This window comes from Cuculus canorus, chromosome 4, assembly GCF_017976375.1.
Source record: "Cuculus canorus isolate bCucCan1 chromosome 4, bCucCan1.pri, whole genome shotgun sequence".
Lineage (NCBI taxonomy): Eukaryota > Metazoa > Chordata > Aves > Cuculiformes > Cuculidae > Cuculus > Cuculus canorus.
In genome coordinates, this window is record NC_071404.1 from 30,011,247 (window position 1) to 30,155,425 (window position 144,179).

Below are 144,179 nucleotides of genomic sequence, written 5' to 3' on the forward strand. Positions count from 1 at the left end.
ACAATGTCTGACAATTTGCACAGATAACAAGTTCAGGGTTAATAAGCATTTGAACTACTGCTTCTAATGTGGTAGTGTATAAATTGTCCAAGAAAGGATTAAATCCTCCTTCAACTAGGTACTGTACAAACAAATAACAGAAAGAGAATCCCTCTCTTAAGTTCACCACTGTGAGCACTGCCTTGCCAATAACACTATCATTTACAGCTAAGACTTGGCAGCGTTTTCTGGTTTAATAAACAGAGAAGAAGTATTTGGTATTAGCTGAATACTGCAAGAAATCTGGAAGGTTGTACTTAATAGAAAAGTGCTGGCAAGTGAAATGTAAAGGAATAGCTTATAATTCAGAGTTCAGCTCTCCCTGAAAACCACCTAAAATCGTATTAGCTTGTGGTATGTCTGATAATCCAGGAAGAGCAGGTCCTGCAAAAACAGAGCATGGAATGGCACACAGTATGGAAATTAAGTAATAAATAAATAAATAAATAAATACAAATATTTGAGACATACATTTTATTTCAGAACAAAGATTGTACAATTAATTTTTTCTTCTGTTAAACTGTTAGATATTATTACAGAAACGTGGCAGGAAAAGGAAAAATCCAAAAGACGTTTTCAGGAGACACTTGCCTGTGAAGAGGGTAAGGAAAGAAGAAGCCCAGGAGGACCCAGCCCTGAAAGTATGGTAGGAGAGCTTGCTCCTTGCTCAGCTGTAGCTCACTCTTCACCTCGCTGACTCCTCAGGCACCACAGACCTGCCTCTCCCCCTAGGTCGCTTCCCCTGTTGGCATGGCCCCGTGCCTGAACTAGAGCCGCTTGGAGGCTCGCCCAGAGAAAAGTCGCTACAAGAACAGGCAGTGCAGCTCCACCTGCATTGTGACTCGCATCATGTCTTGATTGAAAAGCCCTAGTGATGGATTAAAACTAGAGAAAGTAACTTCAAGTAAACGACAACATATTTGTTGTATTTTCATATTATCCTGCTTCTTCTTTGCAGATCTTGTGCTCCATCTACTTTTCTCTTTCTCATTTTAAAGAGGCAACTGGGCAAATCACAAGGTCAGTACTGCTGACGTCGAAATTAGCTTTTCCCTTGGGCCTGTGCAACATAGGTTGCTTGGATCTCCAGCACTCTTGACACAGGCTGCTTTGTCTCTCCTAGCCATTGACTACCTAGCTCTGTGCTCCATATTCAGCATGGTATTCACTGCCAAGTGGAGGCAGGAGACAGTTTGTCTTAGCATTAGTTCAATCAAGTCGTAAAGAAGATCCCAGTATAGGAGAGCTGGTGTACTGACATTTCAGTTCAACCAGAAGAAGGACATGAGAGGATCTCTCTCTTAATCCCAGTAAAAAATGTAATCAAAGCCACATGAAATTAAGACTTTGGAGAAGCATCTTTATGATAAACAGGAGATCTGCTCAGTCAATTAAAGTACATAAAATTCACTGTTCCAGATGTCACTATTTAATATTTTCAGGAAATATCTTATGGAATACAAATACTGTCAATCAGAGCCCTATCCTCCAGCACCACAAAACCTTTCAGCTAACATAAAGCCACAGATTTCCATTAAGCAGAGGATCCGCTTTGTAGCTTAGATGTTCGGCTGTGTCTGCAGGGAAGATGATGCGGTGATGATTGTGTTACAGAAGTACCGTGTGAAAAACATTGTGTCACAAGTAGGCTGGAAGTGTTTTTTACCCTTATCAGCTTGATGACAAAGAAAGGCCAATGGATGCACTCCAAAAATTCCTGCTGCTATCTGCGGGTCCCCACAGCGTGCCACAGACACGCGCCCAAGACACACCACGTCATGAAATCCTACTGGTTTTGGAAGGTGGAATCAATTAGTGTGCAAGATGTATACTTAGGAAGAAAAAGCCTAGCTGCAAACACCCGACAAGAGAGTTATCAGCTGGGCTGTTTGCTCACATGGAGCCTGTTAGTTACACAAACACAGGGAAAGAAGATAGTATTACAGGTGAAATCCTGCAGTTCTCCTAATGAAAGTGAATTTGTTTCCCTTCCTGTTTTTCCTGCTTCTCGCTACTATTTGACCGTTGTTAAACTGTGGCATGTACACTGGTTGAATGCCAGTTTTCTCTCTCCTATTCAGCATTTTTTACCTCTCCCCAAAATGGCAATTTGGGAAGGAAAAGCATGCTTTTTCAATTTGCATTTTCCAGTGATCTTTGACCTTCCTATTTACATCTATCCTCTTGAATTTAAGAATAAATTAGTGTTATCAATACTGAAAAAGTAAAGCTTTTCAAATAAAGCCCTGAGAACATTAACCTCTAGAGAGGCAAGACTTGCTTTACTCAGAAATAACATAACCTGTACAGTGGACTTTTATCTTAATGCAAAGTGGAGGAATGAAATTGTCTTCTCTACAAGACAATCTCGCGATGAACAAATAATAATTCCCTCCATCTGATTTGGTGACATGTCTAAGCACTCTTCAATCCATGTGAATAGTGAGACGTGAGTAAGTGCCACATTCCTTTTCCTATTCAAAAGGAAGGAGTCCACAGGCAAGGAGAGATAATCTTGGCCTTAATGGGGAACAGGAATTTTCCACTTCTTCAGACTGCTTCCTAAAACTCAGGAGCTGACAATCAATACACCGGACACAATCTCTGCCCTGGCATCCTGCTGTTAAGTAACACAGGTTCTGAGTGGAGGTACCCTATGGCAAGAGCTGAAACAGGGTTCTTTTGAGATCTTGGCAAAAAAATAATAGATCAAATTTGCAGATTATGGCTACTTTTCAAAATATTTATAATTTGAAAAAAATGCACAAATTTGTTCAGGATCAATGCACATCTTGAATTTAATTCTTTATTAAGGTAGTAGCAACAATTCCCCAAACAAACCCCAACATTGTAAGATTGGAAAGCACTATGTTCTTATTTCTTAACCTCAAAAACAACTAAACTCTTTCTAGCCACACCATTTTTTTTAAAAGAAGCCTGAAACAGACAACCAGCAGGAGCAATATTGATTCAAAGGGCTGACATTTGCAACAAGAAAAAGCAATTGACTAATAATAGCTAGGAGTACCAAGCAAATAAAAGTGCATTGCTCTAACTTGTAAAAGTCTGGGAGCAAGTATGGTGAAGAATCCTGAAATGTTTCTCTCATCACAGAATACTAGTATGTAGTATTAGAAAGACTAGTCATGTATTAGAAAGACTAGTTAGTATGTTGCTTGTATCTTTTTCTGTAAAACTGTACTCAGCCTGCCGTAACTCAAAAACTCCAAAGGGTTTTTTTCTCTGAGTTATCAGCCTAAATGACATTGACCTTAATATCCCTGCATTTAAGCTTCAATATTACAGGCAGCAAGGGGGAAGAGCAGAGTCTCTTGAACATAAATTAAGAATTGAAAATTTCAATGCAAAAGATGAGTATGTTGAAGAATAGATTACACAGGGAATTTATAACACAATCTCTTTTTATCTCTTCAGCTCCATAGCACACAGGTAAACTGAGATGCGGGTACAATCAAACCAAAGATAAGGAGCAGAAAAACCACTCTCCTTTACACAAGGTAAACACAGAAAATATTTAAGCTTTTGAAGGAACAGGATATGTTAAAAATAGAAGCCATCTCCTAAAATATGGGTTACCTGCATGGACTGGGGTTTAGCCGCACAGCTACAGGGTAAGAATGAGAGCTGAAAATGGAGAAGGAAAATATTGAGATTTTTATGTTTTTTCTTGCTTGGTTTGGGCCAGTGGAGATGGGCCACTTATGTCTGAACAGGTGTTTACAAATGTGATAGAAAGCATAGACCAACAAAACCATCATAACTCAGAACAAAAGTTTGGGTCAGAATAGGTATCACTAACAGTTTCGACATATGGTTTTCCCCTGAAATTAGTAACATCTTCTGCCCATCTGAAAACTCTGGTTGCTCTGCAAGGCATGAACTCCAAAGAAGGAATTACCTGCAAGAAACCAAAGTGCAAGTCTCTGCAGTAAATGCAATTTCAACTAATTACTCTACTATAAACTTATTCGCCTTTACTGACAGTTCCTACATTTGGAAAAGTTTGGAAGAAAGACTTCCCCTTCCTCCCAGAGCATTTGAAGCTTTATGGTCCAGTTGATGAAAATATGAAAATATGAGCCGTGTTCTTCATATGACAACACAGTAGGAAAAAAATAATGGGGGGAAATGAAAAAATAATATCAACTCAGCACCAGCATTTCAGAACATTTTGGCAGATTTTATTGTTTCCTCTTAACAGCCCTCTCCTTCTCATCTCATGTACAGGCCCATCTACAATAATGTTTTAAATTAAAGCAATTTAGTGAGCCAACTGCCTCTTTCTCTAGGGAGTTTCCACTACAATTCCTGATAACACCAAACAATGGAACTTTTTTCAAAGGCTTACAGAGTGTAATGAAAATGACATAAATTATTATTTAGAAAATTCATCCCCTTGAATACCTTTTTCTTTCATTACTCAAAGCATTTTTCTAGAAAATAAGGTATGGTAGACCTTTCCACAGAGTATCTTAATTAAGCCAAAATACTAGCAGTAGAACTGGAATTCCCTCAACTACCACCATTCTGTATTTCTATTTTAAATTTATTTTTATAAAACTAGCAGCGAGGGAGCTGAGTGACTCAGGAGCCAACAAAGTCAAACAAAGTCTTTACAACAAACAATTAAAACTGTAGCAGAGAAAACACATTAAACTGGTGCAGGCTTGACTCAGCTGTCCATAAATTGCATTTAGTATCTCTGAAGATGCTCTTGAATATCCCACTAATATCTTCCTGGAAGGGGTAAGTCCCTTGAAGATCATCTGACATAGCTGCCCACCTGTAGGGGTGCCCCAGGTACTCCAGGGAATGTCAAATGACAACTCATACTTGAGAATAGGGAACTCAGTTAAGCCCTTAGTGTCCACGTAGATGGATGGCTGTACATCCCAGTCAGACCCAGGCAGAGGGGGTCCTTCAAACTCGTGGAGACATGGACTTAATTTTTGGGAGGTTCTCTAGAAAACGGATTATTGCAGAAAGGAAGATAGGCCTAACAGTGTGGGTGTGGGTTGCTCATGCTATGTTTATAATTTCTGGCTTCAGTAGAGAGATTGGCCTGTTCAAGAAAGTAGAATCACTGTGGGATTAAGGCAGACCAAAGCCCCTCCCTGGTTTCATGCTATTTTGATTTCTTTAGTCTCCTGCCAGGGCAATACACAAATCTGCAGGAATCCCTCTTCTTTCAGCTTCACATGCACTGACAAATGCCAAAATTAACAAATTGAGATTGCATTTAAATCCAGAAGAGCACATCTGAATTGCCCCATCTTATGATAATATTTTGCATCATCTTCAGAAGAAACGCTTGCATATTTAAACAACATTTCTAAATCAGTTTCTAGCTCATGTCTTTTTTTCTGAATCCAAGACTGTGCATGAGCTCTCCCGCTCTCTCCCCAGTTAATGTCATTTGGTGCAAGAGATAATTAAGGAACTGGACTCCAACAGTGTCAGGCAAGGGAAGAAAGTGACTGTACATCGCTTGTCGGTGGGATGTGGGTGAGATGTAGGCATCATGGTGCTGTCAGGACTGAGACAGTTCCAGCCATTTGCAGAAGGAATATCATGGGCACCCGTGGAAATGTGGTGGTGAAAGCTGGAGTGCCCAGGGGGAGCAAGCACCACATTTCTGAGCATTGGGGTGGTGATCCCATTACATTGTAGGGCCCCACATCCTTTGCAGACTTCAGTCTCAGGGGCTCAGTTGCAGCTGCACAGGAAGACTGCAGCAGAGGTTATTGCACACGCGGAGCCTGTGCCCAAGGCCAATTTCATAACCATTGCAGTTTCCTTTATTGTTTTTAGTGCTTCTTCACCATGCAGATCTTCTGTTTTTCAAAGGCAGGTGCAGCATAGTGGGGGTCTCCCTGGGAGTAACACAGAATGGCTCTCACTGAAGCTCAGACCTGACCTGCACTAGCTCTAAGTCATTTCAGACATATCTGAGAGGAACACTTGGCAGTAATTCAAAAGGTTTGAGTTCCTGGTTGTGGAGTCCACTGAGTCTGTAAAACCACCCCTGAAAATTTTGTGTAAACAGCCCCCACCCACCCCAGACTTCCATCTCCTACCATTGTAAAGGAATAGCAAAGTCAAAAGTGTAGAGTTTCTTAAAAACAGTCCCCTTGTACAGGGGACTTGGAGAAACACTAGGCAAATCACCAAGCGATGAAGACCTAAATCCCTAAGAGCTTATACATATGCATTAAAAAGAGTGGTTTGAATGTCAAAGTAAATAAATATAAAGCTGATTTTACACCACAGGATTATGCTTGGGAGGGAAGGTTTTTCTCCTGTCTAACACAACCAGACTTCAAAAGAAAACTCCCTATGAAACGCTACTGGATTTCTGCAGTAGTGCAGACTATATGCTTGAGCAGGGCAATGCTTTTTTCTCTTTGAGAGAAAAGTGGCATTTGGAAGATTTGGAAGTAATTTCTGCTCTCAGTTTGCAAAGCGCAGATCAGGACAGTTTGTAACAACACAGAGCCATTGAGATGTGGGGAACTATTAACATAAGTAAGGTAAGCACGATTTGACCCAGGCAGTGAGCCCTGGAGATAGCATTGTCCTGTCAATTCTCACTCCTTAGAGCAGTGAAGCCAGATAAATGGCTTCCTGCCATATGGCATCACCTTTTTACGAGAGATCACGCGGACATTGCCACTGGCCTCTAGATGTTTTGGAGAGAAGATCTTACTTTGCTCTACAACACAAATGCCAAAGCACTTTTCAAATATTTCATACAGTATGAGTCCTCTGCTGAAAATATAAAGGTCCCTTAGATAGATAAGGGCACCAGGAAAAAGAAGACACGTGCTAGCTGTGAGGTTCAGTAACTTCAGCTTTTCTTACTTGTTAGGACAGAGCTCTACATGTGATCTGAGTGATCGCTTTGGGTCATTACTGCATTTTTTTCATTGGGCAAGCTTCTGTACATAGTATTTTGAGTCATTTGTGATGACTTTGGTGAAAGCAGACACCAGCCTGAGTTTTGAACAGCTTAGGCCATCAGATGAACAGAGTTTAATAGCAGACTTTAGACTGTCAGAGAAGGTCTTCCTTAGCATTTCCTACGTTGTGCTTTATCCACAGATATCTCCTGCTATCCTCCACTGCCCTACAGATAAAGACTGGGTAGCTGTGATGTGGTTCACAACTATGTTACACCAAAGAAGGCCAGAGAAAATAAATGGCATTATTCAAACCTGACTGAAGAAAAGAGCAAGTCTCTAAGGAGAGCACTCCTTCCCTTTTATTTATGAAATAAAACTTTCACTCCCTGGGGACGGATCGCTTTATATTCTCACTGTGTGTAAGATTTACCCTGCCAAGAAGCAGTTGATAAACTCAAATCTCTCCTCACAGCATGAACTTCTTAATGTCTCTGCCTCATTTGTTCATCAGCACTTTATGAAAAAATAAACAAAAACACTGTATGTTTGCCCATTGTCATCAAGAGCATCTGAACACTTCCTGCTGGGAGAGGTGGTTGTACCACCCTTGGAGCAGAGGCGATCGCATCTTTCTTCTGCCTCTGCATTTACAATGACCAATCTACAAAGCCAGAATCACAGGGAGCTTAATCAAAAGCCAGAAAACACCCCAGGGTATGTGTTATTGTGTAATAAGAGTAAGCAGTGCATGTTGTTAGCACAAGAATCAGGGTAGCGTCAGCGTTTCTGCATACTCGGGCAACCCTTGGAGGAATCCTACTGCTCTTATAGGGCAAGAATTGTTAGGTATGTAAAAAACAGTCCGTCACAGTTGTGCAATACATGATTTTACCAAAGTAAAAATTAAAAATAGAATATGTGTGTTCCTCTCTGGTAACAGTTTTCTCTCTCTCCTCAGTTTGGAAAGAACATTTATATTTTTTCCAGCTCAGCCTATCCGCTGCTACAATGAACAGTTGCAACACTCTCCCAAAATGTCCCTGTTATGGGAGAGGAGGAATATCACGGTGGTATTTAGATTAAAACCCACAGGTTTCATTGTTTAGCCAATGCTTTACTGTATTTTTAAAGCACTGTTCTGTGAGAGGCTCAACATAGCTCCTACCACCTATCTGTCAAACTAGGCAGCAATGTACATGCAATTTCTCTGACATTAGCACATTTTTTTTTTATTTTTGCCATCATTCCCTCTCAAACCTGTATTGTTTTCCTCCACACTTGGTCCATTCAAACAGTCTTTTCGTCTTGTTTTTAGCTCCTTAACTAGGTAGATTTGCATTATTTGACCCCACCTCTGAACCCACGTGTGCATGTGTCTACAGAGTGAGGGGCCTCAGGTGTGGAGCTGCAAGGCACATCATTCATGCATGCTCTGCTCACCTAGCATCTCTCTAAAGAGGAAACTGGTTTGTATGGAAGATGACTAATAGCAGTCACCTGTCTCCATTCTTCACCTAATGGTCAGTGTGGAAAAGGTTCTAGTAAAGGGATTCCCAGTCCACAGGGAGCTCCTGTGCCCAGAGACAGAGACATAACAAAGACCTGCTCCTACCCTGCCTCCATGTACCCTAAAAGTGAGAGAGAGAACATATGTGTGTGACTGTAAGTGCTATAAACAGGGGAAATAATCTGCTAAATCCTATTTGTACCATACTTATGCAAAGGGAGACCTTAAGATCTCTCACTCTTCCCTTTATGTTGACTAATTGGTTAACAAGGGGAAAGGGGGATGAAGAAGAGTCATGAGCAGACCTCTAAAAACATAGTCATTCACTACAGCTGAGTGCTGAGATGTATGTGCAGTAAATGTATTATTTCACTCTGCTAACACCACAGTGCTCCTTCTCCACAGTCAGAGTGGGAAGACGTATATCCAGCTCGTGCACCAGCGTACATCATTGTACCTATATAACATGTATGCATACAGCTGGCAGACAAAGGTGTTACAGCCTCTCAGAACTGGTGGGAAATCTGATGCAGAGAGCGCTCTTCCCAGCAGGACAGGTAAAGCCCTTCTATAGAGAATTTCTTTCTATTTGAAGTCAATTCTAAAATGATGTTTTAAAGGATTTTGCAGACTATTTCAGTGAGGATCTCAGACTTTCAAGCAGGTTTCAAACCTCCCTCTGTCAAACTGTTGATCATCTGGTACCAAGTATTTTTCACATGGGATTCTTGCACTTTAATATTACAAAAAAAAATCCTTGAACTCTAAAATTCCTCCTGCTATCACCTACTAGCACCCAAATTTGCATGAATAGACCCAAAGGCATATATATACCCGAAGATATAGTTACAAAAAACCCAATAGAGTGCTAAGAAAACTAACAAAAGCCAGGCACAGCTCAGCTATTCTCGCTGACTTGGTTTCTTGTACCGATAGAGACCATTTTAAAAGGCAAATTGTCATCAGATATTGGGGAGGGAGAGAAGGGAAGGAAATTCATGACAGATTGTGTTGTGAATTCCTAAGCCTGGAGTTTTGTTTGTGATTTATCATTGCTAAGCCTTATCAACCACTGATTGAGTCTTTCCTCTCTCAGCCCTTAAGGGTGGCAGTCTCTGGGCTCCTGCAGTTCCCTCCCAGCTGACCAGCTTCTCTAAATGCTAATCAGATGATACGGGCCCTTCTGTGATCTTGTGAAGGGCCCTATCAGCAGTTTGGTAGAAACACCATCATGTAAAAATGATACTCCCTTGTCATCTCTGAGAGGTGTCTGCCAGGAAGCAGGGTAGAAACACAACATCAAATGGTTTGTATATTGTCAGCTGCTACAGTTCTTCCTGTGATGTGTCGAAGTGTGGACAAATACTTACCTGACACAGCGTGCTACGGCCCTGGGGATTTTGGAAAGAACAGAGATGTTTTATAACTCATGAATGTTGTTTCTATGTTGGCTAAAATGAATTAAATTCAGCCAAAACCTATGGTTTTTCCATATAGGATAAATTTGAGGCAAATGTCCTAGAAACTTTAGTTTCCTCATGGAAGATATCGCAAGCATCTACAAGCAACAGGGCCAGGAACTTCCCAACATGTAATCAAGCATGGAAATAGTCCTCCTACCAACAGAGTGATGCAGCCAAAGAGCTATTTCTCAGTGCAAACTGCCAAGCTAAGGGCAGAGCAGGAATTTTGCTTTTCTTTTTGAGGGGCAAATCTCCTTGTCATGGGGATCTAGCAGGTACAAGTGGTATAAACCTGATCCTTCCATCACTAGCTGCTGTCTAAGTGGTCCCTGGAACAGAGGATGGGCAAAGGCTGGCTCAGAAGTTCTGTGTGTACCCAGCACCTGTACCATGTTGCGCTCACCAAGGGCTGCCTCTGTGGTGTGTGTTATAGATAGACTTGTCCAGGCAAAGCCTGGAAACAGGTTCTCCAAGGACCTCTTGTACAGAGCTTGTGAGGCACTTTTCAGGAGCTCCTCCAAGCTCAAAGAGTTGTGGCTCCCAGTCATAGGCAAGTGATGTGACGGTACCAATATAGTTCTCATTGAACCAATATCCAAAATAACAATATACAAGATATTTCAACTGCTGCGCACTACCTTCCCTTCTCTTTCAGATGCTCTTCCCTACTCCACAGGGTGCCCAGCCTCAGCAGAGGAATGAGTGTTCTGCTCCTGTCTAGCCTCAGAGGAGGATCTGGATTGTCCCTGGGGGCAACTGTGTTTCTGGAACAGTCCAGGGAGAGAGGAAGGCACCTTTTCATGAGGACTGAATCTCCCTCCAGAAATCTGCAGAGGCATCCACATAAAATTCACCCAAGGGGCTACAAGGGAAATGCTTCTCCTGCTGTACAATGCAATTCTACTCTCCAAACACAAAAACGATGCAAAAATTAACTAATACCTTTTCGGTATTACCATTCAGCTTAAATCTAAATTGGCTTGTTTCATTGCATATGCCAAAGGGTTTCAACCTGGGGTCAGGGGAAAACAATTCATTTATTTCAGTTTGTGCAGTTAGCAAACAAATACTATCCTGCCCTACTATCCTAGCCTTTGTTTATGGAAAAAAAATATCCGAGTGACAATATGCCAGAAATACCAAACCAAGTTTACTGAATTTAAGCTATCCAAAGAGAGATTTTCTTCTAAAATTCCTAAGGAAATGTGTTATTAAGAACACAGAAGAAGCCCGTGAAGCATCTCACTGGCAGATTGATGGTAGCTATAGACTACAGGTGAGAAATACCACTGGGGACTTCAGGAGCAGCATAGAGGCACCAAGATATCTGCTGTCACCATACATTACTGAAGTGGAGTGGTTTTAAATTCACCCCAGGGCTGCTTTGATTCATTAGTGGCAAAGCAGTTTCAGATATTAATTACTGCTGGCACTGCAGGGCCAAGTTCAGTTCCCCAAGCTTTATCCAGAAGTGTAGGAGACTATAGAGATACAACCTGATATGTTTATCTTTGTGAAGCACGCTCTCTGCCTCAGTCGTGTGCCAGATGTAGCCACAGCTGCAGGAAGTTGTTTATCTGCCCTCATGACCTTGCAGAAGTGTCAGGCGATGGCAAAATCATGTTTTTATTGAGCATCTCTTGTCTTCGACTGGGAAATCTTCGCCATCAGTTAAAGCATATTTTAAATTCTATAAGGAAACCAAGCAGTGATGTTATAGAGCTCTGTAATCCAATTATATCCTTCACTGTGTGCTTGCTGTAATAATTTATTTTGGGGAGCTAGCTTGGAAACATTCACCTCAGTGAAAATAATTGACTGTTTGAACACCTGTGGTAGCTGTCGTTACTGGTGCCCTTTCTAAATCTTATAAGTCTGCATATTTATTGCTCTTTACATCTCCACACTTTACAGAAACTCAGTCTATCACATTAGATGTACCATGACATTATTCTGGAGCAGAAGAAAGATTCTAATTAGCCTATGACTGTGTTTTCCAGGACTCCTGAGGTATGAAAGCACTCAGCACCCCAGGGTTTACATTAAGAGGTGGACACTGAATTCTCCTAGGTCCCTCTGAAAATTTTATTCTTTAAAGTTCTCCAAAGGAAAAAGGATACTGTGTGTCAGATAATTCTGTTGAAATAAATTTTTAGCTGCAAATGACAGAGCAAGAGCATTTGCCAGTAGAGCTAGATACTAATATACATCGATTGATCAACACTACGGTGTAAGTGATAGTCCTGAGCATGGGAGAAAAAGGATTAAGCAAAATGCAAGTGGTATGTATCCATCAACCTTATCACTCAGGAGAAAAAATAACAGTGTCATTAGCTAAGTTTCCAAAATAGCCCAGTTTCCTGCTTGAAAGTCAATCCTTCAGAAACAGGTTAAGACTTCATTTTGTTATGACATGCTGGTAAAGCCACAAGGGTGCCTTTGGTCTTTTTCTGTCAACATTAATGTGCTAAGTGAAAATCATTGTTCCAATGGAAAATAGGTGGTTGACTTATAATACATTGTAATTATCAATGTTTCTTTTTAGGTGAACAACAGTTGCATCACTGAATGATTTTGTTTACCAAAAAAAAGCGAGTAAAAGAATTCGATAATGTTCTGTATTCATTTTTCCCTTCTAGTTTTAATCACCTCATTTGAGCTGAATTAACATCTAAGTTTCAGTAATTGTTTATCTTTTGCTTTCTTAGAGTGAACAATACAATTAATAATAATCTAGTCACTTGAATATTAAATCTTCCACATAACATTAAAATCAATGCACATTTATTATGCCTGCTGGTGCTGTATTCAATTATCTGCTTCTGTTTTAACTGGTAACTTCCAGACATTTGCAGTAGCTATGTTTAGACATATTTACTATGTGCTTGTAACAAAAACACAGAGCTGTCGATGCTTTAAATTTTGGAGCAGATCCCCATAAAGATGAGGATGCTCTTGAAGTCTTGCCCCACCTTGACTGGAGATCACATTTGAGAATTACATAATTCTTCACAGCAATCTCATTTATTGGGGCCCAGAGATAATCTGTTTACATTTGGCTTCAGACCTGATTTTCTTTTAGGTTAATTTAGTGTTCTCAAAAAGATCAGTTGAAAATACCTTATTTAGCCACAGCTGAATGACAGCTCAGGTAGGGGCAGCACGAATTCCCTACCTGTTCCTGTTGAGGTACCTCATTTCTTTTTCTGAGAGGCACCCTGATGCGGCTGAATGGGTAGCTCTGTCTCTGCAGTCATTTCGGCCCTGGAACATCTTAGCCTTTGGGAAACACGCCTGCGAAGAGCGGCCGTGATAGCAGTACCATTGTGTGGATACCTGTGAGACTCAAGAATCCCTTTCACAGGGGACACCAAGTAACAATTAAAGGTCAATAACTCTCACTTATCAGTGATATGGGGACAGACCAAACCCAAAATTGAGTTTCTTATCCAAGATCTTCTAATTCCCAAGTGGAAATCAAATCCTTAGTTATTTAACTGGGCAATTAAAAGACTGAATTACATAGACACAAGACATACATTTTTTAAAAAATATTAGCTTGGGTCTATGCCTTTTATGAATCTTTACTTCCCAAAATTCCTTTTTCCAAAGGCAAAAGAGCTTTACTGTAGGCATGCTCTAGGTTCAAAACATGGCTTGAGCACTCTGTGCTTGCTGTTACCTTTTCCTGTACAAACCCCCAGTTTAGAGCAACACAAATTGCTATGCTACTAGAAACTCAGGACTGGAATCTATAGGCAATTGCAACTCAGGCATTAAATAATACAAGTGATATTTTATATACAAATCAGTACTGTTGACCAGCTTCTTTAAATGTGAACATTTTAAAAAAAATGTGTTAGGATTTTTTATTGTTATTTTGTTTCATTAGAAACAATTTAAAAGTTGAACAAACCCTTTTATGTCCCCTCCTGAGATTTAGTTTTTCATGTCTCTATGGTCTACATTTCGTTTGTTCACATCATAAATCTAGGTTTCAAGCCAGATATTTGTAATAAGTCCATAAAGAAAACAGAAAGAGGTGTGGTAAGTTTATCAGCTTGAACCACACGTTTAAGTTTCTGGTGTACATAAAAATTCCAGACTTAAGCCTCTTGACTTTCCCTTTCAAAACATTTCCTGCATGTTTTTTTTCTTAAAAGAGAAAGAGATGGAGACAAAAAAAGAGAGAAAGACAGTGGGAGGTTTTGCATAGGAAAGACACAAAATGCCGTTCAATTTTTTAAAAAAAGCTATAATAGCAGTGGATTCTCAGCAGTGGCACGTTCAGACCAGCCCCACTGTCCTCCCACGCAGGCCAGGTTGCCTGCAAGACCATCACCCACATCTGATTTCCAAAGCAGAAAGAATGGAGTCAAATAAAAAGCAGTGGTATTTCTTGGTAGGATTTATGCCTGTTCATTTCCAATGAGAAATGAAGATAGAATCCCCTTTTGTTTCTCTAGGAGTGTGTAAGGGGTTTGGTACAGACCAGACTGGGGATCTTGCAAGGTGGGGTGTAAGGAGCCAGACCCTGCTGTGCAAGGACTCGGTGCTGCTGGTGGGCAGCAGTGGGATAACTCCATGTAAGTCCCACAAACAGGAATCCAAAACCCCAGGGTGGAAAATTTAGCACTGCACTGAAACCTCTTTGTTTTTCCTCTCTGGCATCTCAAAAATCCTGTATCAACAGATTAGTACTACTCACAGAAAGAGCTCAGGAATTAACAGAGAACTACGTAGAGTTATTTTAATTTTCTCCTAAGTAGCCTCTTCTGATTCATCAGATCACTTTCCAAATCTCTCTAGATGTAAGTGGAAACAAATGCTGCATGCAGATAAAAGGAAGGAACTGAGTAGAGAAAAACATTCACTGTCACAGCATTCTTAGGTGTGATGAACACCGAAGCCACCTCCCCAGCACAGATGTTTCTCCAGCACAGACATCACTGGAAATTAATCTATCCTTTTCCTGAAGTTCTCAAACAAATTGGAGGCTGTAGTTTCCATTAGGGGGTGAATTAGACAAGACAGAAGGCTAAAACTGTCCAGATTGGGGTGAAATGAAAAACTAGAAGTTAGATGCCAGACGATAATTAGAATTTAGAAGTTTTCTCAACTGGGACGGATTTTCAGAGGAGCTCATTGAGCAGGTTGGGAGTTGAATTTGACCAAAGGGGTGGCCGTGGTAGGAAATGTCAAATCCAAAGGTTTCTACCAGACTCTCTGAACGCTGAGAAACAGTAGGCAGAGGCGATACTATTAAAACTGATTTTTCCAGAGGTGGAGAGGAAGCAAGTACCATTGTCTCCCAAACTCCAGGTCAGGCAGGAGGTGAGGGCAAGCAAAGGGACTCCACATGAGTGTTGCACAGATGATCCCATCGAAATGCAGGAGTAATGTGCAGCAGGCCAGCCACTTGGCAGGCCTTCACACTTCTTACATACACTGCTCATGACAGCCAGACTTCTAACTATCATATTATTAAATATAAGGAAGGTCCTGAGCTTAACTCTATCCCTGTTCAGCAAAGCCTCTTAAGCTTGGGTTTAATCCTTTGCTGAATAGGGAGAGGCCTCTGAAATAAGACCTGAGTCAGCTGTAAGATAACCGATTTGAAGGCTCAGGGAGAGTCACTCTTGCCCAGTTGGAGCTGTGACATGCCACAGTCTGTTCTCTTTGCCAGCAGCATTCTCGCACCTCACCAGGCCAGCCCACCAAGCACAGACCCATCATGCATGACACCCAGTGCTTCTGTCCCTGTGACATCGTCAGGGAGAGCAGGAGACAGGGTTACATACACCTTTCTGAAATGGTGTAAGCAACTGGCAATGCAGGAGAGGTCTTTATCACTCATTGCCTTGTAGTCTGTCTACCCTGAATGGTGGCTCAGACAAGCCATCCCAGAAGGCTTAGGGATCCTACCTTGGCTGTATTTCTTGCATCTATGCGTTGTGTGGTTGGAAAGAAAAACCTAAATTATTTACATCCTGATCCAAATTGCTGCTGGTTTAATGTCTTCTTTTCTTTTCTTCCTTTAACTACTTCAGGACTGTGCATGATTTCAGTAGGAATAGTATTCCATATGTAAAGTATAGCAGAACTATAGGCATAGCAGAGGCAATGCATTGCTCTGTGTTCCCACCATGAAGGGCAGAGGCATATGCAAGCAACACAACCCTATTACTCTGACAGTCACGTTGATCTCATTCCAAGCTATTTAAAGCCCATTGGGGTAAGATTTCATTAAAACAGCCAAGAAATCAGCAGTCTGGAGAGAGCAGCTTGCATTTCCTCCTAGGTAACAGTGACAGCCCTGCATGGCTTCAGCTTTGTTTTGAGTCCAGACAATAAGAATATTTATTAACTGCTGTCTCTATGGCTGAACAGCACACAATGAATCTGGCAATTAAGTCATGACGTTATCCAAAGTTGCTTCAGTATCTGAACACAAGGGCTGAGATCATTTATCAGCAAAGACCCCACATGCCTCCATCGTATCTGACCACTCATAACCATTCATTTTTCTAGCCTCTAGCTCAGAAAGCAACAGAGCAGCCTGTGTCAGTGCAAATCTGTAGGTAAGGCACTACAAATAATTAACTTGCAGATGACATTTTATTTGCTTTTGCCACTTCCAGAGGTTTGGGGTTTTTTTTAATTATTTTGCTTAGCCGTACACACAGTTGCAAATGAATCAGCTACCAGCATGCTTGCCTAGCTACATCACAAGAAGTCCTTCTGGTTTCTCACATGTCTACCAAAGTGAGGAGGCTATTTCCACTGGGAGAAGATGCAGTATATTTTTAAAAGTGTTTTAAAACTGCTGTTAACCACCAGCTCCCCTGGACTGGCTGCTTAAGAGATTTGCCTCTTAATTCTGTGCTTCTGATTCAGGAGCTAACCCTGAACTGTCATGCATATGACAGATCTGGTAGGTAAGGAAAGCTCAGCTCTCCTACCTAAAAGTCACCAGATGTTTATCACTGATTAGCTGCATCTGAACATGCTTACAGCATGCAGTGATTTTCAGGTACTGTTTCTCTCTCAGCTGTAGTCAATATTCATCACAATTCTAAAGGAGATTGTAGTGTTAAGGCTCTAATAAATATTTATTGAAAAAATTACTAATGTAACACTTTCCTGACAAATATTTACTAGAGATTTTTTTGTCAGGAAGCACACTGGTAAAAAAAACACAGCCCTTTAAAAATCTGTTACTACAAAAAATCATTTAGAAAAGCAAGCCAAAATAAAAATTAATCAAACAGCTGGCAAAAAGGAGTATACAAAACTAAGCATATGCCAGCAAGGGAAGAAGTATACAGCAAAGCAAGGGTTTGCCAGAATAAAAGAAGTAGTGTGAGCTAAAGTGGAGCTGACTCCCTTTCCACTTCTGCTTTCATTCAGAACTAGACTGAGATTTGTACAAAAAAAGTTAGAGATAAAATTAATTTCCTTTTAGTAAAATCACATTATCTTGCATCTTCACTCCAAAGCCAGCACCAGTTTGTCTAATTTCCAACATTAGAGTGAAAGTTTGAGCTCAGATGTACCTAGGATCAAGGACTGGCAAGATACTTAGCAGTTTTAAGTGGAAACCATACATTATTAGCGCAGATCTTACATGCTATCTGTGCTATCACCTTTTCTTCCCTTTATAGTGATGTGTGAATACTTACTAAGAAAACAAAGATGTTAAATTATCTTTCCGATATTGCACTGAGTTAATAAAGAAGAGTTAATTTTCCAGAATGATATTTATACAATAAGGATAAATGGGGAAAAAATAATATTCATAAACAGCTTTCATTTCTCCTGTGACATCTTTCAGTTTAGCAACACAATTATTTTCTACAGCTGTTACAGCTGTTAACTGTACTTGGTTAAAGCTGAATTCCTTTCCAGCCACAGGTCATGGACTGTAAAGGTTCATTAAGCTGCTGTATCTTTCCCAAGGCAGAATCACTGGTGAGTATTGGTGAGTATGAGCAGATACTTGAATTAAGCCTATGTCTTCATGTTATGGCACAACTCAGCAGAACACTGATAACTTATGGAAAAAATACACATCTGCATCCTGGAACATGGCAATATCCTGGCATTTTCAAAGCTAGCATTTGCCTTGTCAAGCACTTTCTTTAGCTTTCCACACCAAGGCAGAGATACCCATTTTGGATGATGCTAAGTTGAGAAGGTGCTTCTGCTACTGAGTAATAGCATTTGCATAGCCCACGACAAATGTGGGTGATGTTCTTCAAATGTCCTGGTACAGGTTTTCATGTATAGACTGGGTATCTAAAATTAATTCAGTTGCATTCCAACTGGAACCATATGTGGATATTTTAAATGTGACAAGATCCACAGTCACATCTTGAATCTACCTATATCTAGGAACACCAAAGCATGAGGCCTCCTTTCCCCCCTTTTTTTTCTTCATGTCATATGAAATCTCAGAATCAGAACACAGGTTCTACATAATAAAGAACAAATTCGTAGTTAACATTACTCTACAGCACAAGCGGTATTCCCCAGGGCTCAGCATTGGAGCCAGTCTTGTTGAATATCTTTACCAATGATCTGGATGAAGGGATTGAATGCTCACTCCCTCAGTACATTTGCAGATGACACCAAATTGGGTGGGAGTGTTAATCTGTTTGAGGGCAGAAAGGCGCTGCAGAGGTACCTGGACAGGCTGGATCAGTGGGCCAAGGCCAATTGTATGAGATTCAACAAGGCCAAGTGTCAAGTTTTGCACTTTGGTCACAACAATCCCATACCGGCTTGTGGGAAGTGTGGCTGGAAAACTGCCAGACAGAAAAGGAGCTGGGGGTGCTGTTTGACAGCTGGCTGAATAGGAGCCAGCAGTGTGCCCAGGTGGCCAAGGCCAACGGCATCCTGGCTTGCATCAAAAATGGTGTAGCCAGCAGGAGCAAGGAAGTGATCCTGTCCTTGTATTCAGTGCTGGTGAGGCCGCATGTTGAATCCTGTGTTTAGGTTTGGGCCCTTCAGTACAAAAAAGGCATTGAGGTCCTGAAGCATGCCCAGTGAAGGACAATGAGGCTGCTGAAGGGGCTGAAGAGAGGAGCCAAGGGAACTGGGATTGTTTAGCCTGGAGAAGAGGAGGCTGAGGAAGAGACCTTATCACTCTCTACAACTATCTAAAAGGAAGTTGTAGCGAGGTGGGTGCTGGTCTCTTCTCCCAAGTAACAAGAGCAAACAGCCTCAAATAGTGTCGGGGTGGGAGGGTGCGCGCAGTTTAGATTAGGTGTTAGGAAAAGTTTCTTTATTGAAAGAGTGGTGAAGCACTGGAACACGGTGCCCAGAGAAGTGGTGGATTCACCATCCCTAGAGGTGTTCAGAAGATGTGCAGATGTGGTGCTTCAGGACATGGCTTAGTACGTATGTCGGTATTGTGTTGATAGTTGGACTTGATCCTAGAGGTCTTTTCCAACCTTGACGATTCTATGATTCTAACACATTTTGGAAAAACAAATGCTAGTTTTCAGTCCTTGCTGCTGTAAATAAGTCAGTTAATAAACAACAGAACAGCAACTGCCCAAACTGTGCTCTTCATGACCTCTACAGACCATACATAGGCTCCTTTCAACAGCCACTGTAGAGTATTGCCAAGCTTTAAGTCGAATAAGCTGTTGGTTGTGCTGACACACATTACAGCTTGGCTGCTCTTGAGTTTGGCGGGCCCTCTGGATGAAAAACAATGTCAAAATCGGAAGGAGTCACAGAGTGGTCCACACAAGATGTGGTGTAGACAAAGTCTTTCTCTTCAGGTAGTTTTAAAGCAAATTTTATCCTCCTAGAACAATTTACACAGTCCCAGAGAAGAGCAGCTATGTTCCAATCTACATTCTGTTTCCCAGGTGGTTCATATGAAACAAGTAGCAGTGTTAAAATAGTTTCCATTCACAGCCCCAGAGAGTGTAGGAAAGGACCATTAATGCCATCCATTTCCACTGAGTGCTCAAAGCCACATACAAACAGTCTTTGTTTCCTTGAGGAAATTTTAACCCTTCCCAATTGTAAGTTATATAAGTTGCTATTATCTTTCTCATTGCTAGTCAAGTTTACTTAGAGCTTTTCCTCTTTATCTGATAGCCCCATTAAAACTAACTGCCCTTCATGTCTTTTATCAACATTAGTCTTTCTCCTCTGGCAGGCAGTCAGTGCCCCTGAATTCTCAATTCTAGTATTTAAGTCTGAAAGTTTCAACAGGAATCTCAGGGAAAAACCTTTACTCTTGAATCCGTGCCTGAATGCAGCCTTTTCCTTGCTGGAAAACCCTAATCATAGTGCAAGAACAGAAGTTCCAGCATATTTCTAAAATAACATTAAGCAATAAGCAGAAGACAGACACAGGTAAGTATGTCTTCCATAAATCCTTTGAGGATATTGATACAGAGTCAGGCAATTATTCAGACTGTTAAGGGTCTAAATTCTGCTCCTGCCTAGCCCTAGGGTTGTATCATGGACCACTGCCCTCTGACAAAGAAAGTATTAATTATTCATCCCTGAGAATTTTAAGTAATCTTCCCTGCTCTCATTTTAAACACAACTTACCTATAATCTTAAATAAAGGGACATTTATTTTTCAATAAGCTATTCTGCAAATCAAAATTATTCAAGTTATAATTATGAGCTTTAGGTAGTTTTCTTCATCGTAGGCTTCCTTAGATAATGATAGCTTTTTAAAAATCCGAATGCAGGTTCATATAGCAAATAACAACTTGCCCAACTCCACAGCACATGACCAGCCTGCAATCAATATCATATCATACAAGCTGTAATGAGCTGCTTTTATTCCCAAGGTGAAACTCCAAAGTGTCTCATATTCCAAGATGACTATGTCAGCAAGATACTTCAATCAGTAAAAACTCAACAAGTAATATGGCTGAATAGTATAGTCTAGTATTACGGCTTGAAGAGATGTAGAAGTCACACCTTGAAGTCTACAGATCCATGTGTACAAATTACACATTAAGAGCAATGCAAATATAAAAATGCTTATCCCAGAAGCACAGCACCAATCCTACAGAGGAACTCTCGTCTTATCAGAGAGCAATTCCTGCTTTCTGTCAGCTAGTGGAAACACATTTTCTAATGTGAAAGCCAAGGGCACATAGTGATCTTTGAATGGTGGGAATTGCATTTCAGTGCAAGTTCCTCACATCTCTAAGCAATCTTTTTTGTGCTCTGTGATTTATGTTTTCTTGGCCCAAATACCTTGGTATTATCTTACAATTACTAAAACCAGTGGAGCACAGGCTACTATTTTAACCTTCAAAATATAGCAGTCTGTTGGGTTTCTTGGTTTATTTTCCACAAATCACAGAAGTGAGTGACTTTATTCCATTATGCTTATTAACAGAATCAAAGAAGTTTTACTAATTAAAGTTTCTAGGTCCATTGGTACCAATCAACTTGTCCCATAACCAAGTATCTAGATTTTAGGATCCTCACCCTTGTTGGCTTTAAGCGTGTTCATAAATATCTGAAAGAAAGCAGCCCCGATTTGTACTTTCAAGGATGTCCTTGTGCTAAATTCACATTGAATCTTGTCTCACAGAGATTACCAAGACACCCACTTATAGTTATTTTACTCACAAAGTTTTTTGGGCTTTGTTAGCAAATTAAAATCTTTGTTGGAAAGAAATCTGAACAAAGCAACCAGCAAACAGTATCTGAGGAACTGAGTAATTTCCCTATTCTCCCTTATGAATTAAAAAAATAAACCAAACTCACGGCATAAAATTAGTTGGTGAGTCCATTAAGTCTGGAGTTTCAGTGAAATCTGATGTGGGCTAGCCAGTAATAATGCTGACTTTTGTCCCTCACGCAGACAAATTTCTTTGAATAATACGGTGGTTTGAGCTGCAAATCTCTGAAGCAGACCTTTGCTCTCTTAACCCCACAGGTATTTCATGAAGTACCATCAGACATTAAGGTCTACAGTGGCCCACACAAGTCCAACTCTGTGATACATAAATCTGAGCCCTCATCTGTTCTCTCCAGCATTTTCTGTATGGTTCAGCTGAGCCCTGACCCTTGTTCCCACCTTCTGCACAGCATCTTGTGCAGACTCGATGATCCAATGGGTCCTTTCCAACCTTGTGATTCTGTGATTCTGTGATCTTTTCAGGCTCTCTCTCCATTCTCCTTGGTGAAATAGTTTTAAGTGATATCTGACAGCAGCCTCTAAACGGTTCCAGCAGGTCTCCTTTAAAAGGCAGGAAACACAAAGCAGTTACAAGTTACATTTCCAGATAATTCTCTTGTGTATTGCGGCCTTTTCTGAAAGAGAAAAAAAGAAAAAAAAAAAAAAGTTGGTTTTTTTATCAAGGTGAAAGCTTTTTGTGCATGAGATTCATCATACCAACCCAAGATCCAGGAGATAAATTACACTTACTGTTATTCTGAATCCTTTAAGGTTCTCTTTCCAACAGGAGGGTCTTTGCCACGGGGAACATTTCAGCTCAACAGCTGAGACCTCTGTGTTTAGGAAGAGAAAAAATGGCACTCAGGAGATACCTGTCTCCGTCAGTTATATTAGGAACCCACCTAACTATTTTCAGCTAGATACCTAATTTTTAGATGGGTAAAGCTAGGTAAGTTGAACTGCACCCATCAAGATGGAATATGTGTCACAGAGCTGAGAAAAAACCAAACTTTTCAGGAAAAGCTAACGTGTAAGCACAAACGTTTGCCACTGTCCAATTACAAAGCCTACAAATGCCAACGATATATCAAATGCTACAAAGAGCTAACGTCAGGAGGAGCTGCTGGTGGAAGGATGCCCAAAGGATGCTCGAGGACTCTCGGGGCTGTCCCAGGCAACAGGCGCGACGCCCAGCGCGGGGAGAGCTGCCTCTGCCAGAACCGAAGAGTGCTGGTGCCATCTAGAGGGAAGCATTAGACTAAAAAGTGGGAAAAGCCAATACCACACACGGGTGATACGATCTGTCACAGATGTACAGCACTGGGGGGAAAAAACCCTGGAGAGAAGGGCTCTTACTGCTATGCAAAACCTCTACACAGAGAAGCAGCATAACTTACACCTTGCCCTCAACGTGACTCGCAAATATAAATATAGAAGGTAATATTTAAGATGTCCAATCGCCAATTCATCTCTCCTTCATTTTCCAACAAACAGCTGTATTCTTTCTATTCCTCCTCCAATTATCTAAACTTTGAGGAAACAGCCAGCCAGCAAACTGACCACATCTGGAGGTCAGATCCTCTGAGGAGATCTCATAGTGACCTTCTAGAACCTGAAAGGGGCCTACATGAAAGCTGGGGAGAGACTGTTTACAAAGGCTTGTAGTGATAGGACATGGGACAACGGCTATAAACTGGAGAGGGGCAGATTTAGACTAGACACGAGGAATTTTTTCACTATGAGGGCGGTGAGGCACTGGAATGGGTTGCCCAGGGAAGTTGTGGATGCCCCATCCCTGGAGGTGTTCAAGGCCAGGTTGGATGGATCCTTGGGCAGCCTGATCTAGTGGGATGTCCCTGCCCATGGCAGGAGGGGTGGAACCAGATGATCTTTAAGGTCCCTTAAAAGATGCTGACTAAACCCCTCTTTCCCTGACTTTGCTGCCAGTAACAGCTGATGGCAATGCAGATGATGACACAGAGTGCCAAGAGGAAACAGTGTCTTGACCCTTCCGTGCACTACAGCCCCACACATAGTCTTCCTGTCCTGCATTCCTTAAAGAAAGCTTAATTGATGGAAGAGTATTTGATACTAAATATTTGATAGTTAACTGACCTCCATGAAAGCTGTAGCTCCAAGGTTCTCATTTAGTTAAATTTCAGAGATGACTGAAGTGCCAAAAAGTTAGGTACCTGTTACCCTAAGGGGAAACTCAGCATGAGATACTGCTGGTGTCTGTGGCTGTCCTGCCAGAGCCCTGGTGGTGTTCATCAGCTCCATCCCCCAGCAGCATACCCAAAGGCACTCTGGCCCCCACTGTCTCACAGGCAATGTGACAGCCACATTCCTATCCTGCCCTTTACAAACAGCCCCAAAGCCCAAACTGCACAGAAGAATATAACTTGGGTGCAGTTGAAGCCAAGGACCTGCTCAGCATGCTGCGGGGCCATGCCATATGCCTTGCCAGGCATGGATTTAACAAAAATGGCAATGACACCGGCCACCAAAATTGCCAAGCAAAGCTATTTTATGTTTTAAAAGTTTACTGTTCGGACAAAGGAAGGACCCTCTTTACAGGCCAGGTCATCACTCCCCCTTGCCTTATCTGTGTTGTGAAACACAGATATCCAGTGCTTCTCCTTCATGTTTGAGAGAGGAGCTGAGGCTGAAAAGAGTTATGACTGCTGTGCTTCAGAGACGTATACTGGAATGGTGCACAACCTCCAGTTGTAGGGAATGTGCATCACAAGAGGACATGGTGCTTCAGGTTAGGACTTGCAGAAGCACATGGCTGCCATGACCCGCAGGCTGTCGTGGAGGACTCCTGTGCTGTCACTGCTTACATAGCTGCTCCCTGCTTACACACAGCCTCCTCTGCCTAAACCTGTAACCATGGTAGCACTTTCAAAACATGGCTATGTGGGACACAGAAGTATGCACCTGCCTGCCAGCTCCCCAGGACAAGGGTGGCCATGGCAGAGTGGCTGCTGCCTAAGCTCCCTGGGGCACAAGGCTGGGGAGCAGCGAGGGCAGCACCCTGCGCCCATCCTTACTGCTGCCTGGGCACACTCTCCTGCTCCCCATCCTCTCCAGCTGTGGGATTACCCACACATCGCCTGCTCTTCCCTCCCACTACCCCAAAATGTGTCCACACCTGCCTGGTATATTCATCTCCTGCCAATTACCCAAAACAATTAGCCATGAAATCCCCAAACCATAGCTATGCCCACACTAGACATCATTACTTTTCTCATATATTCTATGGGAAGTTCTAAATACCTTTGGGTATTTGGAGGCAGTGAGTCAGATAAGTGACTCAGAGATGTTTGGTCTGATAAACCAATACCTGAACACATGCCAAGTAACACTGGAGTTTCAGATTAGACATTAGGAAAGTTTCTTCACTGAAAGGGTTGTCAAGCACTGGAACAGGCTGCCCAGGGAGGTGGTCGCATCACCATTCCCAGAGGTATTTAAAAGACAGGTAGATGAGGTGCTCAGGGATGTGGTTAAGTAGTGGACAGGTATGTTTGGACTCGATCTCAAAGGTCGTTTCCAACCAAACAATTCTATGATTTCTCAGAGCAAATGAAAGGCAAGAAAAGCCTTTCCATTCTTGTAATGGCAATCTTGATAATATTATTAAAATACAATCCTGAATATGGGACCGCAAACACGTAACACATAGGAGACAGCTGGTGAGGAGTGTGCAGTCTCAGTGGGCTGCAAGATGGGAACTCAGCAAGGTGTGGGGCAGTGGCAGGGAAGGCGCTCCTGGGATACTGGAGGAAAGTGTGTTGCGTCTCATCCCTCCCTGGCACTGCCAAACCGGCCACGCAGCCGCAGCTCCTTTCCTGAGCAAAATCAGGCGATGGAGACAGTGCAGAGGCTGGAAGATTTTGTCTGCAGTATTGTGTCCAGTTTTGGAATTCTCAACATAAGAAGGATATGGAGCTGTTGGAATGGGTCCAGAATAGGGCTACAAAGATGATCAGAGGGCTGGAGCACCTCCCAGATGAGGACAGGCTGAGAGAGTTGGGGTTGTTCAGCCTGAGGGAGAGAAGGCTCTGGGAAGACCTTTTAGTGACCTTCTGGTACTTCAAGGGGCTACGGGAAAGCTGGAGAGGGAGTGTTTGCAATGGCAGGTAGTGATAGGACAAGGGGGAATGGCTTTAAATTGGAAGGGGGAAGATTTAAATTAGACATAATTTCTTCACCATGAAGACACTGAGGCACTGGCACAGATTGACCAGGGAGGTTGTGGACGCCCCATCCCTAGAGGTGTTCAAGGCCAGGTTGGATGGGGCCTTGGGCAGCCTGATCTAGTGGGATGTCCCTGCTCATGGCAGGGGGGGTGGAACTGGACGATCTTTGAGTTCCCTTCCAACGCAAACTAGTCTACGAGTCTATAAGACGCAAAAGCCAACGCGCAGCCCGACCCCACCCAACTCCGGCTGAGGGGCGGAGCGCAGCGAGCGACGCCCACATCTGCGGCTCCTCCCGGTGCGGGGCGGAGCGCGGGGGCTGTCGGGGGCGGAGCGCGGGGGCTGCGGGGGGCGGAGCGCGGGGGCTGCGGGGGGCGGAGCGCGGGGGCTGCGGGGGGCGGAGCGCGGGGGCTGCCGGGGGCGGAGCGCGGGGGCTGCCGGGGGTGGAGCGGCTCCTCCCGCTGCCGGGGCGGTGCGGGGCGATGACGGGCGTGCTGGCAGCCGTCCTGCCCGCTGTCCTGCCCGCCGCCTGGTCTCTGCTGGCCGCCGCCTTCCTAGCGGCGCTGCTGCTGCGGGACCCGGCGCGGCGGCCCCGTGGCGTCTCCATCTCCGTCTCCGACCTCTTCCAGGATCTCATCCGCTACGGGAAGACCAAGCGCGGGTGCGGGCGGCGCCCGGCCTGGCTGCGCCTCCTCCAGGTGCCCAAGAGGTGAGGGGGCGGCCGCAGCCACTTCAGCCGAGGGTGCAGGAAACAAACAGCACATGCGAAATGCGTTCTGTAGTTCTGGTTACAGAAGATTCCCAGGGGTGCATTTAAGCTCTGGGGTATCCTCAGTGAAAATAAGTGCATGTAGACGCTTGTTGAGGCATTTTCTGTTTCCATTCACCTGCATCTTATTTCCAAACAAGCACTGTATTGTCACTAGACAGGGCTTGCTCCTAACTCTGCCGTTCTATCTTGTCAAATGTTATGATTCATTTCGGGTTAGTTTGGTAAATACTGAACATTCCTGTCCTCGAGGGATGACGTATACTTACTGGAATGCTGGATTGCTCTGTAGGTCAGATATGTTCCCAGTGTAATTGGGATTACTGAAAGCTCACGGGCATGGATCTGCTAAGCTGGAAGGGCTTGTTCGTGCACTGGTAGCAAAATAGCAATGCATTTGGAGAAACTTCTCCAGCGAGTGATGAGATATAAGTCTACTGAGTAACAGGACAGCACGGAAAGAGCTTGAAACTTGGAGTGTGAAATGAGTTTTTATAAATATACAAGTTCCATCTGTCTTTGAAGCAGAAGACTGAGGGGATGGGTTAAATTTTACTTCTGCTGTTGCAGATTAGCAGAGTGAGCATTGCTGTCTGCTTGGTAGGAGAAGGAACTGAGGAGAAGTGATCACCTGGTGCGGCTTCCAGCAAGGCGCTCTGGAGCGTGCAGGAGTGCTCGCTACCTCTGTAGTTCTGCCTTGGCCTCTGTATTGTTGTTGAGATACCTGAGCAGCTTTGGGAGGGTCTTACTTTATTTTGTTTCCCTGTGCAAGGGTGTTGTTCTCTTACCCCCACACTGCATCCAAAAAAAGTGAGTGTTCCAGAGAAATACAGTCTTCTCTGACTAGAGTTATATCCTAGTTCTGTACTGATGGTTACATTGTCAAGAGAAGGCCATCAGCATCTTCCCATTGTACGTAGTCATCTCTTTGCAGGCGTTTCTAGAGGCCCTCATTTTTATTCCTAGCCACAAAGACTTCAGTTTTAAAAACAAAAGGAAATACTGAGTTACCTGGCTTAAGCTGGACATCACAGACTGCTTAACTCCATTCAGTTATTTGTCTTGCCCATAAAGTCTTGTGTTTCAGTAATGCATAAAGCAGTTCTGTAAGTCCGATACGAGGTTGGGGGATTCTTTGTTTTCTTCAAAAAAAGCACGTGGTCTTGCCTTGTAATCCCAAGTGGTGTTGGTGGTCTCTCTTTTTTTCTGTGTTTGTTATAGACCTTGAAATTTCAGAGGTGAAGATACTTTAGTGCATAGCTGAGTAATTGCTTCCGGGTGGCTTTTACCATCTGCATTTGTCATTTATGAATGCTTCCATTAGAACTTAAGAAAGTGGGACTACTACTAGGTGCAACAGCATGGAAATGCCCAGAAAACTAACTTGGATGTTCTTTCAGTGGCATAAATTATAAAAGTCATGTACATCGTTATTATTTCTAAGTAGAAATTTTGTATTGAGGAATCCATTTGCAATGTGTGGTTTACACTTTCTCCTTTTTAGTGCAGGTATGGTTAGGAAGGTAAGCTAAGTTAAGAGTTTATTCCAGGCAGCATTTTACTGGGGGAAGAAGGCATTAAAGTTATTCCTGCTGGTACCACTGGAGTCCCAAGTTCTCTGCTCATTGACATGAGGACCAAAACGGGATGTGCTCATCATCAGGCAAGCATGTTCTGCAGCTACGTTTCCAGCTAAAGAATGACGAGAAAAAAAACTTTTTTTCCCCACAGGTGGTTTACTCACTTTTATGTGGTTTCTGTCCTCTGGAATGGCTTTCTGCTGGTCTGGCTTTCCCGAGCTGTGTTCCTTAAAGGACCGCTCCCATCATGGATCCAGAAGGTGCACCGTGCTCTTGGCAGAGAAACTCAGAATGAGGACACAGGCAAGTATCCCAGCTGTTGTGAAGCATCTACATAAATATTAGAAACTTGTACTATCATCCTGTGCTGAATTTGTATTCTTCCAGTGCTGCTTCATCAGATACTCTTAAACTAGGCTCCAAGTGACTTTCCAGCAATAATACCAAGTCCCTTTGTCATTATTCAAGGTGGAAATCATTCTGTTTCATAGATATGATGGCTTTCAACAGTAGTTTTAGCAAAACGCGTCATTAGCACCTTCTAGAAGTAATCTTGCTGTGGTCACCAGCAACTCAGATGTACAAATATTTGTCCCAGTGCTAGGCTGATTTAAAATGAGGGTAATATCTAAATTTGGGAAGGGAAAAAGTAGCCCTTTTGAAGCACTGTCAGGGTTAAATTGTTCCTATCTGTCTCAAAGTTGCTATTTTTTATCTGCAAGCAGATAGTGAGCACTTGTCTGCGCTTCTGGTTCTCCTGTTGCTTTGGCTGCATAGTTGTCGAAGACTTGCAGAGTGCCTCTGGACCAGCGTGTTTTCTAATGGCGTTATTCATATCGTGCAGTATTGCTTCGGACTTGCTTATTACATTGCCGTTGGCTCAACTGTGCTATGTCAAGTACCTACTAACATCATGAATGGTAAGTGCCTCCTTAGTTATTACCAAAGATGCGGTTTTGTTTCCATTGTGGCAAATAGTTCACTTGGTCTCATAGAGGGTTGCTTGTGTGAGAAGTGTGTTAACTGATGAGGTGTAAAAATACTTACTGGCATAGCTCAAAGTAACTATATTTCAGTGTGTTACATAATGAACAAGCATTATACTCAAACACAGACACTGACACACGCTTTCATTATAACCATCGTTGTTATTTCCCGAAAGACATCTCACAGATACTTTCAGGATCATTACTGATCAGCTTTGCATTGAGATACATAGGCTTTATGAAAACCAGTAATAGGTACCAGTTCTCAAATGCCACTGTGCAATTTCAGCTTTCAAACTGGAGTTTGTTTCTTTCTTGTAAGCTTTCATGTAAGGTGAGTCTGCAAGGCTGTCATGGCCAACTCCTTTGTCTCCCACTGAGAACTTGTCACTGCTCTGCCTTGAGTCCATCAGTCTCTTCTTTCCCTCGGTACTGTAATATCTCCAATAATACAGCAGAAATTTGAATTATATGATCTCTTTCTGCCGAAACATTCCACCGAGTCTCACAACTGAGCTGTTGTTCCCTTGTGTAGATGAATCGTGAGCTGATTTTAGCATTTCTCCCATGACTAATTTTTGTAAGGTGGTCATTACCAAGTATGTCACTTTAGTGAAGTTTTTAATGATTTCCAACCACTTCAGCTCTAGTTTAATCCAGTGATTTTTTTTTTATTTTTTTTTTTTAAAAAAGTCTTCAGATCTCCTAAGTGCAGACAAAGCTTTTTTATTTCTGGACCTGTTTTCTACTTTTCATATCTTGTAGATCCTCATGGATGGTGTATTAGCTCATCCTCAATACTTTTTGAAGGCCTAAATGGTTCACACTGTGCATGTGTGTAGGCATATATATGTATATCATTAACTGCAAACAAGATAGACAACCGTGTGCTTATATGTTGACCAAAGTAATGACAACGTCTTTAATTAGGATAAGAATAATAAACTGTGTTGAATATTGAGTTCTTAGACTATCAATTATGTATCTGTTGTACATCATAGTGTAACTCAAGCTTCTGGATTAAAAAATAGATATTTGCCTTTTTTATTTTTGGGCGGTCAGAGAAAATGAACTATCAGTTGAACACTTAAATGCTGCAGGATTTAAAAGCATCTTCCAAGGCATTCACTACTAGAATTTTGTAAAACAGTAACATTTTAAAAATATATACAATATTTTGGGATGGCGCTTGGGAAGGTACTTCCTAGCTATATATTAATGAAACATATTTCATTCAGGAAAAGAGCTTTCTGTGCAGATATCTTGGTATCACTTCGCAGGAGTTGTGATGTACATTTGGGCCTCACTTCACCAACACAAATGTCTTGTCATTCTAGCTAATCTTAGAAAAACTAAATCAGGTAAGATATTTCATCTCTGCCATTTTTTTCTGCATGTTCCAATAGGCTTCTGTAACTTCTAATATCCTAAAAAATGAGTAATTTTCAGTTCCTGTAGTGGGGTGCCCGCTCTAAGACTTTCAGTAGATTAAATGAGGCTATTTGGAGGAGAAAGTGAATAGACGAGTGGAGGGCGTGTCTCTGTATATATAATTTTATAGAACTTAAAACAAAGATTTAGCTTCTAGTACCCTAAGGACAGACACATGCTAATGCTTAGGATTTGTAACACTTCTCAGGGACCTCCCTTCTGTCTCCCTGTGGGCTAAAAATAGGTTTCCTTACTCTGTATTTGTGCCAACAGCCAGAGGTGGCGTTTTGTTCATTAAGAAGGGCACAGCTGCCAGATCAGATGGAGGTAGATGATGATAATTTTAATGAGCATAATGTTCTGCAATTGTGAGTAGAAAAGTTTGTTCAATGCATATTGTTCTCAAGTAATTTCTGTTTGTTTGCAGGACAGGTCGTAAGTCTGGGCCACAGTGTACCTTCTGGACACTGGTTTGAGAGAGTTTCTTGTCCTCATTATTTTGCAGAACTCCTGATATATGTATCTATGGCCATCACATTTGGATTTCACAACATGACGTGGTGGTGTGTAGTGATGTATGTTCTTTTTAACCAGGCACTGGCTGCTGTTTTGTGTCATGATTTCTATCAGGAAAACTTTAGCTCCTACCCAAAGCATCGAAAAGCATTTATACCATTTGTTTTTTAGAGTATTTCTTCTTTGGTGTAAACTGGGAAATGTTTTCTATAAGGGAATAAGAGATTTATAGTTTATTTAAGTAAAAACAAAATTGCACATTTTCTAGTTTAAAAGCTCATAATTTTGATAATCTCATCCATGTTACAAATTTATTTGGGGAAATGTAAGGCCTCTATGTATCATACAAGCTAAACAAAAAAAGTTTAATGAAGACTTTAATTCAAACTGAAGAGCTGCTCATTGGCTCTTTTCTGTTTTATATTTATGCATAAAACCTTTGCTGTTGTGCAGCAAGCTAAAATACACACACACACAAACTATGTGGTGAAAGGAGGGTGCAGGGAATAACTTGAACTACTGTATTTCATGCCTTGTCTAATATTTAAGCTAATATTTTTTTCTTAGTCTCTTTTCTTTGAGTCATGTCAGAGGGAGGCAAATGGTATATTGTCCTTCTGTGCTTCCCTGTTGATAATTAAAACGAGTCACTGCTTTATAACTGCAAGCACAAAAAACAGTGGAGAAAGCTGTGGTGGAGGAATGACTCATGCTCAGCAGTGGAGATAAACAGACCCATTCTCTGCATTATCTGTTCTGCACCAAAGTCAGTATTCATTGATGAAAACTCCTCATTTATGCCTAAACTGGGGAAAATAATGGAAAGTTCTCTGTCTAGAGAGACAATAAAAGGGAATTTGCAGAAAGTTAATGTTCTTGGTTATGGTTTTGTCATGCTTATTGCAGGTTTTTGGAATTGTTAAGAGGGGGTAGTTATGTAGGATGACCATAACCAGGGCTACACTGTTTTTTACACAGCCTGTGAGAGCAGATGTAATGAACTGCTGAGGCAGAGAACACACAGAAACCTATACCTGACAAGCGTTGCAAAGAAATTCTTTAGTGGGGAAGATGATGTCACTCAGTACAGGGGGAGGGGAGTGGTGGTGTGCTTAATCATTGAATATTTTGGTCCTCATGATACAGGAGTGAATGATCAGTTTGCATGACATAGCACATAAATGCTGGTGTTTCAGCATGTTTTCTGCTTACATGTCTGTATTATTTTGTATATGAGAAGAATTTAAATGTACTGAAGGTTATCTTAGGAATTATCTAATTGAAACATTTTATGACAGTTTATTTCTAGTTCCCTTTTGTATAATGTTCCAAAATGGAGTTACGTATTTGCAAAACATGAGCAATTACTTTGCACAAAACATCGTCCCTCTCTTGGCTCTCACATTCCTCTCTCCATCACTTCACCATGGAACATCAACAGCCCTGTCTTGGGACCGCATCTTTCCGTGTTATTTTTGTTAGTCATTCTCAGGAGGCTCCTTGAACCTGGCTCCAAGCATCTCCCGCCTGGGCTGGGAGAGCACCGGGATGCATGGCCCTCCTCTGGTTGCACTGTGAAAATTAACTGAGAAGTTTTGCTGCAGATGGTTTGTATAATGATCTTGTGAAATCTGTCTTGTATCAAGAGTTAGTATGCAGACAATCTCCAGACATGGATAAATAACCTGGAAGAATAAACACTGTATCTTTAGAGTTGAAAGAATTTATTGATGTGCTTAGTTGTCTGGTAAGATGTAGCAGTTTTAGGTCAAGAGATAACGTGAAGGGACTGTCCAGACATGGTTGGATAATGTAGAAACTAAAACATTCTTTGGGGACTTACAGGATTCTTTGCCTAAAACTAGTCTCTATACCTACTGTAAGATGGAATGCCTTTTTTAGAAGGATTGAACTGTAAAATAAAAATATTATTGCCTTTGCTTCGAAGACTTTGTCCTTTTAAGTATTTTGAAAATAAATGTGAATAAGTGTTTGTCACAGCGCAAACCCAAAGCGCTGCGCTCTCCTTGGGCCTCCAGAACCCTGGATGTGCCCAGGCCGTTCCTATGCAATCTTTCTGCCTTCTAATGCAGCCGGTTTGCTTCCCGTCCTTCCATTGCCCTCTCCCTGCCCGCAGGGACCCCTGAGCGGGGGACCCGCCCGCTCCTCTGAAAGCTGCGGAGCCGCCCTGCCCGCATCCCTCCCGATGTCAGGAAAGGGTAGGAAACCACTGTCCGGGTCCCGCCCGGAGCGCTACGCGGCCGCAGGGAGACGCGCACGTGGCCCGTTCCGGCCGGAGCGCGACCCCGCCCCTCGCGGCGTCTGCAGCCAATGGGCGTGAGGATTCGGCGTGGCCCCGCCCCTCACGGCGGGCGCAGCCAATCGGCGTGGCGCATCCCCGGCCGTCGAGGCGGGCACAGCCAATGGGCGCGGCGCATCCCCTCGCGGCGGGCGCAGCTAATTGGCGTGACACGACCCCGCGCACCACGCTCTGCCAATGGGCGATAGCGAAGCCCCTGCTCTCGCGGAGGGCTCAGTCAATGGGCGTGGTGCATTTGCGCCATTCGCAGCGGGCTCAGCCAATCGGCGCCGCGCATTCCCGCCCACCGCACGCAGCCAATGGGCGTGGAGAAGCCCCGCCTCTCTCAGCCAATCGGCGTGGCGCGGCCCAGCCCACCGCGCGCAGCCAATGGGTGCGGAGAAGCCCCGCCCCTCGCGGCTGTGGCAGCCAATGGGCGTTGCGCATCCCCGCCCCTCGCGGCGGACGCAGCCAATGGGCGCGGCGCCTTCTCCCTTCCCCCCCCGCCCGCGCCCGGCCGCCGCAGGAAGCGGTTGGGGGTTCGCTGGCGGGGCCGGGGCGCTGCGGGCCGGGCGGTGACGCGGCTCCTTTAAGCAGGGCCCGGCGCCCCCCGCTCCCCTCAGCGCGGCGCTCGGCTGCCATGGCCTCGCCCCCGCGGGCCGCCGCGCTCCTGCTGGCGGCTTCGGTGCTGCTGGCGGCCCCGGCGAGGCTGGACGCTGCTCCGGAGGAAGAGCCCGGCGGGAAGAAGGAGGCGGCGGCGCAGGGAGCGGAGCCGCGGGCCGAGGTGAGGCGGGAGGCACCGGCCCAGGGGCGCCTCCGGCTCCGTAATTCTCTTCTTTATCCACTTGGCCCGGCAGCTTTTCCCTCTTCTGCTGAAAGAGAGGAATTTAAGTCCCTTAGGAAAAACGGACGGTGCTTTTTTTGTCACTCTCGTGAGGGGGAAGCGACCGCTCCAGGGCTTCCTCACAGAAGCAGATGAAATCAGGCTTCGTTGCGACTCGCCCTCCCAGTTTTTCCTCGATGTTAAGATTAATTTCTTTGTGTTAACTTTTTTTAAAAAATTGTGATCTTGGTTAGAGGATTCCAGTGCCGGGTAATGACACGGAGGGATGGGAAAAAAAAAAATGTAACGTGTGGTTTGATCTAGAGTGTGCCAAGTTTTAAATATCAAAATCAAAACTTTGCAGCACTGCTAGAGGTGGAAGGAGGTCCGGTAAGTGACCGTGTATCACATAGCACAAGAGAAGTTTTATATATCGAACCCAGAAATCTACAGCACTGCTGGAAGTGGAATGCTGGGAAGTTACCGTGTTAAAACACGTTGCAATCAGTCTGTGCTGGTGGATGTGCTGAAACAAGCTTTCTTTGCCATCTCTGGCCAAGCACGTGAACACCGACTTCCTTGCTTTTGACTGTAGCGATCTCGTTCTCTATAAAAGTAAACACTTCAGTGCATAAGTTAGACGTGGAGTGCGCTGGTCTGGTTTGACCACTGGAAACCTTAAAGCTAGTTTTCAGCAAACAGACAGCATGTTCCAGAAAAGCTGATGGAAACTTGAGCACAATTTTAATGTGGCTCAGACACAGAGATTCTGCAAAGGAAGAAAGTGATCCTGACAATTTTTGAAAGGACTTATTGTTTTTCCTAAGCTGTCCTAGTCACCTAGTTTGAAGAGTGTAATTTTTTATATCAGAAAATTACGTGTTCGGTCAAGGTCATAAAGTAAGTAGTCAGGGATTGTAGAGACAGCCATATTAATGCTGAACTAAAGCAGCCTTCCCTGTGTTTTGTTGTAGTAATGGTTCCCGTGTTCTGGTAATAGCGTACAGAGTGAAGTGCTGCTTTAATCATCAGTGCACAATCTCATCTTCTTGTTAAGTGCCTAAGTAGCAGTTAGAGGTACGTGGCAGCCAGTAACTGGTTAATGATCATTAATGCTGTGTGAGAGGTATATACTTAAAATGTCACACTGCACACTGTGATATGACAGGAGAAATGCAAGGCTCGATACTTCTGCAAATTAAAACTGTTAGTGCCTAATTAACTAGCTGGTTTGTTGTTGTTGTCATCCCCCTTACAGAAGGGTTCGTCTCCGGTTGCTCCAGTTCACATTGTCAATGAAGAGTCAGCTGACAAGACTAATTTGGGCTTTATTCATGCATTTGTGGCTGCTATATCGGTCATCATTGTATCAGAACTGGGGGATAAGACGTTCTTCATTGCAGCCATCATGGCAATGCGGTACAACCGTTTGACAGTACTGGCTGGTGCTATGCTTGCCTTGGGACTGATGACGTGTTTATCAGGTTAGCGCTTTTATTTTTATTTCATCTCTTCAAATGTGTTGGGTACATATTTATAAATAAATCTTAATTGAAATTAAAGTGAAGGTACTAGGTATATGCAGGTTTGTGTTTTGATGAGAGTGTGAAGGTTTTCCTGGGGATCATGGCTCAGATGAGTATTTAGGGTCTTGCCTCTAATGAGGTGTTGGCACTCCCTAGACCTCGGTATGAGTTTAAGGAAGAGGGATGAGATTGGGGGTCTAAGCACTTCCTTTTATTTTTGGACCACTAGTTTCCTTTATATTTTTAGCTCATGTTAAATTAACATGCCTCAGGGGGATGTGGGAGTGACTTCTATTTTTTCCACCTGAGGTGAAAGATTCTTAATATGATGACAAATTTTCCTTGTCTGACTTGTGTTCCTGTATGTATAGCTGTTTGTATTTGTGCTGGGAGCTGCATAAGTGGAAGATGACCTGTCGTGATCCTTTGGGATGGGTGATAATGATGGAGGCAAGAGCTGGGGAGGGAATGAGGTGTCAAGCGACACTGGAGGAACCTGTAGCTGTGGGTGCTTATGTAGCCGTGAGTGTAAAATGCCACAGCCTTCAGGTATATCAGATTCAGCATAAATTTTGTTGTATGTATGCTTATTTCTAACCATGCCCATTTCAGAATAACTGGAATAGTTTTCATTGGTTTATATTCACCAGAGATAGCCGATTAACTGGCTTCAGGCTTCTCAGAGAGAGTTTCTATGAATCATTTTTGAAAGTGTAGCTGTTGCTATATGTATATTACTGCAATTGTTATAGTAGTCTTAGCGCACTTTCTACTTGCACTGTGGGTAATGATAGCATTGCATAAGTTTCTTCTACTACTCACTTAAGTCTTTGATGCTTCTTCCACTTGTACACTGCTTGCTTCATTTAATGTTATTTAATATCACGAGGTACACACTGTTCTGTAAATATTGCAGTCTCTTTTTTCCTGCCCTCTATGGCTTTCGTATTTTCTGTACCAAATCTTTCTTCAAGTCTTTCTTGGTGCTTTTTTGTAAAAGCTTTATATTCTGCTTTACCATCCAGTTTAGAGGTTCCCAAGTGTGTTTTATATAAGCTGTGTCTGGAAATTCCTGGGTTTTTTTGCCTACCTTGATTTCATAAAAATGTGCTCATTTGAACTCGCTGGTTCCAATTAATCACTACTTGAGGTATTTTTTCAAGCTGCGCTTAGAGACAGTTCTACTCTTACGACAAATTAAAGTGCCTTCAAATTATGATTATTTCATTATTTTTATGTTTGTATATGCAAGTAATGCTAAAAAAAATTGTATTTTTTCTTGCATTGCTTTACTTCAGTATTTTTAGTCTTTAAAAAGAAGTCTAGTTTATCTCCTTTTTTATTTAGCCGTGCAGCTAATGCTGTTGTTCAAATATGTGTATGCTGTGTTTTCTTATAGTACAGCCTGGTTAATTTAGGTCTCATAGTCGTACTTTTGGTAGTAGCTATGCAGATTAATTTCCAGATTATCTATTAACTCCTAAGTGCTTTTGTCACCTAAGAAAGTGTGCGCCAGAAAACACACATGGTAATAATGCTTCCTTTTAGCTATCTGCATGTGTCACGAAACAACAGAGAAGGTTGCGAGTGCATGATCCGAGCAGCCTTTAATGTTAGGTGTGGGGTTTTCATTTCCATTCATTTATACAGGCCTTTTTTGTCCCAAAACTGGTAACTAGTCTTACTTTGTGAAGAAGTAAGTACTTTGTTCTGGATACATAGTTCTTCTTTGAGAGCTAGTTTTAGCTTAGTTTGATGGCCTTTGATACTTATAAAAGTAGATTCACTGTGGAGGTGGCTTTCTGGTTTTGAGTGGGATCAGTGATTTTAAGTTAAAGGAAGCTCAAATTTGGTCACGTTTGTTTGTGGGGTGTGTGAGAAGAGAGTAGTATCGTGCAGGTATTTGCACTCGGCAAAAGAAGACAGGCATGGATTCACACAGCTGGGTGATTTGTGGGTATGTCTAGTAGATTTAACTTCTAGAAAATCTTATTCGAACTTTATCTGATTAAATAAGTAATTGGAAAGAGATGCTATCCAACATGAAGTCATATATGAAAATGGAATTAGCTGGTATACACCGTGACTAATGATTACAGATGATAGTTTCATGGCATGCTTGGGGAAAGGCCTGACTTTCATAGTTCTTGATGGGAAAGAGAATGTTGCTTGGACTTGATCTTGGGAGTAGCAGGTCATCAACTTTGCCTAGTGTGCCTTGTCTACATGTTAATGGACTTCAGTATCTGGTATGACCAGTAACAGTTTTAGAGTCTCATTTTCTTGCCAAAAAAAAGAGAATTATGTAAAACTAACAAAGCATGCAATATGTGTTTATTGGTGGATATTTGAGTTGCACACTTTGTAGCATGCATTTCTTAGATATGAAAAAAACAATGATGATCCTCATGCATTTTTTTTTAAATGACACATCTTTTTTCTTTCAGTTTTGTTTGGCTATGCCACCACAGTTATTCCTCGTGTGTACACATACTATGTTTCAACAGCACTGTTTGCAATTTTCGGCATCCGAATGCTTCGAGAAGGCTTGAAAATGAGTCCAGATGAGGGTCAGGAAGAGCTGGAGGAAGTTCAAGCAGAAATTAAAAAAAAAGATGAGGAAGTAAGTCATAAGCCTTCTGTGAATTTTGGCTGATGAAATAGTTATAGCCATGAAGCTGCAGAATGGCACTGTCATGTTTTGGGTGTTCAGCTGTGTCTGTGATTGATAATCTGACACAAAGTGTGTGGTAAATTGGACAGAAGTGGCCTCTGGAGGTTATTTTGACAGGTTATTCCAGTTCTGTGGCAAGCCTGGCTTGCCACAGAAGAGAAAAGAGACTTTTTCCATGTAGTCCCTCTGTCTATTTTTTTTTTTTTTTTTCCCCTTATAATGCATTATTAGTGAAGAGGACATCATTGCCTCTCTGTTTTATTTCTTTCTATGATCAGGTGGAATAATGCTGAGGTTTGTAGTGCTGCAGCAAAGTTCTCTGTCACAGAATAGTTGGGGTTGGAAGGACCTCTGGAGATCATCTAGTCAAACCCCCTTGCTAAAGCAGGTTCACCTACAGCATGTTGCTCAGTAAAGCATGCAGGCAGGTTTTGCTTGTCTCCAGAGGACGAGATACGCAAACCACAGCCTCCTTGGGCAGCCTGTTCCAGTATTCCATCACCCTTACAGTAAGGAAGTTTTCCCTCATGTTTAGGTGGAGCTTCCTGTGTTCCAGTTTGTACTTGTTGCTGGGCGCTGCTGAAAAGAGTCTGGCCCCATCCTCCTTACGCCTGCCCTTTAGATATTTATAAGCATTGATAAGATCCCTCCTCAAGTCTCTCCTCGTAAGGCAGTCTCTCCTCGTAAGAGAGAAACTCCAGTCCCGTGATCATCAGTGTGCCTCTCCACTGGACTCTGTCCAGATAATAACTTTCTAAATATATTGGTCCACTTCTAAGGAATAGCATGGAGCATTAGTCTTATTTCTTTTAAGATTTTCTTTTCAATACATTTTATCAAATCCTGATATGAGAGCCACCACTTAGGAAGAGGGAGATCCCTGCTTTAAAAGTAGGAGGAAATTTGTGGTTAGAAACTAGGTGGTATTCCTACTAAAATGGTTGTGTAAGTGCAAGCAGTACGAGGTGGACAGTAACTGGAAGTTAGAGGTGTTTACAAGTATAGATGTGTATATATGTTCACACACAGGTGCGTGATATATTATTTAGCTATTTTTTTTTTAATGGTGTTTGTTATAGATAATACATTGATAATGCAGCAGCCAGTGGCTAATAACGGTCCAGATATTACATGGCTAGCTTTACTGTTCAAGTATCTTGTTCAGGTTGTTTAGGTGACGTTTGTAATCATGTGGCTGTTTGGTTTTGATTTTTTTTTTTCCACTTGTCCTCCACAGCTTCAGAGAACTAAACTGTTAAATGGGCCAGGAGATGTGGAATCGGGGCCAGGCACCACTATACCTCAGAAGAAGTGGCTACATTTTATTTCTCCAATCTTTGTTCAAGCTTTTACTTTGACGTTTTTAGCAGAATGGGGTGATCGTTCCCAATTAACAACCATAGTCTTGGCTGCCAGAGAGGTGAGTGTTGCAGAACACCTGCTGTGTTCTTTGGATTGCCTGCAGAGAAGCAGGAGAGACAAAATACTCTCACAGGAGGTGTCAGATTCACACCTGCTGCATTGCTGTGCTTTACCTCATGTTACAACTGGGCCGAGACCTGAAAATAAATTCACTAGAGCTCTGTGTAGTAGTAAATCTATTGTTACATGATTGGGACTGCACAGGCATTTCTGGAAATAGTTGGTTTGTCATACAGCTGAGTACAATTGTTTATTGTTACAGTATTGAAAGATGTTACAGAATGTCTCTTTGATCTGTGCTATGACTTTAACATAGCGTTAAAAACAGGCCTTCATCTCAGCAAACTTTAAGCTGTTAAAAAGATAAACTCTTCTAAAAAACCTAGGTGAATATGGTACAGTGTATAGACCTAAAATAAACTCTAAACTACTGTGTAGTAATATTTTAAATGGAATAACGTTCAGAATGGTGATTGAAATGTATATAACTGTATTAGCTTTAAAGTAAAATTAAGGCTTGTAGTCAACCTTTTAATAAACATAAGTAGCTTGGCTATGCTCTTTTGTGCATTGAGATAATTTACATTTTTTTTCCTAGGACTCATGCTTCTTTCACTCCACTTTCAGACTTTGCCTAAGGATAAATCAGGGCTGCGTAATGGAGTGGGCTATAATCTGTAGGAACTTCTTGTCTAGGCAGGTTAGAAGCCCGTCATTTCACAAGTGGTTGTTGGCTTCTCTTTTGCATTTTGAGTGTTCCATTAGGAAGTGTTCATCAGACTCTGTCATCTGATCTGTAAAGCACTGACCATTGCAATTGAACACTGGTATGTTCTGCCTTTAGCATGAGAAATTTTTGTGCTACAAAACCAAATACTACAAAAAATGAAAAATGAATTGAAGATATCTTGATCTTGGCTTTCAAAATCAGTATATTATGATCTAGACCTTTTTTCCATTTTATCTGTGGGATTGTTTTATACCCTTTTGTTTTATACCCTTTTGTTTTATACCCTTTTGTTTTATAATATATTCAGATAAATCCTTGTCTGTGAAGTACTAAGATATATAGCAGGAGCATTACAGAGATGCTTATGAGGAAAGAAATTATCTTTGTATGGACATTTGAGCAGTGTGGTAAGTCAGCTGTGACCATTCCTTCTTCAGCAAAAAGAAAACAAAATACCGTTCATTAAGCAAGTAGTGTCCATCCTGTCGTGACAAACAAACAGGGCTCCTCTGGAGGAAGAAAAGGGAGATAATTTGAGTGTCTCAGTGTATACACTAGGGGAATGAGTCATGTCTGTCTTAATGAACCTAGTACTGATAACAGTCCTTAAGAACTTGATTTTACATTTTAATAGTTTACTGTGTAAGAATTGTTTACCGTTTAAGGAAACGGACACGTAAACTCCACAGTGTCCTACTAGACTGGCTTTGCCTCAGTTTCTGCATCTGAGCACTTCTACTCCTGGAGACACTAGGCTGGGGGAAGCTGTCATAACTTGTTACATTCCAGGGACAGCCCTAGAGAATGGGGTAGGGGCCAAGATCCACCTTCTGCCAGTGGAGGTTCTACAGGTAATTGCAGACTGCAGTTAAACAGGAACTTTAGGTCCTGAGGCTGCTTTCTGCTGGTGCTTCTTGATGTATTCCTGCCTGTCCTCTCCTTGGTGCTTGCCACCTTTGCTCACTGGCATGTGGATTTGTTTGTCTTGACCAGTCAGTGTGGTCTGTGAGGAGTAGTCAGGACATGCAGTACACAGCAGGTGGGTCTGGTGGCATTCAGCCAGGCAAGCTGACACTGACATTCTCAGACTCTGGTTCCTTCTCTCACTATTGCAGAAATCATTAGGGAAAAAAAAAAACACCCACCTTTCCAGAGATGTGTTAAGGAGATGCATCACTGTATAACTCAGAAATGCGGAAAGGAAGTCAGGTTAACCTATGTCTTTTCTTCATAGTATTTCACTAGACGGTTTTGCTCTTTGCCTCATTTCATGCATTCCTCATGTGAAGGTAGCAGGTATTTTTTTCCTCTTTGTGATAGGAGTCTCACTTAGAGCTAAGAAGGAGACTCTGTTCCACTCTCCCTGATTCATCTTTCTACAGCGGAAAGTCATGTTCCTACTTTGCCTTCTTTATTGATCATTAAAACACTGGTTTTTGTTTCTAATGCTGGAGTTTTCTGTTTTATGAGGCGTTCAATACACGTGCTACCCATAACTGTAATTTGTAAGTAGGTCTGAGAAGCCCTTTTAGATAGATGTGTTCACATATTGAGTAGCTGCCTTTTATGCAGTGATGTGAAAGCTGTCATTGACGATACACTTTGAAAACAGTTTATTATCCTCTGGACTTAAATTCTTTCATACTTACCCCTTTTGATGATTTGGGGTGGGGGAAGAGTATAGAGTACAAGCTTGTGAAGCTGGATAATGGATTTGGAATGTTTTAGCTGCTGAAAGCTTTCATTTGCAGTTCATTGGGTTTATTTTTCTCTTTCTTTATGATTAGCTCGGTGTTCTTCCAGCTGATGCATATTGTGTGTCTCAACAGCTGCCACCTTCCCCTCTAGAGGCTGCTTAATTGTTGAAGTACAACAGAGCAATTTCTGGATCTATATTTAAAAACTTGAAGATGCTTCTTGTTGAAACATCCCAGATTCAGATTTAAGTCTGTCTTGCTAGCTGATGTGCCCAGCTACTGGCCTTTAAGGTGGTGATGGATTGCACAGTGGAGTAAACACCAGAGATTATCCTTCATACTTGACAATATGCAACCAGGGAATCAAGGCATTGCTTGTTCACGGCAGGAGATTGTCATAGGACTGGTGGGTTTTCAACTATGCTGATATTTCCCTTCTTTGTTTTTTCCTCAGGACCCCTATGGTGTGGCAGTCGGAGGAACAGTGGGACATTGCCTATGCACTGGTTTAGCAGTTATTGGAGGGAGAATGATAGCACAAAAAATTTCTGTTAGGACTGGTAAGTGAAGACTCACTCCAACCAAAAAAATGCGTTGAACAGTGTTTCTCAAACCTTTTGGAAAACCTCAAAACCACTTTTTTTTGAATCTGTGTCTTTCATCCCCCCTTCTCTCCCTTCCCCGCTACCCTGTAGTCAGCTCCCCTTGCAGGGTTCTGTGGGGCCCTGCGCTGTTCCCTGGGCTGCGTGTCCCTCCTGTTCGGCAGAGTCTGAGCAGGTGCCACCACCCTGCGCAGGGTCCTTCTAGGGAGTCCAGCCTTAATTGAACTTAATGATTTACTGACTCTGATTTAAGGAATCGAAATGGGTATGGAGGCTCCAGGTGTAAGGATGAACACGGGTGAAGCGTGTTTTGCTTCACTATTAGCTAGCTTGTAGGAGACCAGAGGAAGGAAATACAGTATTTTGAGTAGTTATGTATTGTTTGACAGTGGATAATAGAAACTCTGTCATAATACTGAGTGCAGACCTTCAGGTGAGGAAGTGAACCGTGTACTTACAAGTTAGTCCAGACATGCAGAAGCTTTAAAAGCTCTGTGTGTGGCATAGATGTTTGCTTTTATCATACTTCCTGTCACAGACAACTGGTATCAGTAAGGCTGCATTGTGTTGTTTTTTCTCCTTATTTGTTTCAGCTGTCAGTCCTGTGATGTAGCGAAATTTCTTGCTCCAAGGAAGGATTCTGTGAAACTGCTTCCTATAAATGTTCATTCAGAATATTTGTTCTGTAATTGCAGAGGTTGTAAAAACCCAGCTTCACTGCAGAAAATGAAACGTGCATTCCATCTTGATTGTTTGCCAAGGAAATTAGTGATGAGGTGCTTAATCTGACAATGATTTAATATAGTCCTAATAAGATCAACATGGATCTTTGGTGGCAGGACTAGCCTTATTAGGTTAGATCAAAAATCCATCTAGCCTGCTAGCTTGTTTAGAGAAGAGTAGGAGAGTGGTCCAAAACCAGTGATGCTTTCCCAGAATACTGTCCTGGCCTTTAGCATATTGTGGCCGTGGCAAGCAGTTAACGATTTTGATAATGTCTCTTTCAATGTAGTTACTTAAACTGTGCAAAAAAATGCTAATTTCTTTGTCGCTCCTAACTAATGGCTTGTTCCAGCATGAGAATGTTGTATCTTGTTTTCCCCCATACAGCTAAATATTCAACAGCAGGAGTCACCCTCAGTTTTACACTAGCTAAAGTAATCAGAGTAAAGCAAAGCTTCCTTCCGAGGACCAGAATATATTCTTGTAGATGCAGTTAGACAAGGGGGTGGCATAGGAGCATCCTGACATTCAGCTAGAAACAACAGCCACTGTTCGCAGCATAAATTTGAAACTAAGATTACTTTGGAATCGAGCATTTAAACAAAAAAGAGGTAGAATCTGTAGCGTGTCATGAAAGATATTCAACTTTCAGTATCTAATTTCTTTTTTGTTTTTTTCTTTGCAGTGACAATCATAGGAGGCATTGTCTTCTTAGCATTTGCATTTTCTGCACTATTTATAAGTCCGGACTCTGGTTTTTAAAATTTTTCATCACTGCAAAAGAACAAGGATTGGAAGCATCTAGCAGCTGTCCTTGTGCATTTTTGTATATAATGTACAGAATTGTAGTTGAAACAAGCACTGACGATGAGACACTGAACTTTTTATAGCAAATGATTCATGGGACTTGACACATTTATGGGCATCTTCTGCAGTGGAGATCTGCTTATTGCCTGGTTTGTTTATTCTGTGGTGCTGGCTCCTTTGGTGGGATTTGCGTGGTTTTCTTGCTTGTTGGAAGTGGCTCAGCTGAGCTTTGAGGATCTACTCTCACAAATATTGAGGCTTCCTCTCTTCTTCCTCTGTTACACATGGCCACCTTTCCTGTTTCTTCAAGAGCTGATTCTTAAGGCTTCTCAGAGCAGATCGTGTCTCGTTCCATGTTGCTCAACAGAAGGTGTTAAGGAGAAAACTGCTGGCTCCCACTTCTCCAAGGACTTCGGTTCCAGGGAGTGCCCAAGGCTAGATAATCTAAGCAACCTGGGAGCAGCTCCTTTATCACTGAGTGGCTGAGCCACCGAGAGAATTTTATAAACTTAATTTAGAGGGAAAACTTCTTAATCAGGGATTTTTATGAGGAAATGGATGTGTGGAGATTAAAAGCTTACTGTGTTCAATATGCAATCTATCTGGAGCTGGTATTATTTGACTTTTCTTTTTCATAATTTTTAAGTATTAAAGTATAAGGAAAGTAATAAAATGGTCCAACTTAACAATGTTTCATTCCCAGGATTTGAACAGTCATGGAATTCTTAGATTTAGATGTATTCCTATTTTTCTTTTCAGGAATAGAAGTGTAATCTGAAAGAGTATTAATAAAACGTAGCATATCTATTTTTTTTTTTCTGTATTGTTTTTGATGGTTTCCATAATTCCTGCCACAAAGGTTTACCTAGTGACTATGTACTGAAGGCGAGGAAAGTTAACTACATTAATTTTGGATACTGTTACGGATGCCAGTTGTAAAGACTTTGAAAACATTGACTACTGAAGATATGTGAGTTGCAGAAATAGATACTTTTCTCTGCTCTTAGTTTGGATTCTCAGATGACAGCTTAAATAACCCACTCAGATTTATTCAGTAGCAGTCTGGTAAAACAGAAGATACAGTTTCTAATATGAATCTGCCTGTTGAAGCTGAAGCAAGATGGAGCATTGCAAATTTGACCATTCAATTCATAGCTCACAGAGCAGTCCCTAAACCTTCTCCTAGGTTTCTCTGCCCAGAAAAACCCTTAATGCCATGTTTCTCCATATTTCAAGACCACAGGAGTGCAATGGCTGTAATACAGTGGTATGAAGACAGGCTACGATTTCAGGTTCCAGGCCTAGACGTTCATGTCTTGGCCTGAAGGAAGGGTGCTGCAGGAGGACTGCTGCTAATTAGTAGGTGAGGCACCGCCTTGGATTGGTGGTGAGTTTTTTTGTTTTTTTTCCCTTTGTTCTTTTTTTAATTCCTTTTGAGCCAAATATTGTAGCCAAAGCCTCAAAGCCTGCAGCGTCTTCTTCCCCACAGCCTAAAAACCCACACTCTGTCCCTGGTGTGTTTCAGCTCCAGCGTGGAGGGGATTTGGAGCAGAGATGGCAGGATCAGGGAACCCAAAATGGGGAAGACCCTACAACCACTTGTTGTATTAATCAAAAGTGTTGGTGCTGGGCTACATTACATCCATACAGGTGTGTCCTGGGTAAAGTAACTGGTGCTGCAGTTCATCATGCTGAAAATTCTTGCTTAAAATTGAAAAAGCCAGACCAGTGGGCTGTACTGTAATGTGGAAGCTTTCCAGACTTTTTGGAAAGTGCTGCCTAAAGCTGTTTTCATATGAAAGCAATTGGTATCAACAGAACAATGAAGTTATTTAATGTGTTGTTTGTGGAAGTGTGAAGTTGCAGAACAAATCTCTGCAACTTCCACATTTATATTTTACTATTACAAATGTATACATGATACTAAGTACTGCTTGTGGCCAGTCACAGCAATGGATTTGGCTGCTCTCTAGTGTGCTGGCTAGGCAGGGGGGAGGAGTTACTTTGAATAGTGGTCTTTTTTTTCTTAAAAGCATAAACATTGGCTTGGCCTTGGAGATCTGCTATAAAATTAGATGGCTCGTGAAATTTTAGTAAAAGCTTTGAAAAGTGCTTTTGTAGTTTCTACTAATTGCAGTGATTTAGTGTTGTAAAGTGCCTGCTGGAATTTTTCACAATTTGAAGAATCTAGTCAGGATGTAACCAAAGCCTTTTGAAGGTGATGGAGGACTCTGCTGACATATTTTTAGCAGCACTGTGTCTGCTGCAGTGTCTCTAGCACCGATGGTGTCCTTCCACAGCATCTCTAAGCACTCGCCTCGCAGCTATCTCACTCGCCTGTCAGCTGGTTCAAGGGTTGGGGTTTCAGCAGCTTTCATCATGCTTCTTTCTTGGGTTTCTAGTTGGATTGTCATTGGATGTGATGTTTTGTCTTGAAATACCTGGTTACTTAAGGTCTAGGTAGTGCCTTAAGGAAAGTGTGTGTGTGTGCACACAAATATATATATATATATACACATATATTTTAAAGTGTCTTACCCTTTAGGGTGAGTTTGCATCAGAAACTTCCAGATTCTGTTAAAATCTTTCCTTTGTCCATGCTTCCCTTAAAGCAGCAGGTCTTAATGGAAGAGATATGTTGGTAAGATGAAGTCAGTTTCGTTACTAGGCTTAAAACACTTCTGGGAGAATATGTGAGCTGGCTCACTGGCCCCAGGGCTAAAACGCCTGGTACAGGAAATATTGAAGGCAGAACACGAGATGATTGGGACTGACACTGCAGTGACTTGTGATGCCCTCTAAATTCTAGGGGTGGGGAGCTGAAAGCTAGTGTTTTGACACTTGATTTGTAATGCATGTGAGCAATAATTCATTCACTGTTACAGTTTTCCCCACCCTCTGTCCAAAGTGGAAGTTACTAATCTCTTAGGAAAAGAAACGCTGTCTACTTCTCCTTATGCCAAGAGATCAAGTAGGAGCCATGGGGTATGTCTTGTCTGATTGAATGAGCTGTGCACTACAGTCGGCTCATGTGTTGCACCTTCATCTGACTATCCTTCAAGATCCTCAATGAGCTGAAATGAATTTCAGCAGCACAGTTGGCCACATGGGAATGGATTATTTTGTCTTTTCAGCAGCTGCCTGTCACAGTGGCTTCCTTCTCTCTGAGGTTCTGACAAGGTATTTACCAACTCACAGGAGCATGAGGCCTGTGTATTAAAGCACTAAGGCTGAGCCGAATCTGCAAATGACCAGATTTGGCCAGGGAGGGAAAAGCAGTGCTTATAGAGGTGCCCAAGCAATGCCATTGTTACCAAGATCTTGGGGAGGATAGAGGGGAAAAGTGGAGTAAGAAATCATCTGAAGTTACTGATACAAGCAGACCTCCTTTCAGTTGCATAGAAATGGTCAGTTGTAAAACTGTCAGGGTTGATTTACTTTTGCTGTGTAAACTGGAAGAATACAAAAAGACAGCTACATGTGGGGCAGTCAGAAGTACCAGGTATGGGTCTGGCTTAGTGCTTTTGGCCACATTACGTCGCTTATGGTAGAAGCACAATGTCACATTTAGCTCATTCCGGCAGCTGCAGTGCTTGAGCTGCTCTTGGTGGGGAGGGGGTTAGGACAGCATTTGCGGGACTGGGAACTACACTGTCAAGGTTCAGGTTGGCAGGGCAGGCTTAGCGCTGTAACAGTGGCGAAATGTCTCCCGCATGGTTTTAGAAATGCTTCTGCTGTGAGGCATCAAGCGTAGCCTCCTAGATGGTGGTACTTCTGGGGCAGGAGCTGGTTGGTTTATCAGCCAGCCAAAAGCCTGGCTTTTCAGGAACAAAATATAGAAAAAGTTTAAATAATAGTGCTTTTTTCCCTTTAAAGTTGAGGCAAGTTTGGGGTTTGCCTTGAATTTTAGAATATGAAAGGAACACCTAATGTAACTGGCTGAAGTTTTAGTTGCATGTTTGTTTTAGTCCTATGCAGTTTCTTGTTCTTTTGTAGCTAAATAATGTGCAGCAGCAAGTGCTGAAGTATTGAAGGGAAGGCTCTGCATATCATTGCACTGAAACATGAGAAATGGGCAGCTCTCACCACAGGTTTCCCCTGTCCTGCAGCTCTGCTTGCTAAGGGGAAATGCAACAGCAGCTGCAGCCAACTCCAAAGGAGCCTCCAAAGCAGTGTCTGAAGCAGGAATTTGCATCTCTGACTGCATGTGCACACAGCAGAGGTTTAAAAGCGTACACTGCCTGGAACTACTAATTTCCAGGCAACAGAAACAAAGTGAAGATGGTGATGGTCAGTTCTACTGGGATGAAAAAAATCTCTCATCAACTGAGATGTTTACAACAAGAGCTTGTGCTTGTTGCTTTCAAAGGTACCTATTCCCAATCCTTAGGTAAATTCTGTCTTAGTATATCATAGGTGGCAAAGTACAATAAGCAGAGATTAAGGTAAACTTGTATCTGTCCTGCCAGGACAAAGATTTCAAAGGAAACTTAGTGAAGGGAAGTATAGGTCCAGTTCGCAAGCAAGGCTGCTCCTCCTAGGGCAACGCCACCAAGAATGCAAATGCTGGGCTGGGGCTTGCTGTGCTGCAACACAACAGTCTGAGACCAAGTCTGTAAACTTGATAAGCGGCTCTGTTCAGCAAGAGCTGTAAAAGGCAGCCCGCTGCCCGGCCCCTCACCTCGGCTGCACCTGCAGCTGGAACAGTGCCCTCTGCTCAACTGCTTTTACAGCACCTTTCTAGGAGGGGGGTGGTTGAGCCTACCTACCTCTTACTCCCAGATTTTGTATATTAAAAAAGTAAGAAAGATCTCCCTATCCTGAATGAAGAGGATCATGCAATTTCATCATAATAAAATCTGCGTTATCCTTACTTTCCAGAGTTGTGGAAATAATGTCATGGCACTTGCTATCCTGACATAGCATTTTCTCACAGATGACCTTGTACAGCCCCAGAAGCTCTTGGCAAGTTCCTGCTCTAGCCTTTTGCTAATGGAGATGCAGGTTAAAGTTTACCCACAACATTTCCTAAAGGCTGTATCCATCTGCATTTGGCAGATATCTGTGACTCTACTGGGCAGGTACTAGAGTTGTGTTATTTGTTCTGGATGGTTTAGATTTATTTCCCAAGTGAAAATACAGGTGCCAAAGGGATGTGGCAGTGAGAGAGGCTGTGTGCTACACAATAGGCTGCAGCCATTGGTTAAACTTGTTCTTATTATGTATTCCTCTCAAACAGCTGAAACCTTTTAGAATTTATATCACTAATGCCAGAGACCTGGAAGTGCAACTAACCTTTGGCTTGCTAATCTTTACAAGTACTTAACAGTTGTATTCTCAGGTAAGCGCAGGGTTTTTTGTTTCTAAGTTAGCACGACAGCAAAATACCTTTGAACAGCATTGCTTCAGGCATGGCAGCAGCTATAATTACAGCTGCTGCTCTTGATAAGTTTACAGAAAAATATATTGGCATTTCCAAAGTTCAATTTTAAGAAAACTGATAAGCTTCCTTGCTACACGCTACGGGTCTTATCGCTGGTGGGTGTTCACAGTTTTTAACTGTGACTGTTGCACTTCTATAGTTAATTTTGTTTTGACTGCAGGGGCACTGGGGCTTTACAGCATCCAGTAGTACACAGCCTGCACAAGTGTGCTTTAATTCCCAAAGGCAAAAGATCAGTATCTTCCTGTGGGCATCTAGAGTGATATTACAGAAAGAAAAGAAATGCAGACTGTAAAAATGGCTAAGCATCTTTATCATATTCTCCAGGCATTCAGCTTCCATTACAGGATTTCTTTCCCTCTCCCTTAATTTCAAGTTATTGGCTTCTTATTATTGACGTTCTCACTGTGATCAGGGCGAAGGGGTAGAGAAGGGTGCATGTTATGACACAGCTCTTTAAAGCAGTTACTGCATGCTCCAAACGAGTTGTGCCCTCACCTAAATGCAAGTCTCCTTCCTTTGCCAGTGGCGTAGCTGACATTTCCGATCGGCCTCATTCCTTTAAAAACATTATTCTTTGACAATTCACCACCAGAAGAAATGCCCAGGGAGGGGAGTTGAAAGAACTGAAGGGTGTTTTGTCCCTACCAGGAAGTGAGGGAAGGGCTATACTTGATAATGCCTCCTGTGCACGCACAAACACTGCAGTGCTGTCCTGTGATTTGAGAGAACAGGGACTGTACACACAGAGAGATAAAAGGAGTTTTAAGTTGTGCACGTTCAAACAAGTGCTGTGTTCAATTCCAAGGCAGTAAGGTAACTACAGAAATCAAAGGTCTGTAGCCTTTAGAGTGGGGCATCAATTTATAAAGAGATACAGAGAGAAGACAAAAAAAATATTACAGTATGCATTTTCACTGAAATTTCACAAGTCATTTGTCTGGGAAGGGGAGAGAAGATAAAATTGACATCAAGCAACTTCTCACAAGTCAGTTCTGTGGGTGAGGGAGAGAGTGCCTCTGATACAGCCATGGGAAGGGTAAGAGTGCTTCACTATGAAACGTGGATAAAATTGACATCAAGCAACTCAGGAAGAAAAGCAACTAGATCCTTAGAAGCTACAAAAAGCAAAATTTTAAATGAGTTACATTTATTCAGTTAAAAAATTGACAGTAATGGTCACATGAACACCAGGGAACTGTATCTACATTTCCTGACGTCAATATGAGCGGCACTAGGGGGTTTTGTTTGTGGATTTTTTACGTATACAAATCTAATGCCAGTTAAAAAAATACAAAACAAAACTGAAACCCAAGACACTGAAATCAACACTGCTTAAAAACTCAAAATTCAATTTGATATATTTGAAAATAAATAATTTTTACCTTTCTTGTTAAAAAAACAAAAGAACTCGCCGACTGCTTTCAAAGCAGCAACACCTTTAAGTCCATTCCCAGAAGTGTTTCATAAATAATTACCCATTGATTGTCTGTTAATGCAGCATCTTTCAGTCTCAGTTGGGGGTCTCTATTAGGCCATACAGTATTTTGTTCAAGACACAGTGTTTTGTTTTGTGTTTCCCCCTTCCCTCCCCCCCTCCTTTTTTACTTAGGTACGATTTCTTTGAATACAGCATTTCATGCTGGCAAAATTCATGCAGATGACATAGCATGAAGCATAGCAGAGCTTAAAATCACCTGTTTAAAAAATAAAAAAAGCGACAAGGAATGTAGTGTTAAAAATCATGATAGTGAAAAAGCAACTATTCAGTCTCATGGACAACCAAGGCAATTTCAAATGTTCTCTCACAGTTGTCTCATCTACCATCATTTATTTAAACATGTCTTTTTTTAATCCAAATTCACTTAATTACCTTAAACTTTTTTTCCACCAGGGATAAGTAAAAAAATAAAAGGTTAATTATTAAAACTAGTCTCTTTTCCCTTTTAATCAAAATAACCATTTTCCAGCCCTCTGACGGTATATCTGATTTTAATAATGATTTCAAATAAAGAAACTTACGAATCTCACATTTGACATCTCCTGATGCCACAACATTTAAAACACTCATAACAACACCTGGGTTAAATCTCTGAAAAATATAAACAGTTCTTGAATCAACTTCAACATTTGAAAAAGGCCACATCTTTAAACCTTCACAACATTGTCACACAAGTTATAATCCTAAGGGACACTTAGAATTATTGAGCAGGCATATGAGCCTCCAGATGATTCTCTCTCATAGGCAACTGTGCAACTTAAAAAGTCTCCTTCCAAGGAAGCTATCGATCATCATGCATCCCTTCCCCTGGCCATACAAAACACAACGCCAACCGGTTTTAGAAGCCTTTTTAATCTTGCACTTTGAGCCTCAAAGGATCACCATATTAAAGAAACATTTTCCAGAAATGTCTCTCTTAACAGTTTTATCCATGTTATTCCTTGATGCCCCCCTTTTTAACAGTTTCACTGACTACAGAAATAAACTGTTTTTCAAATAGTCTTTTCAGTAAAGTGCTTATTATTACTCAAAAAAAAAAAAAAAAGAGAAAGTGCTATTTGAGTCTTAAGAGGATTTCTTTTCCTGTGAAAAACTGCCTGATATAGCTTCATTTTATTAATTTGCACATAAAGCTGAAATGAAACCTATTATCTCTTGTAAGGATATTGGGTTGCTAGTTTTGGTGTTTGGCAGTAGGCAAGGTGCCCACAGAAGGTGGTGACACTGGAACCGTAGTGCAGAAGGTAAACCTTCTAGATGAAATGGAAGGCATATGGAGAGCTCCTACTAGAATCCTTTCATATTTATATACAAATATAATATATATTAAATATAATAGAAAAATAGCTATATTCTTTTTCTCTGAAGTTATCCCAGAAGCTTTTCTTCAAATCCTCACCCATTGCAGGCAAACAATATCTGTTTCCTGAACTCCATGCAGCTATGCCATCTTTTCACTCCCCTAGGTATCACCAGCCCATTTCTTCATAAATACAATTCTTTCCTTAACAGATTCTTTCCCTTCTGTTGAAGTCAGAGTCATTCTGTAGCATTTACGCTCCAGAACCTGCAGCATCATAGCATTCATTATCGTGCTCTTTATTAAGATGTAGCAAATAAGTCTATGACTGTAGTAAATGAGTTGGGCAGAAGCAAAAGGCTGATTAAGATCAAGAGGCAAAAGCCTGGTCCTCTTCCCACTAAGAATCAAGGACAGTCTAGCAATTCATTCGGCAACAGGGGAAGCTGCAGACCCTCTAAATATATACTTTTTAGTCACTACCTGCGAAATGAACCATCCGCATCCTTACACAGAATCTGGACTGAGTTCTACGTACTCGCTTTTGTAAAAAGTTTGCCTGATGCGTGGCAGGAATTTTTAAAATCCGTGCTATATTTTTTCCAGTTTCTTTGAATGTCCCCATCTTCTACACTTTTTCTATTAGCTGGTAGTTCTGTAATTCTGTATGACCTCTCTCTGAGGTTACAAAAAGCTTCTTCATCAAAGCATACATTTCTATAGTTCTCTTTCAGCAGCCATACTATTGTCATCATCTAATTTCTCTCTCACCTAGTTTAGCCTTTTACCGACAGACCTATAGCAGCACACCAGAGCGTTTGGGAAAGGGAAAATGGGAAGAGAAATTTAAACAAAGCTTTATATAAAAAGCCGCATCATTAACCGTCTGGCTGGTATCTCTATGTTCTGTAATTCTCAGTGTAATAGCTTAATAAACATAATTTACCACTATTCAATAGTTCTAACAGCACTATTAAAGCTCTCCCAGTTTTCTTTTTTAGTGCTACTTTATTATTGTAATTGGTTAAAAAACTTTTTATCTAACCTACTGTCCATTAAGCAAAAGTACTGCTAGCACAGATCTCCAGTCAACGCAGCTTCATTTGGAAACAGGTGGAATGGTGTGGTAGGGATGGTAGAGCAAGGCAGGATTTCTTTACATAGAACTTTACAGAAACAGGTTTCTGACGGTTATTCTAGCCCACAGAATGCCAGAAATCCCTTTAAAGAAGGGGAAGTGTTCCTTGCTATGTTGGCTATTGGCATCTGTTCCTTGCCTCAGGTTGCCAGAGGCTTCTTGGAGCAGAAAGCAATCTGATTCTCTTTGGTACTGTGTTTCTCACCCTCTCCTTCCTTGTTCACTACTTTTTGGTGCCAAACTCCTGCTTTCTAAGTGGGGAATAACAAAGATCTAATGGTGAGACACGTGCAGAGGCTGGCATCAAAACACAACCAGCTGTATCAGCTGCTTGGCTAAATCAGTGTTACCTTCCTGCGGGTTTGGTTCATCCAGTAATACAATCAAACTGTTCCATAGTACTAAACAGTCCATCACCATTTGGTTACATTCATTCAACTCCTCCTCAGTATTCAAGATTAATCCAGCTTTCTTTCCCTAGTATTAATTTTAACTGTTTTTACTGTTTTTGTTCTTGTTTTTAATTATCACATCTATCAGCACTTATTCATTTTCCTCTGAAGTTCTGGTTTCCATACACTAGTACCATAAAAACCTACTGAACATTTACTTAAAATAGCACATCATATCTGTTGGATCTTTTTATTTTCTTTATAAAGTGAAGTCGCCTTCTGAAGTCTTAGTTCAGTGATATCTCTTAAATCAATAGCCTGGTAGTGTTAAATGCAATCACGATCTCCCCCAGCACACACTTGAAATGCTACAAAAATGATTTTAAAAAAAAAAAAATCGGCTCACTATTCCTCCTCCTGCAAAACATATAATCTATTCTTTCAGATTTTTTTATCTTTTAAGAGCATTACCTTCAAGGTATGAGATTTTACAGACTCCTCTGTTTCTGGCTAGTGTTTGAGGGGGAGTACCACTTAGAAATGCTCACGGTCTCAATTCAGACCATTACTAAAATCAACAAAATACAGAAATATCTATGAAGTGGATACACAGGTTTGGCTGACAAGGTACTAAGACTTCAAAATTGAAAATGGTTACAGATTCAAGACATTGTAATTCAAGATGTTCAACATTATCACCTGAATTAAAATCAAGGCACTATGGGTTTTGTTGTTGTTAAAATGACCCTGAATTAGTTTTGACTAATTTTTGAAGGAGAATAAAAAGATTCCAACATATTTTAACAAGTTACAATTCTCACCACAGAGAAAGTGGTTAAAAAGTGCCCAAAAGGTTATTAAATGTAAATATATTTTTGTGCAAATTACTCCTATAACTGAAACATTCTTGAAAATTACTGTCATTTTTTTTTTTAAACCTTTTACATAAATATTTCCAACTATGAACTATATCAAAAGATAGCTCTGGGGAATTAAATTGCAAACCATCCGCAAGAAAGCAGTGCAAATTCCTATTTTTCAAATAAAAATGATGAATTATGAAATAATGGATGATATTCATGAATCTGAATGTCCTGAACCCTGATGCATGATCACCAGTTCAAGCAGCTTCATCAATAATTTAACCTCGAGAAATCAATTAACCAGCACACTATACCTCACCGAACAAACTTTGACATCACAGACAAAGCACAAACAAGAGACTTGTGCCCACATTAAGGGTGAAAATCATGATGCATTATGTTGTAAACAAAAGGGTAGAACAGAGGAAAACATTAGTCTGAGTATGGCGTGAGAATTTAGGGAAATATATTCAAACCTACAAATAACAGATTACGTTTTCATGCATCGTATAAAATATTTCGCTCTTTCTCCTTTTATGCAGACATATACACAATATTTTACAGCATCTGTACAACAGAGAACTGGATTTCACACACATTTTCAAAATATTTACTGTCCCATAATCATCTGAAAAAAATTAGATGTTTTTTGGACTATATTCCTGGCATTTTTTTTCTGCTAATTCAAACAATTGTTCCATGTCCATTTTAATACTTTAAAAATGTACAGGATCAATAAAAATACCAATATTTTCAGCATCCCTCTCATTTCAGTCACATTTTGAGATTTCACCTGGACAAATTAACACATGGCAGCAAATCCTTTAGAACACAGAAATTGGGGCAACTATCAAAGTTGGCCACGTCCTCATCATCACCTTGTGGCTTTTCTTAACAGATTCGAGAAGTCAGAAGTAGCTCTCAACACTGCAGTGTTAGAAAGCCTTCGTACTGCTACCTCTTTAGCCTCAGTGCAACTGTTTGTGGAGCAGCCCCCTCCTGGTAGTTTGCTTCAAAAAGAGGCAGAGCCCCACGTTATTGTGGCTGAACTTTGGAAGGATCTGCCATCTTGTCAGTCCTGTGTCGCGAAAGTTGCTGCTGCTGCTGCTGTGACTGATGCTGCTGGTGGTGGGACTGAGTAAAAGTGCTTTGTTGCAGTGGGAAAGCAGCAGAGAGGATAAGCTGAGCTGACTGATTTCCATGAAGTAACCTGGATGTCTAAAACATGCAAACAGAAAAAGATTGGTTTTCCTGCTGCATGGAGAAACACAGGCCTAGCTGCTTCTTAACTTTTCACAAGGGTTCAATCAAAACAAACTTCCGATTTGGTCATTTATGCTGAGCAAACAATGCAAAGATTAGCTGATACTTGAAAAGCTAATTAGACCATCTGACCATTTAACAAAGCAGCTGTAACTGGTCTTTGTAATGTCCCATAACAATGGGTAGAACACGCAGCAATTTGTCTCCATTTCGAACCACAAGAGCATAACAAGGCTTAAGGAATCTATCAGAACAAGTGCAGGTGGCTGTCATTGCATTCAAGTGAACAAACAGCGCACAGCTCCGCACAGGTCACCTGTATCCCCCACAGCCAAATGCACAAAAAACTGCTGCATTTGCAGACTTAAACACTCCCCTCTGAAGGGGATTAATTACTATCAGAAACAGTACTTAGCTTTAATATTAATTTTCTTAGAAGCAAAAGATGGTGGCTACCGAAGAAAAGCAACAAAGGATGGGTACAAAAGCACTTGGACATCTCAATCCAGAAACATGTTTTGCAGCAGGAAGTAAGCTTCATCGCCTGCTGCACCCACAGAACCAGACTGTCAGAAGCCCCAGTGAGCAAAGTTTCTATTCTCCATTTTTAAAAAGCATTTGCTTCGCTTCAAATTCTAGCACTTTAATAGTTTGTATTAAAAGCACTAAGCTTTTGCCCAGAAAGAAATTCTAGGACCCGAACAGACACTTGGAGATCTTAATCTTTCAAAAATCTTCTGGTTTTTTCACCAGAATTAAGTAAAAATTGTACAACCTTTTTAATTTAGAAGCAGAGCCACAGACACTACCAACCTGCTAAATAGCATTGTTGTTACAGTATTTATCTGAGTTGTCAGAGAACACATTCAAATCTGCATTCTGGTTTGATTCATCTCAAGAGTCTCCCACTACATAAATGAGTGCTGAAATTCAAATCACTAGGCATTGTTCAGCTCTCTTTTTTAGAGTCAACTTGCAGCTGAAAAGCCTTTGACTGATGCATGACTGAAACTGGTATGTTTCCATGGAAGATTTTTTCCAAGAAGTCATTATTTTTTGTCAATAAGCTAGTGAAAGGAAATCCTGTTCAGCCCTAAACCGAACCATAACCATTTCTTGGACATACAAGTGTAGGTTAAGCCCCCAATTACTTACCGCATTTGTCCACATATGTACAAGATCCCTCACTTAGTGCAAATGGGAGACCACACATAGTAAGAAAGAAGAAATACTTGCAAAATAAGGATTTTTAATTATGCATACTCTTAAAGAGTAAAAAAAGAAATTACATTCCCAGAGTAGTTAAAGAATCTTAAGAACATGCACAAACTATATCGTGATAGTTAACACAGATACCAGAGGGCAAATTAGGATATTTTAATCTTTGCTTTCTTGGAGGCACTTCCTCTCCAGAGTTCCAGCTACCACTGCGTCTTCCTCACCAACACTGCCTGCTGGGCAAGTTGTGTGCCAGTGACTAATTGGCATCAACCACTGGCAACAGATTTACCCATGAATTCTTTTTTACCTTCTGTCTCTTTTCTTTTTGTTGGCATTTCCTATCTGTCTCTAAACTCCTTGGGTTTTGCCTACCTCCTCTTTTGATCCAACCTCTCTTCTTTCTCCACTAAAACGAGGTTCTTCTCTACTCTGCTTACAAGTACTGCTGCTTAGCCTCCCCTCCCCTGCAGCCTAGACAGATGTTCACACCTCATGTTACGGGGCCGTATCTTGCTTTGGGCTGCATGCTGCTTTCCAAACAAATAATTATGTTTGAGTCCACCTCTCATACCTTCTTGCTTTAATATGTGAATGTGAAGAAAATGCAAGCTGTTTCAAAGGGAAACATCTGTTTCTTCACCCCATTCTCAATAAAGAGCAGCAATTCCAAGGGAAGAACATATAAAACAGGACAAAGTCTAGAGTGAACTTGCAGGAAAGACCACCTCTCTTTTAAGTAGTAAGATTTTAGAGAATGGCTACAGAATAAGCTTATCTCATGCATCAGGCTTGCTCATAGACTACTATTTTAAGTGCTCTGTTTTCAGCTAGAGCACCCCTCAGTGAAGCAACCAGTGCTGAAGGAGTCAGGACTTGGAAAAAGGCATAGAGAATGCTGCATTACCTGTAGGAACTGTTGGGGGTGCTGGGTCAGCTGCGACTGAGCTGGTTGCTGAACTGTGGTGAGCTGCTGCTGATGGTCTTGCTGACTTTGCTGCTGCTGCTGTTGTTGTTGTTGTTGTGTTATTGACAAGGTCTGTGGCTGCTGCTGTTGGGCAGCAAAAGTGGGATAAGCTGTCACCACCTGTCCCATAAACATAGTACTTGGTACCATTACTGCTCCACACGCCACTGGGGCTGTGACAAGTTTTGTTACAAGCTGCTGACCTTGAGGAAACCTGTTAATGGAAAAAGACATTTGGATTCCCTTTAGGAAAAGAAAAATCAAGCACTACGTGCACTTAAGAAATGCAGATCTGTCAGGTTCATACTTCGTTATAAAAACAGAGGTTTTGATAAGCCTGTGAACATGTTATTTTGGGTAAGGTTTAGTTTAACAGTGTATATATATATATGCAGTTAAAATAATAAATCACATGATTTTTTTAATGCTACTTAGTTCCCTTTGTATATGATGTAGCTATGTAAGCATGTCATCTCAATATCCGTCTTAATGATTTACCTGATTTGTCTATCCTGTGTAAAAGTGGTTACTGCAGCAGGATTCTGGCTATTGTTCTGTGGTAAGCTAGAAGGAACCTGGACCACATTTCCTGTTGTTGGCTGAGAAATCACCATAGTGTTATACAAAGGTGCTGACACCGTGTTCTGTGACTGACTGGCGAGAGAAGACTGTTGATTGTGTCCACTAAGTACATTTTGTTGATTATGCTGAAAAGAAAAAATATATTACGTTAGTAATTTGAAAATAGCCAGGTACTATAGCTGTTCTCCTCACTGCCATTGCCCAAACTTCATAACTGCCAATGTTTACAATGAATTCTTAATATAAAATCAACAGCTATTCCTACCAACTGAGGATTTGGAGGTGGGACTAACCCTCAGGCATCTGAAAATCTATTAGATGAACCTCTTCTCTTCAGGTTATTTTCTTTTTCTGAATTTTCCAGCTACTTGCGTACCATTCGCTCAAGATCCTATTTTCCACTCCTTTGGCATCACCATGCCAGAGAGACTACAACATACCCATCATGTTAATCAATTTCTTACTTGAAAGTCTGGAACTAGATTAGTGCTGAGATGATAACACTGTCCACACTAGTCTGCCTCTTCCCAAATCTCAAATGAAATTATGGAGTTTGCATAAAGGTACAGAGGAGGGCGACCGCAGAGATCAGAGATATAAAGACCCTCCACACAAAACCAGCCAAACCCATTAGAAGTGTTTAGCCTGAAGAATAGGCTTCTATGGAGATACATATGACAGAGGACTTTGAAATCATGTATGACTTGGAAGATGAAAAGTTTCCTGGCATATGACCTAGGTGGCAGGCTTAATAAAAAAACAATCATATTTCACAAAGTAAAGCTGCAGAGCTCACTATGAGATAACTGTGGATATCAAAAGTTTACATGGAATCAAAAGAAACAGGATAAACCCATAGAGGAAAAATCCATCAAAGGCTATTGCATTATAGATGAGATACACCTATGGCATCTGACTGAAATTGCTGGAGTAGAAAAGTCAACTGCAGAAGCACCAATATGTCTTTGTCCTATTTCTATACTTTTCTCAGCATTTGCTGTAGACCTCACTGTCTGGGCACCGGGTTTAAAAGCTCAACTATCAGAAATCTCGTTATGTGTTCTGTCGACAGACAATTCACAGCCATTCAAAACAAGGCAACCTAAAGGTTTTCTTGATACTGGTCTTTCCCAAAAGCTGCTTGTTAGTCATTATTTACATACCTAAGTCTTAAAATAAAAAGAATATCTGGAATTGCATTAGCAAAAACAGAAATGTATTTCAGTTGTACAACTTCAAAAATGAAGAAAAGAATATGATTCAAAGGAGATTGTTCAAAAAAAAAAATCTGGGAGAGGGATGTCAGAGAAACTATTGTTGTGTTTCAGCTATGGTTTTGAGAATCTATTCTAACCAGCAAAATCAACAATGAGAATTTTACCTGTGCTGCACTAGCCTGCAAAGGCTGTTGCTGTATCATGTGTGCAGTATTTATATGGCCTGTGTTCATCCCACTTTGAGTCTGATTAGCTTGAACGACTTGACCTTGCATGTTTATTGGTGTGAGCTGCTGAACATTTGAAGAATTTCCAGAAGCAAGCTGCACAGAACCAAAGTTGAGTCCAGAAGCTGATTGCTGCAAGAACATCTTAAAAACAAAAATTGGCAATTTTTTAAGAAAAATCTATTAATTTTTCAAGATGTTTTAGAGAAATTAAACTTAATTATTTTAAATCAATATAAGAGAAAGTTCCATTTTTACTATTAGAGGTGTTGAAACAGCACTGCAACCAATGAGAGCAAGAGGCTCAACTCCCACATCAGGTCAGTATTCAGAGACTCTAGTGTAATTGATGAGAATCAGAACCCTGATTTCTAGAGCCCTAAACATTGTTCAACATTCATTCTTAAAGAAAAAGTACTATTTGGAGACTAATTTGTAATGTAGTCTACAACTGTCTAAAGACAAAACGTATTTGAGATCACATTTCTATTGGTAGGATCTCCAGCAGTGAAACTAATTCAACTGAAGAAAATCTCACAGTCGGGCACCCAGGCATAGCACCAAGAATGTAATCCTCCTTGGCAATCAAGAAATCGTAATAATTATACTGAATTTTTCAATTAACCATAATAAACAGAATTCAGCACAAGAATATTTGAGTCTTTACAAAAAGTTAGGCCCCAGACTGCAATGAGACAGAGTAATGAGGAAGAATTTGTGGCACTTGGATATTATTCCTGTGTTTCCACAGTCCTGAATAAGGTCCCTCCACAGGCTGTGGGAAAGTGCACCATGTAAAGCAGAACCAGTTCACCAGGAGGGTGCGTAGGAGGACTATAGCCTAATAGTTAGGACAGTCAAGAAACAAAAGACACAAATCTGACATCCTTGAGTTAAACAGAAATGAACGCACATTTTGGGCGAGTATTCTAACTGCTGCAAAACTATGCAAGAAATAACAACCGCTGCTTTTTTTTACATTTAGGCTTAGGCATAAGCTAGGCTTGAGCTGCTAAATACTAAAGATAGACTGGAACACTTCCAGATACACTCAAAGCAAAATGGCAGGTACCTCAGGAAAAGTATCTTTACACGCTATGGATTTTAGGCACAGCAGACCCAGATGACAGCCGACGGGGTGTAGGGGAGGATCACATTGTGGAATTAAGTGCTCAAGTCTCATTTTAGATGCCTAAATTCTCTACAGATGCAGTCTATAAGAGATAGACTAACTCACCTGGAGTCCTTGACCATGGACGATTTGAAGCTGCTCTTGAATCTTACGCAACTCTTCCTGCTGACGATGAATGTTTGCCTCTATCATGCGTGTTCTTTGCTCTAGCTGGTCCTTTAGGTGCTGCATAGCTCCCAACTGAGCTGAAAACTGAAACACAGGCTGTAGTGTGATGAATAAATTAAAGCTGAGCAAAAATAATGACATCTTATTTACAGGCAGTAAATACACTCCTCCATGGTAGCAAAGAAATCAAGCACTGCTTTTTAAACTGCTAGTAACCATAACATGAGGACACATTCATTAGTATGAAAGTGTCACAGAACTCACATTTAATTGATGTCACATTTAATTGATGCATCAGAATTGGTGAACTAAAAAAAAATACATACTAAAAGAAATTCACTGACATCCAAATCACGAAGACTCTATAAAAAGCCTTAGCAATCTGCATGGTACTGTGGATGTTAAAGCTCTCTCAGGTTAAAAATTAGAATTGTACCAGTTTACCATAAAAATGCACCCAGAGGTAAAGCATATGCAAATAACTTAGGAATACTCTCAGTTACAACCTGCTGAAGGCTGAGCCTACAGAGAAACTGTTTGCCACTTCTATTCTTCCCTAAACATCTGCTACAGGCTGCAACTCCATACAGCCTTTTGATACTTATATCCTATTTATAGGGGACAGACCTTCAGCTGGACTAGATACTGGTGTTCTTATTTCACAAAACTGTTTCAATAAACTTAAGTTGCCTTGTGTTACAAACATATGTGTAGAAAGTTAACACCGTAGTAGACAGATTTTTAAATTCATATCCTAAAATATTTTATCTTGTGTAACCTATGTTGTTAATGGCACAAGCAGAAAACTATATCCACACAAACATCAGGAAGAAAAAAAATAAAGGAAAGATGTCAAACTGGGGAATTTGCTCATTTCAAGAGAATAATGTTAAAGGTGACTTTGGCACCAATTAACTCAATTTCTGAAAGATAAATTAACCTTGTATTCAGAACAAGACTGTTTAAAAAAATAATAAACAATATACCAACTTAATCCATACCTGGGACATGCCAGACTGGAGCTGTAAAGTTGCAGGCTGAGACATCGTTGGCTGTGCTACTGGTTGTCCAAGAGACTGGGAGCTTAAAGACTAGGATTTAAAAAAATTGTTCCATAACTGGAAGAGAATGAACCTCATAGTTGACACTAAACATTTCTTTACATAAAGTGTCAATTCCAAAATAGCATCATATATGATAAAAACAAAGTAAACATTTCCTGAAATAGCTAACCTTAAATATTAGGGAATTAAGAACACAAGAGTACTTGACTATATACATTTTTTTTGTATATATATATATAAATAAATAACTATTCTACTGCTGAAAATATATAAAAGCAGTAGTGATAAACCAGGAAAAACAGAAATTACAACTGTTTTCAAAGTCTTATTTGTAGCAAGGGAAGTACTTTTTCAACAAGTTTGGGAGTTGATACCTTTGATATATTCTTAAACTAGCAATTTTTTTAAAATGCTTTTTAATAAGCATTCTTTTTTTGAAGTGAATGTATCAGTTCCACTGGAACATGAGCACCAAGTACATGACCTTTTTCTTATGTTATCAAGATTTTGGAAACTAACAGTATTCATTGTTGTTATTAGAGTTGTAAATCTACGTGAATTTTCTATAGGGATACATGGCACTACATCGGCAATTTCATATTTAATTGTTTATGTACCTATATATTAAAAATGCAGAATTGTAGAAAGAAGTTATGCTTGAGTGAAAGCAGAGATTCATACAGAATCTTGGAAAACCTAATGCCAAAAAATATTTAAAAGCTTTATTACTGTATTCCCTTAAAATGTAGTATACTCAAGTTGCATATTGACAATACAACTCTGACAGTCACATAATCCAAGTGAAACTGTTACAGTTGAAATTCTGTTTCTTCAGAAGACTTATAAAAAAGTTTGTATGTATTTAACAATACCCTGTAAAGGTGAATTACACTTATTAAGTATAAAATTATTCTCTGAAGCATTACCTGACTACTCAGAGATGATCTTCTTTGTGCAGTCTTTTCATGACCAGATAAGCTTTGCCTTGGAGGAGTGCTAGTGTCCACCGTCATTTTAGTTGGTGTTGCTGACAATGTACAGAGTTACAACAGACAGAGACACGTTAACAGTTATCTCAATTCTTTGATGCAATAATCAAATCACAGGAAGCTTTCCATGAATAAAAAAAAAATCATAGGGCCTGGACTTGTATTTTTACCAAGACTATCCAACAATAATGCAATCTGAAAGACTTAAATAGGCTGCTATTGTACTTTTAGAAGTAAAATATTGTATTGCCACCATACAATCTCTGAAAATCAGTGATCAGCAGTCAGCAGACCTCTGAGCCACCAAAAAAGACGTCTTCATTTGCACACTTTTAACAAAATAACAATTAACTGCTAGTTATGTATTTAATTAGAGTAAGAAAATTAGAAAAAGCCTTCTCTAGGAAAGTAACTATATTTTCAACAGTTGGTGCTTACATGAATGATCTGATACTGCAGTATGTGAAGATTTTCTTGAACTCCTGGAGGAAGCAGAAGGTGTGGGGCTGGTATCAAACCTTTCCAGTGCTTCTTTGAGACTCACTGTGTTTATGTGGTTGTCAGACCCAGAATCTTGATTCTGAAGAGACACACACAAAGAATTATTTTACCTGGTTTAGCGTACAATGTGCATTTCTCTTAGCAAATATCTTAGACCATGCTTTGTCTCATCAACCCCCTTACACGGGTGACTGTGCAGAAGTAATGTCCCAGTTGATAACTGTAATGTCAGTTTCCATTTGCAGCTTTTATCCTTGGAAAAGAAATCAAACCAAACCCTAGAAACCAAAATGCATGCACACATAGGCTACAAATGGACTGCTGAGTTGAGGTCCTTCTCTAGCAATTCAGTTCACTTTGAACATCCATATAATAAGTGAACTGCTTATTCTTTTGAGGATGGATGAATTAATTCCACTAGAAGGAGCACTGTCAAATGAAACTTCAACTGCCAAGGGAAAACACAACAGAGCATCTCCATAAGCAGGCTTACATATGACTCACGGAGCTTCCAAGGACATTAATTCAAACAATTTCATATACTTCTAAGAGGTGGGGCAGAGTCACACAATGGAACAGCTTCTGCTTTCCTCTTGTGAACTCCTTTAAGCCACTTTTGTGTGCTGACCTTGGTTTTTCACATTACAGGTGCTTCCAGTGAGAAAGAACATTTATTTATGAATCAAACTCCACAGGAATCAGATCTTAATAAGGACTTATGGAGGTTGACCATATTATAACTACATGCACATAAACTCCTGGGAAGAGGACAGTAAGTGTTCAGGGCAGAATACATTTAAACAAACACTTCGTAGACTTCTTTGATCATTTAAAATAGTCACAATATTTAGAGATCAAAATAATTACTTAATCTGTAACACGACAAAACGCTTATTGCTGCTATGTATTTGTTCCTATATTATTTTTAGTATGAAAGAAAGAATTATATAAGACACTCACTTTATCTGCTGTTATCTCTGGAAGAGACTCCTCAATACCAAGTTCTCGTCGTCTTTCTGCTCTAACTTCTGCATAACTGAAGAACAAACCATATAGGAATACTATATTCTTGGATGATTTAAAAAACATACCTCAAAAAAACAATCTTCTCAGAGGTACCTTGCTTACAAAGTACCCCAGGAAGTTTTCCAATGATCCTTTAAACTGCTATGATTTCTTTGCCTCCAAAATTACCAGCAGTACAACTCCCATGCCATTAGAACTTCTCCAATATAGATTTTTAAAGGATAACTTACCTTACAACAGTGTGCGTACAGACAATAAACTCTGGCCTGGAATTCCACTGGTGATACGTGATATAGTAATGCGTTTGCAGCCAAATCCATTGTTGTCCCTTTGTAAGGAATCTGTAGTAACATGACTTCCCTTTCCCATATTGCATCACTACAAAGGTGAAGAATAAATTTACTGTCTTTCCAGTCTGTAAATATTGCTATTATATAATAATAGCTTATATCGTAGCTTCACATGTCCCAAAACCATGTACAAATTCAGTATTAAGACAATGACTAAGTACAGGTTTAGAAATGTCGCTTTCTTTCAAAAAAATGTACACTGCATTTTTCAGAGAGCTGCAGAGTTCAAACTTGGGGTTTCCTGGAGTTTTTTTTACATATTGTGAAAAATTTATGCGTGAAAAACGTAAATATATTTTTATAAAGAAAACCATAGCTAAACAGAAAGATTATTCAATTATGTTTAAACAATTTTTTCATTTAGTAAATATCACAGAGCTATTGGAAGAACGGGAGAAGTATTAGTCAGAACGCTGCGCGCTCCAATCTATGACAATGAAAACTAAATTATAAGATAAATCTGTTTTGTAGTTCTATACCAAAAAGAAATAGATGAAGATCAGCTGTGCAATGATGTCAAAAGAAAGGGAGTAAAGACATTTCACTCAAATATACCATAGCATTTCATGATAACATTGTACAAATTAAACAAATATAGCATTTACAAAGCAAACCCATTCATTGTAGCAACTTAGTCATACTCACAATGCTCGTGACATTTTGCCAGATTATCTAGATCATCCACATGATAATAATCATAGCCTGATGTTCCCAAAACTTCAAATGGAAGATACCCTATTATTGGAGGTGCCCTAATTAATAAAAAAATTAATGTCATTTTATTTTCACACCAAAAAACCCCAATCAAAAATTATTTCATTATATAACTTTTCTTGCTTACAGTACGTGCTCTGAAAAAAATTAAAAATTAAACCAAACACAAGCAACGAGTAGTTAACACCAATTAGTGAACTCTAAATATTATAGCCACTGCTGTGATTCACTACTATTGCTGCTATACATAGAAGGAATTGCACCTGTGATCCAAGAATAGGAACTTCCATTCTAAGCTATGTCTAGATGTGAACTCTTCATTGGGTTCTTCAACAGTGCACATTTCCTAAAAAGTAAAAAAATAAAAATCTCTCTCAAAACTGCTCTATTCTAATTCATAAGCTCTTTTGAAATTCAGACTTGCGTTAAGTTAGTAGATAACTCCACAAGTTATGATGTTATTTTTAGACAGCTGCATTGGTTTTGCTTGTTTAGATGCATAGTACTGAGGCAGAATCTAATCTCAGCTGTACCAGGCTGACATTCAAGTTGATTTAAATCAAACAACCCTGGCATGAGATTAAATTCAAGCTCAGTATCTACAACACGATGCTATAAGCAGAAATCAGTAGCTCCTACAGTTATGCTTTTAACTTATAACAAGCAAAAGAAGAGATGAAACAATCCCACCAGACTCTCCGATTACAGTTTGTGCTTATAATGGGTAAAAACCAACAGTAGCAAGATGGTCACATTACTTTAACTTTAGGAATAGAAGTCTTCCTTTTAGTGCATATAGAGTATTCTAAACCCCTCTGCTTAGAGGGCACAGATAGGTACTACAAATACCACACTATTCTTACGTTTAGAATTCATGATCAGTAAGAGAATGATTGCATTTTGACTATTACAACAAATCCTATAGGTACTCTGTATGTTGTTTTATATGCATTCTGCTCAAGGCGTATGTGCAATCAGTGCATGTCAGTCAATTGCCACTGTCCCTTTCCAGGCAAGTAAAGATGCCCAACCAAGTACTGTGCCTCGTGCTGGAGCAGAGCTAAGTACTCAAGCCCATCGGTTCTTTTACAAGCTCTTCTACTATTCAATTACAAGAAGAAAGATTGATGATGGAATACACGCATACATACAAATACATCCCTCAAACAATTACAATAAAATTAGAGATCAGTAAATCTTTCTTGGACACCTACAGACATTTGTCACATTTGTAGGAGCTCACAACAGTATTCCCATTACAAGGAACACAGCAGAAAACATTGATGGTCAGACATCAGTTTTCTAAAGACTACAATATGGAAGACGCTGCTCCACTGACACAATATTCCTGACAGATGTAGACAGACAAGCACACTGCTGCTTTGCAAACATCTATAATTAAAATAGAAAAATACAGTAGAAGACTAACTGTTGTTTCCACAAAGTGACCACCTTCCTTCTCATTCTTTCATGCTATAATACAAACAGTTGAAGTGGATAATTTACAATTCTTTAAACAGATATTTCTAAGTTTTCTTTCTACGAAAGAAAAAAGTTGACATTATCTAGGTAATATTTTTTCCTCATCTTCATCAGCATAAAACCTAAAGACAATGACCAGAAAGTGAGTTATATGATGGAGGTAAAGAACAAAAATCACTATGGGCACAAATTTGTGAATCTCAGTGTTACTTCAGTTAGCAAGACTTAACCTTCAAAATTGAAACTACCCCTAAAGCCCAAAGCTCATCTGCTTTCCTAGGATTACAGGAAACACCACTCACAGCAAAGTAAAAGAAATGCCAGAGCAAGTGCATATCCTTGAGATATACTTTTGATTTGTTGTGTCTTTTAATCTAATTATTCTGGCAAAAGTCAAAACAGAAGTAAAAATAAGTGCAGGCACTAGAATCACAATGAAAACACCACTGTTAGACACCATTGTAAAAACACCACTGTGCTGCTGGCAGCAGGTTAGTAGCAGATTACTCAATGCATTTGTATTAACGATCTAAAGATATTCCACTGTAAACCCCCCGCCCCCCAGCCAAAAGCTATAAAGCTATCTTGTTCAACAAGGCATCCAGAAAAGAAAGGACTTCAATTTGTAGCAAAAAGTATTCTGGTAAAATCCTTTTGGCTGGAGTAATCCTGTTTTCTTGATGAGATTCAATCATTTACCAGGCAAAACTCAAGACAACTATTTTAAAGAACATGTAGAGCCCCTCACTGGGGAGCAAATTTTTATAACAGTGGTGGTAGGGCCATATGCAGAAAATAACAATGTGAACTTTCAAAGGTTACTCTCATCAATACTATGGCTTTCTGCAAAAAGCACTGTATATCCTTGAGAAATTACATTCTAGGTAAAAAAAAAAAGAATCGTATACCACGTATACCATCTGAAAAACAAAGTGGCAGATAAGCAGGCAGGTTCTATCTTAAATAAGTCCGGTACTAAAATACATGTCTTATTAATATCTGTGTCATGTTAGTAAAGTTACTGGGATGGTAAAGTTCCTAATATACTACTTACTTGCTAATGTCTAGTCAATCCTAGCCTCAATAATAAGAGAGGATATCAAAAGAGTATAAACAAGTAGTGTCAGCTTAAGAGTCTTCACCAATATTAAGTCTTCACAAGAATATTTCTCAGATGAACACTACCTGGAACCCTCAAGAGGATCTTAAAAGCTCTTATAACTGAAAGCTTGCTTAGGCACTAGGGACTCAGAAATCTAGGCAGAAGAATAAAAGTTTGGCCAGAGCATAATCTGTAAGGCTTTCATCCCACAGAAACTGAGACACTTAAAAATCATAAATCATAGAATTGCTCAGTTGGGAAAGACCTCTGAGATCAAGTCCAACCATATCTGTCCACCACTAAACCACATCCTTGAACACCTCATCTACTTGTCCTTTAAATACCTCCAGGGATGGTGATTCAACCACCTCCCTGGGCAGCCTGTTCTGGTGCTTGGTAACCCTTTCAGTGAAGAAATTTTTCCTAATGTCTAATCTGAACCTTCTTTGGCACAACTTGAGGCCATTCCCTGTTGCCTATCACTTGGGCGAAGAAACCAACACCCACCTCGCTACAGCCTCCTTTCAGGTAGTTGTAGTCAGTGATAAGGTGTCCTCTCAACCTCCTTTTCTCTAGGCTAAACAACCCCAGTTCCTTCAGCAGCTCCTCATAAAACTTCTTCTCCAGCCCCTGTACCAGCTTCACTGTTCTTCTCTGGACACACTGCAGTACCTCAATGTCTTTCTTGTAGTGAGGGGCCAAAAACTGAACATTATTTGAGGTGCGGCCTCACCGATGTGAAGTACAGGGGCACAATCACTTCCCTGCTCCTGCTGGCCACGCTGTTTCTGATACAAGCCAAGATGCCATTGGCTTTCTTGTCATTGGCTTTTCCCTGGGCACACTGCTGACTCATGTTCAGCAGGCTGCCAACCAACACCCCCAAAGTCCTTCTCTGCCAGGCAGCTTTCTAGCCACTTCCCCAGGCCTGTAGCACTGCACGGGGTTGTTGTGTCCCAAGTGCAGGACTCTGCAAACGGATGTTCCTCAGCTTCTAAATGTCCTGTTACAGAAGCAGGACACACAAAAGTTTTACTATAATATATTCTATATTGTCAGGCTTCACAAGACAAAAGTATTTGCAGATACTGCCAGGTTAGTCTTTTTTACCCAACTATTTAATGAAGCAAAAATCACATAGTTGGCATCTCTAATAACTGTAAGCATAACATGGAGAACTTTATTTAGACCCACATGGGAAAAAAACTATCAGATGAAACATTTCATGGCTTCAGGAAAAATAAACAACAAATTCTCTCTGGCACGCAGTCTGGAGAGATCCAGTGCCTATTCAGACTGAAAGAACTGAAGGAGTTAATATGATTTCTCCACAGCCGCCTTAATACACTTTCAACGTGTAAAGTATGTGGACCACGTCTTCAGAGGATACCATCAACAATCTTCAGTTTAAGACACTACTGCATTCAACTTACATGCAGAATATTTAATTGTTCAAAGACTGCTGCATGGCAGACAGCAGTTTAACTATGAACCATGTACACTTCATGTAATTTCTTTACAACCAGCCTGTAAAAACAAATGTTGAATACTAGGCTACCCTGTACCTTGATGAATAAATTTGTAGAAAACAATCTGAATCACAATCACAGACTATACTGTATCCTAAGCATTTACTTTGATTCACTTTGGTGAGGAATAGGCTTATACTTTCGTAAAGTCCACATCCAAATCTAAAATTGTAACGGTATCTTCCCTGAGCATTAGCAGTTAAGCAAAATGTTCTCTTGAAACAACTGAGTTATTTAATAACCAACAAAATTAAAGATCTTTATTACCTCAAACCTGACTCTCGGTTGCAGGAAAATCAGCAGCAGCATGAAATTCACATCCAAATGTCAACTAAAATTATTAAGTTTCTCCAGTGAAAGTGGATCTCAGTGTTATCTTTCATTGTGTTTAAGTTAAACTTGGTAAATTATATTCCTGCAGACTTCTAAATTTATTTCTTGCACATTACTATTTTATATGACTGTTTAGAAATGGCAGTCACCCCGGCAACTTCATTTGTTACTTTGCTTAACATTAACCTATTTGTATGTGAGGCAAGAAACACACTTTCAGTTTCATATAATAAAATGCATTATGGTTACCATTAGTAGTATCTGCAATGTTCTGTGCATTGTCTCTGAACCCATTCAGAGTATATTTAGCAATAACATAAGAGTGATTTCATTTGTACATACCTTGATAAACTGAGGTGTAGCTAATCTAACTGTGGCTACAAAGCAAACTTTGTCTTCATATGAAGGCCGGTGCGATCGCTGAATAGTTCCTTCAAAACCGTTGTGCGCTGAGTTGGGAACTGAGGAGAGACCAATGATGTCAATATAGATTACAATAAAAGCATGGAGGAAAGTGGCAGTAATTTCACAAGACAAATGGCCCAATATTTATCTAATGTGGTTTGCTTATAACTTAACATGCATTAAGAAAAATGCTACATAGAATATGTACATATATACACACAAGAATAGTAGTTATACAGCAGTGATGAACACAACCATCAAGTAACTTTCTCAAAGAACTAAAATTACAGTTAACATGATATTATCTGTGCCAAAGAAGTTTTAAGAAACTAATACCAATTCTAATCCTTCTTGGTAACTACTAAAAATGACTGGAATATATCTTCTGCGAAAATATCTTTACAGTTTCTCTTTCTTATCAGCTTTTGCTCACTTTTTCTTTTGAACTCTTAGGTATTTATTTTCTAGGCTTCCATCACGTTTAAATAACACAAGTTTAAGACAAAATTGAGTAACAAAACATTCCAAGGCACAACAATTATGTATACGGAAGAATCGAGACACCAAGCTGAGAACAAACAAATTCAACTTACTGAATCACAGAGACAGATGGAATCACAAGTGGGCAAAGGATGGACTAGATCTCAAAACAGATTAACCTTATCTTTCATTTCCAGCAAATTGCTCCATTAAGCTCTAATGATGGCAACCTCAAATTGCTTCCAGGCTCTTACAAGCCTAACTGGTTCTAGTTCAACTCTAGATTTGAACTTCTATTGAAGCTGCTTCATGTAATTCACACTTACAGCACCTTACTCTTTCCATCAGAAAGAAAACAAGTAATTTCATTCCTCTTTATCTTATCCCTTCTCCTTTGTTCTTCACAGTTTATCTTGCCTTTAAGTCAGATTTTTAAATTTTGGACTGCTTTCGTTGCTCTACTTGGAGACCTTCCCACTGCTTTACTTAATGCCAACAAAGACTGTAAAAAACTGGATAAGGCCATATGGGTGTTAAGAAGCACAGAGGGATTATTTAATATAGTTTAGACTATACTTTAGAAAGAGTTTCGCATTTTCACCATTTGGTGATTGGTCGTGGTGTCTTGGTAATTTTCATTTTATGTTCCACAGTAACTCCTTTTCCTAAAGGACAGCTATTTAGCCGACTGTAACCTTTTTCTCTGTTCATATAGTTTATGATTCCTGAATGTCATAACTTGCATTTGTTCTTAGTCAACTTGTATGTTTTTCTTCCCCAAAATTTTCTAAATTTGGGGCTGAATTCTTACCCTGTTTTTAGGGTTTTTGCATCATTTTATGAATGCAAACTACATTCCATTATTTGTAACATTAATGAAAATACTGATCAAATTCAGAAGTCTATTAAAAGTCCATTTTGATGGTGAACATTAATAACCTTTCCAACCAGGCTCTGCAGCTACTCAATTAGTATGTGCTTCCCTTGTTTGTGAGAATAGAATATGGTAATTGTCAAAAGCATATTAAAAAAGTCCATCTTTTCCTTGCTCTTTTTACTCTCATCCACACAGTGAGTATTTTGGGGGGCGATCTTCTTGAACATCTACTACTGACCACATTGCACAACCCATTTGTCTTGCTGACCAAATAAACAAGCCTCTCAAGTAAATAGTCAGGACAGGCTAGCCAAACAGATTAGAGATGCGGTACAGAGGAATAATATTGGTATATAACTAATAAAAATAACTTCAATGGAAGCGAGAATTAACTCAGTGCAAAAAACTGTAATTGCCCACCCACTCATCTGAGTGTTAACTCTTTTCAGTGAAAGCACAGAATTTAAATGGAGGGAAAACCTACATTTTAATTTTCAGCTCACTGCAGAATGAGAACTGCAGGAACTCAGTACCATTGATATTCAAGTCAGTTAGTGACCTGCTTAAGTATGGATTATGCTTAACTGAATTCAGCTCTTTATTTTAAAGCATTTGCTTAATTTTCTCTTACATTCTTTTAAAAAATGTTTTGTAAGAGTTTTCTTTAACTGAAAGCATTAAGCATAATTACCACATTTTGCATTCCAGCACAGACGTGTAATACCTGATAGGTAGTGATTCTTTCTTTTCATTAGAACAATATAGAAGTGATATAGCTCTGCTTCAAGTTATTCTTTTTAAAGAGTGATTTTATTTCATTATTAAGTTTTGTACCGTAGTCTCAAGCCTGTTTAGCTGTGAAGTTGCCTAAGTATTCCACTCTATCATCTGTGAAATTACTTACCATTACTCAAACACTTGAAATTTCCTATAAATTTTACATATTCGTATGTAGGTTGCTCTTTTGGATCTATTGTTCCTCGCAGCATATGGCAACAGAATTCTAGTTGATTTTTTGCTGAGAAAAGAATAAACAAATGAAAAGGCTACATGCTTGATGAAGCTCACAGGCAACATGAAATGGAAAGAATAATTAAGCTGCATACTCATTGAGATACTGTAAATGTTGTGATTATAAATGGCTACAGACTCAGCTTTTACCCAGTGTGATGTTATCTACCCTAAAGAAAAGAACTCCTTTAGAATTTGTGCGTGAAGGGCCTGAATGCTAGTGACATAGAAAACCCCTGAAAACTAGAGCTATTTTAGAGAAGCAGCTGTCTTTAAGTTTATTAAAGCATGCACTTCCAACTCCTCACAGGCTGCTATGTTTTTATTCTTGTCAACTGCTACAACTGTCTAAATAGATGAACATTTCTAATACAAGGGAAAGTCAGAGTAAAATGAAATGCAATGCTGAAAATTTTACTTTTTGGGGGGTGGGAGGGGCGTGAGCCACAAAAACTGCTTCTGTTCTTCAGGGCTCACCCATATCTTTTCTGCTTAAATAACACTGAAAGAAAAGAGCTGATTACATGTGCTACAAAGTAAATTATTTTTAACACAACTAGGGTACTGGCTTTGTCTGAGATAACTCGAGTTAAGTTTTCTTCATAGCAGCTCACAGGGTGCTGTGCGTTGGATTTGTGACTAAATCAGCACTGATAATACAGGGATGTCTTCACTACTGCTCAGCGCTGCTTACACGGTACAACGGCCTTTTCAGTTTCTCACTTTTCAAGTAAGCTGGGGATGCACAAGAAGGTGGGAGGCGACTGAACAGATATCTCATACCATATGACATCATGCTCAGCAATAAAAGCCGTGGAAAAGAGGAAATCTTTGTTATGGCATTTGTCTTCCCAAGTAACCACTACACACGATAAAGCCCTGCTTTCCTAGAAATGGCTAAACATCTGCCTGCTGATGTTAAGTAGCGAATAAATTCCTTATTTCCCTTTGTTTGTGCACACAGCTTTTGCTTTACCTATTCATGTCTTTACCTCAGCCCTCAAGGTTTCTCACTTCTACCTTTCTGATTCTTTCCCCATCCCACAGGGGGCTGTGAGCAAGCAGCTGTGTGGGGCTGAGCTGCCTGCTGGGGTCAACCCGCAACAACTACTTACATTTTAAGTATTCTGGTGTTAATGAATCACTTTCCAGCAGATGAGAAGACAATATTTTATAAATTTCTGAATGTTCCCCCTCTGGGATAAAATTAAATACACTCTGATCCACAAGATCAGACTGAAAGAAAAAGATTTAATAAGCGTGAATATAATGCAAGGTGTACAATGTCACAAAGCCTAGAATCTTAATGCAAAATAATTAACAGTTTAGAAGAACATTACTGACTCAAAAAAGCCACCTGCTGGAATACATATGAGTATTTTGCAAGTAAAAAAATCTTACTTTGACCTGTCTTAACTCTGACACTGCAAACCATTTAATGAAAAACACCATGAACACAGCAGGTTTAGATACAATGGTGCTTGTATTAACCAACCTGGGATGCCACAATTCCATGTAAAGTGCCTTAAAATTATTAATTTTAATTAGAAATTATAGGATGCTGTTCTAGGCCGCTGTAACCTGTCAGTGGCATCCAATACACTGAAACTATATCTTGGAACAAGACAGTTCCTCCCTACAATATGCAGGTTATTATGTTACCAATAATTGTATCCAACTCCAATTGATTTTATGAATAAATTTTACCCTTAGTTCCACAACTATGTACACAAATCTGGGAACAACACAGATGAATGCAATAAAACTGAACAACTGATTGTATACATAAATGCAATCGATTAAGTATTCAGAAAAGAGGGATCACAGAATGTATGTTTAGTATACATAAATCACACCTAAATGCAAAGGACAAATGTGCCCCTGAGAACTTAGTAAATTCTACTTTTTTAAAACAGTCACAGTTAGTGGTACATTTTTTAGAATTCTCAAGCTGATATCATGCATACCTGAGTGGAAACTGTGTTTACAGAATCATTTTTAAATATGCCACTTCCAGTTCTACAAAATACTCTTATCACAGTAAGACAGTAAGACAACTAGCCTTTAGAAATAGCTTGTCCTTCCCTTCTAAAACAGTAGTTCGTTCATCAATTGTTTGCACTTTTGAGTACTAATTTGACTCATTTCAGAAAAACATTATTCAGAGGTAACTTTAAAAACCCCAGAATGTTACATTTACCAGTGATCAATGCCATCAAAATTAAAAATGAGTGAATGTTACAAAACTCAAAGTATAAATGTAGCAGAACCAGCAGCAATATATTTCTTACAAGACTCCTTTGGCAAGAAAGGACTAAAAAAGTAGTTTAAAGAAACTTCAAGGAACTTCAAGAAGTTTAAAGAAACTCTTTAGCAATACCCTTCTTACTCGTGTAAAGGCTCTGATAGGCATGAACTGTTTCTCAGTGTGTTGAAGAGAAACTGATGCTAGTCTGGCACTTCATAGTCCTGCCTAACAGAGTGACGAATACATTCTGTATTTCCAAAGGAAATGTTTAATATAGGAGACCGATCAGTAGCAAGGAGTTGTGCTAAAGAAAAAACAGAAGCATTATAACAAAGCATACATCTATTCTGTAATGCCAAAAAGGCTAACAATTAAGTGGTACTCATAGCAGAACACCCTCTATAAACAGATATGTTACTGAAAGAAATTTGTACTTACTGGCAAATGTTCAAGTAAGGGAGTTACACTTTCAGACACATATATTATATTTCCATCTGTCATAATTGCTAAAAAAAAACCATCAAGAGCCTGAAATTAAACATAATGGGCAGTTAAATAAAAAGAAACAGAGTATTAAAAATGTTAAGCTATATTCAGCATGGAAAATAATTTAGACTAATTTTATTTTAGTTTATTATAAAAAAGAGAATGTCTTTCTAAATAATCTGTGGTTTCAGAAGTGAGATGTCAGCCTATATAGAGCTAGCCACTGTTTCACCCATCTCCCACTCTTCCTGTCTGTTATTTTTAATTCCATCACAATTTTAAACATCAGAAAACTCAAAAAGTCAGTTAGAAACAAAAGCATGAAGAGGTGGTAAAACTAAGAGAAGAACAGTAAAAGACTGGTGAAATCAACGAATTTCAGTATTTAAAATCTCAATATTCCCAATCTCAGTAAAAGAAACTGGTAGCAACATACCACTGAGACTTGAAAACTGAGACAGTTATAACAGCCTTATCTTCCAGCTGACTCAAACTTATCTCCACTGAACATAACACCACTATCTTCTAGCTGAACACTACCAAACAAAAGCGTGACAGAGTTGTACTTCTAAATAGAAAATTCTAAAACTCACATCTTTGAAAAACATTCTTACATCATACTGTTCTAACTTTAGAGTCACTAGTTACAGACACATTTTTGTAAGAGGGCTTGAGAACCACCAGAAACAGCTAAAAACACACACTCCCAAACAGCAGAAACAACTACTTCACTAACTTGTTTAAAAAAATATGCAAATTCACCATGGACAATGTTTTGGAAATTCTGAAGTACAAAGTCAGAACTTTTTACTTTTAAAATCTGTGCCTCAAAGAACAGGTTTATCTACAGAACGAAAATAAAACATGCTTGTTCATTTACTTTAATATTTTTCATTCAATTATTGGGATTTGTTCCACTAACAATATACTAATTACATACTTCTAAGGAAATGACAGCTTACACTGAAAGTTTATTTCTAGTAGTAATCCAACTATTCATGTCATCTTCTTTAGCAAAGTAATGCTCACACATCACTTTTGGAAAATATAACAAGCAAAGAAATTCAACACTTCCTTGCTCACAAGTTACATGGATGTGTTGAGCGTTTTTTATATTAAGATTTTGACTTACGCACAACATTCTTTATTTGACTAGCACCTTCCTTATGCTAATAACTTATAATATACACTTTACTTTGACAGCACATATTTTCTCCTGAGGACTTGCTCTGTTATCGTGTTTTATGTAATTGAAAATGCAGTTTAAAAAAATCTATTTTGTATTACGCTGCACACATAGCAATTTTGACTGTTTACCTTCATGAAAACATGCAGTTACGCTTAAAATATAAAAAGTTACATTACCAAGTGGAAAATTTTATCATGGAATGACTCCCTGTGAGAAAACATTCTGCTCCCAGAAAAACAGAAATAATATACCTCTAACATTAACTGGGTGAACTCTTCATTACTAAGGAATGTCGGTTTCCAGTCCTGTCGAATCTCACTGGCATCTGATTGTGCAGTAATTTCTACAATTAAACATATATATAAAATGTAAGGATTCACACTTCCAAAAGCCACTGTTTTCCCACTAAGTTATATATACACAGTAATAAATAGCAGACAGTTCTCCAGTCTCTTCTGTTGTTCACTCACTACATATAAATGTTGCTCCTTAAAAAGAAAATAGATGCCTTTTCCCCTACATCATGACGAAATTTGCTTTCTCTTTCTTTTCTCCACTTTGTGCTACAGTCCTGCCAGACTTCAAGGTAATGCTGAAGTTAATGATAGTAATGGATTTTGACAATGGAAAATTACTCTCTCTTGAGATTATAATAAAGCGTTTTATTAAAAGTGTTGTTTTCAAAGATTTAGAAAGCCAAAATTCCTGACCAGTTTAGGTCATTAAAATGCCTTATACTCAAATATCTTGGCCAATCCTGGTCATTCTAACCTTTGCACTGAAAATTTGTCACTGTCCTTTTTTTTTTCCTGTAAAGAAATAAAAAAATAGTAGGATTGCAACAAGGACTGTTAAGCTGTATGGCAGGCTCCACTGCAGAATTACTGTCTGATTTGCACACAGAGATGGATTTTGTGCAAAGATTCCTGCAGGACTTAAGAGAAATACATAGATTAACTTCCCATACCTAGGTGAGAGAATCAAACACTGCCAAGCAAAATCAGACCCAGCATTCTGAAAGCTGATGCTTCCTTATCAACAGATAACTGAAACAACAATAAGCAAGACCACATAGTACTTCAGCCTGGATAAGTAACAAGGGCATTACAGAAATACTTGCAAGAACAACCTTGAACAAGCAATCGTGAATCAAGCATTAAGACAAACTGAAAGAATCAAACCATGTCTTTAACAGTTTTTTGATTCTAAAACACAAGTCTGTACAAAGGCCGCAAGCTAGTTTGTTAGTTCACATGGCTCAAAGACAACAGAAAACATCGGACTGAGTTACATATGCAAAGGACTGCAATAGTTCGGAGCTTTGTATTCCAGACTGAAGGGAGAAAACTTTACAAAAGAGCTTCAGAATTAACTAAAAGAAGAGTAAAAACCAGCAATGTCGCACAAGAACTGGCAAGAAGTAAAGGGCTGCCAGGAGAGAGGAAAGAATACCAACAAATAAGACAGAGCAGAATTTCCAGTGAGCAGATATCACAAAAGACATTAATTGATCAGGCTTTTGCTGGTTTTGAAATGGTATCACAAAGAAATAAGACTGGGCTGGAGAAGTTCAAAGGACATGGAAATGAAAAGTTCTGCTACCAAAGTAGGGCAAAATTCAAGTAACTTAATACATTCAGAGCACAGGAAACATACAATCTCCATTTTTGAACTGGAAAAGTCCAATTCATTCACTCTGGTCCATGTAACCATTCTACTTCGCAACAAAAAAAAAAAAAAACCAAAACACTCAGTCTGGCTTCTATAGTAGGAAGGAAGGAAGAAGGAAGTAAAGAAAAGCTGAAGTTTACACCCTTAACAAACAATTATGAATTTTCTTGTCTCAAGCATGGGTGTTCTTGTCCTAATTACGGGCAATTTAAAATGTGCTGGCTTTGGCTGGAGTAGAATTAATTTTCTTCATAATATGCGGCTATATTTTGGATTTGTGCCGAAAACTGCGTTGATAAGACAGGGATATCTTCATTACTGCTGGGCAGTGCTTACAGAGAGTCAAGACCTTTTCTGCCTCTCATCCCACCCCACCAGCGGGTAGGCTGGGGGTGCAACAAGAAGCTGGGAGGCAACACAGCTGGGACAGCTGACCCCAACTGACTAAAGGGATATTCCACACCATGTGGCATCATCCTCAGCATATAAAGCTGAAGGAAGAAGAAATAGTGTACATTCAGAGCAACAGTATTTGTCTTCCCAAGTAACCTTTACAAGTGACGGAGCTCTGCTTTCCTGGAGATGGCGGAACACCTGTCAGCCAATGGGAAACAGTAAAAGAATTCTTTGTTTTGCTTTGATTGCATGTGCAGCTTTTGCTTTACTTGTTAAATTCTCTTTGTCTCAATCCAGAGTTTCTTCACTTTTACTCTTCTGATTCTTTGCCTCATCCCACAGTGAATGAGTGGCTGTGATGCCTAGTTGCCAGCTGGGTTAAACCACAACAAACAACAAGTATGATACTGGAAAACAGAGCCAAAGTAACACTGTAAAACTTATTTCACTTCACAACTTCAGAGAAATGCTTAGAAATTATGGCAGAAGGTTGCATTCAAAGACAAATGACACCGAGATCACGCTCCTGAGATATCAGACAGTAAGTTTGCACATTAAACTCATCCAGCCTTCAAATCATGGATCTGAAGCAACTCTGCATCAGCACTGAGCATCCTCAAAAGAAATCGTCAGCTGGAACAAGATCTGTAGCATTTACCTGTGAGCAGCATGAATATCAGTCTACTAGCTGTAATTATAAACAACAAAAATCTTCAGTATTTCATAATTTCAAAAAAAGTCTTGCTTTACAAATTGAAAGGAAGATGACAGGCAGTATCAGTAAGTGAGAAGCTTTCAGTAACACAGTTTCAGTCTCCTTACCCAGAAGGAGTAAGGAGAAACAGAACCCCCACTGGCCAATAACCAGCTCAGACAGCTCATCCGGAGCTGCTGCCAGAGTACCAAGCCTGGCCAATATGGAAATGGTCCAGACAGAACCAGAAGCAATGCAGTTAATCAAAACCTCGTGGCTGAACACAGTAGGATTTTCAACAATAAAGCAGCTAATCATTGCTGAACAATTAGTTTATTGCTAGGGTCACTCTGCTTTAACAAACAGATCCAAGCACCTCAAGAGGCAAAGCATGCTCCTGACCTCTGCCAACATTTTGTTCAAAACATTTTAATGTAAACCAGCGCAGAGTAATGCTAGTGAGCACTGGCAGTCAGAGCTTTAAAGACCTTAATATAATACATGCAGTCACACAAAGCTGTGCTCTGTCACACCAGGTGAACAACAAAAGTGCAGTGCCCTAAAAGGCATCCATCTCCAGAGCTAATTTTTTGCCCTTTTATCCTAAAAACTCAATTTTTTAAAAAAATAAGCTCAGAAAGCACTTAGAAGAAAAAAGTATGAGAAGTATGACTAATGATGCTGGCTGGCTGACACACATGTTCATTCTACATTCCATATTTTATGATAGGAATCATCAATAAAAGACAAAGTGATTTTGAAACAACCAATTTTCACAAAGGCCCCAGAACCTACACATCTGACTTCTACAGAAAAGCAGCCTTCATACTGATTTTCTTTTTCTTGTGAGACAAATGAGTCTTGGAGAATTCATAAAGCGTAATCAGTATTTAATTGGCAAAAAAACTCAAATCAATGAATACTTGCATAAATTATTCCCCCATCTTTCATTTTAATTGTTTACCTTTTAACAGCACTATTCAGTATACATCTGGTGCTACTTGAATCATAACACTAATGGAAGAGACGTGCTAGGGCATGGAAAAATATTTATCATACCTAAACAAACCTTAAATTGACACACATAGTGTTGCTAAATACATACCTATCCATTCACTTAATAGCTTTACTCATTTCATTCTATAGGCTAATAGCTGCTCCTGTTATCCCTACCACTTTCTAGTTAGTATGCATGGTCAGAAATTACTCAGGGAAGTAGGTTAACTAGTGAAAGAGCTCATTTTCTTGAATTTTTATTCTTGTTTTTAGCAGTGTGAACCACAAGGTGCCATATAAAGAACAAGTGTAGGAGCAGGAACAGGGACTTTTTATCTACAGAAGTATCTTACAGCCATAAATAAGATTACAGCTAGTGGATGAATTTTTTCGTAACAGAAATAACAATTTGTAATGAACTTCAGTACAACACATCCGGGTATATCCCACCATCAGCTGATGTAAATGACCAGAGAAACAAAACATTGCAAGGACATTCACAGACACTCATGCTTCTCTTCATGAAACAGATTTCTTTGACAACTACAGGACAAAAAAGTATTAGTACTAGCTTTTGCAAAACATTAGCAAAACCATAGTCATATCTCTGTTACATAAATTGTGATCTTAAGAATAACTTTCTTTAGGAACTCTTTACATTTTTTGAAAATTGCCTCAAAGGAGCTGCTAAATTAATGCTTTATGTACTAAGTGAATATTATTAAAATAATTAAGAATTTATGATTCTTTTTATAATTATTGCAAATAATTACCTTTGTGCTTCCGTAAAAAGTCAATGCTCTTCTGCAGTACAGTAGATTTATCCATCTTCCGAGCATTACCTGGAAGCATGGAACCCAGCTCTTTGATAAGTACATTAAACTGATCTCGGCGCTTCTTTTCAGATTTGTTTCTAGACACTCTGAAAAACAAAAAAGAAAATGTTTTGTAACAACTATGAAACCTTCTTAAAGGTAGTTTAACACTACTGCCAGGTTCCTGATGCAAACAGCCACTTAAAAATCTCTGCTATGAGAACTGTGACTGAAACACCTACTCCAAATCTCAGACAGCATCTTTGAAGAATTGCTTTCTTCTTCTCATTAATGGTTGCAGCTAAACCTTTGGAATAAAGCATCCTTTGACAAAAATACAAATAATTGTAACACAGCTATAAATACACAACATAGCTGAACAATGACAGTAAAAGAAATGCTGTAATAAGGTTATTATAAAAGAATCACATTTTCATTGTTTAGAAATCTGTGGTAAACCCAAGTGTACAAGCACAGGACATTTCTTATCTTTAAATAACTTAAAAAGACTTGCCTTTTTGCTTTATCTTTATCATCTTCTTCCACCAGCCCATCAAAAATGCTTCCATCATTTCTGCAAGAAATAAATGTTAGACTGTAAAACTTCTCTCCTTTAGAGTCTGACTACAACAGAGCAAATAAAAAAAAATTATTTATCTTCTACATTACATCAGAAACTGAAGCACTGCTTTACTGTGATGTCTCACAAAGACCATCGTCAACTACCTGAAGCCAAGCCTACTGCAAGTTCTTCTTGCAGGACATTTACTAAACAGAAAGTAAAAAACCTTACATTTCTAACACAAATCAAAGGATTTTTAGACAATTCTTAATGAGAACTTACAACCCTATGCAAACACTTATTTGAACAGCACCTTATTTTTCTGTCTCCTTGATTATTTTGAAAACATGAGAGAAAAATCTAATTTACTTATTGTCAACTTCTACTGCAATTACTGGAAATATTTATGGTATGAAAGCTTATTTTTCTTTAATACTAAAGTATCATTAATGTAAGAGGGTTGAGGAATGTGCTATACTTCAGTCATTTATATAATTTTATACATATACGTTTATACATATACAATTAATTAAATAGTAACAGTAATTATTCATATTTGCTTCCTAATCAAGCATCACATAAATTTTCTTCAACTGACAACTGCCCACGTGCTGCTAAAGAAGTGTTAAAATATCAAAATGAGAAGACGTTTTCCTTTAAAGTTGCCTCAGTATACTTCATAAAATACCTTTATCTCCTTCATAAAATACCTTTATCTCCTTTTGCTTTAAAAGTCAAAATTGTTGTTTTCCAAAACTACTGTATAATGGATTTTCACATTTTATTTCTCTAACATCTGTCTGTTTTCAGTCTATTCAGGGCTGTCTACACAGACTTCTGTGTGTCCATCCTTAATTTTTTAATCCTAACTTTTCCTTTCCTTTATGCAAGTAACCATCATCAAGCACAGTACATTACACTAAGCACTGATGCCTCAGCTACTACTTTTCTCTTGAAATAGGTTAGCAGGTCACTTCACTATCATCTGCAGCGTCACTAATTGTTTAAACGTATTGGTTTTCCTTAATCAAATTTGAAGTACTCAAAAAAATACTTCAAGTAAACACTAAAAATCAACTCAAATAGCACAGATGCTGTTACAAGTAATACATTTTAAGATTAATGTCAAACAACAAAAATAACTATTTCCAATTACTACAAAACATCTAACAACTACAAAAATCACTTTGTCAAAAATAGCCAAAACCTCACTTCTCTTATTTTTTGCATAGATTAATATTATCTATATATTAACCATAAGAAAAGATTAAAGAAAGAACTGAATAGTAATTCCCCTCAAACTTGTGTCTATTAACATACCTGTCTGCAATGGAGCTCATTTTATGGGTGCTTATGGTAAAAAACATAACATATCACACTTTAGTCTTGTGGTAGACATTTGTACGTTTGCCTATAAGGGAAGAAAAAACATCAAAATGGGACTCTGGAGGAACAAACATGTTCTTCATTAGAGCATACCGAAGTTTTCCATTGTTCTATAAGCAGATCAATCTTCCCTCTCTTCCAGCCTTCTGCTCTGCCCTCCTCCCTTCTCTAATAGATTTTCCATTGCCACCATAACTTGCAGTTGAATATCTAATTTTACATGACAGAGTGCAAGAAAACGTTGTTTTACTAAATGTCACGACACATAAGTCTGGACTAAATCAATACAAACTTCCTTTCGACTCTGAACTCAGATAGTTTTCTATCTGTATTTGAACATTTTAGGTAAAAGACTCTCATAATTTTGAAAGCTGAACAGGTGTTAAATACACTCCTAAGTAGTAACACATTCTGTTTAGAAACTGCGCAAATAGAAAGCATTTGGGATATAGAATTTCACAGCTATTATTTATTCCTTACTATACTTTTGTTATAATAGACACGTGAAATTATGACAATAGGATACCTATTAGAATGCAATCTCCATATGGTCAGAAAGTTCTAGTTAACCTGTCCATTTCTTAAAGCAGTCTCTTATTCATTACACAGGTTCAGTAGGAAGCTTTTCATTTTTCAGGTGTATGTATGATTTTGAATAAAGAATGTGAATAGATTATTAATAGTTGGAAAAGGAACATAAAATTAAAATAAGTATTTAATTCAACAAGTACCTACTTGTAGGTATCCAAAAACTACACTACAGAGAAAGGCAGAAATATTTATGAATACATAAAACAATGCAATTAAGCCCTTTCCCCTTGTTATAGAAAAGTCAGATGTCAGAGACTGCCCAATGGACACAGCAGGACTGTAACACTGAGATTAACGAACAACTGCATGCAGCAAGGAGTTTGATAAGAGCTGAACTCGCAGATCTTTACAAATTTTTACTATGTCACAAACTTAATAGTAAAAAGGCATTGCATTTAGTTCAAAGAGCGGGGTTTAGTCACTTTTGTGACTCTCAGTTTCTGAGAAGTAAGGATTAATTTGTTTCTGGAAGTGCCAAATCCAGCGGAACTTGAAGGGTTAATACCACAAAAAGTCTGGCAGCTGCAACTCTGTGACCTAGACAGTCTGCAAAATGTTCCAGGAAAATCATATCCCAGTTGTTGAGTAGAAGGGGAAACTGATAAAGAAAGCTTACGTTTCCACCAAATTGTCTCAGGATCTACAACGGCCACATACTGTCCAGGTTTGCATCACAAGACTAAGATTTTCCCCACAAAGTTTCATAACTTGAGTGTGGCATTGAATTAGTTGGGAGAGCTATGCTGCAGCACCATCTCTTTAAAGGTGTATAACAAGGTGTGCATGTGGTTCCCCAGGAGTCCTCTCATCCACTTCTTCAATTAATAAGGCCCAACTTTGTCTTGCCTTTATTCTCCAAAATCTAGCACCCTGAAGAGACATCGGAAACAAACCATGTCTTCCCTCCTGTTCTTCAAAATAACAACTGCACCAGCCACACTGACCAATTAAATTCCTCAAATTAGTTGGTAAAGTTTTTTAAAGTCACAGAGTTGCACTATTTGAAAACCAGGTAGAAATTGCAAGAGGAGAGTAAATTAAAAAGAAACATTTGTTCAAACTTTTCCCAAAAGCAAACAACAACAATCAGGTTGCTCAGTATTAAAAGCAAACTACCATCACTGGCATGGAATCAGGTTTAAAATTGAGACACCAGTTACAAACTTGTTTGCATTTAGGCACCAATACAGATATACATTAATTACATTTTCAGCTCTGTGTTAATTTTTAAATTAATTTGGTACAACATTACAATGATCAAGAGTAATATGAAATTTGGCATGACAAATCATATATTGTTTCATTAATCCACAGAAGAAAACTATATGTACAGCTAAGTATAAAAAATCTTTTACCTGTGACACAACTAAAATCTTCATTATGCAGAATCAGAATTTAGGAGTCAGTATTTTCGCTTTAACAAAGCACTCAATTTGTAGAATTCAACAAAATCATTCACTTGTTACAGTATACAGGTCCCATGTCAGAACTAGGAACTTAGATTTGGAATACACTACAAATAGTTAAAAGAACTAAGAGACAACAGGTAAGGTACTATAGTACATTTGTTTCTCTCTCTTCAAGGTATGACCTTTTCATCTTCACATCCAAATCTGCCATACACGAAGCACTCTCAGTGCTTATATGTGCCAGCAGGCAAAATTGCAGAGATTATTCCAATGTAATCAGTCAAGTTTAAAGCAAACACTACAGAAAACAAGGACTATGTCTACCTCTAAGAATCAAATTCAGTCATGTTCTGGAGAACAAAAGACAGTATTTAAGACTACTGAGCCCTTCAGTGTTGATGACTCAAAGCCATAGGAACCTTACAAAATATGAGAATACAATTTTACCTTTTACCTTTTACACTTTGGGACTTGTTAGAACTGTGAGGTTTAGTGATGAAAACTAGTTCCTTTGAAGCACACTGTGGAGTTAGTTCTTCTGTGGAAAAGTACTGAATTCTGACCTGCAAAAAAAAAAATTAAAAGGGAGAAATTTATAATCTAGAAGTTCTAAAACGATCATTTTTTGGGGTTTTTTTTTTAATAAAAGAGAAGTAATCATTCTAACAAAGGTAATTTATAAATGCAACATTCTGCTTACTAAAAATATCCCAAGTATTTCACTGTCTGAATTCACTTCATTTTAAAGCTCCTATTGATAAAATGGATATTCTGAAACAGTTTCATCTTTGCTTTTCTGCCATTCTTTAATCTTGATGTCCTTTTTACATTTGAATTCAGTTTCTCCCATAGCATCTTCACTTCTACTTGCTACGTTCATCATACATCTTTATACCATTATTTCAACACTCTTTTTGCTGAAACTCTGACATGGGCCTCTGCTGGCTTCCTCAGTTACATCTTTTCCTCTCCCAGTCTCCAAAACTGCCACTCTTAGGACTCTAGAATGCAATGCATACAATGCTGCTGCTGGCAACAAGCAAAGTTGCCCAGCTGCATTACTGCTACCCCCTCAGACACAGCCATTAACCTCTTCTTTCAAAACCCACCGCAAAAACACTTTCAAGAATGAATTCCAAACCTACCTCACACAATAGACTTTTTTCATAAAAAAACTCAGCACCAGTATAAGTGATCACCAACTTCCAGCCTCTTTATACCATTACTTTTCATGTCTACAGTTTCTTCCCTTGAACAATGCTATTTTCTACTTTTTAAAATTACAAGAAATCATTTTTTCTCCTGTCTTTATCCCATTTCTCTCTGTCTTGCTTACTGTTCTTCAAATAAAATGCATTTACTGTACAATGCACTGGTACCACTTCTAAAAATGTTTATTTTGAAGCATTTAAATTCTAAACAGGAGGATGGCATCTAAAAACTAAGCCTATGCTACTCTTTAATTGATTAATGAATTTTATGGAAAACACCAGAATTACCTCTTATTTGATTAGAAAAGTTAAGTTTCTCCTTCCTCTGCACCTAACAGAGGCTCTTAAGTGGTTAAAATACAGATATAAATATTAACATAGGAAGTTAAAGCACAGCAGAACAATCTGCCAACAGAACAAAAACAATTACAGCATGATTCAACGAAGCCACTCACTCTTTTCTGGCCAAATAACCTGCTGGCCCATTGACCTACTTTTTTAGGTGCTTGCAGTCCCTCTCCTATTCCATTTTGTTCCGTTTGACAAGTGCAAACATTAATAGTGACAAAGAGTCTCATGGAAGTCTAGGTTACAGAGACTGCAACATGAAACCTGTGTTTCTAAACTGCTTGGAGTCGAACAACTTTGCCAACTCTCACTCAGCTCCTAACAGAGTTCTAAAGAGGAAAACTTGAGACCTCATCTCTGCAGTATGCAGAAGTGTATTTAAAAAAAAAAAATAAAATCAAATCAAAATTAAACACTTAAACACCACAAGACTTAAGCACAGAACCATATTTGAAACTATTTAACACCAAATTTAAAAAGAAAAAAGATTTTGATGCTATTTCAAAAGGGATGTTAAGATGAGGAGGAAAGGAATATGTTTGTGTCATAAATTAACATAAAAAAGCTTAAATCAGACCAAAAGGAAAGCTAATCAGTGGAAAAGGTTTTGTAACCAAAACCACACAGATCTTTAACTCAGTAGAAATGGCATGTGTGAGAAAGCCAGCAGAAAGGTTAAGACGCCTACACGCCAAGATCATCAGCCACAAGTGTTCAAAGGTCATGAGTCTGTCTCCACAATCCACAAGGTTAATTTCTTTTTAAATACAAAGAATTATGTGTATCTCTAGATACTACATCCTCTGTATACATTCAGTGCATGTTTTCAAACTTTTCTGCAACCAAGGCTAGAAATTTACTATCTTTAAGAAAGCTGAGGTCCTCAGTCAAAAGCCTTAGCTGTTGCCATGGATATACAAACTATTAATACACAACATTGCTCAATCTGTAGCAAAATCACAAAAACTAGCAACACTGCAACTTTTGCACAATGCTGACTTCTCACTCGCAGAGAGGCAATAAATTATCAGGTGCCAAGTTACTGCTTGGACAAAGAAACAAGGTTCTGGATAAGTCATAGGGCAAAAGCCACAATCCATTCTAAGGTAATAGTGAAAAGTTCACACCATCTGATAAAACATTATAGGTTTTAGACCAAAGAATTCCAGTAACTTCAGTCCAATTCTGTTGTACATACTGCTACACACACTGGCAATATTAAATCTTAGAAAAAAAATTCAAAGATTGAACAAACTGTGAAATTACACTACAGTCCTGCTCATGACAGACGTTCTGTCAGGACCTGACTGAAAAATGGATGGGACAGTAGTCAATGCATTGCCTCTACGTGATTTTGCATATAGTCGGTGACCAAAAGCCTTACATCTCCAGTACTTCACCTTAATGGTACCACTGCTGAATATTTTTGAGGAAGAACCAGTATTGCTCCTATATGGTAAAAATATTTTTATGTGTCTTGATTTTATAAGTAGTATTTTCATGACTTTACAGCTTACAGCCCTCAGACAGAATTAATGGGAGATGACGTGTTATTAAGACAAATAATTTCACCTAGGAAAGATCACAGTAAAAATATAGGAAAAAACAAGGTTTTCCAACACTACTTTCTTCAGACAGAACTAGATTAACTTATTTAATACAACCTGATGTCTGTGCCATAATCCTATTTTGCCAGAGGAACAAACTAGTTATTATAATCACTGAGGATTAGCTTTAAAGACGATCTTGTTTAAACAATCAAAATCACAGCACACCAGTCTACGCTCCCACAGCACCTGATGCCCCAGCAGAGTTCTAGCGAGGCAAGGAGCAGAAAAAAAAAAAAAAAAAAAAAATCACACTGTGAGCAAACAGCTGCACCAGAACCTGACTCCCAGTGTAAGCACAGCACCAAAAAGCCCTATTCGTTAAACAGCTTCTAAGGGTAATTATAAACCTTCTTGATACTCATTTCCAGGAGTAAAGAAATACTTGCTTCTGATAACTTGGATTATGAACTTCTTCTGGAGGTTTACTCTACTGGGACATGCCACTATAATTGGCAAGCTGTTATTCATCCATTATCTCACTCCCAGAATAGTGCACCGCTATCATTCATTTTCCATTCTGCTCTTTGCTTCATAGATTTATACCCAGCCCAATCATCTTTGACTTTACTCATTTCTTTTTTGAGGTGGGGTAGAGGGGATGAGAAGGAGAACAACTTATTTTGGTTTAGTTCCTCTCTAGCAACCATGGACTTTTGTAGAGAGAAGAGGTATTTTGATAAGTAAACCAGAGCCTGCTCTGTAATCGGACTCAGCCTGCACATTTTGAGATAGTTTCTCCTTTGCTTGCAACGATATACACACACCAACAGAAAGCAAATTAGGGTAATGACTAATTGACCCCTTGTCACTAATCAAAGGCTATCTGTTAAAATACTCTGGTTTTAAAACCAACACGTCTCTCTCATTTTCTACCTCAAAATAAAAGAAAGAGCAAAACAAACAAAAACATCAGAAGATGGGGTGAAAGGAATTTCAAGTAATACTGTTCAAACTTCACAGTTGAAAAAATTATTCTAGCAGCTGGGAACAGTCACATATTGCAACCCATGCTCTATCAAGTCAACAACCAACTGTAATCTTGGACTGTACTTATGCAGAAGAACTTATACACCCCAGAAGTGTCATTTTCTGTAGACAAATGCACTGTAACAGCAGCTGTACATCCTCACCTGCTTCACAGGAAAACAGAGTAGGAGAGGGCTGCTTCTAGTGCAGACATCCACACAACTTGATCCCAGGTGGGCTTTCAATAGGAAAAATTTGTGAGTGGACACGAGCAGCCTGCTCTACCAGAGCAGCTTGCTTGGGCCTATTACCTTTGCAACGAGTACACAAGGAGACATATGCCTGAAATATAATTAAGAAAGCGAAGTATGACAGATGATTTCAATGGCAGGTTGCCATAATGAAAATAACTGATCTAGTGGGACGTGTCCCTGCCCATCACAGGGGGTTGGAACTAGAAGATCTTTAAGGTCCCTTCCAACTCAACTATTTTATGATTCTATGATAACTTGCCCAGGCTCAAGTCTGTTCCTGAGGGACTTTTGGAAAAGAGGATAAGTCCAAGCAGTCTATCACAGAGATGAACTGCTTGGTAGAAGACCTGTTGAGGTAGTAGTCAGTGGTATCACAGATTCAGTCAAGTTACAATAGCACTTGAAAGGGTGCATACTATTTGTCCACAGACTATTTGTACACAGTCCAAACAAACAGCAGGGGTATGAAGAGCCTACTAAGATCACCCTGAGTGGGATACAATATTAACAACCACAGAGGTAAAAAACAGCTACCTTCCTAGAAATGGTTTGTTACAGCAGGTGTCCTTGTCTACTTTCTGCAAAGGCAATGGAGCTAAGCAAGCTGCCCTGACAAGTCTGGTTAAATAATATCCTCATAGAAACATGGCTGATGAGCGTTAGATGAAAAAGCAACCCTCTCCTGCATTCTTCATGTATTAGACTGTCCTGCCATCAGGAGAGAACTTTGCTCTGAAACTTGGAACTGAATGCAGTTTTTTTTGCAATTTCCATCTCTCCAGTTCACGGTTATGCCTCTGCCCTGTTCCAACTCACTTGTGCTGATCTCTGCTTGACCAGCTGTTCTGCTACTACCCTTTCACTCATCTCTGCAGTCTGCATCTCCTTCCCCTTCCTCTTCCTCACCACGGAGGTGGGCTCACAGCTCCCTAACAGGGTGCAGCTCTAATCTGAGTTCAGACTGTAGCGAAGGTATATGTAGAAGAAAGCTATCAGAAGCCTCTGACTCTTCAGTATGACTATGGTAGACCCTGATCATGTAACCCACTGACCTGGCCTCCAACTTCCTGATTTGATTTCTTGTCTTCAGATCTGCTTCCTCACCAGGAACTTGCTAGCAGTCTGAGCACTTGCAGGAGCCCAGCTGCCCTCCCTGGAGACCAGCCTGCCCCTTCAGCTCCCAGTTGACAGGCTTCTAACAAAACTGGTCCTGACAGCGGGGTGCTGAAGCTCTTACCAGGCTTCCCCTGCCTCATCTTTTTCCACGTTGCTTGTATTATCTTTGCTTTTGGCAATCTAAATTAAGCAAATTAACTGCACTGGCAATACCTGAGGTGCTGTTTATGTATCTCCTTCAGTATTATTAACCAAGTTTATTAAAAGAAAGTAATTATAACACTGATTTTCAGAGTTTGTCAGTGAGTGTTCTCCATGTTTCAGAAAACTGTAAAGGATAATCAAGAAAGAGTATAAACCTAAGTTTATAAGATAAATTAAAAAAAGCCAGAAACAATTGCTGTTTTTCCATATTCTCAATTAAAATATTTTCTCAGGCCTTTGTACTCACAGTTCCTTGGTGGAGATTCCTTTCATTCAATAACAAAGCCCTAAGTGTGGCAGAAATAATGCTTGTAAATCCTGTGCAACTAGTCTGTACAAGAGAAAGACTGAGGTTGCACATTAGGATTCCACTTGCATCCACTTTTATTTTAAGGCTCCACTCTGCTTCTTGCCACCCTTTTATGGCTTTTAATGGATAAGTGCACTCCTTTCAGCTCTGGCCACACACTGAAGCAGGTTGGTGTGTGATATGTGAAAACACACATTTCAGTTTTAAATACAATACTTATTATCTTGTTCTTATTAAAAGTGTGGTTCCATGTACCTCTGAAAATTTGCACAGTTGAGGAACAGCCCTCTACAAGGAGGAGCAGGAACCTCTTACCTACATCTGCCACTGCTGGATCTATAACAGGGAACAATGAGTTGGACTTAACATTGTATGCATATCTAAAACACAGTTTTGCTCATTATCAAACCTGACTGAAAAATACACCTACTGCCTCTTTAAACGGTGCTTAACAAAAAAGACTAGTACTTCACAACATGAGTTTTAATCAAAAGAAGCTAACGTGTTAAAGTTACAATTTAAAACTAAAACTCTCCACTTTTCTGTAAATCTCCATTTCTTTTAATACGGTCCTGGGCAGAAACCTGCAGTCAGCCAGCTCAAGAATAGATCCCACGTTAATGCAGAAAAAGCGCTGTAGATGGTGTAAAATCTCAAGGTTCTGCTTTTCTCTCCCAAAAGAGGCATCTAAACTTGATACATTTTAGAATTAACAAATAATATCCCAGCTTCCTTCTTCTAGCCTCTTAAATGGAACCGAGATGGCAAGCAATTGATGGGTTTTCTTCACATATTCAAAAGGAGAAAAACTACCACACCACATGCAAGTTACCAGACAGGCAGAAAAAAATAAAAATAATTTAAGGAAAAAAGCTTCAAAATACAGTACCAAGAGATCTATCCTGGAGTTTACAACACTTTGAAATGATGCATCCAATTACAAATGTGCGTATTTATGAAATATAGCATTAGCAATTTTAAACGTTTTGTATCAGATAACATACGTTAAATAACAATTTATCTAAAATGGTTTCTCACATTTTCCTCAGAACATAAATATCTCCAAGAATACTAATAAATATAATCAAAGAGGAAAATTTAAACTCTTAACTCCTACACTAAAAAGTATACATGACCACATGCCAAGAAGTGAGACAGATCAAAGAGTTAAAAGTGTTTTTCCTCTACTCCAATAACAAGAAGACTTTCTAGATGTAGCAAGTAAACTAAGTTTTAAAAACTATCGTGGAGAAAATTCATTACCCAATTCAGCAGACATAATTATTACATATCCAAAGCAAGATAATGCCAAGTAAATTCTTTTTCCATTCCATCCAAAATTTCTGCTTCGTGTTGATATAAACTCATGTTTAAATTTAGAAAACGAAACTTTGCAATTATTATTGCTGCAACAAAAACTCAGCTATCCACTACAATTAATCTTGCAGTAAAACATGCACCTACATGTTAAGTGAGCACCTTAACTCCCAGACTTTTAGCATGCACGCATGTGTTGAAAGGTAGAGAAAGTAGCTAAAAAGCAGTTTTTGAAATTCACACAAATGAATCTTTCCTAAATTCTATCCTAGACCGGAAATATACCTAACAAAGTTTATTAGCTTTCCTATCTACATGAACACTTATACTTTTTACATCAACTATTGCATTCTAAAATCTTCAGAAATCCAAGAAGTCAACAAATGGCTATGATGGTCTATAGGAAGTAACGCAAGTTATTTCTGCATCCAAATGCATCTGAAGTCTATTTAGGAGAAATTTTAAGAAAGTAGCCATGAGTCTTAAAGCTGGTTTGCTTGATATATCATCTGCCTTACCTTTTAAGGGACAACTAACTATTTCATAACAACAACTTGCTCCTTTAAGATGCCACTATCTAGCACATCCAGATATCAAGAAACATCTTATTGCTTTTCAGCTTCAGCTACAGGTACTCAGCACTTCACACCCTAACAATTATTTATATTTTTAAGCTCTTCTACTAAACTCCTTGGTTAAACTGAAACTTACCATGATGTTAGCCTTTGATCACTCATTTCCATACCTATATTAAATTCCCTCTCTTATGCTAGCACTAGTATCTGATCAAACAGTCAACATAGCTTCAAACTGGTCCAGCCTAAAACTAAGCTAAATATTGTTTCATTCGCTAAATAAACTAGATTTGTTTCACCATATGGCTGCTCAAAGCTGTACTGGCACAGAGGAAAGGGAAACAGTGAATCACTAGGTTAGACATCTTTTGGCAATAGCGCCATTTCATGCTGACCTATACCATGTGTTAGATTACAAACAGAGAACAAAACTCAGAAAAAATGAGATTCAAATTCATGCTCAAAGAAACAAGCATTGTAGCTACTACTTCAAAAGTCTCCTTCATATTTAAATGAAATACTGTCCCATGCATTGCTGTGTCTCATGGGACAAATAAAATTTCTGGACAGAATGAGGTTGTTTATATACATTGTTCCGGATTCATGGATCAGCTTCTAGATATGAAAACAAACCCAGAACTCAGCCATAGAGTCAACAGGAAACTCAAACAAAATGTAAAGCATGAGAATATACATACCTGATGCACTGCTAAGTAGTAATCAACCTATCTATCAAATGACACGTTAATTAGCATGAACTGACACCGTTTTAATATGATCCTCAGTACAGATACTTATACAAGGGTATTCTCCTAAATAAATAATATGAAATTATGACATTTTTATGCAAGAATGATTAATACCAATAGCAATCATTTGTAACTCTTAGGAGTTGTACAAGTGTACCAAATGGACATATATAAAAAAAGATTAGGACAGTTCCTAACAGCAGTACCCAAGAATAGGTGACAGGTGTTTCAGAAAGATAGTATTTAATCTGTCACTTAATTATCCATCTCATACAGAAATACAAACATAAATAAAACATTTTAAAAATATTTAGTGAGGGGCATAATTTTTTTCCCAAGTTGATTGCACAATCCTTGATTTGTGCAGCTGCGGTTGTGCTTCTGATGCTGAGATTTCCCAGCGCGGGTGACTCATGCAGTTAAATTATTCTGTACAGCTTTTGTGAAGAGTGGACCATTTGAATGCCTGAAGAATAGAGCAGGCAATGCACTTCACTGGAAAGCATCTTTGAAAAGAAAGAAGTGAGACTTCACATTCACATTTCTATAATATGTGAGAGTAGGAACATTTTAGGCTCCAAATCTGCATGACAGTCCAAGTAAAAAATGATCAGACAACCAGATCTTCCTCCCTGCCTTCCCCTACTTCCTTCACCTAGCAGTCCTGCATATCATTCCAAAGACCAGAAAGTGATAACAAAAGAAAAAAGAATGAGGTAGCAGGAAAAACAGGAAAAAAAAAGGAAATGCTAGGGGATGCTAACTTTAGCGTACTGAAAAAAGATGTAGCAAAACATCCTTCTGTATTAGCATGCTTACTGTTATGTTCATAACACCAACAAGATTTAACAAAAGTATAAAGACTGACTTTTCTAAAATTCTGGCATCTGTCAGTGGATCCTTCAGTTTTTCCCTCCAGTACAACTACCTGTTATAGAAAGAGCAAGTTTATATATTAAATAAAAACTCAATACCATAAATACAAGATACCAAACTCTTGCATTGCACTATTCCTTAATTTCATTACACAAAACACTAGAGTTACTCTTTTGTCAGAACTTTCTATGTAACAATCCAGCCTCAACTGAAATTACAGTGATTGCAAAGCCTGAGATAGACGACAAGTCCTTCATATTACACAGACAAGAAGCACCTTCACAGGAAAAGGAAAAAAATAAAATAAAAAAAATTTTCAATTGGTGCAGAGAGGAAATGTCTTAATTGTTGTCTTGGCTAAAGAATGGACAAAACCAAGGCACAAAGACTTTCCTTTTTTTGTTCCTGGAAACTCTCCTCAAAACACTTCGTAACCACTTTACCACGAACGTTAGGCTTCTTTCGCCACCCTGCTATGAACAAGAAATAAAAGGAAATGGAACATCAGCTATCATTTAGTCAATAACTGGACTTACTCAGGCAGGAAAGATGGTGCATTATTTTAACTAAAGGAATATAGTACTGCACAAACTATGCAGAAAAAGCAACACGGCAATAGAAAAAAAAGTATATAAAGTCAACTCTACATTTTAAGTAATTTTATTGTAATCATTCTGCATATACCTTCTTATAGATATGAAAGTAAAAAAGGAAGAATGTCTTAAGTATTCAAATTTTAGAGGACTGAACATAACTTAATTTCTGAACATTTACTTTTCAAAGGAGAATTATAGTCTGAAGTAGCACAGTAACATTTAACCAATTGTTTTTTTAGCATTCTGTGTTTCTAAAACATTATCAATTTATATATAAATCAAATTTTCTCAAATTCTTTCTTCATTTCCCTGCACAGCAGCAGCATGCACTCCTCTTCCATGGCTGGCTACTGATACAAGCAGAAACCTTCAAAGCTTGGTGCTGACTAAGCGAGTCCAGAAAACCTACTGAATTCACCTTCTGAGGGTCACCAGAGAAGCAGAAAAAGCAGACCAACAAATTCCTTGTTTCCATGGATCAGTATGGTCTTCAAAATGTTGGGCCCAGTCAATTTAACAGCTAATTAAGTCAGTTAATTAAGATGACAATATTACTATTCAAGCTTTGGGAAAATTTTAAATGAAGGCTTCCTGGACCCTGCAGACTAATTCAACACCCTTAGCAAAAATTCTGTCAATTATGTCCCATTCCCCCAGCTCTTTCAAAAATATTTTAAGATCACAATATTGACTGAAAGACATAAAACATACCATAATTGAGGAATTTTTAAGCAAAGTTTTTTAAAGCTCTGCTGCCACCGTATTTGAGATAAGAATTTTCAAGGTTAGGTTATTGGGGAAAAAAAGGTCACAAATTCAGCTCCTTTTTGTAGTCTTGAAAATTCATATTCTGTCCTGATGCTCCCGTATAAACTTTAAAAAGTTACATATGAGTCCTTGAAATTATTTATGTCAGAACTATTAGCCTCCTTTACCATCTACAGTACTTAACACAAAATCATATCAACTGCTTGGAACCACACTCACTATGCTTACATGACTGCAAACACTCTTCCTCTACCTTTTTCTCTTTTACCACTTCTCAAGCTTTTCTTTCACAGAATGACCAGACCACGCTATTTCTACCTACCAAGACATGCCTCTGTATGCTTACTTCTCGCTGCTCTTTCTTGCCCCTCAGGCCTTCTTCTGTGTACTCTCAAGTTCTCAACACCTCCCAAATTAGTACCACCATATTTTATTTGCAAACACTGAGAAGCTTCCTTTCCAGGTCATTACTGAAGATACTAAAATTAGCACTGCTTAAAGACCGCCATCTCAACTAGCAAGCAGAATCTAGTAAAAAATAAAGTTGCACTACATGTATTTTATAATCAGTATTTTAAACCAAAGTGGTTTAAATGTGGGAATTCACCCCTTATAGGCTCTTTTCCTACTTTATTAAACAGAATCTGACTTAGATCATCCAGCACTTAAGTCCTGAAAAGTAACATTAAGAAAATATTTATAAAGCCATTACAGCTATTCCAATTTTCAACTTACAAGTTGAAATCAGTATTCCAATTTATCAGTTATCAAAAAGTAAAACTATAATCAGGTTTTTCTTTCAGTGACAATTCTCTTCTCATAACACGGTGAATATGGTTTCAATGACCTTGCTAGAAGCCTATTTAACACCGGTATCAAGGAAGGGGATTCCAAAAGCTACCCATATTCAATCCTGAAACTAATATAAATTATATGTTGATGCCACATGCTTCAAGGCTTGAAACAGTTTAGTTAAGCCTCACACATTAACAAATATACAAACAGCATGAGAATGAAATACACACTTCAACATAACAGCTCGCAACACAATATTACTTAACGTAATGAGACCTCTTTATTCTCACATATTGACTCCCATCATTTGTCTTCATTCTAAACTGAGTTTTGTACTGCCTTAATGAGGCCTCTTCGTTAGCTGAAGTGCTACATACACATGTGGGAGTAATAACTGGACTCCTCCTCCTGTATTAGCATGCTTGCTGATGTTATGAGCATAACAGTAAGATTTAACAAAAGTAAAGCCTTACTTCTCCTAAATTCTGGCGTCTGTCAGTGGATCCTTCAGTTTTTCCCTCCAGTACAACTACCTGTTATAGAAAGCTGCTATGTGAAGCAGCTAGGTACTGAATTTTGACTTTTACTTAATGCATTGTTTCTTTGCTAAAGTGCTACATACACATGTGGGAGTAATAATTCCTCTTTTAGAAAGGATTATAGAAATTGAATGGAGAGATACTTAGGCCTAGGAGAATTAAATACACTAACTTTTATAATATGTTTATGCTACTTACAACACCAGGGAATACTGAAAAAAAAAACCCCAATTTAAATAAGTGTGCAAATAACAGCTTGAAAAAAAAACACTAGCTTTAATAAAAACAATAATGCCGATACTTGGGTTGCTACAACCTTAGATTTTTTTTTTCAATTATTTTATTGAAGTGCTGTTTTGAATGTCTCTATCAATAGAAATCTTACTTGAACCTTGGAAATTTTCTGGAAAAAAAGCTGAAAGTGAAGGCCGAGATTCTACACAGACCTAGTAAACAAGAAATTATAACTGAGTTTAGTCCTAATCATTGGCTTAGACACACAGGACATCATATCAGTGTGTGCAAATTTTTTTAAACCTCTGAACTTAAAATTACAGAGGGCGTGTGGAGAGAACTCTTAAAACTTACTTCAAGATAAAATGAGTTAACATCAGCAACCACTTATTACTTAAATTTTCAAAACCTTAACAAGTGCCACCTACAACATCAAGTTTGGAAAAAAGTCTGTCTTGACTCATGACAGCTCAATGCACAGAATGATCATAAGAACCGCAAACACCTATGAAAACCATCTCTCATTTTCTTTCTTGTTCCCAGTGACTACAAAAAAACACTGGACTTGGGCTTTTTTTTAATGCAGATGCAGCTCAAGAAAAACATGTAGGGTATGAAGTATACAAATTTCAGAATTCTGTATAAGAACTATGCCATGAAAGAAATTGGAAGATTTCTATTTTTAACAATTTAAGAATATAAGCAGAGAGTAAAAGCAGATTAAACAATCAAAATTTCAGAAGGCAGTTATAATTTAGCATGTGATTTACAGTGACTTGCAGTATTCATCTGCTTGACAGTCTGTATTAACACAATTTGCAAAGAATCATGGCATTTTGAAAGCTGTAAATACACAGAAATGTATGTATCTATTCTACAAATCCAGTCATATCACAGATGTTCATTGCCCTCATCTACTGACCTGTAACCAGAGTGAACAACTTTGGCTAGGTCTCCATTAGCAAATAATCTGGAGCAGCAGCAACGGATCAGCAGATCAAAGCCACTGGTGTTAACACTCCTGTGCTAACTGTTCAAGAGGGTTTATTTTGAAACAGATTTTAGCTGGTCTCCAGAAACAACCATCACACAGGATATTCAAAGTTTTCCAAGGATTTAATAATTGGTTCAGACCTGTATGTCCCCAGTAGAGACAAAAGAGCACTTTGCATCTGCAGCAGAACTTAAAATCTTATTTTCTGGGAAAGAAATGTAGTTTGAGCAAGTATATGGTATGGGGAGATAACTGAGAGATTTTGTCCAAAACACGACTAATGATCCAAACCAAAATTGCAATGCATACAGTGGAATTGTATCCTACCTTTCCAAACGAGACTGACCGAAGCAGGTGTCCTCTCACAAAACAGAATACTTGAGGGTACTGAAAGGTTCTACAAACATTCTCTATGTTTCTATTCTTAAGTCCTCATCACAATTTAAAAAAAAAAAAAAAAAAAAAAAAAAGAGAGCGAACATAATACATGGCAATTTACTGGCTACCACAAAAATAATTTATTTACCCTATTCCAGAATTCAGCACAAGACATAAAGCTGTATATCCCTGTCACTTTGGCTTCATTTCTCTTTGCTTCATGCCTTCAATCTATCTTTATGTCCTTTTTTCACCCCTTTACATATTTTACTTCTTGTTTTCCCCTTATTTCTTTCAGGTTTTTCTCTCATTTACTTATTCATTTCCTCCTATCAACTCTGCTATTAAATACAGCAAGAGAAAACTGAAGATTCTCGCATCTCTGAACTTTGAGAGAAAGCTGTCCTTTTTGGTTTTTATTTGGAAATTGAGATGGTGCAGACTGAGGCAGGTGCGTAAATACTACCACTGTGACTTAACTTGCACTAACTCAGACAACATTTAAAAGGGCTAAAGATGAGCATGTGTTTGTTTCAATCATTCAAACTGATCTCTAAATCTCGTCCTAAGCAACTGCGTGAATTGAGAAAAAGCAGATTAACGACACAGGAATATTAGTATACTATAAGACTGAAATTAGCCTAGTTCTAAACATCATCTCAGAGAACAGTCACAGGCACACCACAAATGCTAAGGGAAACTAATTAAGCAACTTATTTTATGAAAGAACTTCATTATAGAAACACTAGATTAAAAATATATTTGCCATATACACAGCTTTTTACCTCAGGAGTAAAGCCAGGAACATATTGCTTAATCTTCGCCTCTTTTATTTATCTTTCTGATCTATGTCATTTGTTTATATAATAATTTAATCTTCTAGATTTTAGGTTAAAATGCCAGTTTCTCTTAGCATTGTAAATTACAAACAGGATTTTGTCACACCGTTAACTCATTAATTGCTTAGAATAATCAAAATATTCAGACTCACCTAGTTTCACTGATATTCAATACACAGCATCCAAGTGATTTTCCAGAACAGTTTTGCAAATGAAAGAACGGGCTTCACTCTGCATTTGCTAAAGTTCAGATGAAAAGAAAATCAGATCTCTTTAAAGCAATTCCTATGGAAAAGCTGTCTTCAAGGAAAAAACAAACAAACCACAAAACAATAAGATACAAACTGCCACATACATAAACTGAAAATTCTACGTATAGTTACAACCCTTTTCATTTTAGAAGCTTCCTTCTGTGTGGACCTAGGCTCCAAAGTAAATCCCAGAGTTTGTAAGTAACTGTTGTTTTAGTAACAAAAAAAAAAAAAAATCAGTTAGCAGTAGTTTTCATCAACATTAAATACAACTTATTCCATTCTTTTAAACCCTATCAAGCAATTACAGAATTTTAATATGAATTCAGTACTACACTTTTAATCCATAAAAATTTAAGATGCAATAAATCATTCAATTTACTTCTATACTGAACACAAATTCCATATTCCTGTAACCCATGAACACCAAATGCTCTTGGGTCACTTCAACACAAAAAACAACCCCAAAATATTTGAAAAGAGAGTTGAGTGCAGTCCTATAAGAAGCAAATGGAAATGTTAAAATCATTCTCCACACTATACATTCTAGTTTCAACAAAAGAAAGTAGAATTAGAAGTCTTCAGCCTGCCTTGTAAGTCTGTCATCTGTTTCGTAATTTGAATCTCTAGAGAAACAAGGTGGTGATTTCTACCACACAGCACCTCTCTCTCCTTCCTGTCTGGCACAGAGTATACATTTGCTTTGGTTAGCAACTCCACTACTTTATTTCATTAATTTAGGTCAACTCTTCTGATCCAAGTGTAAAACCTAGAATAATCTGTTAGCTTGCTCAGAAACAACCTCTTTATTTCCCTTAAATATCAGTTTTGAATCAGGAGAGCATTTTCAGATTATTAGCTTCGTATACCCTTTTAGGTAAGTTTTCATTTAATGAGCTGTAAGTTTTCTTCACTGTGATAGGCAGAGCAGACCCAACAATAACAACCAAGTGAATGAACTGCCCTATGACACTATATTTCCTGGTTCTTGTGGTTGGGCTCCTATTGTTACGCTGCTACTCCTTATTCATCACACTTCTACAGCAGGCATATAAGAACAAATTTGAATAAGAGAGTGGTTGGACTTTACTGTTCTCCTGGGTAAATGTGTTTTTGCACAAGTGGTGACACAGGCACATTCCCAGAGAAGCTCAGAGGCACTACTGTAAGCACTCACATACGCTCAAGTCAGAGAGAAAGAGTACAACATGTTTCAAATCTCTCTTCTCTTCTGTTTCTACAAATCAGTGTCATAAGTATTTTCTATTTAGTTACTTGCTTTACAACAAGTTTCAAATCTCTCTTCTCTTCTGATTGTACAAATCAGTATCAAAAGTATTTTTTATTTAGTTGCTTTCTATACTTCGGTGAGACAAGGGTTAAGAAAAAATTATAAAGAGATGACTATATAAGTAAATGCAAAAGTTCTGTACCTTAATAACAGTTTTAAGCAAGATTTTCAGCACAACTTGGAAAAAGCTCTGAGGAACAAACGCAAGTAGAAGGACTCATGAAATGTAAAGGTGAAGGAAAACAGTCCGTGAAGAGACAGTAAATAAAGCTGGACTACACACTAGAAAACCAAAATTCTTAAGAAAACAAAGGAGATCTTCATGGGCTAAAAAGGCTACTTGAAAAGCAACACCAAAGATGCACAGCAGGCATAAGTTTTCAGGATGCTCAAAAAGAAGTCTTTCATAACTTTTAACCACACATGGAATGCACTGTTCAAAACAGTATCTTTTATTATGATCTGTTCTGAACACAGGAGCAGCAATAAAAAAACCTCAGGGAACAGACAAAAAGTTCTATCAAAAATGTGACAAACACACTACTGAAGCAGCACTGGAAGGACGGAATTAACAGTAGAAACAGGGACATTGGGTTAAGGAAAAGCACAAGAAAGTCTCCTTGCTCAGCTCTGTCTGATTATGACTAAAAGGATCCGGAATACACCTATCTCATCAGATTTGAACAGATTAAATGGATTTAGGCAAATCATTGAACTGGTACAAACTGTATTTTCAGAACTCTACGATGATGCCTAATCTAAGAGTTTGGGATGGAAAAAAAATAGCCTGATATTGCAGCATAACAGTTTACATTTTCTCCTAAAACACTGAGTGCCTTCTCTAAGACATGCTGGTGCTTTCTCTTCCCAGTGGCAAGATTCTCACTGCATTTTGAATCAAGAAAACAGTACAGAACTTTCCTCCCCTTCATCTCATTCTCAGAAAAAGGCTGACTTCTGGTAAAGTTTTAGCTGAAGCAGATGTATAATGCAAAGAACTACTGCTCAATGATTTAAGTCTTGCTAAATCACAAGCAACTAAAACCAGAATCTCAGAATACAAACTGTGAAGCATCATTAACTACAAGTACTGCTACCTGTAACTCCATTCACTTTCCTTCATGCATGACCAAACATCCTCAATGCATGATAAACCATCAGAAACATAGGAAGGCTTTCTGCCAGCGAGAAATAATCCCGTTTCAGCAAGATTGGCACAATGTCTGATCTACCTAAACAGGTCAGTTTCTTGGCCTTTTTTGACTCAGTCAAAAAACCAAAAGAACAGCTGAAAAAGTTTGTAGTAATATCTACTTACAAAGAAATAGCACACATATACGTGAAGACTACAGGGGGACATACACATGATCCTCAAGATACATCGAATCAAAACCTCTTTATTGCTCATAAGACAAACCTTAAACAAACTACCCTGTCTGTCGTTCACTTCTCTTTGCATGACCATGGACTACAAAGCAATCAGTAACCTTACTGCAAGATAATAAAATCTGTATCTCCTGTCCCATCTTCAGCTGGATAGCACATAGTGTCCAATCAAGGAAGTGGGGAGATGCAATCTTTTCCCAAATAAGAGGATATGAACAGATACTGCTACTTGAACCTACTAAGACACATTCTTTTTCTTTTCATACGTTCTTACATTGATGGATTATTAAGTCCATCTCCAATTTAACAACAGCATCTGTGAAAATAAAAAACCCATCTAAAAAAGCTGTGAGCACAGCAATACATATGCTCATTCACCTGGGAGAGATATTAATTCAGTTTCCAGAAACCACAGGGCCACATTAGCACACTTCACTGCCGGGGACAGTGCCATTATGAGATGTTTTGTGGTATTTTTCCTTCTAGGCTCCAAGGCACCTCAGGTACAGTTAGTTCAATTGTTTCATTCCATGCTCCAGTGTACAAGATGAAAGCTAATTAAAAGCTTATTTGAAGTTTATTCTTGCCCACACACACAACATTAATTTCAATCTCAAATTGAAGAGGAATGTCTCCCTTGCCTGAGGTTGAAAGAGATGCTTCTGTTTAAAGCAGTATTTGTGCAAGTAGCAATAAAATCTACATAATTACTTATATTACCTAGAGATGCACTGTGCCTTGTAGAGTGGGTGGATAGCATTAGTAGTCCAAACGTGATGTCATCTGAGCAGAAGTCGTCTTTGGCACAAACTTCTGAAAAACAACAAAAACCCCACAGTTCTATAAAGATGAATCCACTCAAAACAACTTTTAGAGGTGAGCCCTTGATTGTTGCTCTGTTTTCTCTACTGCCATTTCAGTTACTTTATTTCCATCCCTAAACCGTCCACACTTTCATTTTCCAATTCCTCTATTCAACACAATGAAGTAAATGCACATGAAAGACAACTTCAAAATTGCATACCACCTTTTATGTAGCTGTGGTTCTGCCCAAAATCCCAATCTGCAAGCGGAATACAACAGCCTAATGAAAACAGTAAAGTTACAGTTCCAACACTGACTACCAAACACTAATATTAAAATCATTAAATTGCAATTACTTTGGGGTACATTATGACCTTGCAGAACATAAGTAATACACCAGGCAAATTTCTGCAAAGGAAATGCATCAGTACAGTCTTAATTCTGTGTGTGCATTATGGTTCAAACAGGACACAGTTTAAAACTCTCAGAGAACATGGCACATCACACAGCATAAGAAAAACTCAAAATTCTTCTCCTCACTAATGAAAAACTAATTTCAGTAGGCTATACTTAGCAGAAGCTAACTATACAATAGATATTTCTATACACAAACACTCTACTTATTCCATAAAGAAATAGCTCCTTGTCTACTATAGATCACAAATTCTCTATTCCTACATATAGTACTAGAACTTGAGTCCTGACTTTCCTGGCAAACCGACCAAACCAGCACATTCTCAAATCCTTTTCTTGTCTCGTCATTTTTTTTTTATTATTTCATAAAAGTCAAACCCATCAATATAATTTCCACACATCTTTTTCCTGCCCCATTTCTTAATAACTTCTAGTTACTCTTCATAATTATGAGGACTACACTTCTGATTTGATTATGCTTTCCAGATCCCGCAAAATAACACATTTTCCCTCTTTTCCTTCATATCCCACTCCTATTTGGACTTGTTTTATGCTGCCTTTTGCTTCTGTATCCTCAACTTCCTCCTTTCTGATCTACCTTATTCTGTTCTTAGAAACAACTTGTTTAATTCACTCACAATGACATTAATTTTAATCCTTGCCCCCCTTGCTGAGGTCATTCTCCTCATTTTCTATGTCAGTGAAATTCAGATCACAAGCTCTACAAGGCTGGAACTGTATCTTACTATCTATGAAACATCATGCAAAGCTTTAGTGCAGTACAAAATGTTTTAACTTAATGCTTCTGAGCTTGGGGGGGGGGGAGCGCAGGGAGGAGAGTAAGAATAAGATGAAAAACCCTGAAGTACAGTATTTTACCAACAAAAACATTTTCAGAAAACATATTTTAAGCAAAATTGCCGAGATGTTAGAGTGTTATCATTGGAACTACTTTTGCAGTTCTAAACTCCAGTTTCATCCTCAACCATGCAACCGCTACTAGTAGCTTGATTACATATAATGAATGTTGCTCCTGCGGATGGCAAGAAAAACTTTATTAAATCACATTACTACATTAAAATTGACAGCTAGGAAAGTGTGTGTGTGTGTGTGTGTGTGTGTGTGTGTGTGAAGGAGAGAATCTGCATTCCTATTCCGACAGCTCTTGGAAGCTGTGATTCATGCTGCTACTTGCTTTTCTGCTCACAGTCAGAGGAAAATCCGGTTTCCTTTAGAATATTTGTTGTTACTATGAAAACTACTTTAAAATAAGCAAGTCAAAGTGTTATTTCAAAACTGAAATATTTTAATATTATAAATTAATTAAAATTGGTGACTACCATACATTTTGTGAAGATTGTACTGGTTACTGAAGGCTTGAAAAGTATATTTGACATTATAGAGCAGGGAATTCTCTAGAATTGAAAGTAGCAAGCTAATGAAGTTTTCTTCACTTGCATCATTACTGAGTCTACGAGAAGCTTCTCTAAACCCATTAGCAAGACAAACTACAATTCTCCACTGAGACTTGATGAAATCTGACAAGTTGAACGTAATGAAGTAAATTTCAGTCTGCTGCTTATAATAATTAATACGCAATGCAAATGCATACAGGACAGGAAAGAACCAAAGAAGTGTCATTCTAGACAAAGCCCAGCTACTTCTGTTTTTCAAATAACAACTCCATGTTACAAGACAGAGGAGTGGGCTTATAGGAAATCTCATTTGGGAGATACCGTCTTTTGTTCTTATGCAAAGAAAAATATCTTAGTATTTGGCTATTAACAGACATACTTCATACAGTAACTGGAATAAACAGAAAACTTTAAGATGACGCCCCTTCAGTTCTACCTCTCCTCTATGAAAAGCACTTATTCGCTATAGCCTTCAAATCAAAAAGTCCTAAATCTTAAGCTCAAGTTACACTTTCTTTTCCTCTTTACTACTGAAAGCAAGGTCTAAGTTCCAGTCTTTTCAAAGAAAGACACCAAAACCATTTTTTCTGATGAAACAATGAGAAAATATTAACTTAATCACAGCTTAAATCCTTCTGAAATTAAAAGAATAGCTTTATTTTCCATGCTAAAGCAAACTAAGAGCCAGTGAAACATAGTAACATCTAATTTTGCTCAGGACAATAATTTCCTGGTTAATAGTCAAAATGTATTTTACCAGCTTCTTCAGCGAGCAGTACAGCACAGTTCCAACAGCCCTACTCTCCTCTCCCTCCACTGTGAGAAGCCAGCTTCCTCTCTTGTCATCCCTCTGACACATCATGATACTCTCAGTCCCCATCCCCTTCCAAAACAGCCCAATGTCCTGCCTGTCTCCTTAAGCAAGCCCTGTTGTCACACAGAACTATCTCCTGTTCTCCAACCCCACACAGTCGCAGTGTGTGCTGAAAAATACAGGTCAGCGCCAAACTTCCATTGCATTTTCTCTCTCAAGGAAGGGCAGTGACATGTTTCTCCCTATTCCCAGACTGCCCGTTTTCCCAAAACCTGTAGGAACATTACGGTCTTTGACATTTCTAGCCCTCCTACAAATATGGTTCTAATTGGTAAATGATTTCAAAAGCTATTGGTGAATATTTAAGGAAAGAATGAGAGAAAACAAGGAAAAAGCATAAATCACATTTCTTTAGGAAACAGGGCTTTGAAAAAAGGCAACTCCCCCACAGCACTTAATGGAGAAAAATTCTTGGTTGTTTACTGAGTCAAGAGAAATAAGCCTATTTTGGTGAAACATATTCCGATTTCTCTGACTTTTCACAACTTCACAGTCAGTTTTCAAATACACTTTTAGGGGACTGAGGACTGGGAAAGTTACTCCACATAACAAGACAGTTTTCCCCCTAATAGATCTTGAAACTTTTGGGTGGTTGATGAAAACTCAGATAATCCAAGCCTTTGGCACTTCTCTGAGAAGATATATCTAAAAACTTACAAACTTTCTACCTTACCACACCAGCAGGAGCTTACCCTCTCCCAATTCACAACCACCTTCTCATCAGCAGCCACCAAACTTAGAGAACATTAGTCTGTCAGGGTGCATATCAGTAACAGCCACAACTAAAAAGGCAAAAGCAGTTTCTGACATTACATTAAACATGCAATGAAATAGCCACGAAACACATCAAATGCTCTTAAATGCCAGAAACTAGTATTTACTATGTCATTAAAAACTTGAATAAAATGTAAAAATGGCAGCTTATGTTTTATGTACAGTAGCAGCAGCATTCTCAGAACTGGAAATACAGAATTAGCTCTATAAATACAATTAAGTATCCTTTTTTTTAAGAAGCTTAGTATCTCATCCTCTAAGATCATAATTTAATTTGCAAAAATATATATTTCCTCAAGTTCTCTAAAGCATTTTAGGAAATTGACATATTATCTTTCCTCTCTCCTACAATAGCCACTAGTTACAGGTCTGCCTCCTCTATGTTTACAATTACTTGTCCCAGTGATATTTAAAAGAAAGTGCTCTAACTTTCCGGATATCTACCAGTTCAGCAGATAATGAGATGCTCATGGGATCCAAGATCATCCTTCTGCTAACAATTGAGATGTACTCACAAACTTGTGGAGATGCAAGCTAAAAGCTCTTCTAGATTATGTTGTCAGCAATATTATACCCTACCATAAAGCACTTAAAATTCAGATATGGTGCTGGACACTCAGCCCATTCACAGGTACTCCTAAGTGTCTCACAGCAACATCACTACCACGTGATGAGCTAGCAACTAAGTTCTCCTGCCTGCTGTGGCTGTAATCAGCAATATTACCCTGAACTACAGTCTTCACTAAAACAGGATATCAGCAGGCCACAAAAAGGGGATTTCATACAAGATCGACAACTCTGAAGTAACAAAGCCAAGGAGAGTTGCATCATTCAGCAAAACTTTTGGAAAAGTTAGCAGAGATACAAACCATAAAGGTAACCAGCAAACACAATCAGGCCTTCAACTGTTTCTGAAGGCCTAGGACACAGGTAAGGTCAGTACTCACAACCCTGGTCCCTGTCCTTGACGTACATAGCTAAGCTTTTCCCATCAAAACAGCAGCAATACACTCTTTTAACACATCAGCAGGATGAAACAGGTGTGCTCTTACTTTGTCCAGCAGCACTGGGTTATAGCACAGTAACCTGGAACACAGAAGTCTGAAAGCCAACCTCTGCTATGCCAGACAGGGTTCAAACCATCATGTTTCAGCAGTCTCTACGTTGCACTGGGAAGATGGATCAACTCCTAACTTCTCATTTCAGTTGCAATCTTTAGAACATGGAAGTAAAAATAAAAAAAAAAAAAAAAAAGGTAAAGCTTTGCTGGACAGAGCAGAACCAGCAATGTGCATGGTGCATGCCCCTCTACAGAGGAGGGCATCCAAAGGTGAGATCCGAGTTCTGGTTTTCAGTTCCTAATGGCATTTTAAGTTTCAAAGGAAAGAAAATATAAACCAGTTTTTGGAACACAGGCCAAAACACAGGTACTCACCACCTTTTTCTCCAAGAAAATAAGTGGCCTAGTATCTCTCTTTGGCCCAATGAGACTTTAGTCATCTCGCACACAAGGAAAAAGGGATTTCTAGGGCTTAGGGTTTTGCTGGAAAGTTAGGGGTTTGTTTCGTTTTTTTAAGGAGACATCAACAAAACCTCTTCCTCCTCCCCACTTTGTGTGTCTGAACAAAACGGAGAGTCACCACAGGGTTTGGTCTCAGTCCAATCCCATAGGTGCGCCTGAGGTGTGGTTCGAACATGCTTTTGGAAAGTGAATGCGTAATTTACAGATTGCCTAATTGGTGAGTAGTAAACAGATTTAGATGCCAAGATGCTCAGTTGTGACAAGATCATGGAAGACCAGAGAAAGAACAAAATTGCAAAGTGTTTGGAAAATTTTTACTAGTGAAAATCTAGAGACCTGTAGAATTTAGCCAACACCTGGCAACAATTTTATTTGGGGCCAGATACCCCAAATCCACCTAAATCACAGTTTTGACTCCTCTGCATTATTTTAGGAATCTGGCCATATACCAAAATAACGTACCTCAAAAAACTTCCTCAGAGACACCTGCAAATATCCTTTTTAATGGAACTCTAAAAGGACCTTTAAAGAAAAATTAGGCCAATATATACATATTTTTTAAATCCCTTTTAAATGGATCCGTCTTATTCCAGGAACCATTTTCATCTGCTTTAACACAAGCATAGTATTCTGGTGCAATTTATCTTCTGGTACCAAGCTGTCATTATGGGTAAAGTGATCTTTGCTTCAGAACTGCAGCTTTCTCATCTACTCTGAGATTATCAAACACACAGTTATTATGGCAAAACATTTAAGTAGCCACATTTATACCTAATTTGGCTACATTTTTATCATGAAGATGAGGAATGCCCACAGTATCTACTAAGCTTCATAAGCTTCACTCTAAATATATCCCATGAAATTCAAGATTGATAAAGACATATCTAATTTTTAAGAATATGTATTTAATGAAATATTAATACTATTAATTATGATTTTATAATATACTCAGCAATGCTCCTCAGAACATCAGTGCAGAATAAGAAAAGTAATTCACTGATTTTAAGTACGAAATGTAACAGTTGGAAAAAGTCCAAAGCGTGCAATGCTATAAACTGCTGAAAGAATCTGAGGAGCCTTGTTGCTTCCACATAACACTAAATACATTACAACCACAGAGCACTAAAACTTTTACATATATGATTATATGTTCTGAAAGCAGCTATAATTAAGAATTTATTCTATACACAGAAAGTAGGGTAAGAGAATATTAAGGCTATAAAATTAAACACTCAGACATGAGGTATGCCAAAATTAAAGTGGCCTTTGCATTACAAAGGAATTTTGTGGCAACAGCAGGAGCTGAGAATTCAATCCTCCAGGGCAGCACATAGCTGCGTTACTCATGAGTCTCCTTCCTATCCCGTGATTTTGCATTTTACATCTTTAACTCCTGCACCAAGAACAGGAGAGTATCCAACAAATAGTTTCAAATTATTACAGACGCCATTAACTGAGTTAACAAAATAACCAACTGCAACAAGTTGTTTTCCCCAGGTGGACTGCCCACAGATGTGAATGAGATAGCTTCAAATGGATACAGTTGTACTTGCCTGTGCCAGAGTTACTAAAACATGGGATTATCTCATTTCAGGCTCTGTCCCGTGACTGACGGTGCACTTCCTACATCTCTCTGTATTCCGAAAGACCACTGAATTAAAAACATAATACCAATACTACTAATAATAATTCAGTTTTAGTAGAAGGTGAGCGAGACAGTGCAATGGGTTTGCCACAGTCTGTCTGCAGTTTCACAGATACATTTTTTCCCTTCCAGGCATAAAGCTACCTTAAACCAGCTACGGCTCTCACAGCAGCCTGGTGACCCTCCCCTCTTCTGGTGCCATCCCTTCAGTGGTGCCAGTATCGCTTTGTACAAGGTAAACAAGTTCAATTAGCATAGGAAGTTTAAAAACACTTTGCTAAATATATAAATAGAAGTTAAGAATAGTAAGAACAACTACTACTGTCTTTGCTACACAACTACCCACCAACACCATTTATCCTTGGAAATATTTCTAGATCGGTTTTATCATCTGGCCTTTACAATTTCTCACGTTCATACAGAAACTAGTACTTTAAAAAGGCTGAAACACCAAAACGTGCTTTTCTTCACTTCAAACATGTACCAAAGTGTTCCCCTCAAGAAAAACGAACTCATTACAATGTGATGAAAAAGAAGGCATCTTAGCTGTAATTCCACTTTTTCCTAATTATACTGTGTGTTTATATTAAAAACTGTATTAGGGTACTAATTTTCTATTCTAAGAGGAGAACTATCCATGTTCTTCAAGCTATAAAATTGGGCTGAAGTTGTGATGCTTTATACATCTCTGCTGAAGGGGTGCACTAAATTTGAAGCAGTTTTCAAATTACAAAATTACCCGCAGAAGAACACTGCATTTTTGATTGACGACTATTTTCAACACAAGTTAGTAAAAGCTTCACAACTTTTCAAGTTGATAAAAGCATTTCATATAAAGAACACATGGGGTCGATATCTGTACCATTAACTTGTATCTCCAGCTTTTTGCCCAAATTTAGAATAGGGATAAAATAACAGCAAAAGCTCAAATCTCTTTAAAGCAATCCATCCATGAAAATTCATGACCTCAGCGAAATTCTATACTATCAAGATAATTAACGAATACTACAAATTAAATGTAAACTGTTTACCACTCAGTTTTTGCTGAGTACAAAAAGAGTAAAACTAGCCATAACAGAGAGTTTATGGGGTCCTTAGAGCATTAATAAAGAAAATATTCTTTGCTTTCCTCATGTCCTTTTATTTTACCTATAAGCATTAAACTTTTACTATGCAAGAACATGAAGCGGAAGAAATAAAAGACAAGACACGGTTGAATGATATCTTGAACTATTAAATATCAACCCATGAAGTTTTTTTTTCCTGTTTTAGACCGTTTCTGAAGAAGCACTAACTCTTGCCTTACCAATAGAATTCTCAGACCTTAGAAACACTAGCATCCATATTTGATCAAAAAAAAAACTAACTCAACTGTGTAATTTTTTGGTAATCTGAAAGCAGCACCCATAACATTTTTGAGAAAGCACCTTAAGTGGACACCCATGAAAATCAAGTTTACTTTAAAAAAAAAAAAATCTGCAGTTACTTGCTCTGTCAAGTAGAATTGTTCTATTATGACAACTAAATACTGTCCAATTTTAAACAACAGACCAAAACTCCACAGATATCCACAGACAAAATCAATTTTATTCCTGTACAACTGAACAGTGTGGAACAACTACAACTGCTCGCATTACATTCTCCCAGCGTTACCACAAGTGAGGTGTATTCCTCAAGCACTTGTTTCACTAGAGTATTTCCTTAAACAATCCTCTTGCCTTCTGGCACATCTGTCACCTGGATAAATTATCTAGGTTAAACAAAACCACATTAAAAAAGAAATAAAAAAGGATAGTTAATTTTAACCTAGATCATTTCCCCAACCCAGCTACGGGACAGGGTTCCATGAATGGCTGTGAGGCAGATAGCAAAGCAGGGAGAACTAGCAGCAAGGCACAGACAGGCCCGCTTAAGACAACACCGCCACCAAAAGCAACGGTTGTCCAACTATGTCATCACAAAATATACTTAAATTTCAAGGATTTAGAGGATCAGAATCTGTGATCAGCCACTCCGCCCCTACGTACCACTTCATATGCCGGCTAGAACTATATCTGACTTTCCTCGTGCCTCTTAGTAGGTCAGCTTCTAACACGCACACGAAAACAACAGGCTGACAAAAATCTCACTGCAAACGCGTTTGATTCGCGCACAAGCACTCCTTCTCACGAAAACCAAAATGTTTCGCTTTTATACCCAGGCCTGAAGCACCAAGAATTTGAAAGTGAAGTCAACCCAACACCTGAATCTATATTAAGAGAGACACAGAACTAAAGCGCCGTGGATTTGGAGGGTGGTACTAGGTGATCTTTAAGGTTCCTTCCAGCCCAAACTATTCTATGATTCTATAACTGCATAATTCTATGATTCTGTAAGCCTATGATTCCCAGCCCTTCGGTGGCTGCGTTTCACACCCGCAGGCGTGGAGCGAGGGTCTCCCCGGTGTCCAGAACGCGTGGGAGCCGGGAGAGGCCCGGAGGCTGCCGAGAGCTCTTCGTCCACGAGCTCATACTCACCGCAGTGATAAATGATGGGGGGGAAGGAGACCAAACGAGCCCTGGAAGGGCGCGAGCCGGCTCCGAGCGCCCTTCCCGGCCCGGGGCAGCGCGGCCGGGCCCGGGGGTGGCCGGGAGCCAGGCGGGCCGGGCTCCAGCCGCGGTGGCAAAGTGGGTCACCGGGCCCGGCGCTGCCCCGCGAGCGCCCCCGCCCCGCCCGCGCTGCCCAAGGGCGGCCGTGACGCTCCCGGGCCCCTCCCGCTCTGTCAAACTTTAACGGCGCCCCCCCACACCTCAACCGGGCCCGACGGACCCGCAGCCGCGCCGCATTTTCCTTACCGGGCCCCGTTGCCCGCCCGGCCTCTCCCGGCGCCCCCCGCCGGCTCGGAGCCGCCTCCTCCTGCTGCTGCTCCTCCCGCGGCGGCAGCGGCGGCACCAGCGGCCGGGCCCGCGCGTCCCCCCCGCGCCTGCGCCGCCACCTCCTCCCTTCCCCGCACCGGCAGTCGCGGCGCCACCGCGCGTGCGCCCGTGCGCACTGCACCCCGGCTCCCCCACCCCGCGCGCAGGGGGAAGTGCCATTGCGCATGCGCAACGCGCGGCGCCCCGAAAGAAGGCGATGCCCCGCCCCTCAGACCGCTCTCCTCCCTCCCCTTGCACGCAAGCGCAGTGCGCTCCGCGCCTCCCTGTGACCTCGGGTCGCCTCGCCTCGGATCACCCCGCTCCGCCCGCGCGGAGGGGGAAAGGGAGGAGGCGGAGCTGCTGTGGGGCGGTGTCTGGGAGAGCGGAGCGCGGAGAGAGCTGGGGCGGGGCGGGGGAACGGGCACCGGGGGGTGGTGCCGTGCAATGCTGGGGGGCTGCTGCGGGGGGGCTGAGGGGCTTTCGGGGCGGCTGTGAGGCTTCGGGGGCGGCTGCGGGACATCGAGGCTTTCGGGGCTGCGTGGCACGGAGTCTGCGCGGCTTTTGGGGTTGCGGGGCGTCGGGGCGGCTGCGGAGCTGTTGCAGGGCTTTCGGGAGCGGCTGCGGGGCTGTTGCGGGGCTTTCGTGTCTGCGGGGCTTTAGGGGCTCTCGGGGCGGCTGCGGGGCTTGTGGATCTTTCAGGGCTTCGCGGCGGCTGCCGCGGGGCATTGGGGCTTTCGGGGCTGCTGCGGGGCGGCTGCGGGGCTCTCGCGGCGGCTGTTGCGGGGCTTTAGAAAGGGCTCCGGTGAAAACGGAGGCGCTCCCCGCGGTATCCGGGTATGCGGCATTCCCGGAGGGAATCAGCAGCATCCCGGGCGCTCCCTGGGAGTAGATGTGCCACCGCAGGTTCTTCGGGGATTCCAGCAACCCCTCCCGGCGGAGGCGGCGATTTCCTTTGTCGGTGGGGGTAAACCAGTAAAACTTAACGGGGTGACAGAGAGCACACTTGGCCGTCTCGGTCCTTTTGTCTTTGTGCAATCCTTTTACTACCAGTTTTATGAAACACTCTTACCTGACTTTAAAAATACGAAATTGCTCTGGCTGAGTTTAAATTCGCAACACCTCGTAACTTCTTAGCACTACACTAATGTTGGACGGTTTGTGCAGTTTGCTTTGTGCAGTGCTGGTATGGGCTCTTGGGGTCTGAGGGATTTCTGGACCACCAAGCTCGTGGGAGGCTCACAGCAAGGAAGTTTCCTGCTTTCTGTCTGAAAAGAAACAATTTAAGTCCATTCTTCCCATTTGCCAATCTTTAGAATCTGGGAGGGGTTTTGTTGCTGCAAGGTAAAAGAGTAATTGTGAATAAGGTAAACTGAAGTGTTCTGGATGGAGTTGCATTTTTTTTAGGCTAGCTACAAAGTGATGAGGTGTGGATTTGTTCAGAAAATGTATAATTTCAGCACAGGAATACACAGCTGTAATAGCAGGACTATTTCTGATAACAAATATTAGCATTCTTGTGTTTGTGTGCTGATAAAGCTTATAAAAACAGCAAGATGTGCCTGTATCGTTGACTTTGCAGAGAAAGTTATAAAACAGCCCAGCTAACAAATATTAACACCATTGTGTATCAGAGTTAATTAGAGATGATTACTTGATACTGCACAGTCTTTACATACAACTGCAATGAAGTCCAGTCATATTGCCTACTGCAAGACTGGATTATGCTTAAATGTGCGGTTGTTATGTTAGCATAGACCTGTTCTGCATGGAGCAGAACATAACAGTGAACTGTTTTCTGTAAAATAAAACATTGCTCAGTGGTAATAGCATGTAAATGTTCCCAGTTGTCTTTCTCCGTTAGAAGGATGTTTGTTTTTCAGTTGATCTCCTAAACAGTGTCTAAAAGCATATATATATAAAAGTGTAATTGTAAATGTGTGCCTACAGATATTTATTTAGTGTTTGTGTCTGGAATATATTAAGGAACTTGGCTGCAAAATCACATGGATTTTTCTTTCTGGATTACTTTTCAGGTATGTCAGTTTCCCCATTGGATTCACCTTGTGACCAAAGTCTTATGCAAAGGCATCATAGGGATAGGAACCTCTTTAGCAGTAATGCCGCTGAAGAGCTAACCGTGAGCTCGTTTTTTCTGCTGGATGAATTTTAAAAAGCTGTAGTAAAAACACCTATTACTCACTGATTCATATACTGTGGCTTTCAGTTGAGGAAAATGTGATATAAACAAAACTAATAATTTCTTTACTTATGCAAAGTATAATGTTCCTGTGATGAAATGTACTAAAGATAATAGGATACAGCAGGAATGGAAAATCTGGGAAAAATGCAGGAATTATTTCAACAAATATGTTTAGTTTACAAGAACTAAAATATGGCCTGCAAACCAGAGGGCCTAAAAGAGCATCAAGTGGTACATATCAAATTTGCCATAAGTTCTTGAGTAATGGGTAGCAATTCTTCAGGAAAATGAATTAGAGATATTATACTATCCTAGCACGTACGGGAGGGCAACGCCTGCCTACTGCAATGCTGCAGGAGAAAATTGATCTTGTAATTTGGCTTGTACATCTTGCGTTCCAAATTTGACAAGATCAAATTAGGCAACACGGCTGTGGAGATGACACAAGTTTGCATTCTGTGTCGAAGTTAGGGCCTAACCAAAGCCATTTTTTTTAATGCTGCTTCTCTTTTGAAAGTATTCATTTGAAAGTCCCTGAAGGAACAGGACAGAAGGCTTAGAAATGATATGGTGGTTTTATGAAACTATTTTCCACCTAGAAATACTGTTTTTCTGGCTCTTATTGTCAATGGGAGTTAGCTCCCTTGTGTGATGATAGTTTGTTTCACTCATAAAGGTTATGTGAGAGCCAACATGATTTTCAGACATTGCCAAATAATAAGCACTGAATCTTTTGTGAATTGTTGCGTGATGGAACTAGATTGGGCCAGAAATTCAGAAATTTCGAGTGTGCTTTTGTTGACTATAGCCATCTCCTACAGAACTGTCATGTCTATCTTGTGCATATGACTTCACAGTCACAGAACACTCATCTGCTCAGAATGTTCCTTTTTGATCCTTGCTGGCATATACAAAAGAGAATCTGTTTGAGGAAGCTGATTTTGGAACTAAATTTTATATCACACCAGGATACTAAAATGAGTGGATTTAACAAAGTTGCTGACTTGAAGGACTGTCACAAGGTACATAATCCTTGTAAAGCAAGGTTTATTAATATTCATTCCTAGACACTTGTCTTGCAAATGGTGTAACTGACTCAAGAACCAGAAGCATCTGCTTTTATGCTGGAGATACCTTTGGATCTTGCTGTTACTATCGTGTCTGATGGCTGTGTTTATAGTTGTGTGGTCACTTGGACAAAGTAAGTGTCACCAAAGGGGAAATTTGGCCCTTTCCTGCCTTATCTAGCATTCCTATTACTTCCAATGTGACAACATTAGCACTTGTACAGTTGTGTATTGTGTTTGTGTACCTCGCGGCTGCTGCAGCAGCAGCAGAAAGGAGGTTCACTGCTGAGAGGAAGCAGGTGGCAGTACTCCTTTTTGGAGCAGTCAACATTGATATTCACCTGACATGACTGTGGCATCCTACCTGAAGTCACTGATGACCTATTTACATGTAAAACTACTAATTAGCTTCCTAGTTTGAATTGGCAGATAAGCCATTATCTCTGAAATGCATCTACTGGTTATCTCTTTGAATCTGCAAAATAAGTTTCTAGGAGTGATGCCTACAAGTACACATTGACTGATAGCTCAGCTGTATCCTGCTGGATGAGAAAAATTGCTAATTTTTTTGTTCTTTGGTATCTATGGGCCAAGTGTTATATGAACTGTTTTGTTTTTCTTTCTGCATACTGATGCTTTAAACCATGCCAACTGTATATGGTTAAATCTTTATTTTTATGTGGAGATTATTTTTCCAGTGACATAATAAACCCCCAAACATTAATATTATACAGATTGATTCACTACTCATAATAAATAAAAATGCTGAATCAGGAGCGCAGTGTCTTCATTCACTCTTGTAGTTTTGGTTATCTACTATTGTACTGTAAAGTAAGGTTATACTCATTTTTGTTAGGAAGGAACAACTGATTCAACTGTCAGTATCATAGTGGGAAGATTATTCTTTACACTGGAGAAAATTCTTGGACACCTGTCAAACAAATGGAACTATTAGTCAATGGCTTTGGGTCCAAATCCTGATTTTTGTATTGCTATACGCATCATTGTCTTTGGGTCAGCATTTCAGTGGGTGAGCTGAGCAGGTACTTAGAACAGAGTTCCACTATATTAATTTCAGTGAAGATGGAAGGAGTATCTTGCACCCGTGCTGGATAAAAGGAGGAAGACAGTATGGATTAGAACCCGCCAGCTAATGCCCTCCCGCTTCCCATTCCATTTAAGTGGAGTTTGTATGAAACAGAATCCAGGCTCTTCGTGTCAATGACAGCCATCTCTATGTATCCAAAGGTTAAGTATGGCTTTCATTAACTTTTCTTCCACAAATCAAAACCAAAACACGTACAAGGGAAACAAAAGGTCTTTGTTGTTTTGGGTTTTTTTAATTGTTGCAGGCTTACCAAAGGAGTTAAAAAAATATACTTGAAGTGATCTGTGTCAGAACAGATGATCTGCATTAAATTTTTCTCAAGTAATAGATGGTTTCATCACATCACTGCTTTTTGAGTTGGTGTCTTCGTGAACAGGAATATTTTGCACTGGCAGTTTCATCATATTCATAATATCCTTTTTGGGGTTTTCTTCTAAGACAGTTTCTAATGCTCAACAGTTTCTAATGCTCCAACTTCTGCTTGTTTCCATTCAAGCTCTGTAAAAACAAATGACAATTTATTCTCATAATTGCAATAAATTCTCACTGAAGAGGAAAAGGACTTTTATTAAAGACCAAACTCCATCTCAACAACAAAAAATAGAGCCATCCTTGTGACAACCCAACTTCATCTCAGTAAGTTATCTTAATGGTGAAATTGTGAAATACCTATGCTTATCCAATATTCTTACTACATATTTACATAAATTCTTTGTATTTTGTAGACTTTTTTCTTCAAAAATATTACTCATATATTCCAGTTTAAGATACACATTTCAATATCTTTCCTATCAGCTTCATCAAAGTCATCTTCAGCTTCCTTCATTTCCTCAAGGTTCATTGTTTCATATGGTTTCACTACAAACAACAAACAAAAAAATTAGTCAGCTTTTGTTCTTCAGAGTGGCTGCAAACGTTTTAGATGTCTGAAAATATTACACAGACATGGAATTAATAACATAAAGAGATGTCCTAATTTCAGAAACTGGTCAACTTTGGCTTAACTGCAGGTAAGACAGAGAGAAATAGGAAGTTTATTTAACTATAACTATACTTGAAAATACAGTGCGGGAGTAGATCAATACCATTTTTTCAAAATGTGAATCTTGCTTATTTTGACTGGTTCCTTTATGAAATTATTGAAATGAGTTATCCATACATGTTACATGCCATAATATTTATCCCTAACTCTGCTGTATGTTTAATTCAGAATGCTTTTTAAAAGAACCAAGTAAAAATATTTAAAATAGAAAACAAATCATTATCATCTTGGGGCACTTTCGGTCTTGGCTGCTTCAGGCGCTGGTTTGGTGCTGGGTGCAGCAGAGGAAGGCAGCCCTGTTTCTCTGCCTTGCTCTTCAGCTGTGACCATCCCAATGCCTGAGCGGAAGCTGCCGGTCATGCAGTATAAGGCAGTGGGGGAAAAAACTTATACAAAGAAATAACCTAATTTAATACGTCAAAACACAATATGATAAGTGTTTGTGGCAGAAGGCCACATGTTAGTTTTGATCTGGGGTCATACAAACTGGATCCTGGTGATTGCATTAGTTCTATCTGAGAAACCACAAACTTCAGGGCGAAAACAAGAGGAAGAGCTTCTTTCACCTTCAAGGCCATCTGTTTTTCCAGCTACCTTCTGAAGTTCAGCTGCTCATGGAAGCTTGCTGAGGCAGGAGGAGCAATACTGAGGTCAGTCCAAACCCTGACCAGCCAATACAATGTTTAAAAAAATGACACTGCTACACTGAGTGGTTAGTTACTTTCAGCATAATTACAACCTAAACATCCTATTTTAACACATTCCTGGTGTGAAAAAAAATAGAGAAGCTAGGGAAATTGTGAGGCAAACTTGTTCTTTTGAGTGGAATTTCTTTAATTCTACATCAAAAACACCCAAGTTTACAAATGGATCCTGATTCTCGAAGAATGTAAATCACATAGTTAAGTCTTCTTCTGAATGAGAATCATACTGCTTCTGTGTCCTTAATAGCTAAAAAAAATCGCGTCATTGTATTTTAGTTGAATTAAGTAAAGATGTATCTTCAAAACACACAACTTATCCAATTTATTTAAGTTAAGGGAATCTCTTTTTTTTTTTTCAGCCAATGAAACACTGTCAACCTTAAGACTTATTGAGGACTGCCACATCCTTTATCATCACTGTAGTTCTGTAGACCACCCACAGAGCACTTATCTTAAACCTGCAGATTGCCAGAAGACCACAGGCTGCAGGGAAGGAAGTACGGGGGTAGAGAACATCATCTTGAAAGCAAACCAGACTTTTGTTTGGCCTGCCCAGATAAGGTGTGTCTTTAAAGACTGCTTTTAAAAACTGATTTTAAACCACCTGCAATGTTTTCTGAAAAAAATACAGTAGCCTTCATTGCAAACATTCTCATTAAAACAACTCTCTGAGTGCCTTTATTTATAAGGGAAAGTAAACGTACATTAACACTGTTGTTAGAGACAATGTCTGTTGCATGCATACACTGGGACTTTTTTACAGTTGCATTACACACAGTTGTAAACATCATAACTCTAGGAAACAAATTATTTTAATATGCCTTTAATATAATCAACAAAGAAAAGAAACATTTGAATCCTTAACAGAATTTAAATACACAATTTAAGAACATTTACATTCTAGTTATTTTTAATTGTACATTAGTAACGAATAATATTTGTATGGAAAATAGTATGTCCATGTACTCAGCATTTCTTCAGCATTAGTGCTTGGTCAGGAATCTAAAATCCTGAAAAACAAGAAAAAGCTTTAGCTGTTGGTATGATATAACGCTTCATACTTACAACATGATAGAGATGTAAGACAGAAGAAAAGAAAGAAAACAGAGAAATAAGAAAACAGAGCATTGTAATATTGGCATAGAGAAACATTTTTGTGTCACTCCAAAGAGCTGAAGGATTTGAAATTAAATTCTGTAGTCTGTACTTAGTTTCAGTGTGAGGTTTCTGTGTAAGAACACAGGGATTGCCTCCAGGACATCAGTATATGTTTGATAAGTAGCTCTATCGGTTCTTTCTGACTTACACTTACCCTCATTGTTAACTTTCCAAACTGTTTCAAGATCTGGGATATTTTCCATTTCTTGGTGCCTCAGACAGCTCAGTGGTCTCAGTTCTAGGAACTCAGCACCTACACTATTAATTTCACCTGCAGATATGTGAATTTAGCACATCTGGGAGAAGCCTGTCCACAGAAATCTAAGTTGATGAAATAGTTGAAGGCTTTCTAAGACTAATCCTTGACATAAATATTGTCCTCTATTTGTATAAAAATAAACTAATTTAAATACAGATTGTGATTAAAAGCATTAAATTAATACCTCTTTAGCGAAAATCCACTGATCTCTTTCCATTTCGTGGCTGAAAGACAAATATCCAGTAAGTGCTCTAGAAAGATGACTGGTTTCAGTAACAAACTCCACCCAACTCAAAGTGTATAGAAATTGGGAAATTTCTAAGTTCTGTCAAAACGATCATCATTAAAGAGAAACTTGAATCCCATTATTGTTTAATGTAGACCCACCTCTGGAGAATTATACAGTAAAAATTACTGTGCACAGATTGATGAATTATACCCATCTTGTATGATTTTATAAGGTGGAGAAAGCCATAAGAAGTCATTCTATGAGACTATTACCCCTCGTTCTTTTTGCATTTTCTTAAGATGTGCTTCCAGATTGTTGTTGTTATTGCATTATAAATGTTTGTAGTAATTAACAAAGAAATACACATCACTCGATGATTTTATTTTTAGAGTGTGTTCCTTAACATAGACAGAGTTTCTCCCTGTTCACAGTGGTCATTTCAGACATATTCTGAACCACAAAGGAACTCAATACAATATCTATTCTAGCTGTCAAAAAATCTTATGCTGAGTTTAATAAGAGTTTGCTTTTGACTCTGGCATCATGAATGCATCAATGTTAACTTTACTCATAACTTTGGCCTGTCATAAGAACTCTGAAGATCCAATCCTGATAGATAAGAAATATAACTATAAAAACTTGCCTTCTTTTGAGTAGCCACTTTCTTATTTCAACAGAAAAAAAAAAGACTAACCAAAATCAAGATAATTATTATTAAGTTTGACTTGCCAGATTTAACTTGCTTAATTTTGCAAAACAATGCAAAAATGTTCTATGGCATCAAAGATAAATGGAGTAGTTTTGTTGTCACTAGAATTTCTGTATCTGGTTTCTAATCCTACTCATCAAAACACAAGGAAAATCTGGTTTTATTTTAACCCAAGCAAATGTCTGGAGCAGATCTTGAGTAGACCTATACAGTGGCATGCTTGTACTGAAACGAGTTTTCTTGCTCACAGTAATTCTTACTGTAATTCACTGGTTTCTCTACTTTTTGTTTTGTAACACTCATCACAAAATTTGAAAAGAATAAACCATACCCTGTAGAAAAAGTAGCCTCTACTTTGAATCCTTCCAGGACCTTGAAGTTCCCCCTGAAAAAAAGAGGATTTTAAATCGTGTCTACTCTTACAAGCAAATCCATAGAGAGAGGTTGTTTATGTACATATTGAAAGTATTTCTTCAGTTTTACTATTAAGTCTTGCCCCTTAAGATATATATTATATATATTCCTCAATGTCAGTAACAAGTTCATGTTGTCATACAGAAATAGCAGAAAACACGTGAATGAGTACCAAATTCTGCCTCGAGTTTTGGCTCCATTCAGATTGCTTTAGAATGGTAAATGATAATGCCGAGTAGGCTTTGCCTTCAACTCTCCAGGTTTCATTACTCAGACACAACCAGAGTGTCTTCATGGCGGCAGAGTCTCCATAGACAAAACAGAGTTGCTTTTCATGGAGGACAATAATACAAAGCCTAAATACCAGAAATACTTGGGGTTCTACCAGGAATAAGATCAAAGTCTGTTCCCAGAGGTATATTGTGATCACCCTTCTCATATTAACTCCCAAAGGAAAGACTAGTGCTTATGCTATCATATCCTGTCTGTGCTGCACATATTGAGAAGGAACTGTCTACTGATATGTACAGCAAGGCAGGGGGAAATGAATAATGAGGAAAACAGAAATTCCTTTTTATTGAAACAAGTACAAAGCACGAAGCATTCAGTTGCTTTAATGAGACCTTCGCAATTAGAGAACACGTAAGTTTAATCATAGTGGTTTTGCTGCTTGTGTTAATATCAGAGATATGAGTGAGGTGTTTGCCCTGCAGGTAGAATGACAGCCCAATTCAGGAACAAAATAGTTCAAATCTTGTGCTTAACAGGACATAAAATTTAGATGGAATTTATTTAGTAATGATGGTATTTCTTAATTGAAAACTGGGGTCATATGATCTCTTGGACAATGGGAAGTTTTCAAAGGAAGTAGGATTTAAACTGTACATAATTTCTGAGTCTTGCTTTCAATTTTGACTTCAGTTCATCAAATATACCTCTATACCCAGTTCCTTTGCTGTGCGTAAAACATCTGGATGATTTTTATTTATATTGACCACCTCATTCCACTATCATCTGGTTTGAAATACCCATCTCAGATCTATAATCCATTTAATACTATGGTGTTTTTATATTAAAAAAGGTTAAAAGTTGTCTGTTAATGGAGTCTTGTACATTGCCATTGGAGTGTCTTATGATATTTATATTTCATTAATTTTCTACCTTTCTATTCAATGAGTTAACAAAAGTAAAAAACAGGAACAAAACAGGCCATGTTGTAAGTTAAGGAAATCGATCTAGAATATAGAAAGAATCAAGAGTACAATTACTAAGATGGAATTTGGGTTAATGTTAGTATGTCATTCTCTGCTTACAATCAGACACAATCTTAAAGATTACAGTCTTCTTGTTAGGTTTCATGTCAGAAGATTGGTATTAGGAAACAACTGAAGCTAAAATCTGTCTTCATTATAATCCACATCTTCTAAACTTCCAAGGGCTTGGAGGTATTAAAAAATGACTAATACATGCTGAGGTGTACAAGCATATACATTCACAAACCTGAATGTATATATCTATACAGAAACATACGTGTTCAGGAAGAAGTGTGTTTATTTAGAATTTAATGCCTGCCATCTAAAAGTTATCACCTGCAGTCTCTTAGATTGAGTTGCCAACAATGTGGTCTTGCTTCTTAGACCATAAATCAGCAATATGGAGGTCAAGAGGAATCAAATTCATGACTAAATCTGGTGTCAGTTCAAACTTGGAAGGAAGAATAAGCTTAGTAAAGCATGGTTCCTCCTTCACTCATCCACATTTTCAATTCCTTGTGTGACCAGGGAGAGAGTTGGGTGTGTTTGTGTACAGCAGATTCTGGTTTTCTTTCCAGTATTTTAAAAAAAAAAATATATAGCACTGAGTTAATCTTTCCTGAAACACATTCTGTGACACCAGAGCCAGATATTCTAACCAAAGATGGGCAGCCCACAGGAAGATGAGGGCTTCCTGCTCCGTGGGGGATCAGAGCTCCTCTGCACGTCTTAGGCACAGTTGCTCTGATCGTCTACTGGCTTTAAAGTTTACCTATAGCATTTCCTCATCAACCAATCTGTGCAGTCTCTTGGAAAGACAGATTGATAGCTTTCTCACAGTCAGGGAATATTGCATTACTTTTACTATTCATGGTAGATTATTTCACAATTTTCTTTATTTTCTCATAAGCTGGCATGGCTCTCAGCAGTAACACTGAGAGAGGATTCTAAACTGTTATACTAAAATATGCTGAATCCTGCCATATAAACAAATGTGATAAGTGTAATCCACATGAATTTCAAAGATTTTATTATTACATTAAAATAAATACGGTACATCCAAAAATACCAAAACCAAAATAGCCTGCAAAGGAAACTGATTCCAGAAGATGCTAGCACTCTGTAGACATCTGATGGTAACTCACAGATCTATTTTGATACATATGCTCTCTGTTCTATCACTGTTCTGAGTTGAGCATATATTACTTCAGTGAGTTTTGATTCTTAAAGTATCAGCAAGATTATTTTTCACTAAATAAAGAATAGAAAAAACCTCACTTTTCTAATGAAAATACGTTACTGTGTTATTAAATCATGAAAACAAACATGTCATGGGTAGAGAGGTCTACAAGGACATTTTTAGAAGAGCTAATGAATCACAAAGTGTGAGAATGCAAACATGCAGAGTTTAAGATTACATACGTCGGCTTTGTATCTCTTCAGTCTTCTTTCATTAAGCTGGGGAACAAGTTGCAGCAAAGGATGCAGGACAGATGACTGAGAGGACATGAACACAGACACACACATGAGCAACAGTGAAATTCAGACCTTACGATGCAAAATAAGTCTCTTCCTGCAGTATTGGCTTATGGACGAAACATGCATCAAAAAAGGGCTGCAGATGTTAATTGAGAAGCTTTTTGGTTTGAACACTTTCACTTGACAACAAACAGGTACTAACATTTATATTTACACCAGGAATGTGACTCACATAGCAATGGAGGGAAACATGTGCCCTCAGCTTTAGCCATTGAAAGTTCAGAACTGTTTACAGACTTCTTGCCCAGACTGTTGCAGTTTTTTTAGACTTTGATCAGCCTCTGTGAGTGACACAGAGAATATTTCCATGCACTACTCCTCATATTTGCTATCTGCTAAGAAAGTTAGCACCTTCAGTATCCGTTGTATTGAAAAGTTAATTTTACATCAAAATAACTGAAATCACAGCAAGAAACTTTTTTTTTCCCCTAGAAGACAGTGTGCAGGAGGGATCTATTCTCAAGCCAACTTTGTAACTGTGGCACTGATCATTCTATGACCACTGTAAGAAGTGAGCTCCAGCAGTGAAAATCCTTGTGTTCAATAAGACTTTATGCTTGCAGACACTCCGGTTAAGCACAGTGGCATTGTATGCAGTGTAAGTGTCCCCCTGGCAAAACACAGCTATGTGGGCTTGTGGAGAGAGTTCTACAGTGAGAAAGAAAGTAGAAAATCCATGTTCCATCAGCAAATTTCAACCTTCAAATCATGTAAACATAATTTAAGAAATCATGCATTTTTATACAATACTTCTTAGAAAAGTAATTTCTGAAAAAATACAAAGAACGAGACAAAAATGGACATTAAGATATAACAATAATTGTTAAGAAATGAGAAAAAATACATTTAATTTTCTCAAAATCCTGTTATGCACAGAAAAAATGATACAGATACACAAAAATAACAGATTATGTTTGCACATTAAATGCAAGAATGGATCACACAGATTGGCTTATTTCATTGGCTTATAGGAATAATTCTATATCAACAATACTAGAATATTTTAAAAATTATATTTTTCATTTAAAATATAATCCAAAATCTGAGTAAGATTTAAATACTGATACATATTTATAACGTGTAAATAGATACGTACAATTTAATCAGTAATTAATAAAAATTCATTAAGAGTTCCTCATATTTTTAGGGTTATGTTCTCAGCTTCTATAAATCCACATTGGTTCACTGCATACGTTTTGTTCTGGTACCAGAGCAAGCATTTGATCTTATTATTAAATGTTGTAACTACAAGACTAAGATGCAGTTGGTATTCTATGAGTGTTTGGTCACTTTTTTGCACTCTTGATCAGTATTGATGATCCTCTTCTGTGTTATTTAAAACACATTCTTTATCTCAACCTGTTTGCTGTGCAGTTGGTGTGACTAGTGCAAAAAGGAACATTACCTTGTTTTTACACAGAAGAACATATACACAAGGAGGTGCTGTGCCACTTACCACGATGTCTGAGTTGCCCGAGTCATGAGTCTTAGAATAATGAAATAAGAACTGTTCAAAAAAATTACAAGTAGCATTTTACTACAAAACAGGGCAAGGATGTTACGATTTTCTTGAAAATTTTAGTGTGATCATAAAATATACATAGAAATCTTACCCTTTTGGTGTTGTCTTTTTCATCTAAACCCTGTAGGAATAATAATTGGTAGAGAAACATTTACTGGTTAGCAAAAAAAAAAAACAAACCAGCAATGGGAAATTTTGCTTACTCTATAAAATTTTCAGTACTGGATTGTAATATTGTCATTCCTTGACAGATATATTACATATCTTTGCTTATCAGTACATCTACTCTTTTCAAACTGTGTAGAGAGCATTAATTACTGTCCAGTGGAAGAGCAGATGGGTTTATCATATGCTCCTTTGTATATCCCTAGACTCTAATAAGTAAATTTCTTTCTTCATTGAGAGCTCAGTTTTTCTAATCTAGAGCAATAAAAGCACCTGAAATCTCATATTCAAAGTGTAGATTATTTTCCAAACATTGAAATGTCTCTGTTGTTTTTAATAGTTGTTGAGTTAGGACATAAAACATTTCAGAGTAATAACTGGTAGTATTACTTCCAGGTACTTCAGATACTGGGTCTTCAGAATTCATTGTAGACACCAGCAGGTTGAGAGAGAAGGCTTCAGAAATGCTAAGTAGTGGTTTGTGTGTTTTACCTGTGATTTCTGGAGAAATCCCATGACCAGAAAACAAAGTTCTTCCAGTGCACTGGGCACCTAATGCAAAGAAAACATTAACTTAAGTATCAGAATTCCAATCCTTCTGCATATAGCAAATAGTATCTAAATAATAAAGTAAACTTTATCTGACTCACCTGAGGCTGAGAATCTGTGGACCAGTAGGCAGAACACGCATTGTCTATCTGTAAAAGTTCACAAAGCGCTTTATTAACAAGTCAGATTAATAAAAACAAATGAAATACTTATATTTTCAAAACCAGTTCAGTGCAGCCAAAGGTATGGTAAGTTTGTTCATAGGTATGTTCATGAAATACTTTGTATTCAAGTGGGAAAAAAAAAAAGACCTTAACCAAATAAACAAATTTGTACTTGTTTGATCATAACAAACACATACCTATCCGGGTCCTTCTTATTCCACTTACTTTCTTCTTATTTTTAGCCTTCTCAGACTAAGTCATATTTTAAAATATGATTTTAAGCATCTGTGGTATGGACTATCTCTTCTGTGATATTTTTGGATTACACAAAACTGTGAAGAAAATGACAAAACTAAAGCAAGTAATTCAAGGAGCAGTCCTCTCCAATTGGATTCCAGTATCCGTGCATGTATATGACACATGCTTCTCTTGAGTGATTATGACATGTGCCAGCAAGTCTTATGCATGCCAGTCAATTTGTATGAATCAGCAGCAGCCAATAGACAAGGCTTACACTGATTTCTTTGACAAATGAGGAGCCTTACATGATTTTGTTTAAAGGGAATGGTTCCCAAATCAGAATGCTATTGAGAGATCTTCAATGTATTTCAAGGATCTAAACTCAAAGAGCACCAAAAGAAGTCATCGCTGTTGATCTTAGATGCATCAGCACAGAACAGAATGCTACATATATAGACACAAAACAAACAAACAAGAATAATCCACAAAATGAACCAAGAAGCCTCAACCCCCACCAGCCATTTCATCTGGATCAAAACAAATGTCTATTTAGCTCTGCATCTTATCTCTAAAAAAGGCCATATATTGGCACCCAGTGAAGAGCCCAAGAGAGCAATGATATAGTAAGCTCATACTCTCCAGCTGCAGCATAGTTCTGCGCTGTGAATTTGGTCAATCTCTCTCTGAACCATTGAGAACTTTTAGCATCCATAACATCCTGTTGTAAGGGTTTCCTAAATGCTGTGTGAAATCCAACTTCTGTTTGTCTTGATAGGTCTTTTCAAAGTTAGCTCCGTTCAGTGCTATAGTGATCTTGCCTTGAAAGAAGTAATGAATAAGTGATTCCCTCCCATTGTCTCCCTATTGTTCATGAGCACATGTAGACAGTTAATCACATCCTCTTTCTGTTTTCTCTTCTCCAAGATGAAAGAATCCCACACTTCTGAATCGTTTTCAGTAGGGCTATTAATTGGGGAGGGAGAAGAAAGAATAAAGTAAAACTGAGTTCATGGAAATAATATTACCAGTGCGGAAAGTTCAAAGAACTCTGTAAGGAAAAGGAAATATCTCCAGTACTCCAGCTGAAGCTGTATAGTTTAATAATACTGAAAAAAGAGGCTTAACTTTATTATCTAACTTCAAAATTCTGTCACTAGAAAGCCATATTGATATGCACCATTTCTTGCATTGAATATTTGATATTGTTTGTCTAGATGCCAAAAAGATTTGCGAATCATCTAGTTCATAGACTACATTTAAAAAACCCTTTTTTACAAAAAAATGTAGGTAATGCATTGGGTCTTATGATTTTATTATAGGTAAAAAGCCCTAAACAACACTCTTCAGCAATGAAAACATTAAATGAAAAAAAGCAATAAGCAAATAATGCATATCTGAGTACTTCAAGACAAGAGATGATTCATTCCTCTAGAGACAATCTGCAGGAGAGCATTAGCAGGAATAGTGGGAAAGTTAATTGCTCACAGAATTCCCATTTCAAATAGTTTTTATTGGTAACACACCCTCCCAGTTCTCTTTTCCCTTCATCTCACATTTGTTTGTCTCTGGGTATATCAGTTCAGCTGCACTACTTTCATAGTAAGTAAATGTAGAGAGAGAAATTGTCCATGAATGAGATAAACTAAGCTCAAGTAATTTTGGAAGCCTATGTTAAAAATTTGCTGTTTCTTTTTGTTGAGGGACTTTGTTGTTGTTGCTTTTAATTGGTTTATTTGCTTGGTTTGTAGTTGGAGGTGACTATTAGAGAACTACCATAATTCAGCAGCAGGACAATGTACCTTGCATTGCGTTAAATGCAAAGCAGTACCTGTCAGCTAAAATCTGCATGGACAAAGGGAAAACTGAGGAAAAGCCAGTTTCTATTAATTAAGAAAAAGTAATAATTCCTATCATTATTGGTGCATTGGGGATCGTTAAATAACAAAGAAAAGAAAGGATCTGACAGACAAGTAAAGGAACACAATACTTAGTTACAGAATTCCCATATTTATAAACATGAAGCCATTCCTGGAAAATATGAGGTTAATTTAGAGGCAGGGCTTCTCCTGGATGATCCACTAATAAAGTAACAAACAGCAAAGAACTGATTGTTTTCACTCCAGGAAAATCTGTTGAGCTAGTAAGATCCTGTAATCAGGTTGATTCAGGGCATATACCTATGCATCTAATTCTCTTTCCATAGACCCTCTGCAGCCCTGCATTACTCTTGCCATAATAGCAAGTTTTATATTACTTCCATTATGTAATTTTATCCGGAATTTAGTATATTATGCACACTTTTTTGTTCACCGAAATCCACGGAAATTTTGCCTTTGCCTCCAGTCAGTGTAGGGACAATTACTATGTTACAAATAGCAAATGTTAGCAATTAATGCAGAAATTCATAAAGTAGCAGTTTTTATCTAGAACGTAAATAACTCTTTTTCATTAGCTCCTTGTAGCTATCAAGATTTTAGTCACCAAGAGATCATCTTTTCCCAGGAGATAAATATAACCAGAGCTTATTTAAGTCCTAGTCTAGGAATATGTTGGTGTTTCAGTAAACACTTTCAGAATGAACTAAGGGGAGTCAGCAGTAAAGGAAGTGTCTCCCGTAATGGCTGCAATAGGAAGAAATACAGTCCTGCACCTGTACTCCTGCTAAGTAACTTGCTTTCAGATGTTATCAGAAGCTACAAAATTCAATGTCAGTGAAATACTTGAGCGTTGCAGCAACACCAAGGCATGAAAGCGGCAGGTTACACCCTCTCTGCATGTTATGTCCTGCCACTCCATCTGCTCCAAAAGGGCACAGAACAGCCTGCGTTAATACACATGTCACATCCTAGACCCATTCATTTCAAAGATGAGAGTGGAAGTTATTGTAGCGATCAGTAGTAAAACGTTAGAGAGGCTAAACTGTGACAGTATATTATCCTTTACCTAGTAAATAGAGAGGATAGGATAGGATTAAATAGTGTCCCTGCCCTGCCTGCAGAACAGAAGAGTTGAGATTGGATGAGTTGAAACAATTACTATGTATTGTATAAAGACTATAAAAATACCAGATAGGACACTGTTTCTTCCAAGGACAGTGACTGCCTTGTCGTTGGCAGTTAAATGACAGCTGCTATCAAATGTACCTTTCCATTGAGTCAAGACAGTCTTTCCTGGAAAATAAGATATGTCAACTCTTTGCTGATGTCAGGATAGGAGATGTACAGGATAAGCAGGATGGGAAGAAGAGGACTTGAACTCCATGCAAAAGAAATACTGGAGAGCGAAGTGTGACTGTAGTAAGGATGGGCACAGAAGGAACAAGAGTACACCACACAGCAGTGTGTAGGTGCTGCTTACCTCTTTCCACAGCTGCAAATCCTGATCTGCCTCAAGCGCTTGGGATGGCATCGGCGCACCTGAATGTATAAACCATGCTTAGCAGTGCTGTGCAGCAAAGGTCGTTTGTATAAGTATCTCTTGTCAGTCATTTAAATAAAAACTGAACACAATATGATACCTAGCGCACACAGCATCATCCAGGAGTTTCCGCCTGCTCTCTGTCAGAAACAGCAAGAGGCTTCTTCACAAGTTCACAGCAGATATGGACAGTCATAGCTCCTAGCAATAAACAGTGTGGAAGTTACTCTGCCTTCACCAGGGTTCAGGGTGGTATTAGTCTATTCTCAGTGATAAGTAGTAGGCAAGAAATTTTGCATGGCAGCTCTTGAATGCAAAAACCTGCAAACTTGCTCAGGAAAACACATTCCAGTGTCTACAACCCTGCACTTTCTAAGAACTCAGCTCATCTCCAGCACATTCATCACAAGCTGAGCATCTGGATCCTACCTGTTGCTTTGTTCTATATTACAGTTAAACAATCAGACATGTGCTACGTAATGTACGCTTGCATATGAATTATACCTGTCACATGAAGGTGATACTCTTGAAGTGATAGGTGGTACACGTCTAACTAGCATTGTTTCCTCTGTCTGGAGTATGTGATGTGGAAAAGCTCAGACCCTTAGAAGACTGAATATGTTACTAATTGCATAATGCTGCAGTAATGACATGCCTGTCTTGGGGTCACTCCTTTCTCCATCTCTGCTCACCAGGCTACAAACCTGGCGTTCACTCTCTCTGGGTTCTTTCTGATCAGCACGTAGGATATCCAGCTTTCCTCACTGTTTTTTTTTTGTTTGTTTCTTTTAATCTGGCAGTATATTTCTAATAATAATGTATTATCAGAGTCTCTGTAAATAAGAGAAATGAGCATCACTGAACTAGAGACAATACAAGCATCTTGATGTGGGGATGTACTGTAACTCACCTGGGAGGGAGACTGGAGCTGGAGATGGTGGTGCTTTATCTGTACAGTCCTAGGGCTACAGGAAATCCAACCAAGTCATCTGATTTATCTCCCTGCCCAAAGCTGCTGCTTGTGACTGATGCTTGACCAGTTTATACACTCTTCTTAATGTCTTCAGATTAATGGAGATTTTATAACCTCCTAAACAGTCTATAATCACCTGTGGTCACTTTTTTTTTTCCCAAATAATTGAACCAAATTAAATTTTTAAAAAAGAGGGGATGGTAGCTAGAATCATCAGGTGAGCAGGGTATGAGTGTGCATTATTTGTTTTACAAGTACCACTAATAACAATAATTGCAACAGTAGTTAGTTGCAGGCATAAAGCGGTAGATTTCAAAACCTTAATTTGGAACTGGTGCAGAATTAAGGTGGCTAATTATTTTCAATGCTGCTTCTGCCCCCATAAAATGACTAAAAAATAATTAGAAGAGGTCTTAATGCACCCTGTGTAGAAGTGAGATATATTTTAAATCTTTAGGAGGTTGACATAATAAGAAAACTGCTTTCTGATGAAAAACTAGCTTTTTTCTGATGTTTGTTTCAATTCTCTTACTTTGTTTTATGCTCTTAAATTAGTATATTTAAATTGAAGTATTGCCTGGTTGCAAATGATGGAACTTGGCAACACTTCAAATCAACACATTTTCCCCATTAAACCCTTGCCTATCCATCTCTGAATGCTGTTTCTACCATTGCCTAGTTCCCAAGGCTTCCAAGAGAGAGAAGAAGAACTCCAATAGCCTATAAAGCTTAGGGCAGCAGGCAAGAAAACCTGAATATTACAGCTTGCTTTTTTTTTTTTTTTCTTGGAGCATAAAGTTTTGGACAGAGGAGACACAGTTATTTCACAAGCTCCTAGGTTTCCTTAACCCTTCTACACTTATTCACAAAACGCTTATTTCATGTGTGGCCCCATCTGTTTTGTGCTCACATCGAGGATTATGTGCCCCCATCGCTCTGTCCAGAACAGTGCTGCAGTTCCTATAGGACTTCATTCATTTATACACAGACATAACAGCACACACTGGGAAACAATGAGTTATTTTGTAATATACACAAAATAACTACAGAGAAGAAAAAGAAAAGAGCGCTAGTGAGGAGAGCAATCCTATTCAAAAGGAATTTCTAGGAGGAAATCCTCCTACAAAATTGATGCTGTTCATGATATATTTTTCTCTTATACTTCAATTCTGCCAGCTTCTAAAACCTCAACTTCTTCTAAGGCAGTAGAATGCCAGCTTCACAGATTCAGTCACTTTTCAACCTGGGATTCATTTCTTACATCTCTTCCCTCCACTAGTCTCCCTATACAGCTCCTGGCAATCATTTCTGCAAGAACAATGATCAAATACTGTGTGCCGTTGCCCTTCCTTGCTCTCCTTCACCTTCTCTCCCCTCTTCCACATCTCCAGGACTTGTTTTTAACAGAATATTCAGTGTGTATACTGTAGTATGATTTATTTTATTCTTGATATTAAACAAACAGCAAATCAGAACAAAAACTCCTGATGAAAGTAACTCATGCACTCACACACATATAAATACAAACAAAACAGAACTGTTCCTTGCAAGCAGCTTATTTTGTGATGTTACCACACAAGGTATAAGTAGTTAATGTATCCAGAGTGGGAAAACGGGATATGAAAGAGAGTACATTTTGTTAAAAGCTACATTAGCTGCGGGTATTTGACAAGCATATTTATCCTTGATAAATAGCAACTTTTAGGTGTAACACAGCATTTCAAATTAAATCAAGATAATCAAGCTCTATGCCTAAAGCCGCTCTATCCGTTCCCATTTAACACTGCTCCCAGCGATTCCTTATGCAATCAATATTGCTTCAGGCTGAGCTAAGCGACTTACAGAAGGTCCTAAATTCTACTACAATTCCGCAATACATCTCATTCCCCTTTCTCAGCTTTTAAATCGGGGCAAGTGATATTTAAAGCGATTTTTTTTTTTTTTTTTTAGTGAAAGCCAGTTCGCCAAGTTGCTGGTGTGTCGTTTTGCCAGACAGGGTAATCTGTCGGGGTACACGAGGAAGTCCACCCAAAACCATGCCCAGCATCTGCAACCTCCACATCTCTCCCAGCTGAGCATCCCACCGCATCCCGCTTCGCGCTCCCCCGCAAGGCTGCTTGGGGTCACCTCCCCCTCCTCTAAAAACAGATGTTGGGGCGCTGGCAGTGCGGGAAGGAGCTACGAGAGGGATGCTGCTCACCTTTGCAAGCAGAGATGGAGGAGGCGAGGAGGAGCAGCAGCGTCGCGGTGTCCGCTGCCTTCCTCGGGCTGCGCCGCGCGGGGGCTGCGGGGGGCTGCTGGCGGCAGAGGTTTCCCATGCCCGCAGCGTCTCCTGCGCTGCCAGCCGCTCTTCTGGGCATATCCTCGCTCCCTGCCCAAACTTTTTAAAGGTCCCTGACACGTGGACAAGCATCGGCCTGATCAGGGCGGGGGCATCAGCCGCCCTGCCCGCTCCCCGCCGCCGGAGCCCTCGCAGGCTTCCCTGGCTGCGCTCCTCTAATCAGCACGCAGAATTCAAATGAAGAAAGTACTACCACTGCTACTCCCACTGGCTTCTCTCATTCAGCTCTTCAGTTTTCTGACCTTCAGACAAACAGGATGATTTTGGTTTTCTCTATTCCACACTCTCATTACTGTTTTCAGTCGTATCTCCAATTCACCTGTTCCCAGGTGGGTTTTTTTCCAGCCTGGCCTTATATACATACAAGATTCGTTGTCCTGTGTGTCAAGCTCAGAACGCCTGCTCTTTCTAATAATGTTTATTCTGGTATGCTTTATCATAGAATCATAGAATCATAGAATCATAGAATCATAGAATAGTTTGGGTTGGAAGAGACCTTAAAGACCATCTAGCTCCAACCCCCCTGTCATGGGCAGGGACATCCCACTAGATCAGGCTGCCCAAGGCCCCATCCAACCTGGCTTTGAACACCTCCAGGGATGGGGCAGCCACAGCTTCCCTGGGCAACCTGTGCCAGTGCCTCACCACTCTCATGGTGAAGAAATTCCTCCTTATGTCTAGTTTAAATCTGCCCCTCTCCAGTTTACAGCCATTGCCCCACGTCCTATCACTATAAGCCTTTGTAAATTGTCCCTCCTCAGCTTTCATGTAGAACCTTCAGGTACTGGAATGTCACTATAAGGTTTCCTTGGAGCCTTCTCTTCTCCAGCCTGAAAAAAACCACAACTTTCTCAGCCTGTCCTTGTATGAGAGGTACTCCAGCCCTCTGATCATCTTTGTAGCTCTCCTCTGGACCCGTTCCAACAGCTCCATATCCTTCTTATGTTGAGGATTCCAGAAAAGAACACAATACTCCAGGTGGGGTCTCACAAGAGAGGAATAGAGGGGCAGAATCACCTCCCTCAACCTGCTGGCTACATGTCTTTTGATGCAGCCCAGGATACAATTGGCCTTCTGGGCTGTGAGCACACGTTGCTGGCTCATGTTGAGCTTCTCATGGACCAGCACTTCAAGTCCTTCTCTGCAGGGCAGCTCTAAATGACAACATCCCCCCATCCTGTATTGAAATCAGGGATTACCCTGACCCTGATACCAGCTTCATGCTTTGTCTTAGTCCCAATTAATCTTCCATATACTTGGTATTGCTCCCACACCTCACCTCATAGCTGGTGACTCGGACCCACTCTCACGTCTTTGGGCAGAGCCACCTGGAACCCTTGCTGGGGCAATGGGTGCCCCTGCTTGGCAGTGAGGAGAGGGGTGGGTAGGCTTGAGGTCCTTTGTCTACCCTCCTCTTTAAGAAAACACCTTAAGCCCCCATAGCAGCTGTGATGGTGGGAGTAAAAGCTGCTGCCGCTTCCTCCTTGTGCTCCATGGTTCCGAGTGATGATATAGGGATGGCAAAGGGGAGCATTCAGACACTGTCTGATCCTGGTGTGGAGGGGAGAAGAGGCATGATTTAAAATGGGGAAATCTCACACAGATTTGGCCCCAACTAGCTGAACCTAGGAGTTAAAATTCATCAAGCTTGCATGTGGGAGAGAATGCAGGTAGGTGGGATGTGGAGGTCTGAGGTTGTCCACCCACCTGCCTCAGGACCCACTGACCTAGTTCTGGGTTTTCTAGAAGACCCATGCTGCAGAGGTGTGACAGATTCCTTGCTTTCCCCATGCTTTAAGTACATACTCAGAAAATTCCATACCTTGGAGCAGAACTCAGTAATATAATAATATTTCATAGAATCATAGAATCACCAGGTTGGAAAAGACTTCTGAGATCATTGAGTCCAGCCATTCCTGTCTGCCACTAAACCACATCCTTAAGTACCTCATCCACCCATCTTTAAATACCTTGGGATGGTGACTCAACCACCTCCCTGGGCAGCCTGTTCAAGTATTTGGGGACTAAAACTATAAAATGGTGATTAGCAATGCTTTTTCAATGTACTTGGACAGCTTAGTCCAGCCGCGCCTGAAACACAGCAAGCCCCAGCTTTACCAGACCTGCTACCAGAGACCACAAGTACCCAAGTGACCAGATCATGCCTGCTACCAGCAGAACGCTGGGTCTGGGGTTGATCTGCTCCTCAGGTCCAGCCCAGTAGCAGGGTCTGACTTTCTTCAAAGACATATGTCTCACTGTCTCTGCTCCCTCAGCATTTACTCTAAAATGAATGATCCTGCCCAGCTGAGAAGCAGCTCCAACACTGAGATGCTACAGAGAGTGTTTCAGAGCAGCATCTCCCAATTTATAGCGCAACCCTGTGATTTGTTTCTCCTTGTTTTTCATTCACTCTTCTTTTCTTGCTTGTTTTTTTTTCTGACTTTCAAAGGAAATACTGCATCATTGTCCAGCAATGAGACAGTTGCACAACATTATAAATTGTTCTTTTCCAAAACAATGTGCAGTTCTTTTTGACCATTTCAGTGCTTTTTGACTAGGGGTGAATAGTGGGGGGCTTAGTAAAGATGCTTGACAAGAGCAATAGCTGTTACTGTGAAACAATAGATAATTTTAATTTATAATCATAGCATTTCTGTCTGATCTTTTCCCTTATCCTTATCAGTCATATGTGTCACAAATTGTGCTCTGTCACAGTGATCACTTTGACAAGCCGCCAAAATTTTGAAAGCTTTGCCAAGCAGCATGCGAAGATGCTATATAATTCTCATAGTAATAGAAACATCTTCTCCATCAGACTTGGTAGCAAAGCTTCCCTTAATATGAGTGGCAACACAGTTCATTCTTGAGGCAATGGTAAGGCAGTACATAAATTAAAGAAGCTTTTATTTTATATGTCTTATTGTATTTATAGCTACCTAATAAAAAGAGTTGTTTTAAAACAATCTAAATCAACAAATTGTGTTTGGTTCTGGTTTCTGTTAATAAAATCAGAAGACGTTTATTTGGAAGACATTATCATAAATGGGAAGTCATCAGCTCTGAAAGGTATCTTCCTAATCCATCTTGATTCAAATACGTGAAACAGTGCTCTAAGCCTTGGCCTTAGGAAGGATACAATTTGTTACGCATTTTAATTAAAATGTTCTTGTTAAATATTTAATAGCTTGCAAAATAAAATGCAACATTTTATAATTAAATACCTGCAAACTTGCTATGCCCATAGAATGGTGCAGAGTGTTTCAAGAACAGTGAAGAAAAGATACTTCTTTACATAAACTTTGTTTTCAGTTAAAAGAAGTTTTATTAGTTCAGAAATTGCATTTTTTATTATAACAGTTATAATACAGCAGACTGAAAATTTTGTTGAGTTGACTTGCACAAAAACATAGCAACAGTAGTTTTGAAGATATTGAGAAAAATATCGATGGAAGATTTCTGGTTTTCCATTTACCAGAAAAAAACATTTAATACTTCCCTCTATGCTTGGATTTGTATTGCTCTGTGATCTTTCATCTGCAAAAGCCGTAATCATTAAGTATGTGATTCTATTTGTGCTCTGAGTTACATTATCTGAATCCTAGCAGGCTGTGGTCTTCCAGTACTTCCAACTCAGTGTGAACAGCGTTTTATTTAGACTATGCCTTTTTACTAAGAGCATCAGTTTTGCTTTTCCTGATATTTTGCTTTTCCTGATATACAGGTAAGGTAAACCAATTTGGGCACAACTGTAATCATCCTCCTAACCATGCACTAGAAAAACCAATACAGCTTTCAACAAAAATGTATATTTGCATTAAGCCCAAAATTGAGTTTATACCAAAACAGTATCTTTACTGAAATATGAGCAAATTTTGACAAACTCAGCTCTCCAAGCTCGAATCTCAGTTCATAGGAGGTTTACGTAGCTTATGTTGCTCACTATTATGCAAAGAACACACTGAAATGTGAGCAAGGAGAAAAAAACACATCTTTCTCTATTGTATCTGGTTTTATTTAATTGCATGATGAAATTAATGCTACACTATTGCAGGAACAAAGCACATCCTCATTAAGCGAATAGCTTGGAGGATGTTTTGGATACTGTAATTAGCTGGTTTAAAATATTTATATTCTTCCTAATGTTGCTTGAATAAATGTTAATTATGGCTCGTGGAAAGGAAATCTAACAGCTGAGTATGAGAAACCATCATCTCTATCTTCAGCAAGCGCAAGGTCAGGAGGTACGTCACTGAATCTACTCACTCGCTGACACATGCACACACAGCCTTTGAAGAGGTCAATGCACGCTGGTTTTTCTCTGACTTTCATTAAATAAAAATGATGGGAAAACATTCCACCTACATCTGAACTTAAGCACTACAAGAGCTTTTACCCACAAGGTGCTTTCTTCACCAAAACATTCCAAACTTGCTAGAGAGTGCTTGAGCTGGGTCAGTGTGGGCAAGCATACAGATGCCTCTCACAATTTCAGATGGGTCCATTAATATCTTTTCTTCTTCTGTGCAATGAACAAGCTGTGTACATGGATTTTCTTCTTATTTATGTTCTAGGGAATTAAGCCTTGTGTAAGAAAGTCTCCATCAGTAATTAATGTCTGCTCAGATACTGGACTTCCTCAAAGTATTCTCTCCATATGTTACTAATGACACACAGGAAGCTCATGTAAGAACAGAAGACGACCCATGAAGATAAGTCATTGGAGACTCAGTTTAAGAAACAGCATCTCTGAATGAGCTTTTATTGCAGTGTTGACTTAATGCAAAAAGACATCCACTCAACAGAAGTCTTTAGGGACATCTTCCTACAAATAGGAAGCAAACAACAAAAAGCCCTGCCATATAAGGCATCATAGACCCTGTATTTTCTCAGAATATGGCTTTCTTATTTTTCCAAGAAAATGCCTCAGTTCTTCCTTTATGAATAAATAAAATTTAAATGACCTTAGGAGCCTCTAATGAACTAGTGAAGGGAACTCATCCAAACTACTGGAAATGAGCACAGAAACCCCAGCCCCTGAGCTAAGAGAGACTCCACCAGGGAACCCTGATGGGACTGATTGCAGCAAATGTTCAGGGCTCTCTTCAAAATTTCCACAATGTTTTGTGTAAAAAAACCTTGTGTAAAAGAGAGATAGTGAAGCTTTTTAATGACTAAAGAAATTTTGCTCAACAGATGACAGTCACCAAATTCAGCAAAACCATTATAATCTTTCCAAAATGGTGGGTACCTGTTTAAATTAGGGCTGAATTTGGCTCACACTGTGTAGTGAGGGTGAAGTCTCCTGGTCACAGACAGAGCATGAGCATAAATAGCATAATTCCTCATTCCTTTATCTTGCAAGAAACCCATAGAGGTAAAATAAGAGATGGCTGAATTTCATCTCAGCATTGATTGTAGTCTTAGCAGAAAGATCTGTGTTCCTACATGAAAAGTAATGCATGTGGAGAAAAATAACCCTTATTGTACCTATGCAGCAATAGGCAGTGTACTAGCTACCATCACATAGAAGAGAGATACCAGAATCACCATGGATGGTTCTAAATGGATACCACCTCACTTCTCAGTGGGGCTAAAAAAGTGAAATAGGATGTCATGAATCACTAGGAGAGAAATACTATCATAATTACATATTGTAATTAGAATTATTAAAACATGGGGGGGGGGGGGAAGAGGAAATCCTCAAGATGAAACCCACTATTCAGTCTCTGCACAAATCCTGAGTGCTTCCATGGGTGGATTATTGCAATTATGATCCCATCATGCCTTCCAGATGAAAATGCAGAGAACTGCACTAAGTTCAGCGCAAGTTTGACAAGCCTGATGCTCTTCAGCGTGGAAAGCTTGAACTTAGAGAGGGGTTCAATATAGGTCTATAAGTATAGATGGAGATATGAAAACTGCGAAAAAATGTTGAAGAGTGACTTTTAACTAATTCTTACAATAAGACCTGGAAGCTGAGGTTTTTCTGAATCAGTCCCATGGAAATAAAAAGTTCTGTCTTCCATAGAGATCTCCTGCCTAGTCCATGATATTTAATCTCCATCTCTGGAGGAAGCAGTTTTCATAAGAAATACAGCCAGCAGAGATGTATAATTTTTATGGACTTGCATTTGTTTTAGGAGTGCAAATGGTCACAGATGATAGAACTTTCCCACCATATTCACACTACTGTCCAAATTGTTCACATTAATTCTGTGCAGAACATGGGACTGGAAACATTTGTTTTATGAAGTCCTGATGATTGGACAAAAATGTAAATTTCTGTTCAAAGGAAAGCAATAATCATCTACTATCATTATTATGTAAGAAGTATGATCACATAAATTGTTTGAAAAGGGGCTAATTTCAAGATACTTCCATCTCACTTTTCTCTAATACACACCAAAACACATCAATAGCTGTTATGATTAGATTTATCTGGGGAAACAAGATTTTGAGCAACCCATCAATTATTCACATGTAATTAATAAGATAATAAATCCTCAGTGTTGCTTTCAGAACTTAACAGATCTTAAGCAAGAAAGAAGTGAAGGTGGATGAGTAGTCACACTTATAAAATGTCATCCTGCCTTCCACATGGCTGCGAGATGAGCTGGTTTTACAATGGGATCATTTGTCTTTTAAAGCGAGACAAACTCATGTTGTGACCTTGTAATGGTTTAGTCTGATTTATTCACAATATGTACACAAATTCAGCGGAAAGGAGGGCATCCTTAATCTTAACTTATCTCTTTCTGTGGAGATTGTTCAAATATATCACTGGTGATCAGCACACCATCACTTGTCTACCCTTTGCCAGATTTTGACCTTCAGGCTACCAACAGCTTCACTTCAGATCCACTTAAATTCTGCAAAATGCTACGTATTCATGGTAGTTTGTAAACTGAAGATGTTGATCTTTGTGGTTCCTTCTGGTTCTATATGCTTCTAGTGTCTATCCACCAGGAATATACGCGTCTTTAAAGCCTTAAGACTTGTGAACCTAACCCCATTTCAAATTCCTTGTGAGTTCAGGGCTCAGACCCCAGCATTATCCAGAACGCACTGGGAAGCCATGAATTTACAAGGAGCCAAAAATTTAGGAGTCTTTGAACACAAAAATACTTCTTTCATTTAGAAAAACAAAACCCCAGCCAACTCGAGACACCCCACACTTGATGACATAGAGAAACTGTAGCTGTATTTCTGTCTCTTTACAATAGCATCTGACCACCGTGAGTGGCTGAACTCAGTATGGAAGCTCTCACATTTTGGAAGAAACAAGTGTTACTTTCTCTGTACAATTAGCTGATACTTCATTATCTCCATGAATATATGTGCAGGTGCATACGTAACTGCTTACTGTCTATGAGTAATAAGAATGACTCCACAGAGCAATTGTTGAAACGAAAGCTACATGAACCAAATGTTTAAAGTCCTCATTAAAAATCCGTCTGCTCACAGTAAGTGGTGGGTCACACGTTTTCCTCCTGGAAAAACAGAAAGTGACTTTCTTTATGAAAAATGCTACTTAGCAGGAAGAAACATTTACAAATGTTGAATGATACAGGCTATTACTACTACAGCAAGTGACAGTTCTCCCCATAATGCAAATAAAACCAAACTGTCCGCACCACTGTTGCATTCTGCACCTCAAGTGACAACCCTGGATTATTATTTGTTATTCTTGTTAGGAAAGTGAGCCTGTAAAGGCTATAAAGATGGCACACACTTAGAGGTATCAGTTTTCTTACAAATAGTTTATAAAAAAATAGTTCTTGCCAAGAATATTTTACAAGCAGTTTGAGTTAGGAGCACAGAACTATATTTTTGCAGGAAAATGTAATTAGATGTGTAGTTTTGTTTTAAATAAAGTGTTGAGATCTTTGCTTTAAATGTGATGTATTAGTGGAACGTACTTGCACTGAAATCTATTGGCAGGATTTGGAATAACATTTAAAAATTTATATTCTTAGACCCATGGCAAAGTTGGTTATTCTGGTACAGAAATAAATACATTTTTACATGAGCACTAAGAAAATTTAAGAAAAGTGGGTATTGTTAACTTTATACCTTGCCACAAAAGAAACTAAGTCAATAATAGGCAGATGGAAAAAGACCAAATTGTTTGGATATAATTTTTACTTTCAGAGGTTTAGAGACCTTTTATATGAGCAACTGAGAGTAAAAGAACAAAAATCGGCTTACCCGTTTATTTTATGTGAACATCAGACTGCTGCACGTATGTGTATATAATACAGACACACACAGAGAAAGAAATCCTGTAACAGATCTTCTATGCTCTCATAACTTCTGTTATTTTCTTCTAATTTAAGAAGGTTAAAAAAAGCCTATCCAGTTTAAATACACAGTAGAAAAATTTGTAATTATGTTATAATTTCCTTTCCAGCACATCAAATAAAATGAGAGTTGTGTGTACATTTCTGTTAAAGAACATCCATGTGCTTGGAGAAGTCACACTACAGAAGAGGAGCAGGATCAATCACACACCATACAGTTTGTATTTATGCCTTCCGGTTGTTGTGCAAATGTGTCACCGTGACACAATTAGCGTCACAAAGCCTATGTGCAGGCAAGTGAGAGTGATGCAATGCATCACATTCCAACTTTTCCAGTCAGCTCGGTTAGTCTGTCAGGCTGAGTCCAATTTTGGAAATTGTTGTCTGCCACTGGCTTTACCCCTCAGATGCGTATCCAGCCCACCAAAATCACATCTGTTGGTGCTCCCGCAATGGATGTTGCACACATGCTGTACTTAAATAATGCTCATTTGTATTTAAATAAATGAGAGAAGGTAGTTTCTTGTCAATTGAACCCAGGATGGCCAGAAGCAGCAGGAGAGACTCACAGCGAGTTAACGAAGGCTGCAGGCAGTGGGCTTCCCACTACAGCTCTGCCCACACAGAGGGCTGGATTTGAGGTTGTAAAAGCACCATGCTATCACCTAAAAATCAAGACCTGCTATCTGGCAAAGCTAAGGAATGGAGAAAAATAAAGCAGACAAACATATTTCAACAGGTTAAAAATTGCAAAAATGACA

At 39.2% G+C, this 144,179-nt stretch overlaps 5 protein-coding genes across 15 annotated transcripts; 2 read left to right on the top strand and 3 right to left on the bottom strand.

Moving 5' to 3' along the window:
* The first annotated feature begins 26,265 nt into the window (after positions 1-26,265).
* Positions 26,266-33,023, top strand: SRD5A3 (steroid 5 alpha-reductase 3). Its single transcript, XM_054066312.1, has 5 exons — positions 26,266-26,520; positions 28,312-28,463; positions 28,886-29,080; positions 30,385-30,507; positions 31,005-33,023. The coding sequence occupies exons 1-5, from the start codon at positions 26,294-26,296 to the stop codon at positions 31,262-31,264; spliced, it is 957 nt and encodes a 318-aa protein (XP_053922287.1). The 5' UTR covers positions 26,266-26,293; the 3' UTR covers positions 31,265-33,023.
* Positions 33,024-33,899: 876 nt separating this feature from the next.
* On the top strand, positions 33,900-45,220 carry TMEM165 (transmembrane protein 165). The gene is made up of 6 exons (XM_054064529.1): positions 33,900-34,176; positions 35,474-35,699; positions 38,189-38,364; positions 39,653-39,835; positions 42,719-42,824; positions 44,275-45,220. The coding sequence occupies exons 1-6, from the start codon at positions 34,033-34,035 to the stop codon at positions 44,349-44,351; spliced, it is 912 nt and encodes a 303-aa protein (XP_053920504.1). The 5' UTR covers positions 33,900-34,032; the 3' UTR covers positions 44,352-45,220.
* A 6,954-nt stretch (positions 45,221-52,174) lies between these two features.
* CLOCK (clock circadian regulator) lies at positions 52,175-114,171 on the bottom strand. 10 transcript variants are annotated; one of them, XM_054064519.1, is made up of 24 exons: positions 114,003-114,171; positions 104,441-104,533; positions 100,945-101,032; positions 86,568-86,676; positions 84,048-84,138; positions 82,680-82,739; positions 82,124-82,272; positions 77,845-77,936; positions 76,357-76,446; positions 74,786-74,906; positions 73,564-73,677; positions 71,240-71,358; positions 66,715-66,797; positions 66,383-66,489; positions 65,618-65,765; positions 65,322-65,397; positions 64,299-64,440; positions 63,798-63,898; positions 62,809-62,898; positions 61,745-61,903; positions 60,445-60,651; positions 58,980-59,188; positions 58,422-58,695; positions 52,175-56,251 (listed from the first exon to the last, which is right to left on the bottom strand). In XM_054064519.1, the coding sequence occupies exons 5-24, from the start codon at positions 84,092-84,094 to the stop codon at positions 56,069-56,071; spliced, it is 2,571 nt and encodes an 856-aa protein (XP_053920494.1). In that variant the 5' UTR covers positions 84,095-84,138; positions 86,568-86,676; positions 100,945-101,032; positions 104,441-104,533; positions 114,003-114,171; the 3' UTR covers positions 52,175-56,068. The 10 variants fall into 10 exon arrangements, with proteins under 10 accessions (XP_053920494.1, XP_053920496.1, XP_053920493.1 ...); XM_054064521.1 differs by having other exon boundaries at positions 100,945-101,088; XM_054064518.1 differs by having other exon boundaries at positions 100,945-101,092.
* On the bottom strand, positions 113,530-114,249 carry LOC128852013 (uncharacterized protein C10orf95-like). The gene has a single exon (XM_054065048.1). The coding sequence runs from the start codon at positions 114,247-114,249 to the stop codon at positions 113,530-113,532; it is 720 nt and encodes a 239-aa protein (XP_053921023.1).
* Positions 114,250-120,438: 6,189 nt separating this feature from the next.
* Positions 120,439-135,152, bottom strand: NMU (neuromedin U). 2 transcript variants are annotated; one of them, XM_009569867.2, is made up of 10 exons: positions 134,975-135,152; positions 131,742-131,800; positions 128,082-128,129; positions 127,924-127,983; positions 127,358-127,387; positions 127,201-127,251; positions 125,628-125,702; positions 122,870-122,923; positions 121,785-121,824; positions 120,439-121,193 (listed from the first exon to the last, which is right to left on the bottom strand). In XM_009569867.2, exons 1-9 carry the CDS (start codon positions 135,132-135,134, stop codon positions 121,789-121,791), a joined length of 573 nt encoding a protein of 190 aa, XP_009568162.1. In that variant the 5' UTR covers positions 135,135-135,152; the 3' UTR covers positions 120,439-121,193; positions 121,785-121,788. The 2 variants fall into 2 exon arrangements, with proteins under 2 accessions (XP_009568162.1, XP_053921292.1); XM_054065317.1 differs by lacking the exon at positions 127,201-127,251.
* Positions 135,153-144,179: the final 9,027 nt, after the last annotated feature.

Coding starts and splice junctions, on each gene's coding strand:
- SRD5A3 (XM_054066312.1), top strand. CDS start 26,294: ATGACGGGCGTGCTGGCAGCCGTCCTGCCCGCTGTCCTGCCCGCCGCC. Junction 29,081..30,384: donor ACCTACTAACATCATGAATG/GTAAGTGCCTCC, acceptor TATTTCATTCAG/GAAAAGAGCTTTCTGTGCAG. Junction 30,508..31,004: donor TCTTAGAAAAACTAAATCAG/GTAAGATATTTC, acceptor GTTTGTTTGCAG/GACAGGTCGTAAGTCTGGGC.
- TMEM165 (XM_054064529.1), top strand. CDS start 34,033: ATGGCCTCGCCCCCGCGGGCCGCCGCGCTCCTGCTGGCGGCTTCGGTG. Junction 39,836..42,718: donor TAGTCTTGGCTGCCAGAGAG/GTGAGTGTTGCA, acceptor TTTTTTCCTCAG/GACCCCTATGGTGTGGCAGT. Junction 42,825..44,274: donor AAAAATTTCTGTTAGGACTG/GTAAGTGAAGAC, acceptor TTTTCTTTGCAG/TGACAATCATAGGAGGCATT.
- CLOCK (XM_054064526.1), bottom strand. CDS start 84,094: ATGTTTTTTACCATAAGCACCCATAAAATGAGCTCCATTGCAGACAG. Junction 77,937..82,123: donor CTTTTTACGGAAGCACAAAG/GTAATTATTTGC, acceptor GTTTAATTGTAG/AAATTACTGCACAATCAGAT. Junction 58,696..58,979: donor ACACAGGATAGACAAATCAG/GTAAATCATTAA, acceptor TTCCATTAACAG/GTTTCCTCAAGGTCAGCAGC.
- LOC128852013 (XM_054065048.1), bottom strand. CDS start 114,249: ATGCGCAATGGCACTTCCCCCTGCGCGCGGGGTGGGGGAGCCGGGGTG.
- NMU (XM_009569867.2), bottom strand. CDS start 135,134: ATGCCCAGAAGAGCGGCTGGCAGCGCAGGAGACGCTGCGGGCATGGGA. Junction 127,984..128,081: donor CCACAGATTCTCAGCCTCAG/GTGAGTCAGATA, acceptor TCTTTGCATTAG/GTGCCCAGTGCACTGGAAGA. Junction 125,703..127,200: donor CGGGCAACTCAGACATCGTG/GTAAGTGGCACA, acceptor ATGTCCTCTCAG/TCATCTGTCCTGCATCCTTT.